The following is a 144,179-nucleotide window of genomic DNA, read 5'->3' as shown; positions in this document are numbered from 1 at the left end:
GGCCTACTACTTAGTACCGCTGGTTTATTCTGTTCTCATTCATTCGTTTGCATCACAGTTGTGTCGGTATTCAAAGCCAAACTGCTACTCAGTATGTTTGTTTCAATGCAAGAATAACTAGGCTATTACTTTCTGCATTTAGTTTGCATTATTTTGGTAAGACAGCTGTGTGTGTACAGCTATATTTACATAGGCGCTTTGTAATATGTGAATTACCCTTTCTATCCTATAGCCTATTTTCATCACCAAAACGGCATTGCTTTAGTGTGTAGGGCGCAGTCCATTGTGCTGCTACAGATTTCGCTCTAACCTGTCACTTAAAAAGCACTTAACCAACGGTCTCAGAGTCTGGGCATTTGAACTTTATGTTTATTGTGAAATAAGCAGTTTTCAATATAATTCCAATGCAAGAACCGATTTCAACTGCCCCCTTAGTCCCTTTATCCTGGTGTCTTGTCTGGTTCTTCCTTAGTCTTTTCATATCTCCGGGTTCTGTTCCAACATGCATCTCAATCAGACTTAGATATGTTTTATATTTACTGAATTTTGCTTAATGAGACATTGTTTTTTGACTACTTAAGCAACATGTGACGGTAGTGGTTGTGAGGTGTCCTACAGTGAGATGGGTGGACTCTGCACCCCGGAGTGGAGGGGGAGCTGTCAGTGTACTACATGCAAGACGGGTTTGTTCTGAACCGGAGAGAACTAATGTCAGGAATAAAAGATAGACGGATTAGTCAGTCATTTGTTTTATCCCAAACAGGAACAGCTGGTCCCATGTTTCCACCCCACTAAACACACTCCCACTCCCTTGTACACAGGAACATTTTGTAAACAAATGCACAAACAGGCATACAACCATATCTACCTTACTCAAACAAAACAGACATTAGCTTGTTCATCCATCACCTGATTTGTTAACACACACAAAACCCCGGGCCGCACGCACGCACGCGCGCGCACGCACACACGCACGCACGCACGCACACACACAGTGCAATGGGTGCATCCACAGGAAGTACCCTCAGTCTTCCCAGGGGCTGAACCATGACTAAGGCATGGTGATGTCATGTTGCTCTTTAACTAATAATCAATGATTCACCCCAATTATCTGCAGCACATCCTCTCTGTGTGTAAGCAGTCCAGTGAAACATAAACATTATCATGTCAGCTTGGATGGTTTGTACACCATCTTGCAAGTAAATAGCCAACTTCCAGGGTCTAATGTACCAGACGTTCAGCAACTACAAATTAGTGAAGTGAAATAAATGTAACAAGCCCCTAGCGGCAGACCCCATATGAACACAGTTGAACTCATGCAATCAGAGTACCACAATGTGTGCAAACTAGATTATAGACTTCCTGGTTGAACAGAAAAGAAACCACACCTCCAATAGCTTTGCATTTTTTGCATGCTGGTACAGTACCAAAACTTACAGGATCTGTCTGCATTCTGCAGAACTACTTTCCCACACGGTGCAGGGTGTCAGACTACTTTCCCACACGGTGGAGGGTGTCAGGCTACTTTCCCACACGGTGGAGGGTGTCAGGCTACTTTCCCACACGGTGGAGGGTGTCAGGCGTACTTTACCCACACGGTGGAGGGTGTCAGGCTACTTTCCCACACCGGTGGAGGGTTCAGGCTACTTTCCCACACGGTGGAGGGTTGTCATGCTACTTTCCCACACGGTGGAGGGTGTCAGGCTACTTTCCCACACGGTGGAGGGTGTCAGGCTACTTTCCCACACGGTGGAAGGTGTCAGGCTACTTTCCCACACGGTGGAAGGTGTCAGGCTACTTTCCCACACGGTGGAAGGTGTCAGGCTACTTTCCCACACGGTGGAGGGTGTCATAAGGGTGTATAAGAGGTAGTCTGAGTCTATTTTCAACCATGACAGTAAGAGGTGAAAACTCTATTTTACCCCTCCTCTCCTGATGTAAATAATGGATGACCTCACAGCTCCTCTACAATTCACTACTAAGTGTCTGATGTTGAACCACAAAGAAGAAGAGAGAAATCTTCAATTACCGCTCCCCTTCTCCGCTTCTTCCCCTAACCCTGCCTTTTCGTCCTGCCTCCCTGTCTTTTAAAATGTCCCGTGGCTGTTATCTCAATCTGAATAAAAGATGTCCTCCTCCCCAGAATGAGCTTTCATGCTTCATTACTAACACATTGGAGAGATGTAGGTTTATCATAATAATGAAACTTCGCTCATAGGGCAGGGATGTCTGGCAGACTGTTTCCTCTGTTCTGCTCTGGAATTCCACTGTGCTGCACATACAGGGGAACTGGACTGGAAAATCAATGACACTGGCTTATCCAAAAGAGATCTGGCAGCCAACTAGATCACTCTCCACTCAATCACACATACAGAGAAACAAAATGAAAATAGCTCCCTAGAAATTGTGATAGAATTGATAGAAACTAAATGAAATGAGAATGAATTCCAGTATGACAAAATGATGGGAGTATTACGGTGTATTATGGGAATTGATAACCGGAGATACAAACAAGCTGTTACATTTTTGGATTTAAGACAAAGTGAGGCCAGTGAGCTATGGGGTATATCCAACACTTCATCACTGGATATTAAGCCTTGTAATTAATTACCAAAAGCAAAGACAAGTTGTTTTTGTCTTTATATTTTAGACGATTCCACATGCCTTTAGCACTGACCTGCAGCAAGAGTTCTCCTTCAGGCAGCCAACTGTCCTCCAATCCTGTGGCTTTGCTGTTGTCAGCGCTACCATCATTGCAAGTACAGTTCTTCAGGGCAACTGCAAACAGAGAGACACAGAGAGAGAGACAGAGAAGAGGAAAGAAGAGGGAGGGAGAGAGGCAAGAGTGAGGAAGAGATAGAGAGACAGAGGCTTTAGTCTTGTAATAATGTTTACAAAGCACTACTGTGAATGTCAGAAAGCTTTATGTTTTAGTGCACTGTATGCAGGACAGGCTTGCAGTTCATTCAAGTTTCATCAAATAGCATGTTAAAAATGACGATCCACATCCAGGCCTTTTATCTTTGCCCAACCTGGTTACATCATAATGGCTTGGGAAGCAACACGTCAGCACGTTCATGGTCTATAATTAGAATGTGAGGTCATCGTGCTCAGCGTTCTAAACAGACTCTGTTCTGCGAGATGGGACCTCCTACAACAGGATGCATGGCGCTTATCGCCTATTCTTCACAGTGTGATGTTTCACCCATACGTTTGTGGTCTTTCACCTCAAGACCCATTTCAGTTGAATGCATTCAGTTGCATGACTAGGTATCCCCCTTGATGTGGTGTCACAAACATATTAAATCACTGATCTGTAGCTGTTCTAAAAGTAGTCTTTCACTAGCAGCACACAGCAAACGTCTTTGGAACATTCTAATCGTCCAACAGTGGGGAGTGAAATGAAATGCAAATTGAAACATCTTTGACACGCAATGATATTCGACAAACACACTGACACCTCATTTATTGTGAATACTGTAGCAGAATTCAGAGAAAACACACACACGAGAGAGAGAGAGAGCAAGAGACAGCGAGCGAGAGACAGCGAGAGAAAGAGACACAGAGAGAGACTGAGACAGAGAGACAGAAAACAGCATCGCAGGAGAAGCAACACACAGAGAGAGAGACAGATTCCCATTAACGCTGCATCAGAGTGAAATGAGGTGACAACTCCTTTGCACTTCACTGCTCGCCAAGCTAATCCCTCTCTCCCTTCTTCCCTCTCCCGTGCTCCTCCTTCCCACTTCCCCTCACCCACACTCTCTCTCTCTCTCTCTCTCTCTCGGTTCATCTATCCTCATTGGCTCCAGCAGCTTAGTGGTTCCAGAACCGATCTGGAGGGGCAGAACAAGCATTAAGCGCAATACGATCCATTGCAATAGCTCGTCAAACACTTGTCTCAACTCCACGGTCACATTAAACTAAAGAACCATGCAGAGAGCTTATGCAGAGAGCTGAGACACTGAGTACATTGAAGACTGCTGGGTGTGTGGTTGTGGCTACAGTAAGGTAAAACTAAAAGTCAGAACCTCTGAGCACCGTAGCACCTTAAGGTGTAAAAACTTGACATACCCAGATGCTGCCCACTAATTTAGAAGCGAACCACCTTATTTCTCCCCTTCGCTATCTTGTCATCGAACATGTCACCCTCTCCAGGACAGGGGGTGACCGTGACAATTTATTGTTAAAACAAGAGACCGCATGGATGTTAAATTTAAAGACCTTCGCTCCCTATGGTCTGAATGTTGAGTTTGATCTGAAACCCTTCCTGTTATCTATTTTAAATCACTGTGTATACTAGACTATTTATGATGAAATTGTAGGCCATCTGTGATCATTGTATATTCATTTGTGCTTTTTTTGTCTCTATATTATCTGTATATTGACCAATGATATCAGGCCATAGTCGGCCATGATTATGAACACCTATCAAAACCTATACTGGTGACCTGCAGGGCCATGAAACCCTGATGAAGACAGCTTGCTGTCGAAACGTTGGAAAATACAGAATTGCATCGGAGCAATTATTGTGCAGCGTTTCTTTTTCATTTAAAGTGCAGCTACAGTTGAACAGGTCAGGACAGTTACAGTGGAACAGGTCAGGACAGTTATAGTTGAACAGGTCAGGACAGTTACAGTTGAACAGGTCAGGACAGTTACAGTTGAACAGGTCAGGACAGCTACAGTTGAACAGGTCAGGACAGTTACAGTTGAACAGGTTAGGACAGTTTACAGTTGAACAGGTCAGGAAGTCAGTTGAAAGGTCAGGACAGTTACAGTTGAACAGGTCAGGACAGTTACAGTTGAACAGGTCAGGACAGTTACAGTTGAACAGGTCAGGACAGTTATAGTTGAACAGGTCAGGACAGTTACAGTTGACAGGTCAGGACAGTACAGTTGAACAGGTCAGGACAGTTACAGTTGAACAGGTCAGGACAGTATAGTTGAACAGGTCAGGACAGCTTACAGTTGAACAGGTCAGGACAGTTATAGTTGAACAGGTCAGGACAGCTACAGTTGAACAGGTCAGGATTTACAGTTGAACAGGTCAGGACAGTATAGTTGAACAGGTCAGGACAGTTTACGTTGAACAGGTCAGGAAAGTTAAGTTGAACAGGTCAGGACAGTTAAGTTGAACGGTCAGGACAGTTATAGTTGAACAGGTCAGGACAGTTACAGTTGAACAGGTCAGGACAGTTGACAGTTGAAACAGGTAAGGACAGTTACAGTTGAACAGGTCAGGACAGTTATAGTTGAACAGGTCAGGACAGTTATAGTTGAAAGGTCAGGACAGTTATAGTTGAACAGGTCAGGACAGTTTACAGTTGAACAGGTCAGGACAGCTACAGTTAACGGTAGGACAGCTACAGTTGAACAGGTCAGGACAGTTATAGTTGAACAGGTCAGGACAGTTCAGTTGAACAGGTCAGGACAGTTATAGTTGAACAGGTCAGGACAGCTACAGTTGAACAGGTCAGGAACAGCTACAGTTGAACAGGTCAGGACAGTTACAGTTGAACAGGTCAGGACAGTTATAGTTGAACAGGTCAGGCAAGTTTAGTTGAACAGGTCAGGACAGTTTACAGTTGAACAGGTCAGGAACAGCTACAGTTGAACAGGTCAGGACAGTTACAGTTGAACAGGTCAGGAACAGTTATAGTTGAACAGGTCAGGACAGTTATAGTTGAACAGGTCAGGACAGTTACAGTTGAACAGGTCAGGACAGTTATAGTGTGAACAGGTCAGGACAGTTACAGTTGAACAGGTCAGGACAGCTACAGTTGAACAGGTCAGGACAGTTATAGTTGAACAGGTCAGGACAGTTATAGTTGAACAGGTCAGGACAGTTACAGTTGAACAGGTCAGGACAGCTACAGTTGAACAGGTCAGGACAGCTACAAGTTGAACAGGTCAGGACAGTTACAGTTGAACAGGTCAGGACAGTTACAGTTGAACAGGTCAGGACAGTTACACGTGTGAACAGGTTTTCAGGACAGTTACAGTTGAACAGGTCAGGACAGCTATAGTTGAAACAGGTCAGGACAGCTATAGTTGAACAGGTAGGACAGCTACAGTTGAACAGGTCAGGACAGTCTACAGTTGAAGCAGGTCAGGACAGTACAGTTGAACAGGTCAGGACCAGCTATAGTTGAACAGGTCAGGACAGTTACAGTTGAACAGGTCAGGACAGTTACAGTTGAACAGGTCAGGACAGTTATAGTTGAACAGGTCAGGTCAAAGAAGGGGACTTAGCAGTTGGCCTGGATTCTGGTCTGACAACCTCATGAGGTTTACTGTTAAGCTATAACACTATACTCACTAGTCTTATATACAATGGGCCATGCCATGTTCTACACATTTCTACAGAAGAGACACAGAACTGTATTACTTCCAAGCAAAAACCATGACGTTTCGAACCCAACGAACAGAGAAGAAATGGGAGAATGAAAGAAAAGTCTGGAATACTGATGATGTCATGGGAATATGACCTTTATGACGACCCGTACTGTGACCCGCAACAACCTCTGACCGCTAAGGCGATGTCTTGACATGACTGGGTAAATGGGGTCGGGTCAGGTCTTTTGTTGTCTGAGGGGTCAGCAGAGAGAAGAGTAGGAGAGGATTGGACGCTATGCTAAGGCCAGACACCTGATGGGGCTTGTCCCCATCACACGGAGCTTGGGTGGAGGGCGTTGAGTGGACACCCTGACCTAATTCCCATACCAATCTCTCTATCAGGGGTTTGACATATCATATCAGACATATCACCGGGACTGTGAGTATCTGTGAGTTTAAAATATGTCAGCTACAGTATATCTCGTCTCAGCAGTTCTGGCCAATGCCCACGCCCTAGATTTTGTTGCGTTACTGTACCAACTCAAACGAGCATCCATTGACCCTAAAGTCAAATAGTCTAAGTCCACCGTCACATCAACGCTACAAACTTGCAGAAAGTAGAAAGCAGCTCCTTCCATAATACGTAACCATACATTGATATTCAGACCTTGAGCAATAGTAGCCTTTCATGGTCTGTTGACATCCATAATACGTAACCATACATTGATATTCAGACCCTGAGCAATAGTAGCCTTTCATGGTCTGTTGACATCCATTGCGTAATGGAGCGGCTCGGTATGTGGCCAGTGGTAACACCCCAAGCAGACTGGCTGGCGATATTTTGCCAGCCAGTCTGCTTGGGTAAGCTTTGTTGTTATTGATCCCATTGTAGTAGGTCACTGCGCTTTCTGGTACTGGTCCGTCACGTGGTCCATCCAACGCATCCATGAGGAAAAAAGGTACGCCTCCTAAACGGATTAGTGAAGCCCTACTGGTGTTGCCTGGGCTTTGTTGTCACTGATGAACTCAGAAATGATAGATCAACTCAAAAGATTGACATTAGATTGACAATAGATTGACATTTGTATAGCGCTCCTGCAATACCTGAGGGCATGAATTTAGCTGCAGCTGAATTTAACAGCTCGGCTTTGCCAAATACACTTAACTGAGCATAATGGAGAAATAATGTATTTAGACATAAATGAAATGTTCCATTTATTGATAAGACAAGGAAACAAGCAATAAAAACATCAAAATACATGCTACATATTTCACAGGCTAGCTCGTCCTACCACTACCCCGTCCTACCACTACCTCGTCCTACCACTACCCCGTCCTACCACTACCCCGTCCTACCACTACCCCGTCCTACCACTGCCTCGTTCTACACTACCCCGTCCTACCACTACCCCGTCCTACCACTACCCCGTCCTACCACTACCCCGTCCTACCACTCAGCCTCGTCCTACCACTGCATTGTCCTACCACTACCTCGTCCTAACCACTACCCGTCCTACCACTGCCTCGTTCCTACCACTGCCTCGTCACTACCCTGCCTCGTCCTACAACTACCCATTCTTCCACTACCCCAGTCCTACCAACACCATTCTTACAAACACTAAACCCAGTCCTACCACTACCCATTCTTACCACTACCCAGTCCTACCACTACCCATTCTTACCACTACCCAGTCCTACCACTACCCAGTCCTACCACTGCCTCGTCCTACCACTGTTTCCACCCAAAACCATTGTAGGATCTCCAGACGAATGTCTGTGCTTTCTTTGTGAGGGACACATTAGTTCCACTACTACTTGATATTTTTCTAATATTTCCTTTCCTTATGAATAAATGGAACATTTCACTTAAGTCAAAATACGTTATTTCAAGCTTTAATCAGAATATGAATTATTGATTGGCTGTCAGACTTATGGCTCCACCAATGTGCTTCGGAGGCACTTGCGATAACGATGCAGCACTTAGAACAACACTACCACTGAATATAAATGCTCCTTTGGAACGGTAAACCGCTGCTGAGCCAAACTGCACAACCCTGCAGCCTTATAAAACTGTCTCTGGGGACGTTCTCCTTTTTAAAGCCTATAGGCTACAGCAATACTAAACAGAACCGGCCTCCTATCGCCACCCTCTCCTCATGTGTGAGGTTGAGGCAGGCTGAGAATTTGATTAAGCAAACCTGACAAATAAGCAGTGACCCTGAAAATCTGACAGCTTGTGAAAGGGCAATGGACTCTAACTTGTGTGGTAGGAGAAGGGGGGTGGGGAGGTTGAAGTAGTGGTGAGAGCAGCGAGGTAGAAATATGGTTCTATACTGCTGAGGTACCTGGGACTGAGAAACGAGCTCCAACTATGGGCATCAAACACCCCCTCCCCCACCCCCTCTCTGGACTGATGACCCAGAAGCCATATTGGGAGCGATCCAAGCCATCCGCATGGAGGCATCACATTGCTTACTGACACTTTTCTGTGGAGAACAGCTCATGACCTGATCCAGCTATGTTGTTTGGGATTTGTCCGACAGAGAGGCAGGCTTGCTTGCAGCAAAACCGTAGGAACCCATTTCAAAACACCAACAATATTTTGCAACTGTTTGACGATTTTTAATTAGCTATTTACAAGTGGATTATAGGGAAGTTTCAAGTTGTATTAGTCATATATACGGGATATGCATGATATACAGTACCAGTCAAAAGTTTGTTTTTTCTTCTTTATTTTACTATTTTCTAAATTGTAGAATAATAGTGAAGACATCAAAACTATGAAATAACACATATGGAATCAGGTAGTAAGCAAAAAAGTGTTAAATCAAAATATATTTGATATTTTAGATTCTTCAAAAAAACACCCTTTGCCTTGATGACAGCTTTGCACACTCTTGGCATTCTCTCAACCAGCTTCATGAGGTAGTCACCTGGAATGCATTGAAATTATCAGGTGTGCCTTTTAAAAGTTAATTTGTGGGAAAGAAAATGTATTCTTAATGAGCCAGTTTGAGCCAATCTTCACTATTATTCTACAATGTAGAAAATAGTAAAAATTAAGAAAAACCCTTGAATGAGTAGGTGTGTCCAAACTTTTGACTGATACTGTATATACTAGGCGGCGTCAGAGGAAGGCCCAAAATATTGTCAAAGGCTCACCCAAGTCATAGACTGTTTTCTCTGGAACCACACGGCAAGCAGTACCGGCGCGCCAAGTCTAGGACCAAAAGGCTCCTTAACAGCTTCTACCCCCAAGCCATAAGACTGCTGAACAACGAATCAAATGGCCACTCAGACTATTTGCATTAACCCCCCCCCCCCCCCCCCTGTTTTTACACTGCTGCTACTCACTGTTTATTATCTATGCATAGTCACTTTACCCCTACCTACATGTACAAATTAGTCTACTACACCTGTTGTATTCTGCGCATGTGACAAATAACATTTGATTTGATTTTAAATCAAACACATTTCAGTGCAGATGTAGCCTATGACATGAAGCAAAAGCACTGAACTAATCCATATTGAACCCATTTCAAGTGTTTACATACAGCAGCATAGAATTCTCCTAACTACTCTTTTAATGAGTATGCATAAAACATGGCTATCCCATTGGAGGATATGGCTATGATCTGGATCTATGTCCTGATCCATGGAGAGTCGCATAACATCCTCCTAGTTCTACATGTCCATTTGTATTGCTGCCTGTGTCTATTTCTATACTAAAGCCACTCTAAGCTTGTCGTTGGTCCACCTGGACAATGGTCCAATAGTCCACCTGGACATGTATATTCTATCCTCTCAGCCATCCATTTCTGGTTTTCTCATGGCTTACCTATCTAGGGAAGGGGAATACCTAGTCAGTTGTACAACTGAATGCATTCAAGTGAAATGTGTCTTCTGCATTTATCCCAACCCCTCTGAATCAGAGAAGGGGGGGGGGGGGGGTTACCATAATCGACATCTACGGCGCCCGAGGAACTGCCTTGCTCAGGAGCAGAACGACATAATTTTACCTTGTCAGCTAGGGGATTCGATCCAGCAACCTTTTGGTTACTGGCCCAACGCTCTAACCACTAGGCTACCCACCGCCCCTCCACTCTAACCACTAGGCTACCCACCGCCCCTCCACTCTAACCACTAGGCTCCCCACCGCCCCTATCTACATACTGAATGTAAACTCCTGTATTTGGCTCCAAAAAGAGGGAGAACCGAACACATGACTTTATTTTTCAAGCATTATTTTCCGGTGTTATCCACTAAGCAACAGACCAGGATTCAAACCTATCCTACTCAATAGTACTTGACATCTCTTTCCTTCACACTACTACGTTGAACCAAAGGTGTATAGTTTTATAGAACTGAGAGGATATATTTATAGAACTGAGAGGATTTATTTATAGAACTGAGAGGATATTAAAGAGTAAGGCCTTTGATATCAATAACCTTTCGCTGTGGTGAACACAGGAATGACCTCAATAAGAAAAACGGAATCGCGGCCGTTCAAGAGAGACCCTCATGATATTCTTAGTAAAACGTTTCCCCCCCCCTATTCTCTGTGTTGAAAGTTGAGATAATGAAACAATATTTTAAAACGAGTGATTGAGAAGCGATGCATGGAGCAGAAGTAACTTGCTAATCCAGTATTAGTCTGAATAAGTTGGCGAACAACCCTCCAAAGCAAACAGAACCCTTTCAGAATTCACAGGGATTATTCATTCTAATCTCAAATCTATATTTACAGCAACTATAGGCCAAAGGTCAGAGTGCAACCATACCCCCAATCACAACAACCATACATATCCCTATGACATTGTAATTGGATTGTATCTGTTATCCTGAACCTGCATACCCAGCAGATTTTGATAAGAAACAGCTAATTGTTGAGATGTGTAAATTGCACATTCCATTTTAGATTTATGAGTGTTGGTCATGATGTCAAATGAGGTCTGCCCAACGCATTACCGGGAGCAAACTACCTGCCCTCCAGGACACATACAGCACCCAATGTCACAGGAAGGCCAAAAAGATCATCAAGGACATCAACCACCCGAGCCACTGCCTGTTCACACTGCTACCATCCAGAAGGCGAGGTCAGTACAGGTGCATCAAATCTGGGACCGAGAGACTGAAAAACAGCTTCTATCTCAAGGCCATCAGACTGTTAAACTACCATCACTAACACATTAGAGGCTGCTGCCTATAGGCATAGACTAGGAATCACTGGCCACTTTAAGGAAAGGAACACTAGTCACTTAATAATGTTTACGTATCTGGCATTACTCATCTCATATGTATATACGGTATCTTAGTCCGTTCCGCTCTGACATCGCTCTGACATCGCTCACCCCATATGTATATAGTCCTAATTCATTCCTACTTAGATTTGTGTGTATTGGGTATATGTTGCGTAATTTGTTAGATATTACTTGTTAGATATTACGGCACTGTCGAAGCTAGAATCACAAGCATAACATCTGCTAATCACGTGTATGTGACCAATACGATTTGATTTTACTTAGCTTCACAGCAAAAAGCACATGATTCCATTTACAAAGGGACTGGGTCATTAGCTAGCTATGGACCAGGAAGTTGCGCAACAGAGAGCAACCGGTAGGAAGAAAAGGAAGAGGGCTGATGCTTCCTGGTTGGTTGCTGGTAAAGACAGCTCTTCCAGGAATCCCAGGAGCGCTCTTATTAGCTTAGTTATTGGCGTTTTCCACCTCACAGGAGAAACGTGTGGTGATAAAGGTGACACCTTTCACCCTTCCGTCTTTATAACAGAAGAACTCACAATGGAAGGGCCATTGCTCGCTCCCAGGGGTCCCCTAAACCTCTTTGTAAAAATGGAGAGAAAAAAACGGAATGACGGAATGAAAAAAACTATGGTGGAAGCAAATTTAGGGCATTGTGTTGTTTAATAGTGTCATACAAAATGTGGAGGGCGGTTTCTAATGCTGGGGGTTGATACACGGGGGGTTGTGTAATGTCAACGGGAGTTAATCAGCCTTCGATATAGTTCAGCCTTCTTATTGTACCATCTAAATGAAGGGCGTACACATTTACATTGCACAAAATATTATTTGTGCATTGGATTTGTGTCCTCATCTATGTTTAGAATCTGACTGCCTGCGAGCCAGAGGGAAACACAACTGGAGCTTGGCTTGTCTGTGGTTGTTAGTGTGGGGACCTCCATCACAAAGGGAGTGGCCCATTAACAGAGGAAACACTGGCAACATTAGAGACCAGAGCCAGAGCTCAGAGGGCTTCTTTCAGAACAGCTATATACACACTTCTAATCGCTGCATTCTGACAGCAGCAGTGGAAAGCCATAAGGTGTGTTTTTATGTTACTGTGTGTCACAATGATTCCCTCCCCTAGTCCATGTATAAGGAGTTTTGGGAGGGGAACTGCAGTTGGCATGCAGACTCATGTGGACACACACAAGTGGAAAAAGTATACAATTGTAACTTTTTTGTAAAAGTAATTTCAATTTTAATAGAAAATGACTCAAGTAAAAGTGAAAGTCACCCAGTAAAATAATACTTGAATAAAAGTCTAAAAGTATTTGGTTTTAAATATAGTTAAGTATCAAAAGTAGAAATAATTTCACGGCACCATTTTCTTGTTTTATTAATTTATGGATAGCCAAGAGTACATTCCAACATCATTTACAAACGAAACATGTGTGTTCAGTGAGTCCGCCAGATCAGAGACAGTAGGGATGACCAGGGATGTTCTATTGATAAATGCATGAATGGACCATTTTCCTGTCCTGCTAAGCATTAAAATGTATGAGTACTTTTGGGTGTCAGAGTAAAACGTACATTATTTTCCTTAGGAATGTTTTGAAGTAAAGATACCCCCAAAAACTTCTTAAGTAGTATTTTGAAGTATTTTTAAGTACTTTATACCACCCCACACACACACACACACACACAGGGGAAAAAGATTGCACAATAGCTGCCTAATAAGCACATCATTGATTCTCCAGGGTGAATTATCCATGACAATAAAACACAGATGAAGTTTCCAGCTCGAATAGAGATTTGACCACGCTGGGGGAAAAAAAGTTACAAAGCCACCAGCAAAACTATTACAGTAAAGCGTTTACGCTGCAGTAAATATCTAGCACAAGACAATGCCGTCAACAGAAGTGCATGACACATTATACAGACACACATTCTGTGGACACTTTGACAGTGAAACAAAATCCTGATTACCGAACATACTGACTACACTGGTCACGGACCATGCGCGTGTTGATTTTGTCTATCCCCACCAGACGCGATCATCACACGCAGGTTAAAATATCAAAACCAACTGTGAAACAACTATACTAAATTTGGGAGCAGGTCGAAACACACATTTAGCTGGCTTGCTGTTGCTAGCTAGTTTGTCCTGGGAGATGAACATTGGGTTCTTCTTTAACGTGGCATGCATATGGTCCTTGTTTTTTTTAGCTGGTTCTTTGTAGAATGTTGACCCAGAGTCATACAAAATATTGTGTTTATCTACTCCGACGATTAATCCACAGATAAAAAGAGAAACCTAGTTAGTTATCTTTAATTATTCTCTCCTCTCCAAGTATCCACGTGGGTCTGTATCTTCCTGATATCCAACAGAGGACTTGCAGAGCGGCTCAAACAGAACCTAGTTATATTTTAGCGCCTGGCTACGCAGACGCTCGTTGACGCAGACGAGTGAGTGGCTGAAATAACTTAATAACATTTATTTTGCAACGTTCCCGCACGCAACATTTGCCCGCGTGAGGTCACCATGGTGTGTCACATGGACCCAGGGTCACAGAGCTCACACATGTTCCATCCCAAACGGCACCATATTCCCTGCGTAGTGCACTACAAGGCCCATAGGGCTCTGGTCAAAAGTAGTGCACTACATAGGGAATAGGGTGCGTTGTTGGACACAGAACAGCCTACCCACTGGACACACACACGGTTGAATCAACGTTGTTTCCACATCATTTCAATGAAATGACGTTGAACCAACGTGGAAAAGACATTGAATTGATGTCTGTACCCAGTGGGTAGCTGCCTCCCATCAGAGACCAGGATGTTATAGCCTCCCATCATTCCCTGTGATGAGATCCTGGTGGTTGTATAGTGCTCATTCCGGGTTACTGATAATCCTGAGAGTGAATTGTTGTACATGTAACCGGCTAAGTACAGGGGGCATGGTGCAGGATAGAATCTCCTCCTTAAGCACCCAGGACATTTGGACCAGAACATTGAGTGATGTCCTTGTCTGAGGCATGGAACAAACCAAATGCTGCCAAATGTGGCTTTGCCTATCAGGGAGAAATGCATATGTATACTGTACAATTATCTGGTATTTACTGTGCTTTAGGTTTTAGGCAGTCCTGCTCTCATTCCTTCAGGTTGGCAGAGGAGGGATGCCAGTAGGCCTGAAGACGAGGAGGAGAGGAGGCAGCTGGGATGGATAATATTGTCAGACGGATTAAACAGGCTCTGATAGGCTTTGTTCAACTTGTACAAGACATTTAATTCCACACAGAGCAACAACACTGGGTATTCATCTGAGGTATTCTTAAAAAATACAGAACATAGTGTCCCTACCAGAGCACAATGCTAGTTCACTCTGATTGTTAAACCAACACTACACAGTATTCGGTAGGCAAACTCAGCTAATTAACAGCAAGTGGTTGTGTAATGATGGTGGTGGCTGCATGGCCTACTAGCCACCATAGAGACAGAGACCTGGACGGTTAGGCAGAGCTGAGCCACCTCTTCATAAATCACCCATCCAACACTGTACCAGGGCCTAATCCCAGCGCACTGAGCAGCAACTCTGTTTACATACAACAAATGATGATGGGAGACACAGAGACGGAGGCCATGGGCCCGCCCTCAGGCAGTCAGACATGCAGGCAGGCATACATGATGGGCTGATAGGGGTGTTGATAAAGCTGCACGTTAAGGCTCACTGTCTCATCATGTACTTCCTGAATGTGAGGCCTGTTAATTACTCACTGTTTGTGCAGTCAGGGAAGGAACGAGGCTAATGCAGTAACACAACAAGGACACGAGGGCTTGGCAGCACACTTTGACGTGTGACGCTGCAATACAATATCAACAATATATTTTGACAGGCTGAAGAGATTTGTTAGAACCATAACACAACAATCAGTTATATTCATAGTGCCAATCATGAGATTTCATAATAAAGCAAAGTCACACAATTTCAGAGACAAATCAACCCCTTGACGACCCAAGAAATGACTACATTTATCAAGGTTAACATTTTAAAACAAAATGTATATACACTGCTCAAAAAAATAAAGGGAACACTTAAACAACACAATGTAACTCCAAGTCAATCACACTTCTGTGAAATCAAACTGTCCACTTAGGAAGCAACACTGATTGACAATAAATTTCACATGCTGTTGTGCAAATGGAATAGACAAAAGGTGGAAATTATAGGCAATTAGCAAGACACCCCCAATAAAGGAGTGATTCTGCAGGTGGTGACCACAGACCACTTCTCAGTTCCTATGCCTCCTGGCTGATGTTTTGGTCACTTTTGAATGCTGGCGATGCTCTCACTCTAGTGGTAGCATGAGACGGAGTCTACAACCCACACAAGTGGCTCAGGTAGTACAGCTCAGCCAGGATGGCACATCAATGCGAGATGTGGCAAGAAGGTTTGCTGTGTCTGTCAGCGTAGTGTCCAGAGCATGGAGGCGCTACCAGGAGACAGGCCAGTACATCAGGAGACGTGGAGGAGGCTGTAGGAGGGCAACAACCCAGCAGCAGGACCGCTACCTCCGCCTTTGTGCAAGGAGGAGCACTACCAGAGCCCTGCAAAATGACCTCCAGCAGGCCACAAATGTCCTTTGTGCCACAAATCCTTTATTTTTTTGAGCAGTGTATATATATATATATAATAATATGGCTTTTTCAAATGATTAAAGCTACAGATTATTTAGTCCCATAGAACTAAAGGGTGGATTCTCCCCCCACCCCTTTCCAGCATTTCCATTCCTCTCCACAAAGTATTTGTACATAGGCCCTCTCTCTTCACACCAAAAAAGCCATACATTTGCAATATCTCTCCACAACACACTGGTATCACGGGCCCCGTATCCGGTACGGCACAGCCCAAACAGCCATTTCAAGAAGCCACAGTCTTAAACAAACACAGCCCTCCCTCCATTTCATAAATTCTTTAAACTCGGGGGTTTCTCTTAATTATTAATGCTTCGAGAGTATCCGACGCCCGCATTGCAGCATTCTCTTTAAAAGAGCACTGCCTAAAATAACGTCTTTTCCCCACAACATAGGAGAGAAAAAATACAAATCCGTCCTCTTTGTATGCAATTATTTTGTTCCCAAACACACTCTCCTCCGTTTTTAACGGAGCCCTTGCTTTCTCTTCCATCCTTAACTACAAATAAAAACAGTCACAGCCTCTATGAAATATTGAGGCCTCTTCTTCTCCAGGATGAAATAATGGGCTGGCTGAGTGAGGCTGGCTGGCTGGCTGGCTGGCTGAGTGACGCTGGCTGGCTGGCTGAGTGAGGCTGGCTGGTTGAGTGAGGCTGGCTGGTTGAGTGAGGCTGGCAGGTTAGCTGGTTGAGTGAGGCTGGCTGGCTGGTTGGCTGAGTGAGGCTGGCTGGTTGAGTGAGGCTGGCAGGTTAGCTGGTTGAGTGAGGCTGGCTGGCTGGTTGGCTGAGTGAGGCTGGCTTTCACAGCTGATTATATGTAAATTGAAGGTGTCAGGAAACACAGGCCATGAAAGACCCAGGTTCTCTACTGTTTTGATATCTTCATAAGAGTTCTAGGGAAGGAAGCTTGGTTTAAAAAGTCCCAGTAGCTCTTCACAGTGCTTCCCATGACTATGCATAGCAACTACCGTACTGCTCTGTTCCATCTACTAACTGTACAGAGAAGACAGCAAGTCAGCACAGGGACGCTAGAAGGGGCTCAAGCTAACTGCTCTGATAGCTCCCTGCTCTGATGCTCTTTAAGTAGAGCATATTTTTAGGATAGGCTTTAGCTACATACTGTAGTGGCCGTGTGCTATGCTAACACACCCTTGTGCAGTACACAGTGAGGGATCAGTGGACCTCTGTTTACAAAACAAGGACCTTATGTCTACACAGGAAGCACAACATTTCAGGAAGCACTCTATTGAGGACCTCAAACTAAGGGCACTATTCAAGCAATAGTTCCAGAGCAATAATAGGGTTCTTTGTGGACCACTTCTTACCAGTGAAGAAGTTCTTGGCCCGGAGGTAGCTGACACTAAGGCGGAGGATGGAGAGTTTGTCCAGGCTGGTGGTGACCTCCTCAGGGAAGGGGAGGAGGCTGGCCAGCCTGTCCAGCTCTCCATTCAGACGGTCCCGGTGGCGCTTCGAGGGGTTCGACTTGGCCCCTTCTGATTGTGGCGGTTTTACGCTGCAAGGAGAGAAGAAATCATTATTTTTAACTTGACATTTTTACAGAAAACTCAAGGGTCTTTGGTTGATTATAGGTCTCATGAATTATTAGCATTATTAATAGTATTAGCACTATCAATATCATTACAAATTATACTTTCGTAGTAATATAGGTAAATTAATCATTAAAATACTTCAACAAGTAGAGTAACATTGAAATTATTAAAACAGCACAAAAATAAATGCTAAATTTAAAACATGATTTGCCTCATGTGAATAACACCATGTTTAAAAAATAAAATAAAAATCAATTTGTTTTGAGTCATAATAATAGAGCTCCTTCAACAATACACTCATGAGTTAACAAATCATGCCAATAAATGCCCCAGAGCGCTGAAAGCACTTCTGGCATTATGTCATAAACATACACATTCTCCACTGACAACATACAAACATTGTTGGTTCAACAAAGATGTATTTATGTAAACACATGTTAGACTTATACATGTTAGGTACATTTTTACTAGTGAATTAGTCAATTATAAAATAGGCTTTTCAAAATAATAATACACAGGCTATAAATTAAAATGTAATAATACTATAATTATTACATAATAATACTTCAAAGCCATTTGTTGTGAACATTTGAATGGTTTTACATCCGTCCAGTGTCCTTTCAGCAGGTGCAAGGTGATTGCTCTCAAATATCGTAAAGTGTTGGCCTTATGCACTTATGCCCCATCACAAACATCGGACATAGTCCCAGCCATTTGTTTAACTCAAACATTTCTGTTACACAGTCAATAAAAGGGCGTGTTGACTAACCTAAAATGGCGCAGCATATTTGCGGCTGTGGTAGAATTGAATCATTAACAAATTGGATGTATAAACATTATTTCAAAATGCAAATGTTTATGTTGGTTTAAATTTAACAAAAATAATGCAACGAGGTTAACAGTAAATTCTGGCTTCACGTGATAACGAAATAACAAACGCAGCAACAATTTTTGACGACAAGTGCAACTTTGGAGCGAGCGCACGCAACTTTTACCTTACTGTGAAATCATTAAAAAAAAAATACAATCACACAATAGTTGCACTATTGATTTAAGGTAGCCTATATATATATATTATTTCACAAAGTAATAGTCTTATAGTCAAATAAACGGTTTTACAATGCGAGTGCCTGGTCGAGGCCTTTCTGACACTGTCAAACAGGGCGCGAAGGAACTGGTTCATCCAGAGATGGGTAACTTCAGTCCTCCGGGGCCGGAGTGGTGTCACACTTTTTTAGCAAACACTGCTGATTAAACTAATTGCATACTAAACTGCATATCATGATTAGTTGTTTTTTGAAAGTCAGATGTATTAGCCTGGCTGGGGAAGTGTGATACCAATCAGGCGCCCGACGACTGGATTTGCCCCACCTGAATATGTGTCTTATCGTGTGTCATCGACATTGTCAATTTAATTCCGGTGAAATATACTATTTAAATCTGCACAAATATAAGATGAGTGATTGAGCGCTAAAAGGGACGAGCTGGTATGGATGCAGGGCTTTGAAAAGACCTTTCAATTCATATAAATAAACTGTACTTACGCTCTCTGGACTGGTTTTCTCCTTTTACGTCCAGCATACATGATATGGCTGTATTGCAAGTCCGATGAATCTCCCCAAAAATATTGGCGAAGGCTTACAGTTCCCTTCGAGCTACTTAGGCTACAGTCGACAAGAAGTGTCGTTAAACTAATCCATCAGATGAAACACGTAAACACATTAGCGAGAGGACAACGACAAAAACAACAAATAGTCGCACTTTTAGTTGATATTTTATCCTTCAACTGTGCGCAGATCCAGAGATGGGTTAAGAAATATAATTTATATAAATGAATGGCCTTGTTGCGTACTCAGAATTAACTCCGTTGAAATGCATACAATTTGCAATACTGTTTACAGTCCACCGAGATGCTAAATTAGACTGCAAAACAATGCTTCAACCCAATATAAAACCCAAGTAATTAATCTCATCGTCTTGCGGAATGGTGATCTAGATGTGTAGTGCCGGTGCGCTTTGCAAACCGCAATCCCCTTCCATGGTAGCTTGCACCTTTCCAATTCTTTCCCAGGCTATTTTTTCATATTTTACCCTGACATTCATGTGAAAAACGTTAGGACAATAATTGTATTTACTGCATTAGTCCTATGCTTAACGTCCTCTATTCCCAATTATCTCGCCAAATTCGGTCACGCGCATCGTCCTGCTTGGGTCCAGATTTGGGCGGGCACGCGCACTAGAGGTCAACGGGGAACCGAAAATCTCCTGGAAACACATGGGAGCGCGGCAATGTTTGCGCGTTCCCGAGCGGCCCGTTTCATCCAATCAGAGTGGAAATGAGAACGGTTTCTGTTCGAGCCTAGTGTCCTCTGCTATATGTGGGTCAGAGGTTAGAATTTTAAATAATGAAACCATGTTGTTCTAAATTAATGGTTCAGCATATGTAACACAACACTACTTCTAGGTTTCAGAGCAAGTGACGTAACTGATTGAAACGCTATTAGCGCGTACCCGCTAACTAGCTAGCCATTTCACATCCGTTACACATACCCTGGTGTTGAAATGACTTTTTAATAGTTTTTTCGGCCATACACGTTTGTGCTCTATAGCCTACATTTGATTAGGAGGGCTAGCCAGACCCCTCTTTAACGTTGCAGCTACTCTCTGTTTATTATCTACGCATAGTCACTTTAACTCTACCTACTTGTACATATTGCTATTGTTATTTTACTGCTGCTGTTTAATTATTTGTTACTTTAATTTTTTTTTTTCTTTTTTTTTACTCAACACTTTTTTTTCTTAACTTCTTAAAGCGTTGTTGGTTAAGGGGATTGTAAGTAAGCGTTTCACTGTAAGGTCTACTACACCCGTTGTATTCCGCGCATGTGACATACATTTTGAATAGGGTACGGAAATTGATACAGACCTGCTGATACATGACAAAACCTAAACACAGGCCTACCTCTTTGCATATATATATATATATATATATATATATAATTTCCAACGCTGCAATCATGGGACACACACAGTATGGATAAATGATCAGTAGTCAACGGGATATAAATAGCACTCCCACAGCAATTTTCCATAAATCTGCTGTATAATATACTAACAAAAAAAACTATAAAAATGTCTATCAAGTCATTGTGATCGTGTAGTCGATTTAACAATTTCTAATAATTCCTAATTTACTATAATAAAAATGAAATAGTTTCCACGTGTAATCTCATATTTACAAAATCTAAATAAACTATCATCCATTTTAGTATCAAAATATATAAAATTAACCTGAAAAATGACTCAATGTCACCCTCTTGTGGCAAATAAATATAATACATCTACAACGCACCACATATTTTCCTAAACTAACAAAACCAGGCTAATGCGCTGGCTTGTGCTCATGAGTTTAAAAAACATCTACTTTATACATTTGTCATAAATTACCTGCAATGATGGGACACACACAGTATGGATGAATGATCAGTACTCGACGGGACATAAATAGCACTTCTAAAGATAATGCATTTTTCAGTTAGCTAATTGTTACCAACTTGAAAGAGGGAACTTTAGCTAGCATAAAACCCACATGAAAAACTGAGATTCGGCAAACAACATATAAAAAGTGGCTACCCAGACGCTAAACCAACAACGGTAGTTACTAATAACATAAACTTATGTTATTATGCACAATGTAAAATGTGGATTTTATGATGCAATGTCCACTTTATACATTTCTATCCTGGGACCATTCAATTTTCAAATCACCCACAGCAATTCTCCATAAATCTACTGCGGATTACCCAGAATCCCATACCTTTACCACTGAGTGTATTAGACAATGTAAACAGATGAATCTACCAGGAGGTGGCATAATATCTGTTTTATGCAGGAATTTAACAATTTAATTACACCGTTACATATATTCATGATTCATCTGATTACTTTTCTATTGTACACGTTTGTAATAATTTGTCAGGAACTGTGTCCGAATAGGCCTTTTTAAAACACGGTTACTGCTGAAAGGCAGTTGAGACTCTCAGAATGTAAACAAAACATATACAGGTAGGCTCAAGTGAATGCTCTCACACAGTAGACAAAGGGAAATGTATACAACTATGATAATGCATACATGAAGTCATGTGACCATTAAGCCAATAGGGCTCTATATCCTGAGCTGGGAGGGAGCAGGGCCTATATCCTGAGCTGGGAGGGAGCAGGGCCCATATCCTGAGCTGGGAGGGAGCAGGGCCTATATCCTGTGCTGGGAGGGAGCAGGGCCTATATCCTGAGCTGGGAGGGAGCAGGGCCTATAGCCTGTGCTGGGAGGGAGCAGGCTATATCCTGAGCTGGAGAGAGCAGGCCTATATCCTGTGCTGGGAGGGAGCAGGGCCTAAATCCTTAGCTGGAGGGAGCAGGCCTATATCCTGTGCTGGGAGGGACAGCCTATATCCTGAGCTGGGAGGGAGCAGGCCTATATCCTGTGCTGGGAGGGAGCAGGGCCTATATCCTGAGCTGGAGAGAGCAGGGCCTATATCCTGTGCTGGGAGGGAGCAGGGCCTAAATCCTGAGCTGGGAGGGAGCAGGGCCTAATCCTGCTGGAGGAGCAGGGCCTATATCCTGTGCTGGGAGGGAGCAAGGGCCTATATCCTGAGCTGGGAGGAGCAGCCTATATCCAGTGGTGGAAAAAGTACCCAATTTTATACTTGAGTAAAAGTATAGGTACCTTAATAGAAAGTTATTAAAGTAAAAGTGAAAGTCACCCAGTAAAATACTACTTGAGTAAAAGTCTACAAGTATTTGGTTTTAAATATGCTGAAGTATCAAAAGTAAATGTAATTTCTAAATATGCTTTAGTTCAAAAGGAGAAGTAAAAGTATAAATCATTTATAATCCTTAAATTAAAGCCAAAGCAGACGGCACCATTTTCTTGTTTTTAAAATGTATGGATAGCCAGGGCACACTCCAACACTCAGACATCATTACAGAAGCCGGGAACACTCCAACACTCAGACATCATTACAGATAGCCGGGACACTCCAACACTCAGACATTACTACAGATAGCCAGGGCACACTCCAACACTCAGACATTATACAGATAGCCAGGGCACACTCCAACACTCAGACATCATTACAGATAGCCAGGGCACACTCCAACACTCAGACATTATACAGATAGCCAGGGCACACTCCAACACTCAGACATTATACAGATAGCCAGGGCACACTCCAACACTCAGACATTACTTACAGATAGCCAGGGGCACACCCCAACACTCAGACATATACAGATAGCCAGGGTCACACTCCAACACTCAGACATTACTTACAGATAGCCAGGGACACACTCCAACACTCAGACATTACTACAGATAACCAGGGGCACACTCCAACACTCAGACATTATTTACAGATATCCAGGGACACACTCCAACACTCAGACATCATTACAGATAGCCAGGGACACACTCCAACACTCAGACATTACTTACAGATAGCCAGGGGCACACTCCAACACTCAGACATTACTTACAAAATATGCATTTGTGTTTAGTGAGTCCGCCAGGCCAGAGGCACGTGTTCTCTTGATAAGTGAGTGAATTTGACAATTTTCCTGCCCCGCTAAGCATTCAAAATGTAACAAGTATTTTTGGTTGTCAGGGAAAATGTGTAGAGTAAAAAGTACAATATTTTCTATAGGAATGTAAGTGAAGTAAAAGTAAAAGTTGTCAAAAATATGAATAGTAAAGTAAAGTTCAGATACCTCAAAAAACTACTTAAAAGTATTTTTACTTAAGCACTTTACACCACTGCCTATATCCTGTGTTATGTGAAGAAGACAGAGACATATAGGATCATGTATGTAGGGCAGAGCCTTTTGTTTCTCAATACACCACATAGATAGTTGAGTTTGTTGCTGGAAACTTATGCTATAAAACATTCATATCAACCACAGCAACCAACCTGCAATTGTCACTAACATTTCAAAACATTTCAAAACTACTCTGAGCAGACATAACCAAATGGTGACTGATGATATTATTGACCTTCCCTGTATTCACTGAGCGGGGACCAGGCAGTTTTGTTTAGTTGTTTGTTTATTTATTTACTCTGAAACATCAAGCCAAATGGAGAGCAGAAATCCCAGTGCCATAAGGAGTGTCTGCTAGGTTGTGAGAGAGAGGTTGTGTGTTTAGACATAACCAGTCCCAGGGACCGCCCTCTCCCTCACCTCTTTCCCCTCATATCCCCTTCTCCTCTCCCAACCTTCTCATCACACGCGAGCCACAGTCTCTAGATACTTTACTCAATGCTCTTATGTAGGCTGGGGTCGTTACACACAATCTTTTATTTTTTTAACCTTTATTTAACTAGGCAAGTCAGTTAAGAACAAATTCTTATTTTCAATGATGGCCTAGGTGGGTTAACTGACTTGTTCAGGGGCAGAACGACAGATTTTTACCTTGTCAGCTCGGGGATTTGATCTTGCAACCTTTCGGTTACTAGTTCAATGCTCTAACCACTAGGCTACCTGCCGCCCCATTCAGAAGCAGTGTATAACATCCTCATAAGCACTGAATTATAAACATTCATGAATATCTTATGAATATGATATAATGGTTGCAGGTGTGTTATGTAGCCCTTCAATAGGTCTTACATATGGCCTAATGAAAGTGTTATCAAATCTCTGAATCAGAGAACACCTAAATGAAGCAGAACAAATGGGATTATTACGCACAGCTGATTGTAAGAGTGGATATCTCTGTTTCCCTTTGATTGAAGCAGAGTACGTAGAGAGATGTAAATTAAATGTAGATAATCAAATATGGGACATTTGTTAGTTTAGTTTTGGGGATCTTGATCTCAACTGGTGTAATTTTCATATCAACCCTTTTGGGCTCCAACCCTCACCTGCACATCGTTTTTACCGTTTTTTATTTATTTATCTGTACTGTTTTCACTTTCACTTTTTTTCTTTGGTGTGAATAAATAAAACCTACAAACCTAATTTTGGTGAAACTACTACAGCACATACTAAGCCTGTATCTGTATGTACACAGCACGTGTATCTACATTCTGTACTCTACTGTATGTTCCTTTTAGTTTACATCCCCCAACTTACACAAGTAAATGAGAAGACAAAGCACAGTGAAAAACCCTCAACCCAGAAACACTTTCTAATCTCCTATAGTGACTCAGTGAATCTGGGGGTAGGGGGGGGGGGTCTGTTTTGTAACAATGCCCTCTCTCTCAATTCAATTTAATTTAAGGGCTTTATTGGCATGGGAAACATATGTTAACATTGCCAAAGCAAGTGAAGTAGATAATAAACAAAAGTGAAATAAACTCTCTCTCAATTACATTTTTCAATTTAAGGGTCTTTATTGCGTTGGGAAACATATGTTTACATTGCCAAAGCAAGTTAAATAGATAATAAACAATATTGCTCTCTGTGATTAATGACTGAGTAGTAACTAATAGTCAGAGCCAAGACCAGGACTGTAATGTGAGTGGTACCTACGGGCCGGGTAGCCCTGGTTGGTATGGTATGATCGACATTGGCTGTGTGCCAACCTGTGGCTGCAGTGCCATGGAAACCTCATCAAAACCGTCTATCTCTGTTTCTTATGTCTCTGCCACAGCACAGAAGCCTTTATCCCTTCATTATAACACCATACCTGCACTAATTCACTGATTGATGATAGAAGTCCTTTCGGTGTAAGTTCAACTCATGCAGATCCATAAAGAGGGTTTTGGATGGGCAGTGTTGGGTGATATTTGATTACATAGATAATTGAGATTATATTATTCAGTCAACAGTAAAAAAGATGCGCCCTCCAGTGTCCAACAGAAGTATTGCACTTTAATAATGACCAAGTAACACGTCAGTAAGTTATTAGAAATATTTTTTATATGAGAATTAATTTGACAATTGAGAATATAAGGTAACAACATAAGCTGGTAAATATCAATACATTGCATACTCTATACTTGCCTAAATACAAGTGAACTACACTAAATTAAATATTTATGTGGAGACAAATATTTCCAAGTAGAATAAATGTCTAACAGATGTTGTAAGGCCACGAGACATAATAACAACATGAAATAACCAAACATACGACAAACAAATGCAAAAACTGAAATATTTATAATATATTGATGCTGGACTCTGCAACTGCCTGATGTCGGAGACCTTTGAAGAGTAAGCTTAACGAATATATATATAGCAGGGGGTGGATTAGGGTGGCAAAATTCTGGGAACTTTCAATAAATTCCCAGGTTTTTCCCTGAAATCCCAGTTGAAGGATTCCCGGAATCAGGAAGGAATAAGCAGGAAATCTGGAATCCTCCAACAATGATTTCTGGAAAAACAGGAAATGTATCGAAAGTTCCCGGAATTTTGCAACCCTAGGGGTGATATATAATGTATACCCTTCCCTTTCTTTTATATCAACTTTGATACAAGGAACTTTATCAACATTTCAAGGCAGGCGCTTTGAAAACTTAACACCCAGCTTTGAAAACTTGACACCCATTATATTATAAATCAGCTTGGTGAAGCAAAAAGCATGAGGAAAAGTGGCTAAATACAATTCAAAAGCAAAGCTAAATGTGAATACAACCAATACATATAACAGCTCCCGTTGCTATGTGTAACTTCCTCTGCCTCATTGAGCTGAGAGAACTGAATCAGTGAGAGCAGTTTGGCAGGAGAGGCCCTCTAGTTGGCCGGGTTTAGTCTTGTCTTATGTCTAAATACTGTCTTGTCTTGTCTTTTCATATGAGCAGAATGAGGAAATAGGTCAAGGGAAATAAAAGGTGGGCAGCCATATTGATTTAGCCTCAGATGCCTTTGAGGGAGGAGTCAAAGTGATGACGGGAGACTTCAGTGTCAGGGGGCCTTTACAAATGGAGGACCTGCCATGTTTCTGTCAATCATCAACTGACATGGGACTAAATGGGAAGTTCCATTTGTCGAATATGCTGATCAACATGGTGGACTCGTGGGAAGTTCTACTTCCAGTCCCATGTCTATAGTAACCATGGTTACTACACTAGACTTCTAGGACCTATAGTGCCTAGTGAAAGTCTGCACACTCCTTCACATTAAAATGTTATCTAAAAATTGGATTACACATTTTTTCCTATTGATGTGCACAACCTACGCCACGTTTTCAAATTGAAAAAAAAATGATAGAAAATGTTCCTAATTAATTACAAATAAACAAAGATGTCTTGATTGCATGTCTTCACACCACAGAATTGATAATTGGTGGAAGCATCTTTACCAGCCATTAAAGCTGTGAATATTTTGAATAAGATTCTACCACTCTTAGGGCAACATACTGCGTATCCATTGTTTTTGTCAAAATCACTCAAGCACAGTACATTTGTTTGGGAATCATTGATGCGCAGCAATATTCAAATCTTGTTTCTGATTTAAGCAGATTTGAGTCAGGACTGAGACTGGACCATTCAGGACCACTCAACACCTATTGGAAAGGCATACTGGTGTGTCTTTGGCATTTGACTTTGTGTAATTGTCCGGCAGAAATGTAAAACTCTATCCCAGGGTTACGCATTCAGAAGACTGAGGCAGGTTTTCCTCTAGCTTTTTACCTGGGCTTTGCTCCTTTTTTATTTATTTTGATCCTGACAAACTCCCCAGCCACTGCCATGACAAGCATACCCATAACATGATGCTGCCACCACAATACTTGAAAATACAGAGGATCAACAACATTACATTCACTCCACATTACTGGCCTGTATGATAAGGTGAAAAGAAGGAAGCCGGTGTTAAAATATCCATTACAAATCATCCATTCTGGTTGCAACAAGGCTCTTAAGTAATACTGCAAGACAACGCGGCAAATAAATCACTTTTTGGCCTAAATAAAAAACTACAGGCTTTTGTCAAATCCAAAACGAACCGTCTGTATTTTCAAGTATTGTGGTGGACGCATCATGTTATGGGTATGCTTGTCACTAGCAGAGACTGGGGAGTTTGTCAGGATCAAAAGAAACATGAAAAGAGCAAAGCCTAGGTAAAAAGTTAGAGGAAAACCCTGGAATAGTTTAATTTTCAGCAGCACAGTTACTAAAATTTTAATGCCAAAGACACCAGAATGGCTTACCAATAGGTGTTGAGTGTTCTTGAGTGTTCCTTAGCCCTGACTTAAATTTGCTTGACAATCAGAGACAAGGTTTGAATATGGCTGCCGATCAATGATTCCTAACCAAATTTACTGAGCTTAAGCAATTTTGACATAAACAATGAGTATATGTTTCTCTAATCTTATTCCAAATAATTCACAGCTGTAATGACTATCAAAGGTGCTTCCACCGGGGGCCTCCCAAGTGGTGCAGCGATCTAAGGCTCTGCATTGCAGTGCTGAGGCGTCACTACAGCCTCGGTTTCGATCCCAGGCTGTGTCACAGCCGGCCGTGATCGGGAGACCCATGAAGCAGCGCACAATTTGCCTAGCGTCATCCAGGGTTAGGGGGGGGTTTGGCCCAGCGTCGTCCGGGTTAGGGGAGGGTTTGGCCCAGCGTAGTCCGGGTTAGGGGAGGGTTTGGCCCAGCGTAGTCCGGGTTAGGGNAGGGTTTGGCCCAGCGTCGTCCGGATTAGGGGAGGGTTTGGCCCAGCGTTGTCCGGGTTAGGGGAGGGTTTGGCCCAGCGTCGTCCGGGTTAGGGGAGGGTTTGGCCCGGGCACCTGCAAGCTGACATCGGTTGTCAGTTGGACGGTGTTTCCTCCAACACATTGGTGCGGCTGGCTTCCGGGTAAAGTGAGCAGTGTGTCAAGAAGCAGTGAGGCCTGGCAGGGTCGTGTTTTGGAGGACGCATGGCTCTCAACCTTTGCCTCCCCCGAGTCCGTAGGGGAGTTGCAGCAATGAGACAAGATTATAACTACACATTGGATACCACAAAATTGGGGAGAGAAGAATTACCAAAAAAAGGGGGCTTCCACCAAGTGTTAACCCTCGGCTGCGAAGACATACGCAATCAAAACATCTTTGTTTTGTATTTCTTTTTTATACATTTTTCTTTCACTTTGAAAATGTGGAGTAGATTGTTTAGATCGGTAGGAAAAAAGATCTGATGTAATCCCTTTTTAGATTTTAAGGTAGCAGAATGTGAAGACTGTGCAAGTGGTGTGTCGACTTTCACTAGCGACTGTAAGTCTCGTGAGTCTCCTTAACATGCACCTTCCTCCACAGATGATATTATGAACACAAAACTCAAGTAACAAAATGACCACAAGTTAGCGTATGGCTCAGTGAAGTTTAGATAAAACAAAGAAACGACAAAAAATGGATTGAATACTATTGATATAGCATTATAAACGTACTACATCAGACTATTGTTAAATTGTAATGACATTTGGATACCAAAAGCATTACCAAGGAGTATAATCTGAAAGCACATAATTTGGTTCTTTATAGCCTACTCTGCAACCAATGCAGACATTTCAATGAAATACGTTGCTTTTTCCTCAGAAAGTCTATTTGTACACTGCTTCATTCATTCTTCAGAACAAGCAAACACAAACAGGAACACACCCATGTACACACAGTCATATTCATCACAGCCATAACACACTCACATAATCAAAACAATAATATCTTTATAATAATATAGAGGCCATTTCTGTATTTACACTTCATTAGGGTTGCAAAATTCCGGGAACTTTCAATAAATTCCCTGGTTTTCCCTGGTTGGAGGATTCTGGATATCCTGCTTATTCCCTCCTGATTCAAGGAATTCTCCAACTGGGATTTTGTGAAAATTAGGGATTTTATCGAAAGTTCACAGAATTTTGCAACTCTACACTCCATACATAAATTGAGGATGTTATGCCTTTATTTTTAATCTCTGAGTACAATATCAGTTTTATGTATGTTTTTCCACGAGTAAAAACTTGAATGGTGTCCTGTCACCATCCAACTATAATGTAAGAAGAAACAAACGTAAAAAGAAATGAATATGGCCTGCTTCATTAATATATATAAATCATTTTGGGAATTGGGCATGACCCTGAAAAGCCATTATAACACAAGCCAAATTCACCAGTGAGGATTCATACTTCATTCATAACATTGAAGTTGTGACAGATACTGTTTTTCCACAGTAATAAAAACAAAGACAAGGCAACAACAAACAAAACAGAAGACAACACAAAGAAAAAAGAAAACCAGTTCCATGTAAAGTTGCTGCTTTTTGTTCAGTTGTTGACAGAAGTGACAAGTGCTTCATCAAAAGAGTCCTTGTATTTCCTGCAAACACTGATATGGGGAGATGAATGGTGTGTTTAACTAGGAGATGGCTTGTCTTCACGACACCCTCCCTGAGGCAGCTCTTAAGGCAGCGTGTTGTCTTTGAATGTGTACGGATGGATGAACAGATCCATGGATGGCTTCCTCCTCTTTTTGTCCATAATGTTTACAGCGTAACATGTGACTCATGTTTAGAAGTCGCAATAGTTGGTTTGATTGTGGTCTGTAAAGCACATGGTTCCATTGACAAGGGGAGCTGAGGAGAATGTTCCATTGACAAGGGGGGCTGAGGAGAATGTTCCATTGACAAGGGGGGCTGAGGAGAATGTTCCATTGACAAGTAGGGGTGAGGAGAATGTTCCATTGCTGTCTACTACACAGAGGCTTGGGATCTGTTAGGGGAAAAGTATGACAAAAAGAGCCTGGCGTGTTTCATAAAGTAACAATTATTAATATCAATATATGACTTCATAACTAGTTAGGGCCCTGAGTTTTCCTAACCACGTGACTTGACCAGTAGAACCAGGTTATGTGGTAAGGAAAAAGTCAGTGCTCCATCCACAACAGAGAGAGGGGGCATAGTTACCTGTGTCTGTCCGACTCTGTTGCATCCAGAAAGGTACTGCTGCATGGCCAGCAGGCTCTCGGGGGTGGTGATGTTGGCCACCAGCGGGCGAGACGGGAAGCTGATTCCGGCGTTGTCCTGGACGATGGCTGACGTGTCCACCACCGGCTCACTGGGGCCCCACTGGAAGTAGCTCTGGTCGTGGGGGTCCACCATCCTATTCTGGCATACAGACAACGGTGGGGGCAGCCTGGTGCAATCCACGTGGCTGTTCCTGTTGGGGAGGGGGGGTGAGACGTTCTCAAACATGCAGCTACCGGATGGAGCAGGCTGGCCATTGGCCAATCCCCCCTGCTGGGGTTGGTGGTACGGTCCGTTGGTGTTCTGTGGCCAAAGGCCTGTGAGAGGGACTCTTTGGGTCTCTGTGGCTTGACTGTGACAGTCTGGGATGAATTGGTGTCCATTCTTCATTGTGCTGGCAGGGGGTGGTAGCTGATGCTGCTGGTTCTGGGGCCACTGCTGCACTTTCTGTGTTTTTAGTGACTGAAATGGTGCACTGCAGACAATCTGGGGTGAAACAAAGTCATTACTGGGATTCAAAGATGCCCAAGCATCCACCAGAATAGGTGGTAGATGGTTGGACTGTGGAACAGAGATCTCCTCTGGTCCGTTTGGTGCCATTGCAGCTGGCAAGCCATTATGAGGGAAACGCTGTGGAAGTGGCTGGTTAGATTGGACCTGGCCAGCGATGATCTGAGGGCTTCCCATGTGGTTGTTTGGTGCCTGAGCACAGGATCCAGCCATGCAAGTGCTAAACGTGACAGACTCATTCTGGCCTGAGCTATGTGGGTTACTGAGCTCGGGGAGCTCCAGAGAGGGGGTGAAGATGTCGTTGAGCTGTAGCTGCTGCAGGATGGGGATGTTCAGGCCCGTCTGAGGAATCTGGGGGATCTGGGGGTCGAAGTGGGAGAGCCTCTGGGTGCTCTTGAACACCTGCTGTGGTCCTGCCTGGATCTGTCCTGCCTGGTTCTGTCCTGCCTGGATCTGTCCTGCCTGGATCTGTCCTGCCTGGATCTGTCCTGCCTGGTTCTGTCCTACCAAACCAACTGCTCTGTTGCCTGTTACCTGACTGTGGCTGATACCATTTAGATCATTCACTGGGGAGCCATTTTGGACAAAGCTGAATTTGTCAAGCAACCCGGGCTTGCACTGTCCGGCACATGTAGGGCTGACCACTCCTGTGAATGGTCTACCCTGGTTTTTGTTGTCGAGCACCCCTGTGAACAGGTTAGGGTTGTTGTTGACCATGGTGGAGCAGTTGAGCTCCCCTCCGCTCCCCTCACTGCTCTCCTTGAACAAGGCTTCCTCCACGTAAGAGAAGATGTCGTTGGTCATGATGTCATCCAGCTCTAGGGAGGTGTCCCCGCTCCCGGTCCCGTTGGAGTCCTGGCTCAGCCTGAGAAGGGTGCTCTCCCACTCCATCAGCTCCGCCATACCCACGTCCATCCCCTGCAGCGCCGCACACAGGTCCCCATCCTGCGCCATCTTCTCCAGGGCATCGATCATGGCTACCAACGCCCCATCCTGCTTGACCTCCCTGGGGCTATCCCCATCATCATCCCCGTCGGGCCCCTGGGGCTCCATGCTACTCTGCCAGGAGTTACAGGCCACGTTGGTGAGCGCTCGGCTGTCCATGAATACCTGGTCTATGGGTAGCTGAGGCTCCTGGGGCCGGGTGTAGACGGATTCATCCTGCTTTAGTAAAGAGCCCAGTAGAGACTGGGGGTCCAGAGACTCCACCTTGCAGATTTTTGGGGGGTTGGTTTGGAACTCAGTGGCATCCAGAGTGGGGCCAGTCTCATACAGCAGGGCCTCCCCAGTGGTGAAGCTGAAGGGCAGCTGCATCTTCCTCTGGCGTAGATTCTCCTCTCCCTCAGAATTACTAAAGGGATACAGAGAGAGAAAATCATATGAATGAATGAATGATACAATCATATATTTTGAGACACAGTGAAATGACAGTCAATGATGATGCAGACAGATTGTACTTTCAGATATTAATTACTCACAGTAAAGCTCTCTGGCGAGCAATGATGAAGTCGGGCCTTCCTCCTTTGTAGACAAGCCTGGCATTGGCCTGGACCCAGACCCAGCACCCAGTCTTTTGCAGCAGTCTGAACGTGGTCAGACCACTCTCTCCCGTCTTAATCACTGCGGGAAAAATATTGATATCATTAGATAAGCATACAAAAATAATGATCAAACAAATAATTGCTAGAGAGTTATTATGAACCCATTGTAAACACATACTTCTGACATGGCTATCTGCACAGTACATCATATCAGCTGCGTGGATGAACTGATACCCAGAGCCTCTCATACACAACTCAATCTCTGAGTATCCCAGGACAACCTTCCCCCTGTAGAGAGACAACAGGGCAGCCACATCATGTTAGCGTTAGTGGAAAGTACAGCACATTACACATCATGTTCACCTGTGAAGTCATCCCTCAAACATGTTGAATAGAAAAGTGAAATAGTGACATTTTAAAAACAGTTCCCTTTTGATCAAGTCCTACATTTGATCAAGGCACTTCGATTAAATGCTAGCATACTTCCTTCCTAAATGTAAGCCTGACAACTTTTTTTGGGGACCCAGTGAGAATTAGTTTCAGGCCTTTAGAGTCACCTGGCATCGACACCCGTGGGGGTGAAGTCCAGCTTGTGTTTGGTCTGGAAGAAGATTGTCTTGGTTCTGATCTCCAGGATGGACGGGGTGTGGACAGGGGTGGCGATGGTGAACAGGCCCAACCTGGGCTGGCTGCGCATCCCGTCATCCCCCAGCATGCTCTGGCCATGGAGGAACTTCAGACGCCCCTGGAAGTTCAGAGCCTGGATATGAGGAGAACAAAGGTATGTTAGACTCTTAAACTTAGCTAGTGATTGATCTGAAACTTAGCTAGTGATTGATCTGAAACGTGCCTAGTGATAGTGATTGATCTGAAACTTAGCTAGTGATTGATCTGAAACTTAGCTAGAGATTGATCTGAAACGTGCCTAGTGATAGTGATTGTATAAAAGGTTTTGCCAAGCTTTGCCAAGATCCACCACTCACATCATACGGTCAGACACAAAACAGTGTATGAAGTGCTTTCTGGTGACAATACAAAGTGGATGTTTTCTCTACAGCCCTATAGATGAGAGACTCACCAGGAAGCCAGAGGAGTTGTCCAGGAGGCAGCGGAAGCGACACACGAAGTTCCTCTCCAGGAAGGAGGAGTTTTCTGGTGGGAGCTGCTCAGGGTTATAGGTCACGATGTTCCTGGTGATGTCACTGCTGCTTGCCATGCCTGAACAGAGAAATGTGGTGAAAGATCGTAAAATGAGAGCTTATCATCAAAAACATGGGCCAAATCTTAAATTGAAATAAACACACCTAGCTCGAACATGCTCCCATTGACATCAATCGATGACTTCCACTAAAATCCACTGAAAAAAATGACCCAAACTGTTCACAACCCATTCTCTCCAGGTCACTCACCGTCTCCTCCCTGCTCTGGGTCAAAGGGCTTGGGGTTGAGGGCAAAGTGTAGCTGTCGTCTGAACGTGGCTCTGTCGTCTGTGTGGATCAGCTCAAACACACTCTGGTGGACCACATCTGACTACAGACAGACAAAGAGAGAGGGCAAACTCAACGACTGAACTCCATCAAAGTTAAATCTAGTTTATGACTATGGCTGTAGCCTCCATTGTTATTGTAGAGGCATAATAATAATGGTGTCTACAAGCCGTATCAGGGCTTCTTAATGACATGGGTACTTCACTTGTAGTCTCCACTGGAATGGACAACTAATAGGACTTTGGTAGGACTTGCAACTGTGTTGCCCACCCCTGAAAAACTATAACGACAATGTAATGGACCGGAGCTTATGAAGTCTTACAAAAGCATGTCTGTTACTAAGCAAACAAACCCTGAAGCCACAAGTCTGAAGTGGGCCCTGGACACTGTTTGTTCCTGGTTTCATGTGATTCACTTGTTACTTAGAAGTTTCTCTCAGAAGAAAAGGAACTATGAGGTTTGTGGTCAAAGCCAAAGCGGACTCTTGGAAGATGGAACCCGACAGAGTAACATCACATTGCCACATAGCCCATCAGTCAGACGGCACTCATACATTTTGCCTCGGTCAAACTGAATTAACTGAAACAATGCATTTCTACTGAAAAACCAATGTGAAATGCTTTGAGCGAACCATAACCCTAACTATAATCCAACAACTATAAACACTATTTGTCTTGTGATTTATGGCCTAAGTGGGAAACACAGTAAGCTCTGGGTGTGTCTGGTGTGCTGATCACCCGGTGGGGACAGTCCATGAGTGACAACTCATAAAGGGTCAAAGTAAACTACAAAGCAGGGTATTAAAGACACACCTGTTAGCACTGAAAATACCCTATAGTGTATAATTGTAATGAAGAGGACAACCCACAACTATATTGTTGGGGAGAACAAATACTGTAAAACCTGTAGGATTATTCATCGTCTATTTTTGTTAAAAAACATCGTCCCGGTTCTATGTACAGTATGTTTGGTTGCAAGTTACTACATCATTGGCTACTTAAGAATAGCCACATATTTTTCTAAATGTACGCCTCAGTACTGTGTTAAGGGTCTGGAATCGTACTATTTGGATCGTACTGTACCTACTATATACATACTATATGCACTCCTGCTACAGTAGATCATGTAGTTCAGTTTGGAGTCACCTAGTACATCCACAACAATGTCATCTCTCTTCCTCTGTGGAAGACAAGGTCATGACTAGATAAGGAATTGTCAAACTATGATTACCTGGAGAAAGGCGAAGCGCAACTGCAAATTTGCTACAAGACACTTCCTTTAACACCTTGCCTATTTTGGTTCGTTAACAGGTGGTTGAGTTGCACATTCGCTTTCTTTGATGATACATGGAAATGTGGATTCTTACCAAGTTATGCAGTGGGCTTAGCTCTCCATCTTGCCTTGCTCACACCGGTTAACATGTTACTCTTGTCTCTCAGAAGGGTGACCTGGTTAACAACATGTTACTCTTGTCTCTCTGAAGGGTGACCTGGTTAACAACATGTTACTCTTGTCTCTCTGTCTCTCTGAAGGGTGACCTGGTTAACAACATGTTACTCTTGTCTCTCTGAAGGGTGACCTGGTTAACAACATGTTACTCTTGTCTCTCAGAAGGGTGACCTGGTTAACAACATGTTACTCTTGTCTCTCTGTCTCTCTGAAGGTTGACCTGGTTAACAACATGTTACTCTTGTCTCTCTCCTCTGGGACGGAGGTTCACCTTCCAGCAGGACAATGACCCTATGCATACTGCTAAAGCAACACTTGAGTGGTTTAAGGGGAAACATTTAAATGTCTTGCAATGGCCTAGTCAAATCCCAGACCTAAATCCAATTGAGAATCTGTGGTATGACTTAAAGATTGCTGTACACCAGCAGAACCCATCCAACTTGAAGGAGCTGGAGCAGTTTTGCCTTGAAGAATGGGCAAAAATCACAGTGGCTAAATATGCCAAGCTTATAGAGACATACCCTAAGAGACTTGCAGCTGAAATTGCTGCAAAAGGTGTCTCTACAAAGTAATTGACTTTGGGGGGAGGGTGGGGGTGAATGGTTATGCGCGCTCAAGTTCTGTTTTTTCTTCTTATTTCTTGTTTGTTTCACCAAAAAAAACATATTTTGCCGCTTCAAAGTGGTAGGCATGTGTTTGTAAATCAAAATGATACAAACCCCCAAAAATCTATTTTAATTCCAGAGGTACAAGGCAACAAAATATTGAAAAATTCCAAGGGGTGAATACTGTCGCAAACCACTATATGTTACAGATGTGATGTGATGTTGTGTTATGTTAGAGATGTGATGTTTTTACAGTTGTGTTTACAGATGTGATGTGATGTCCATGTGGCTCAGTTGGTAGCATGGTGTGGTAGCAGCATGGTGCTGGTTGTGGGTTCGATTCCACAGCCCTGGCGTATGCACTCCACTACTATAAATCGCTCTGGATAAGAGCGTCTGCTAAATGACTAAAATGCAAATGTAAAACGTCGTTACAGTGATGATATAGTAGTTTACCTGATGGAAGCCCAGGTAGTCTTGGATAGTAGGAGAGCATAGAACACATGTCCCTCAGCTGTGACCACCAGCACAAAGCCATTCAGAGCCTGTAAGACCAGATACAGTTGGTTAATACAGTAATGCACACTCTCACTATATAACATTTCATTTCACTGCTCCAGATGAGCTTCAAAAACAAACGCATTAATGACAGGGTTGCATTTAAAGAGGACATTTTGTTCATCTGTGGTATTATATCTGGTCAACCTGGTTACTACGGGGGTATTATCATCTTGGCAACCTGTTTACTACGGGGGGTATTATCATCTGGGCAACCTGTTTACTACGGGGTATTATCATCTGGCAACCTGTTTACTACGGGGTATTATCATCTGGCAACCTGTTTACTACGGGGGTATTATAATCTGGCAACCTGTTTACTACGGGGGTATTTAATCTGGCAACCTGTTTACTAGGGGAGTATTATAATCTGGCAACCTGTTTACTACGGGGGTATTACATCTGGCAAAAACTGTTTACTACGGGGTAGTTTATAATCTGGCAAACCTGTTTACTACGGGAATTATAATCTGGCAACCTGTTTACTACGGGGGTATTATAATCTGGCAACCTGTTAACTACATGGGTATTAATAACCTGGCAACCTGTTTACTATGGGGGTATTATAACTGGCAACCTGTTACTACGGGGGTATTATAATCTGGCAACCTGTTTTACTATGGGGGTATTATAATCTGGCAACCTGTTTACTACGGGGGTATTATCATCTGGCAACCTGTTTACTACGGGGTATTATAATCTGGCAACCGTTTACTACAGGGGTATTATAATCTGGCAACCTGTTTACTACAGGGGTATTATAATCTGGCAAACCTGTTTACTACAGGGTATTATAATCTGGCAACCTGTTTATCATGGGGGTATTATAATCTGGCAACCTGTTTACACATGGGTATTATAACCTGGCAACTTGTTTACTATAGGAGTATTATAATCTGGCAACCTGTTACTATAGGAGTATTATAATCTGGCAACCTGTTTTACTATTGGGGTATTATAATCTGGCACCCTGTTTACTACAGGGGTATTATAATCTGGCAACCTGTTTACTATGGGGGTATTATAATCTGCAACCTGTTTACTACAGGGTATTATAATCTGGCAACCTGTTTACTACAGGGGTATTATAATCTGGCAACCTGTTTTACTATGGGGTATTATAATCTGGCAACTGTTTTACTATGGGGGTATTATAAATCTGGCAACCTGTTTACTATGGTATTATAATCTGGCAACCTGTTTACTATGGGGGTATTATAATCTGAAAACCTGTTTACTATGGGGGTATTATAATCTGGCAACCTGTTACTATGGGGGTATTATAATCTGGCAACCTGTTTACTATGAGGGGTATTATAATCTGGCAACCTGTTTGCTATGGGGGTATTATAATCTGGCAACCTGTTTACTATGGGGGTATTATAATCTGTCACCCTGTTTGCTATGGGGTATTATAATCTGGCAACCTGTTTACTATGGGGGTATTATAATCTGGCAACCAGTTTACTATGGGGGTATTATAATCTGGCAACCTGTTTACTATGGGGGTATTTTAATCTGGCAACCTGTTTACTATCGGGGTATTATAATTTGGCAACCTGTTTACTACGGGGGTATTATAATCTGGCAACCTGTTAACTATGGGGGTATTATAATCTGGCAACCTGTTTACTATGGGGGTATTATAATCTGGCAACCTGTTTACTATGGGGGTATTATAATCTGGCAACCTGTTTACTGTCTATCACAGTTCCCTCTGCATTGACTGATGATCATACCAGCCTCCATCTTGAGAGAGGAATCCCAAACATGCCAGTCATTACTTGGTGTGAAAATGTACCTGACATCTGAGAATGAGAAAACAGCGTGCTAGAGCACTGGGCGAGCGTTCGCTTTGTTAAGCGTAGTAAACCGTGACCAGGCCTTGGCAGGAAGTACCAGGACAAACTATTTCACCTGCAGACAACCTATTTCACCTGTCAAAACTTCCTGCTAAATGGATGGTCCTGGATTATAACTCAATCCACCTGGATTAACAAACGCATGAACAATGTCTGGGTCTTTACCTACTCGTCTGCCAGCCAGTAGTCTCTCATGACTTTTAACATTCAAAACTGGCCAGCACCCACAGAAGATTTGGTTCTGGGTGCTGAGATGTCTGTCAGTCAATCAAGACATTTAGACACTATGGGCCATCCCAAACTGCTCTCTGTCTGTCAGTCAATCAAGACATTTAGACACTATGGCCATCCCAAACTGCTCTCCGTCTGTCTGTACTGTGCCAGTTGTACCTGGAGAAGTAGGTCCCCCTCGGAGAAGGTTGGGGCGTTCATCCCATTCATGTTCAGGCCATCCCCCCCAGGAAACAGGACACTGCTTTTCTTCATGGTTGCTGCAGACAGAGAGGGAGAACAACAAGCTCACATCAGCACGCTATCCTGAAAGCAATACACACAGGAATCTGGGGTTTCTGTGGTCTGGATATTTTGAACTTTCACCTGCCCTAAGCCAACTCTTCTGAGTTTATGTTCCCATCTCTCTCTCACCCTTTTTCACTCTGTCTGCCCCTCATTCTGTCCTCTTCCACCATTCACTCACTCACTCCCTCCCTCCCTTCCTCCCACCTGAGAAACAGGGATACCTAGTCAGTTGCACAACTGAACGCATCTTCTGCATTTAACCCAACCCCTCTGAATCAGAGAGGTGCGGGGGGCTGCCTTAATCCATGTCATCAGCGCCCGGGAGCAGTTGATGTTGGAGGTTAACTGCCTTGCTCAGGGGCAGAACGAAAAAAAAAAATCCCACTTTGCCGGCTCGGGGGTTCGAACGAACAACCTTTTGGTTACTGGCCCAACGCTCTTAACCGCTAGGCTACCTGGCTATCCTCAATTACCCTTTTCCTCTCTCTCTCTCTCTCCCTCTCCTTCCCTCCCAGTGCCTCAACTCCCTCCCTCCCTCCCTCCTCCCTCCCTCCCTCCTCCCTCTCACTGCCCCAACTCCCTCTCACTGCCCCAACTCTCTCTCTCCCTCCCTCCCACTGCCCCATCTCCCTCTCACTGCCCCAACTCTCTCTCTCCCTCCCTCCCACTGCCCCAACTCTCTGTCTCCCTCCCTCCCTCTCACTACCCCAACTCCCTCTCTCCCTCCCTCCCACTGCCCCAACTCTCTGTCTCCCTCCCTCCCTCTCACTACCCCAACTCCCTCTCTCCTCCCTCCCACTGCCCCAACTCTCTGTCTCCCTCCATCCCTCTCACTGCCCCAACTCCCTCTATCCCTCCCTCTCACTGGCCCAGCTCTTCTGTCTCCCTCCATCCCTCTCACTGCCCCAACTCCCTCCCACTGCCCCAACTCCCTCCCTCCCTCCACCCCAACTCCCTCTAACCACTCCTCCCTCTCACAATGTGCAAATGATTAAAGTACAAAAGAGAAAATAAATAAACATAAATATGGGTTGTATTTACAATGGTGTTTGTTATTCACTGGTTGCCCTTTTCTTGTGGCAACAGGTCACAAATGTTGCTGCTGTGATGGCACACTGTGGTATTTCACCCAGTAGATATGGGAGTTTATCAAAATCTGTTTGTTTTCAAATTCTTTGTGGATCTGTGTAATCTGAGGGAAATATGTGTCTCTAATATGGTCACACATTTGGCAGGAGGTTAGGAAGTGCAGCTCAGTTTCCACCTCATTGTGTGGGCAGTGTGCACATAGCCTGTCTTCTCTTGAGAGCCATGTCTGCCTATGGCAGCCTTTCTCAATAGCAAGGCTATGCTTGCTCAATAGCAAGGCTATGCTATTTCTGTAATATTTTAGTGATTCACCATAGTGAAGGTGTTTGTTTTTGGTTGGACAGGTTTCTCAATTCTTTCTTAGGTTTTTGCATTCTTCATCAAACCATTTGTCATTGTTGTTAATTTTCTTTCGGTTTTCTGTTTGATTTGATAGGGTAGCTGAGAGGTCAAATATACTGTAAGATTTTCTACTGCCAAGTTTACACCTTCACTATTACAGTGGAACATTTTGTCCAGGAAGTTGTCTAAAAGGGATTGAATTTGTTGTTGCCTAATTGTTTTTTTGGTAGGTTTCCACACTACATTCCTTCCATCTATAGCATTTCTTAATATTACTCAGTTCCTTTGGCTTTGATGCCTCATGATTGAGTTTTGCTCTGTTCAAGTAGACTGTGATTTTGCTGTGATCTGATAGGGGGCTGACTGTGAACGCTCTGAGAGACTCTGGGTTGAGGTCAGTGATAAAGTAGTCTACAGTACTACTGCCAAGAGATGAGCTATAGGTGTACCTACCATAGGAGTCCCCTCAAAGCCTACCATTGACTATGTACATACCCAGCGTGCAACAGAGCTGCAGGAGTTGTGACCTGTTTTTGTTTGTTATGTTGTCATGGTTGTGCCTAGGGTGTGGCATATGGGGGAGGGAATGCTGTCCCCCTGTGTGCTGAGGGTGTAAGGTTCTTGTCCAGTTCTGGCATTTAGGTCGCCATAGACTAGTACATGTCCCTGAGCCTGGAACTGATTGATTGCCCCCTCCAGGATGGAGAAGCTGTCTTCATTAAAGTTTGGGTATGTAGTGAGGGGATACACAGGAGGACATTTTTTCTGTTTAGATCATTTCCTCTTGAATTTCTAGCTAAATGTAAAATGTTCCTGTTTTGATTAATTTAATAGAGTGAGTTAGGTCTGCTCTATACGAAATTAGCATACCCCCTGAGTCCCTTCCTTGTTTCACACCTGGTAGTTTGGTGGATGGGACTACCAGCTCTCTGTAACCTAGAGGGCAACCAGTGGGTCTGTCTCTTCTATACCATGTTTCTTGTAAGATGACAATGTCTGTATTTCTGATTTCTTTGATGAAGTCCAGGTTCCTGCTCTTTAGGCCAAAGGCAGATGACCTCACGCTTGGGATATTCCAGGATGAAGGCTTTGTGTTCCATAAAGTGTCCAATATTGTTGGTCGGGTGGTTTGGCCTCATGCCAGTAAGTGTGAGCAGAGCCTGCTGAGCATCTGGTACATTCCATTAGCTTGGGCTAGTGTAAGAGTAGGGGTTGGGCCTGTTTGCCCGCTCACGGCCTGGGAGTATGTGTCACTTTCATGTTGAGGTCCTCTTTGCGGGAGTAGGGGACATGGGTGGGCAGGAGGGGCATAGGTCTGATCTGAGGGGGCCTAAATGGGGTGTGCGCATGGTTGACTTGGGGGGGTGTTGATTGGTTGGCGTGGGTGGGTGGACCTGGTCGTAAAGGCTGTTCAAGTCCAGGGTGGAGTGGTGGGCCAGGAAAACATTTGGTTTTGAGGCACAGTCACGGGAAATACCATACAGCGTTTACCCGCTGTATGGTAGTAGGGTGGAAGTATTTTCGTGGTAGCAGGGTGGAGATAACCACTTGTGCATTGGGGAAAGTAGAAGAAGCTTTTTCTATCTCTCCCTTTCCTGCTGTGCTCTCAGGTCGTTTGTGCCTGTGTGTATTATTATGTGGCTAGGTGAACCTAGTTGGTCCTCAGACAGAAGGTCTAGGGTGCGCTGGATGTTTGGACACTCTCTGTGTTTGGGGAAAAAGTTTTTTTTCTTGTATATATTTCCCGTTTGAGTCCATAAGGAGAACAATCTGTGGCTTGTGTATGTCCTCAGTGGGTGTGGGGTGGTTGTCAGGAGGGCTATCAGGGTGGCTGAAGGGGGGGTGTTCAGAGAGGGTGAGATCCCCTAGGCTTGGGGTTCTTCATTTGTCTGTACCAGCTGTGATTTTGAGGCTATGGTCAGGGGTGGACTGTTCTGCTGTGGTGTCGAGACTTTTGTCGGGAGCTGAGGTGGGCTGTTCTGCTAGCTTCTCTGTGGGGGTGGCCACCTCTCTAGTAGGTTGTTCTCTGTCACACGCCATCCCCCACACCCTCTCGTCCAGCAGTCTGATCCTCTCCTCTAGTGCTGTGTTCTTCTCTTGCTCCTGATCTTTCTCCTGTTTATGTTGTCTCACTACAGTCCAGCGTGCAGATGTCTCTCTCCACCTCCAGCTCTCCGGGTCTGGTTAAGGGGGTGTTGTTGTGCTGGACTGTTGTCTGGGTCTGTGCTGACTGGAGTGTAATCACCTGCTGTTCCAGCTCCACCTGTCTTACCTCCAGCTGGGTACATGTATCTTTCATTTCAATGAGAGGGTACTACTCTGTGCTGGGAGGTTGACTTTCCACTTGGGTTGCTCGTCTGTGGGGTTATATAATGAAGAAGTCTGGTCTGACCCGCTCGGGGGGGGGGGTATCTTTTTCAAGGGAGAGCTTCTCCTGCTGAGCTAATTCTTTGATTAGGTGAACGTCCAGCTGAAACTGTTTGGGGTTGCCCTGTACCATTACTGTTCCAGACTTAGCATTCAGTCCTCATTAAGTAAAATCTATCATTGTAATATATTTTTCTTCTTGGCTTTTGAATATAAAATCTAGCTTCAGACTAAACATTACTCACTCAGTTCCAGGTTGGATGGTGTTTTCAGTTTGTTTGCCAGAGCATTTGCTGTATAGCTTGGGCCTCCCAGGTAATTCAGTAATTCCGTCCAAAATCAGGTTGTAGGTTTTGAATTGTGATCTGGAGCGAAGGTTATGCTGTGGAGGGTAGAATCCTGCACATGACCCTGCCAAAAAATCCAAGTTTATCTAACTCCAAATCTATATTTTTCTAAGAACATGCTGAAAGATGCAGGAGCTCATCTGCTCATGATCTCCCTCCCTCCCTCCCTCCCTCCCTCCCTCCCTCCCTACATCTACTTTTTCTGCTCTCCTCTAAATTACAATATTGGCTGCCAGTTCGTACCAAAAACATGGGCTATTTATGTTCAGTCTTTAACTCCTTGTTAAAAATACCGTGATCTTTTGGTTGAACAAGTCAACTTGGCAGGTTTTCACTGAAAAACAGATGGACACCAGCTTTATTAAGGAGAATGTCTCTCTTTACAATATTAATTATGAATATTTTGTAACAGGCTTTATGAACCGTGTAATATTGATACAAGACAAAACAGCTCATGATTTTATTGCAGCATGCTTGTGGACATTATAGGCATAGTATCCCATTTGAAAGACAAGGCTAGACTGAAGAGTTTAATACTCCATATCAGATCAAAGCACAACTCATCACTGAAAAACTCTAGTTGATTGGAATGAATCCAATTCTATGAAAATCCTTTCCCATTATATGAATGGAACTGTGAAGCATCTCCTGTTGCTACAAAACAACTACTCATATTTCTGGGGCTTCACAGATATGTTGACTTGCTTCTGGCAAAACATGTAACCCTATACAAACAACTTTTATTCTACGCAATTACAATGAAAGAGAACATACAGTAATAAGCTGAGAGGATATTCCCAAGATCGCCAAACAGATATGGCATGTTTACATAGAGGCTAGCAGTTCTAATGATTACAGTTGTGAATACTCTCTCTGTGTGAAAGGGTTCTTCTTTAGACAACATGAAACACAACCAGTCGAACCAGGCATTCTTCTCCGAGAAGAATCGGTCACAAAAACAAAGCAGCAGATTCCCAACAGGAAAAATACTAACACATTAAGCTGTATATCCGTGTTTGCAAGGGGATAAATATGCGTAAAAAATATAGTATGTGTATTTATTTACGTGACAATGAGAATGGTATGATGTGTGTTGACTGACTGTATGTGGCAAATGGCTTTTAGGCTCTTGGATGACCATTCCCTGGCTTTACCCTACACTACCTGGGCAGACGTTCAGAAGAACGAGAACTAAACAGCCCAAATATGCCATTCGTTTGGTTAAAAAATACATTAAGGGTTTCATGACATGATCACCGGTCTGGCTGCAGTTTTACATTTAATCCTGAAAGGAAAAGCTTTCCACTGGTGTGAAATGTTGGAAGCGCTTCTAGCAATGGGAAAATCAAAAGCTATTGTACCTGTCGATATTTTGGTAGTATCGTATAATCCAAGTCAAATATTTGACAAATAAACCTTAAATGTCTTTTTTATTGTGTAGAATTAAAACTTTTACAGACAAATGTCTCAGATCGCTTTTATGAAAGCTGTCTACGACGTTCTACGCCATCTTTTTCACATAATTATTTGAGGAGTCAGACTGTAGCAGTGTTTATCTGTGGGTACACATCGACCCACATTCTAGGGGATTATTCAGACAGGATGTACCCCTCTTGAAACTGTAATCCCTCTTCATTTAAACAACCAACGAGGTTGATTGACAGGTGATGTGAAATGGGAGCGATGCCACTGGTCTGTACCTGAAACACTGTGTGACATCGCCAAAGAGCTACGAAGCCTGTTTAGACAACCACTTCCATTGAAGGGATTACAAAAGACGTTTTTTGGCACAGCCCCAGTTGTAAAAGGAAGGCTGAGATCCCACTGCTTATGTTGCTGATGGAACACACAACGCCTGGGGCGAGAGGCAGCAGGGAGTGTGTAACTATTTTATTACTGCACAGCGCCTGGCATTTATGGAGAAGAGAGAGAGAGAGAGACAGTCTGTGCCTGCCTCGTCTACTGGCATTTATGGAGAAGAGAGAGAGAGACAGTCTGTGCCTGGCTCGTCTACTGGCATTTATGGAGAAGAGAGAGAGAGACAGTCTGTGTCTGCCTCGTCTACTGGCATTTATGGAGAAGAGAGAGAGAGACAGTTCTGTGCTTGCCTCGTCTATCTGCAATTAATTGGGAGAAGATGGAGATGAGAAGAGGAGGAGACAGGTGCTGTGTGTCTGCCTCGTCTACTGGCATTTATGGAGAAGAGAGAGAGAGACAGGTCTGTGCCTGCCTCGTCTACTGGCATTTATGGAGAAGAGAGAGAGAGAGGGAACAGTCTGTGCCTGGCTCGTCTACTGGCATTAATGGAGAAGAGAGAGAGAGATACAGTCTGTGCCAGGCTCGTCTACTGGCATTAATGGAGAAGAGAGAGAGACAGTCTGTGCCTGGCTCGTCTACTGGCACTTATGGAGAAGAGAGAGAGAGACAGTCTGTGCCTGGCTCGTCTACTGGCATAATGGAGAAGAGAGAGAGAGATACAGTCTGTGCCAGGCTCGTCTACTGGCATTAATGGAGAAGAGAGAGAGACAGTCTGTGCCTGGCTCGTCTACTGGCATTTAGCTTGTCTGCTTGCTTTTGGCTGTGAGATTTAAGGAGAAGAAGAGATGCCCCCTTTGCCAATGTGAGTGAAGTGCCCCATCAGGAAGTTGAAAAGCTCTCAGCAAGATGTTAGACCACTGAAACTTGCCTCATTTTCAACCTTTGTTCTTTGGACTGTGGTATAATGCGGTGAAAGCTGTCACTCCAATCTGTCACTTCATGTTATTGTTTCAAAGAAAATGAGAGAGACTCACTTTGTCTGTGGTTCCAACTTGTAATATTTTTCTAGTCACATGTCCCCGTCTGCAAAGGGCATCGTCTGCAAAATAGAGCCAATCTATTTCCGTCTTTCCCCTAAAAACATGCCCAATCCTAGTGACAACACACACACACACACACACACACACACACACACCACACACACACACACACACACACACACACACACACACACACACACACACACACACACACACACACACACACACACACACACACACACACACACACACACACAACACACACACACACACTCAGCCCTCCTGAGCCCACCCAATCTGGTGTGAGTTCAAAGCCAGTAAATCCCCACAGTTGAATGGAGTTTTTGGTTTCTCCCCTGGTGTCTGAGTGGCGTGTGCAATTCAGCGGATAAGCAGGTTCTGACCTGCAGAACAGCTTTAGAGAGAGAGAGAGAAAAGGGGGAGTGTGAGAGAAAGAGAGAGAGAAGGGGGGGGGGGGGGAGGGGGAGGGAGAGAGAGCGAGAGTTCTAGCATTACTATGTGTGATATGAGTTGTAGTATGTACTGTGTATTCATGTGCGGCACAGTAGTTTTCGGAGTGAATCCGCGTAGGAGTTAGAATGGACAAGATCACTGTTTACTACAATGACTGTTTTCCTTTCAGGGGAAGCATATTAAACCTTGTTTGTTTTTCTTTGAGGTGGTTTTCCAGCATTAGGGCCTGCAGCGTTCTTGTGTAATCTAATCTACTTGTAGATTACTTGATGTCCTGAAACATATTGGGCCTTTGGACTCATACAGTATAATATTATCCAGCCTGGCCTATTGGGCTACTGGGGGCTAAACCTGGTCTATTGGGTTCACTGGGGCTAGCCTGTCTATTGGGTTCACTGGGGGACTAGGCCTGGTCCTATTGGGTTCACTGGGGGCTAACCTGGTCCTAGTGCGTTCACTGGAGACTAGCCTGGTCCTATTGGGTTCACTGGGGGATATGCCGGGTCCTATCTGGTGTTCACTGGGGACATGCCTGGTTCTATCTGGGGGGACTGCCTGGTTCTACTGGGTTCACTGGGGGACTAGCCTGGTCCGTAGCTGGGTTCACTGCGGGAGACTAGCCTGGCTCTATTGGGTCACGTGGGGACTAGCCTAGTCCTATTGGGTTCACTGCGGGAATGGCCTAGTCCCATGTGTGTTCACTGCGGGATCTAAGCCTAGTCCATTGGGTTCACTGCGGGACTAGCCTAGTCGCCTATTGGGTTCACTGGGGGACTAGCGCCTGGCTCTATTGGGTTCACTGGGGGACGTAGCCTGGTTTACTGCGGGACTAGCCTGGTCCTATTGGGTTCACAGGGGGGACTAGCCTAGTCCTATGGTTTCACTGCGGGACTAGCCTAGTCCCATTGGGTTCTACTGCGGACTAGCCTGGCTCTATTGGGTTCACTGCGGGACTAGCCTGGCTCTATTGGTTTCACTGCGGGACTAGCCTAGTCCCATTGGGTTCACTGCGGGACTAGCCTGGCTTCTATTGGGTTCACTGCGGACTAGCCTGGCTCTATTGGTTTCACTGCGGGACTAGCCTAGTCCCATTGGGTTCACTGCGGGACTAGCCTGGCTCTATTGGGTCTGCTGGTAAGTGGGATCCTTCAGGCCTCCCTCCTCAGCGCAGGAACCCACTCACCTCCCCAGTCTGGGGCAGCCAAGTGACAACCCAGGAGCAGTAACCATACAGCACTACATGGTGACAACCCAGGAGAGCAGTAACCATACAGCACTACATGGTGACAACCCAGGAGAGCAGTAACCCATACAGTACTACATGGTGACAACCCAGGAGAGCAGTAACCATACAGTACTACATGGTGACAACCCAGGAGAGCAGTAACCATACAGCACTACAGTGGTGAAACCCAGGAGAGCAAGTAACCATAACAGCATCTACATGTGAACCCAGGAGAGTAGTAACATACAGACTACAGGTGAGCAACGCAGAGAGTAGTAACCATACAGTACTACATGGTGACAACCCGGAGAGAGTAACATAGCAGTAACTACAGTGGTGCAACCACAAACACAAGTAGTGCAATAAACGTTAGCAGTATAACAACAGAAACAAAAGAAGAGGCACGACCTAGAACACAGAACACAGAACCTAGAACAGCAGAAGCTAGAACACAGAACACCAGTTGGAAAGAAACTAGAGTAAAAATAAACAGGGTGCTGCTAAGGCGCCCACTTACTATCACCAAATCATGGGTGGAGGCTCCAGATTTGGACTGGATTGGCCTGTCTTGCAGTGTGTGTTTGGATGCTCCAGATTTTGGTCTTGGATTGGCCTGTCTTGCAGTGTGTGTTTTGGATGCTCCAGATTTTGGTCTTGGATTGGCCTGTCTTGCAGTGTGTGTTTTGGAAGCTCCAGATTTTGTCTGGAATTGGCCTGTCTTGCAGTGTGTGTTTTGGATGCTCCAGATTTTGGTCTTGGTAGTTGGCTGTCTTGCGTGTGTGTTTTGGATGCTCCAGATTTTGGTCTTGGATTGGCCTGTCTTGCAGTGTGTGTTTTGGAGAGTGTGCCTGTCAGAGAGAGGCGGGTAGGGCTACACAGTAGGTAGAGTGGAGTGTTTGTCATGTGGTCTGAGTGTTTGTCGTTTGACACACTGCTTTTTTTGCCTGGGAGTTTGTTCAGAGACTTGAGCCTGAGCAGCGTTCAGTATGTGTGTGTGCTTGTTAATGTCTGTTTCTAGATGTGCATGACTTTGTGTGAGCGTGTTTACATTCACCTATGTGTGGTGTGTGTGTGTACTGTGTAGGCGCTTGCCAAGAGGAGTCAGGCAGGGGGGTGTGGGTTCCCCCTAAAAGCATTGCGTGACTAGAGTGGATGGACGGCCTGGGGAGAGGCCACATCCTGGGATTTTCCTGCAGCGGCTGCTCAGATAAGGGGATCGTTCTTGTCGGTATGGCTTACAAAAGCCCTAGAGGCCCATGCGTGAGGAGGGTGTGTGTGTGTGTTGTGTGTGTGTTGTGTGTGTGTGTGTGTGTGTGTGTGTGTGTGTGTGTTGTGTGTGTGTGTGTGTGTGTGTGTGTGTGTATTGTGTGTGTGTGTGTGTAATAGTCTGCCTTATATGCTTGTGATATGAGGAAAGATTCCTGTCTTGGTGGAACAGACTCAAGGTTTAACACAATCAACACCCGACACTGCCAGACCGGCTGGACTGTTTTTGCAAGCATCATTTTGTGTGGTCTCACATGAACACTGCAAAGAAGTCTAGTGGTTATGCAGATAGTTCCAGAACCTCACAACTCCTACAATGTTCTCTCTGTATTTGTTCTTTCTCAGTTCAGCAGTCATTACAAAACTATGTACGACAAATACATGTAGGAATGCAGGACATTTAAAACTTGTAGTGTATTTTGAGGTTTCTGAAATTTCCACTTCCACATTTCTCTTATGAAAAATGTATCAACTCCTACAAAAAATGTCCATGAGTTATAATCCACATAATAATTCACATTTTCTGTTGCTGTAGGATTATTTTCCTGCTGTAGCAAACTGGCTCAAATTAAGATCCTACATCTGTAAAAGACATGCATTTTCATGATGTAAAAGAACTGCATTGATTACTGATAGGACTCTTATCCTTCACACAGTCAGCTGCTTATGCAACCCCTTCCCATAATGCCAGCAGTCTCTTTTACGATCACAGATGAGCCATGAAACAAAGACAAGCTCGCATCAATTTTCTCATGAAAGCTTTGAACGAAAGCCACAGCTGATTTGAAGACAGAGGCTTTACAAAGAGCCTGAATGGGCCTACATAAGGCCTCTATTATCTACTAGGAAAACCAAAAGACGTCTGTTCACAGTCCATTATATGTTTACTCAGCATACACCTCAATTCACAGCCCCTGGTTCATTCCTGTCAGCATACATTCATGCGTACAACCAGGTGATTAAGTTTAAATAACAGTAAGCAAATACATGATTAAGTTAAAGGTTTGGCAGCAGCTAGACACGACCGTACCATAGAATAGCTAACAAATCAATCTCCCTTTCCGCCCTCCAAGCGTTACTAAAACAAGCAGCAGAAGTGTCTGATTTTAATCCAATTGTTTTATGAGTATATCTGATATCATCAACCACCCAATGACATTTGACTAGAGAGAATAGGATGTTTTGACCCTATTCTACCATGGCTGATTGTGCATGTCAGTGTTTTTCAGTAAGCCTGGCTATGAAACCCGACTCCGCTCTGAGAGAGCCTTTAACTAGCAGCCCACGGTGGCCTCCTCTGTCTGTCACAAACACCATTAGAGGATTCTAGAACTGTAGAACAAGCGTTTTGATGTTTGATGTTTCCTCGATGTGATTCCCTCCAGGCAAGAGGAGTGACTTTCTTTCATTCAGAGTAGGATGAACTGGCATAGCCCTTAAAGAAGTTGACATCTTTTCAACAGTATTTAATTAACTGAAAGAGGGGGAGGTAATACAGCTGGGTTGGCTATTTAGGAGATCTTTGTCTACAGTATATTATGTACATGAAAGACATGACTTAATAACCCATCAAGGTAGTGCATTGTGTTGCCTGAATACACTGGATTCATACTTAAATCTGGACCTCCAAGATAAGAGAGTAGATTTATGTAAGAGACGGTGCTAGCCAGAAAGAGAGACCGCGCTAGCCAGAAAGAGAGACGGCGCTAGCCAGAAAGAGAGACCGCGCTAGCCAGAAAGAGAGACCTGCCGCTACCAAAAAGAAGAGGGAACAACCGCGTAGCAGAAAGAGAGACCGCGCTAGCCAGAAAGAGAGAGGGTGCTAGCCAGAAAGAGAGACTGCGCTAGCCAGAAAGAGAGACTGCGCTATCCAGAAAGAGAGACGGCGCTAGCCAGAAAGAGAGACCGCGCTAGCCAGAAAGAGAGACCGCGCTAGCCAGAAAGAGAGACTGCGCTAGCCAGAAAGAGAGACTGCGCTAGCCAGAAAGAAAGAGGGTGCTAGCCAGAAAGAAAGAGGGTGCTAGCCAGAAAGAGAGATTGTGCTAGCCATAAAGAGAGACGGTGCTAGCCAGAAAGAGAGACCGTGCTAGCCAGAAAGAGAGACCACGCTAGCCAGAGAGACCGCGGTAGCCAGAGAGACCGCACTAGCCAGAGAGACCGCACTAGCCAGAAAGAGAGACAGCGGTAGCCAGAGAGACCGCGCTAGCCAGAAAGAGAGACGGCGGTAGCCAGAGAGACCGTGCTAGCCAGAAAGAGAGACTGAGTACCAGCTCTTAAAAGACTGAAAGGAGCTCTAAAATAGAGAATAATAGAGAAAATGTTTAATGCAGTTGACGGTCAGATGAAATTCAGATTGTGCAAGAAAGTGAGTTAATGAGTATAAAGGAAAGTGCAAGATGTTGTCATAGAGAGAGAAAGGGGCTGGGAGGGTAGTGGGGGGAGGAGGGTGGTGGCACAGCGTCAGAAAGAGGGAGAGAAATTAAACCATGGCAGCTATGCATACGGGAATATTATCTTGATTTGAAAACATTTAGTTCTAGCAGATCTAGAACACAGATCTCTATTCTCACGCAGGTGTGCAGGAAGGGGTGGGTATAACGACACAGAGAGAGCCAATGGTGTGAGTCAGCTTCCCTATAAGGCCATCCCTCAGTCATTCACTTGATTAATGTTCCTGTTACTTCCTGTTATGACTGGAGGGAAAGAAAACATATTCTGTTACTTCCTGTTATGACCGGAGTGGAGGAAACATGTTCTGTTACTTCCTGTTATGACCGGAGGGAAAGGAAACATCTTCTATTACTTCCTGTTATGACAGGAGGGTAGGAAACATCTTATGTTACTTCCTATTATGACAGCAGGGAAAGGAAACATCTGTTACTTCCTGTTATGACCAGAGGAACAGGAATCATATTTTGTTATTTCCTGTTATGACTGTAAGGAAAGGAAACATATTCTGCCTTTTATCACAGTGCAGTATAGTCCAGGTATTTTGGAGATTGGGAAATTGCTTTTCTTATAAGGCAAAAGTTTAATTGTTTGTCAGGATAAATTTGGCTGTTGCCTGAAGAAATGTTGTCAATTCGTTTTCATAACTTGTTAGAAGCACTGCATTATGGAGAATTGCACATGAAAGTCAACTAAGCCAACCAGGATGAGGGGTTCATCAAGGTAAATAAGCAGTGTTTAGGCACGATTCATAACTAAATGTGAGAGATGCATTGAACAATTTGAGATATTCTCTATGTCTGTTCACAGATATTGTGGGATGGGGGCACAACAACGGATATGAATCTTCCTCCTTGGCAAAAGTGTTTACCATCTGGCAACCCAAACTAAGTAGCAGTTTCCCTGCCTCACGTGTGCATGTAGTCTGTGCTTGGTGTCCTCTACATATCATACTACCACTCTGATCAATATCGCCTTCCAGGCAGTTCAAAGCTGGGAGAAGGATGGAGGGGAATAGCTTGCAGACAAAAAACCACGCTGAAATTGGCCCACAGTGCCTTCGGAAAAGACTCCTTTACTTTTCCCACATTTTGTTATGTTACAGTCTTATTCTAAAATGGATTTGAAAAAAATCCTCAGCAATCTACACACAATACCCCATGACACAGCAAAAACAGTTTTTTTTTTTTTTTTGCAAATGTATTAAAAATAAAAACAGAAATACCAGAAGTATTCAGACCGTTTGATATGAGACTCGAAATTGAGCTCAGGTGCATCCTGTTTCCATTGACCATCCTTGAGATGTTTCTACAACTTGATTGGAGTCCACCTGTGGTAAATTCAAATGATTGGACATGATTTGGAAAGGCACACACCTGTCTATATAAGGTCCCACAGTTGACAGTGCATGTCAGAGCAAAAACCAAGCCATGAGGTCTAAGGAATTATCTGTAGAACTCCGAGACAGGATTGTGTCGAGGAACAGATCTGGGGAAGGGTACCAAAACATTTCTGCAGCATTGAAGGTCCCCAAGAACACAGCGGCCTCCATCATTCTTAAATGGAAGAAGTTTGAAACTCCCAAGATTCTTCCTAGAGCTGGCCGCCCGGCCAAACTGAGCAATCGGGGGAGAAGGGCCTTGGTCAGGGAGGTGACCAAGAACCCGATGGTCATTCTGACAGAGCTCCAGAGTTCCTCTGTGGAGATGGGGGAACCTTCCAGAAGGACAACCATCTCTGCAGCACTCCACCAATCAGGCCTTTATGTTAGAGTGACCAGACGGAAGCCACTCTTCCGTAAAAGGCAGGAGTTTTCCAAAAGACATCGAAAGACTCTCAGACTATGAGAAACAAGATTGTCTGGTCTGATGAAACCTAGATTTAACTTTTTGGACCGGAATGCCAAGTGTCACGTCTGGAGGAATCCTGGCACCATCCCTACGATGAAGCATGGTGGTGGCAGCACAATGCTGTGGGGATGTTTTTCAGTGACAGAGAGACTAGTCAGGATCGAGGGAAGGATGAACGGAGCAAAGTACAGAGAGATCCTAGGGGGCGGCAGGTAGCTTAGTGGTTATAGTATTTGGCCAGTAACTGAAAGGTTGCTAGGTCGAATCCCCGAGCTGACAAGGTAAAAATCTGTCGTTCTGCCCCTGAGCAAGGCAGTTAACCCACTGTTCCCCGGTAGACCGTCATTGTAAATAAGAATTTGTTCTTAACTGACTTGCCTAGTTAAATTGAAAAAAATCATCCTTGATGAAAACCTTCTCCAAAGCGCTCAGGACCTCAGACTGGGGCGAAGGTCCGGGACAAGTCTCTGAATGTCCTTGGGTGGCCCAACCAGAGCCCGGACTTGAACCCGATCGAACATCTTTGGAGAGACCTGAAAATAGCTGTGCACAACACTCCCTATCCAACCTGACAGAGCTTTGGAGGATCTGCAGAGAAGAACGGGATAAACTCTACAAATACAGGTGTGCCAAGCTTGTAGCGTCATACCCAAGAAGACTCGATGCTGTAATCACTGCCAAAGGTTCTTCAACAAAGTACTGAGTAAAGGATGTGATATTACATTTTTTAATTTTTAATCGATTAGCAAAAATGTCTAAAAACCTGATTTTGCTTTGTCATTATGGGGTATTGTGTGTAGATTGATGAGGGATAAAAGCAATGTAATACATTTTAGAATAAGGCTGTAACGTAACAAAATGTGGAAAAAGTCAACGGGCCTGAATACTTTCCGAAAGCACTGCATATGTCCTGTCTACATTTAGTCCCTCTGATCAGATAGTGATGGTGGTGAGTAACAGTGGAGGGTATTATGCTTGATAGGGTGTGAGTGGTAATGGTGGCTTATATTCCTTATGTGACCTTCCCTTTCAGAGAAGAGAATGTGGTCAATGTGAGCCATGTTAGATTGTTACATTTACATTTGAGTCATTTAGCAGATGCTCGTATCCAGAGCAACTTACAGGAGCAATTAGAGTTAGGTGCCTTGCTCAAGGGCACAGACAGATTTTTCACCTAGTCGGCTTGGGGATTCAAACCAGCGACCTTTCGGTTACTGGCCCAATAACCTTACATAGCAGGCATAAATGCCTGAAACTAGATGCCCTACATACTGGTCTTGACCAGAAGAAGAAAAAAAACTGTCGGGGGAGGTTCTCTTCAGCACTGTTCAACCAATCCAGTAAATGTGGAGGAGGAGCTAAGATGGGAGTGTCACCTTGTTTAATGTCCATAAGCGGAAGTCACGTCACAGGCCTGTTTTCCATTTTCCATGAAAACCGAAACATCGGGTTGTTGGGGACTCGGCAGAGTCTACTGGCCCAACACTCTTAACTGCTACGCTAACCCCGCGACCTCCACAGCCACATCAGACAAAATATAACCGTTCTCCCAAAACAGGCTCTCCTTGTTGTTATGTCATGCTTGTTAGCATCACAAAATGTTGTTTGTTTTCTTCTGAATTCTTTGCTGTTCTAAAGGAGGGGGAATTGGTGTCATCTTTCCTAGCTTGTATTTTGTTGTTGATATTTCACAATTCTTCAATGCCCTGAGAGATATGACTCACAGAAAGACTAATGCATCCTCCATGTTTCTCATTGCCTGACAATTCTCTATAAAGCTCTGAATTGGGTCATAGTCTGTTGATTATAGCTTTTTTTTTTTAAACAGTGATCATCGGTGGAATTTGTTAAATGTCAGAGTATAAACCATGGTAGCAGGCCAGCCTGGAAAGAGAAAAAAACAACACACAGGCAGACAATGAGGGAGTAGGAGGACAACGGCAGTGAGAGGGTGAAGGAGGACAACGGCAGTGAGAGGGTGAAGGAGGACAACGACAGTGAGAGGGTGAAGGAGGACAACAGCAGTGGATCTACTGAAGGTTTGACCACCACCTGCCTCCCTCAGGTCAACCTTCCAACAAAAGATGACTAATCATAAACTATGCCCTTTCTTACTGTATGTTAGTTACCCAGGTTATACTTCAATCAAACTGGATTGTTTTTGGGGACCAATCTTAATGCCTGTGGCCTGGGCAGAATGGTGTGCATGTTCCAACGTCTAACGTTCTTCGGATAAAAAAAAAAGGCAGTAAAGGGGGGTATGGTGTCAGCAGTGGGATCAGAACACCAAATTCGGTTTGTAGAAATGAAAACATAATTAAAACGATGGATTCTCACGCTATACTGAAAGGCAAACCACTGAGTGAGAGCCAACAGGCAATAAAAATAAAACCTGTCACTTCAATAAAATGGCTTCTCTCGGATATGTTGATATTGGGTTGACAGGTGAATTACAACTGGAGTTTAAAGAGTTTTACACAAATCAGCTTGGACTGATGATCAGTTAATCATGATTCAATAACAAACGACAAGACCTCTCCAAAACAAAGGCTCTTGCCTCGCCCAAGTAGCAGGCCTTTAGAGGTCACAGGATCTTGCCTCGCCCAAGTAGAACATTTTGTTACGTTACAGCCTTATTTTGAAATGGATGAAATAATTTCCCCCCCTCATCAATCTAGACACAATACTCCATAACGACTAAGCAAAAACAAGGTTTTTCAAATTTTAGTGCAAATTTTTTGCAATTTTTTTCTCGGGTACATCCTGTTTCCAGTGATTATCCTAGAGATGTTTCTACAACTTGGGAGTCCACCTGTGGTAAATTCAATTGATTGGACATGACTTAGAAGAAAGGCACACACCTGTCTATATAAGGTCCCACAGTTGACAGTGCATGTCAGAGCAAAAACCAAGCCATGAGGTCGAAGGAATTGTCCATAGAGCTCCAAGACAGGATTGTGTAGAGGCACAAAACTGAGGAATGGTATCAAAAAAATTCTGCTGCATTGAAGGTCCCCAAAAACACAGTGGCCTCCATTATTCTTAAATGGAATAAGTTTGGAACTACCAAGACTTTACCTAGCGCTGTCCGCCCGGCCAAACTGAGCAATTGGGGGAGAAGGGCCTTGATCAGGGAGGTGACCAAGAACCCAATGGTCACTCTGGCAGAGCTCCAGAGTTCCTCTGTGGAGGTGGGAGAACCTTCCAGAACCATCTCTGCAGCACTCCACCAATCAGACCTTTATGGTAGAGTGGCCAGACGGAAGCCACTCCTCAGTAAAAGGCACTTGACAGCCCACTTGGAGACACCTAACGGACTCTCAGACCATGAGAAACAAGATTCTCTGGTCTGATGAAACCAAGATTGAACTCTTTGGCCTGAATGCCAAGCGTCACGTCTGGAGGAAACATGGCACAATCCCTACGGTGAAGCATGGTGGTGGCAGAATCATGCTGTGGGGAAGTTCAGTGGCAGGGACTGGGAGACAGGTCAGGATCGAGGGAACAACGAACGGAGAAAAGTACAGAGAGATCCTTGATGAAAAACTGCTCCAAAGCATTGTCACCTTCCAACAGGACAACGACCCAAAGCACACAGCCAAGACAACGCAGAAGTGGCTTCAGGACAAGTCTCTGAATGTTCTTGAGAGGCCCAGCGTCATACCAAAGAAGACTTGAGGCTGTAATCGCTGCCAAAGGTGCTTCAAGAAAGTACTGAGTAAAAGGTCTGAATACTTATGTAAATGTGATATCAGGTTTTTCTTTTATTATAAATTTGGAAAATAATTCTAAAAACCAGTTTTTGCTATTATGGAGTATTGTGTGTAGATTGATGAGAGAAAAGAACAACTATTTAATACATTTTAGAATAAGACTAACAACAAAATGAACTTTCTGTATGTACTGTATGTGGGTGAGTTGTGGACATTCCATTTACAGCTACAATGGCAAACAGACATAGAGGATGTTTACAATGAACTTGAACAGGCGGTCCATTATCTTCTACGCTTTTTTTTTACAGTGACACACAATGTGTCGCCAGGAGAATGTCCTACACGAGTTACAAAACATCTACCGTTTTCTCATGGAGTCAAGCTACAATGCCAGGATACACATATGTTGTTTTCAAATCAGTTTGGGCCATATCAGCTCTTTCTAGTCAGCTGCTTCTTTAGAGAGCCCTATATAGGACTATATGTAGTGGTGCTGACTGGAGGGACTATAAAGGACTATCTATATTGCTGCCAAGGAAAATACCCTCTGAAACCATGCAGTGCACTTGAACACTTGTTGTTGTGCGTCCACTCAGCCAATGGCATGAGGACCAACATTTACATTTTACATTTTTAGTCATTTAGCAGACGCTCTTATCCAGAGCGACTTACAGTAGAGTGCATACATTTTATTACATTTTACATACTGAGACAAGGATATCCCTACCGGCCAAACCCTCCCTAACCCGGACGACGCTATGCCAATTGTGCATCGCCCACGGACCTCCCGGTGTGAACCCAGAGACTCTGGTGGCGCAGCTAGCACTGTGATGCAGTGCCCTAGACCACTGCGCCACCCGGGAGACCCTAAAAGAAACACTTTTGGTTGATCTAAGAAGGAAGATAAAGAACAGAGATACATTTGTCCAGATCGCAGATGTTAATTAGACCCAGTACATACATCTGTATACTACATGTATGCCTCACTATTGTGCTCCTGCGAGAATAAGATAAATATATTATATAATGGTGCCGTGTGCAATGTTTTCACCAGAAAACATTCAATGGAACGGCTCATGATTCTTTTTGCTACTGTTCTAAGTCCATACTCTTCTGTGATCGCTGACCCCTTTGAGATATCCAACTACACTACATAACACAATACAATAACACGGTCTCTGGGAATTCAACCCGTCCGACGGAAACATAAACAATGAACGACATCACAATGAATGATATCAAAGCTCTTTGGTTACTTCACCGTAGGGACCATAAGACAATGCGATGTGCGATGATGTAATCCATATTGCCAAATGTATAAATGACCTTGCGTCCATTGTTTCTCTCATATCAAATTAAGAATGAAAATCAATGCAACCGAGGCCCTTTGAGCTCTGATTAAAAGTTGACCAGCCTGGTCTTTAAACACCATGTCATGCAAGGCTAAATTGGCATGGACACTATGCTCTTTAAACTTGTTGACCGGCTGGGGCTGAGACAAGTGTGCATCGTGTCAGGTGCAGCTTGTCCACAACGTGTGGATGCCATAGGAGGGTCAAAGTGTTAGGGGTGACATTGGCTGTGCTGTATGCACATAAACATGCCACTCATAGCAGTATGGGAATGCCGCTGCATCGCTGCGGTGTCACCATCTGTCTGTTCCTCCAGCACATGATAATAACGGGGAAGTAGCCTCACAGTGTCAGGAGAAAAAAAACCTGACCGTTATATACGGGACGGGTCCAGTGCCCTTGAAGCTGCCATTGCGCAAATGTGTGCTGACATTGGATGTGTGTGTGTGTGTGTGTGTGTGTGTGTGTGTGTGTGTGTGTGTGTGTGTGTGTGTGTGTGTGTGTGTGTGTGTGTGTGTGTGTGTGTGTGTTTGTTGTGTGTGTCTGTGTGTGTGTGTGTGTGTGTGTGTGTGTGTGTCTGTGTGTGTCTGTGTGTGTCTGTGTGTGTGTCTGTGTGTGTGCTGTAAAAGATCCCTCCCGTGGACGAAGGCACACACTGCCAGTAGGAGTGTGTAGGGAGTTGTGGGTCACACACTGCCAGTAGGAGTGTGTAGGGAGTTGTGGCTCTTTCATCCAGTCACATTACCATTTAGGGAGCAGAGAGTGCAGGAGGAACCCACACAAACACATCTATCTTGGCATAACTGTGATTTGACAAAGAAATATCAGCTAGCTATCATTAGATAGGCTAACCAGCTGCAGCTAGCTATTATGCTAGCTCGCTGCTGTCAGCTTGGTAAACACAAGGTCAGCGCCGGCTTAACTTTCTGTTCACTTCTTCTTCTCTACTTTAGCCCAAATATAACCGAACATAACCAAATTAGCTATTGTTTGGTGTGATGGAATGGCAAAGACACACCCCAAAATACCACCCACATGAAACCACACCCCAAAGACAACTCTTGTTTGCCTTCAGTCATGGCCGCTAGCATCTTTTAAAATAGCACGGATGAAAAACGAGGCCAAATCAGGAAGTGCAGTTCTACTTTAAAAAAGTGAAAAAGAAATGACAGAGGAACAACACACCTCAGAGACAGACAGATAGATAGAGAGACAGATAATGAAAGAGAGAGAGAAAGAGATAACGAGAAAGAGACAGGGCATCATCTCCCTCACAGACACATTTATCATTCTCCTCTCTATCCACCTCAACAGACCAGAATCATACTCCAATCCTTCATAGCTCATCTGTGGAATTAGACATGACTAGACATGCATGTCTAAGTCACACACTTACCCCACGCTAAGGTGAGATTAGAACTCGTCTCTGAGAATGAGCCTGTTGGCGTGACTGTCTCTTGTGTGGGAGCGAAAGGGGTGAGAGGGCACTAAGACGTATGGGCAGGAGTCAACTATCTTTAGGAATGTAATCTCCTCTGGTTGAAGATGAGCTGAGCTGCACTCGTTCAACACTAGCGACGCCTACCCATTCTTAACATCAGCAAAGCCTTGTGCTGTACACAGCCCAAGCATATTTCTGAGCTAAATAAAGTGTGGGAAGAGAGGGATAGTTCTAACACCTCATAAACCAATGCCCAGCCCCCTTCAGCACCTCATGTTGGTGCCTATGGCGGTAGAGGTTGAGTTACTGAGGATTCAATGAGAATGTGAATAAATAAGTGCCCATATATGTTATATAACATATAACTGCCCATATACACCATCGTCTAGGGTTCTGGGCAGGGTTGAGAGTGGAAAAGGACATGGAGACTGAGAGGATATGGTGGCGGTGCCAGAGGCGCCAAGATAACTGACTCAGCAAGTCATCTGCCAACGCTCCGGCTTTGATGTCTGTTAACCCTTAATGGCTGACATGTTGAGGGTGTTGGAGTTGGCTTTTCAATGATGAGTCATCTTATGAGTCACTGGACATTGTTCTGTATAATTTCGAACCAAACATTTGGTGTATGTCAGTGTCTTGGTCCTAGTCACAGGATAAGTGCGTGTGTGTGTGGGGGTTGGTGCTGTCTCTTATACACATCTAGATGTGTATAAGAGACAGGGGTTATACCTAGTACCAAAAAGAGTTCTACAAAGGGTTCTCCTCTGAGGACAGAGGACTTTCTCCTATCGATTATCATCAACCACAACAACACATGGTAAAAAGAGTTAAAGATTTGATGATCGGAAATTTTTTAAACAATTATTGTGGTTCAGGAATCGTGTTCTCCACAGCCCGTTTATTGAACTATTTTTGTTGCCATGTTCCCCATCACAGCCATGACGTATCAGAGAGATTCACTGATGTACAGTAATCCATTTAAATGATACAGTATAATAAAAAGCATCCTATTATGTGGTCTACTAACCAAGTGCATTACTGGAGACAAGTTTGTTGCGGTCTGATTTGAAAGTAAAAATGGACCCAGAGGCTCCAAACATTTGGGTGACTCAGGTTAGACAACCAACATCTTGATTTATCCCTTGTATCATCTTAAGGGTAAAAAAATAACCCACCACTATGTGTAACAGCAGAGAAAACCCCCTAAATCAACTTGAAATTTGATGACTCTCCTAGAGGGTACAAAGATTGTCTAACATGGAACCCAAACCGGCTGCGTGCGTGCGCCATTGTGAATACATTTATTTTGTCCCCCCACACCAAACGCGATCACGACACGCAGGTTAAAACAAACTCTGAACCAATTACATTAATTTGGGGACAGGTCGAAAAGCATTAAACCTTTATGGCAATTTAGCTAGCTAGCTTGCACTTACTAGCTAATTTGTCCTATTTAGCTAGCTTGCTGTTGCTAGCAAATTTGTCCTGGGATATAAACATTGTTATTTTACCTGAAATGCACAAGGTCCTCTACTCCGACAATTAATCCACACATAAAACAGTCAACCGAATCATCTCTCGTCCTTCTAGGCTTTTTCTTCTCATGACTTAATATTGCGATTGGCAACTTTCATAAATTAGGTGCATTACCGCCACTGACCTCGTTCGTCTTTCAGTCACCCACGTGGGCATAACCAATGAGGATATGGCACGTGGGTACCTGCTTCTATAAACCAATGAGGAGATGGGAGAGGCAGGACTTGCAGTGCAATCTATCTATTTTATCCCGTGGCAACGCAGACGCTCGTTGGCGCGCGCGAGCAGTGTGGGTGCAATAATTGAATAATATAGATTTCTACATTTATTTAGCAACGCTCGTGCACGTGACGTGAGCGATGTAGTCAGCCTGTTAGGGTAATTTTTGACCCGGCAGTTATAAAAGAATTTACACACCACAAAAACCACAAAGACACACACACACACGAGAAATCGAGTGATTGAACTGATTGAAATCAGACAAAACTAATGTGCAGCATCTCCCCTCCACGACCCCACACATGACTCATGTTCACAGACAAAATAAACAAAATGTCAGACAAAATAAACATTTATTGAAAGCATTGTTTACTAATGGGGAATGCAGTCAGAGGCTATAAAGGTGCTGCAGATGACAGTCCCCCCAGTTCTCTCTTTGCTGAAGCCATGAGTGCACGTTTCAGAGCCCAACAGGTCGTAGATCTGATTTATTCAGATGTCCAGGAGGAACAAGAGAACAGTGATTTAGAAGAGGAGGAGGTATCTGAAGAAGAGGATGGGGAAGAATACAACCCCGAGCACGGTGCATCATCTTCAGATGAAGAAGAAATAACCCAAGCTGAAAGAGACATTTTTGAAAAAGAACAGCAAAATAACATGGTCCTTGTCACCATATGACAACCAAGGCAGGATGGCAGCACAAAATGTCATAAGGACCCCAGGGCCCACAAGACATGCAGTTGCCCAGGACATCGCCTCAACATTCTACATGTTCATCACACTAGCCATCTAAAAAAAATCATCCTGGAGATTACAAATTTGGAGGGTTTCCGTAAATATGGAGACAACTGGAAAAGGATGGATTGACCTGCGTGCCTACATAGGGCTGCTAATCTTAGCGGGTGTGTATAGGTCCCGAGGCGAGGCTACATGTAGTCTCTGGGATTCAGAGAGTGGAAGGGTGATTTTCCATGCCACGATGTCACTGAGTCTTTCACACTTTCTCAAGAATGCTACGATTTAATAACCGTGAGTCAAGACCAAGACGTGTGAGAGACAAACTGGCGGCCATAAGAGAGGTCTGGGTGAAGTGGGTGGAGCGTCTGCCGTACCTCTACAACCCTGGGCCTGAAGTAACAGTGGATGAGCAACTGGATCCATTCAGAGGTACATTTTGTATTTTCATATCTGTAATATAAGTGATTTTCACTGTTAATTTTATTATACACTGCTCAAAAAAATAAAGGGAACACTAAAATAACACATCCTAGATCTGTATATTCTTATTAAATACTTTTTGCTTTACATAGTTGAATGTGCTGACAACAAAATCACACAAAAATTATCAATGGAAATCAAATTTATCAACCCATGGAGGTCTGGATTTGGAGTCACACTCAAAATTAAAGTGGAAATCCCCACTACAGGCTGATCCAACTTTGATGTAATGTCCTTAAAACAAGTCAAAATGAGGTCTCAGTAGTGTGTGTGGCCTCCACGTGCCTGTATGACCTCCCTACAATGCCTGGGCATGCTCCTGATGAGGTGGCGGATGGTCTCCTGAGGGATCTCCTCCCAGACCTGGACTAAAGCATCCGCTAACTCCTGGACAGTCTGTGGTGCAATGTGGCGTTGGTGGATGGAGCGAGACATGATGTCCCAGATGTGCTCAATTGGATTCAGGTCTGGGGAACGGGCGGGCCAGTCCATAGCATCAATGCCTTCCTCTTGCAGGAACTGCTGACACACTCCTGCCACATGAGGTCTAGCATTGTCTTGCATTAGGAGGAAGCAGGGGCCAACCGCACAGCATATGGTCTACAATTGGTCTGAGGATCTCATCTCGGTACCTAATGGCAGTCAGGCTACCTCTGGCGAGCACATGGAGGCTGTGCGGCCCAAAGAAATGCCACCCCACACCATGACTGACCCACACGCCCAAATGGTCATGCTGGAGGATGTTGGCAGGCAGCAGAACGTTCTCCACGGCGTCTCCAGACTCTGTCACGTCTGTCACGTGCCCAGTGTGAACCTGCTTGCATCTGTGAAGAGCACAGGGCGCCAGTGCGAATTTTGCCAATCTTGGTGTGTCTCTGGCAAAATGCCAGAACGTCCTGCACGGTGTTGGGCTGTAAGCACAACCCCACCTGTGGAGTTGGGCCTCATAACCACCCTCATGGAGTCTGTTTCTGACCGTTTGAGCAGACACATGCACATTTGTGGCTGCTGGAGGTCATTTTGCAGGGCGTCTGGCAGTGCTCCACCTGCTCCTCCTTGCACAAAGGCGGAGGTAGCGGTCCTGCTTGCTGGGTTGATGCCCTCCTACGGCCTCCTCCCCGTCTCCTGATGTACTGGCCTGTCTCCTGGTAGCGCCTCCATGCTCTAGACCTACGCTGACAGACACAGCAACCTTTCTTGCCACAGGCTCGCATGATGTGACCATCCTGGATGAGCTGCACTACCTGAGCCACTTGTGTGGGTTGTAGACCTCGTCTCATGCTACCACTAGAGTGGAGAGCACGCCAGCATTCAAAAGTGACCAAAACATCAGCCAGGAAGCATAGAACTGAGAAGTGGTCTGTGGTCACCACCTGCAGAACCACTCCTTTATTGGGGGTGTCTTGCTAATTGCCTATAATTTCCACCTTTTGTCTATTCCATTTGCACAACAGCATGTGAAATTTATTGTCAATCAGTGTTGCTTCCTAAGTGGACAGGTTGATTTCACAGAAGTGTGATTGACTTGGAGTTACATTGTGTTGTTTAAGTGTTCCTTTATTTTTTTGAGCAGTGTGATTATTGCTGTAATATCATTGATTTATGTGATTGTTTTTTGTGACACGGATACTAATTACTGATAGTAATCTCTTTTGTCAAAAGGTCGCTGTCCTTTCCGGCAGTATATGCCCAGCAAGCCAGCAAAGTATGGCATCAAGATATGGGTGGCCTGTAACGCACAATCCCGCTACGCTTGGAAAAATGCTAGTCTACACAGGGAAGCCGACCAGCGGAGGCCCGGAGAAGAACCAGGGGATGCGGGTTGTGCTTGATGTGACAGATGGACTGAGGGGCACAATGTCACGTATGACAATTTCTTCACCTCTTATGAAGAGGAAGATCAGCATGGTTTGGCACTGTTAGAAAGAACAAGCCTGAGCTCAACCTGCACTCCTCTCAACAAGGGGGAGAAGGCCTTTACAGCTGGGAAAGGCACTTTCAAAAAAGGGAGCGCCTTGCCCGCACAGCAGCCTCTGCAACGCTTGTGAAAGCTATTCAGGGAGCTGAATCTTGTCCTTATCCACCTGAGGCTGCAGCTGGGGCATGCAAGAGAGGAGATGCCAATTCTGCCCCCAAAGAAGGACTGTAAAACAAACACTATGTGCTGCACATGTGAGGAATATATCTGCAAAGTCCATGCACACACACTTGTATACTGTCCTAAATGTGCTAATTAGAGTTGATTGATTTATGTTCTTCACGTTTTTGTTTTGTATCTATTACCTTATTTTATTCTTATTTATTGTTGTTGTTTATTAACCTTGTGGGTGGGGGAAATGGTTAAAAAAATTGGAGAAGACTAGTATTTTGTAGTTGAATTCCTCATTGTACAGTATATAGATAATATCAGTAATGTTGCCAAATAAAGTTCAAGACTGTTATTGTTTCCCTTCAATAAAATGCATTTAAAACTACTTTTTGCACATTTCTGATACTTTCTTAGACTATACAAGTGCTCTCTTGCCTAAAAAAAATTATGTTTACACCTATGCAGTACCTTTAGCAATAAAAATAATAGTAATAATAATAATAAACCTCTAATTTAGGAAAGAAAACAATTATGACGGGTGTGTTGTAATAAAAATGAGTGGTGTCCACTGATTAAATGCATTCTAACTGCATTGTGAAGAGGGAAAACCCAGATATTTACAGTTTGTGATGAATGACAGGTTGTTTCTTCATGCAAAATAGATTTGGGGTTTAAAATTCAATTAAGCTGCTTTATTTTAGGGGTTTAGTGAAGGCGGGTCATTTTTGACCCTTAGGACAAGGGGAGTATGCAGAATGTTAAGACTACACAAGGGTTGTTAATGTCTGCGCTCTGTTGCTGTCCTGCTGCCAACCCACGGGGGGAGCATACTCTGTGGCTGTCCCGCTGCCAACCCACGGGGGGAGCATACTCTGTGGCTGTCCCGCTGCCAACCTACGGGGGGAGCATACTCTGTGGCTGTCCCGCTAACAACCCACGGGGGAGCGCGCTCGGTTGCTGTCCTGCTGCCAACCCATGGGGGAGCAAGTTCTGTTGCTGTCCTGCTGCCAACCTACGGGGGGAGCGTGCTCTGTGGCTGTCCTGCTGCCAACCCACTGGAGGGTGCAGACTTTCAACAGTACATCAAAATAGTAATGCAACAAGGAAATTCAAATGTGTTTACAAATGGCTAGAATCTGGGCCTAGCGTGCCATAGTAAGTTAGCTAGAATGAGGCTATAGCATGCTATAGTAGATTAGTTCTGAGAGCCAAAGGAAGGCCTGGTACTGCTGTGTATGCTGTGTTGGAGATTCTAGTGTCATTGTTGTCATGTTTACATGTCCTGGGTCAGCTGATGCTCTACTAAATACTGTAGTCTACTACACAACATTTCCTCAAGAGGCTTTAGTTTCTTACTGCATCGGTCTATTCTCTTTGGGTTATTTTGACACTGACAGGACATACTGTACACAACACCATTTATTCACCAAGTTCTCTCCTTAACGGCTTTGTAATCCGTAGACTGCACTGATCTTGTAAGTTGTTAATTGTCTGGTTGATTAATTTGGTACTTGACTGGTACTTGATATGAAACTCACCTTTGAAGAAGCTCTTCACCTTCAGGTAGCCGACACTGATGCGGAGCACGGAGAGTTTGTCCAGGCGAGAGCGCACATCCTCAGGGAATGGTAGGAGGCCTGTCAGCCTGTCCAGCTCCCCGTTCAGCCGATCCCGGTGGCGTTTGGATGGGTTCGACTTGACCACATCTGGAGCAGGAGTTTTCTTGCTGAGGGGAAAGGAGACAACATCATTATGGTTAGTTAGACCATAGGTACTTATTGTGCTGATTGTAAATCTCTGTAGAAGGAAATCTGATTGTAATCGTTATTGTTGAGAGATGATGTACCTCGTTGTAAAATGAATGTGTATACCAGCATTACAGGTAAACAATCTTTGGATGACAACACTTTACTGAATGACAACACAACAGCAACAAAGACTGGACACATCATAACTTTAGACAGCTTAGCCACAATATGGGTCTATGACATAATGCTATTATAGTTCAATTTCATAAGCTTGTAATGCTTGTAACGACCTGGCAAGAGTGACATCCACTGAAATAAGAGGCCTGAAGCATGGAAGAATTTCCTAACACTGAAATAAGCATGGGGGAACAGGACGTTTTTAAAACCATGCTACAGAGGGTAGTGTGTACAGCCCAGTACATCAATGGGGTCAAGCTTCCTGCCATCCAGGACCTATATACTAGGCGGTGTCAGAGGAAGGCTCCAAAAATTGTTAAAGACTCCAGTCACCCAAGTCATAGACTGTTCTTTCTGCTACCACACGGCAAGCGGTACCGGAGCGCCAAGTCTAGGTCCAAAAGGCTCCTTAACAGCTTCTACCCCCAAGCCAGCAGACTGCTGAACAATTAACCAAATGTCCACCCGGACTATTTACATTGACCCCCCACTCTCAATTTTTTTTATTTCATTGTTGGTTAAGGACTTGTAAGTAAGCATTTCACGGTTGAATTTGGCACATGTGACTAATAAAATTTGATTTGAACCAAGGCTGAATCACTTCAGTCACCCTGGCTAGCAGACCCTGCATGAGTATGGCTTCCTCTGAGTTGGGTTTATGACACACGCTAATAAAAACATGAATAGTTTCGAAACCCAGTGAGCAATAGTGGTGCACCGCTTACAGTACTGAAACTCCAGCTTGAACGCAGGAAAGACGAGGCAACTCGTAAACATGACTAATAAACACAGTGAAGCACACTGTTTTCTAGGTGAATCATCATACATTATTAGCCTAAGGAGATAGGAATCAGTGGAGGTAGTCGCAGCCCCTGAGGCCAGAGGGATTTCCTGCTTTGAGGAGAGAAGCGTACAAAGCGCTACAGTCCAGCTGCTAGCATATACTATACAAGAGGACACAGGGATCACTCCTCTCTACAGTTTCTCCAAGACTAAACTTTCTGCAATGCAAAAAGCCGGTATAGTGAAAAAAATATGTAAATAAAATGAACAGCTGTTAATGTCAACAAATAATGTCTGTAAACGTTCACATCTATAGAATAAACACAATGCTCTTTTGTAAATGTTCACTGTCAAAACCGAGTATTTTCATGCACAACGGAGGCTATCAGAGGTCTTTGTTTGTTTTGCTCCCTGTGGTATTTCACTTCACAGGCAACTGGGTGATAATGTCTTGGGACAACTCTTGTTGAAGGCCAAAGTCAAGTTTATGAGTCTCGTGCAGACACATGTCATTAACTGCAAATCAGACACACGTGCTCAGGCTTAAGCCAAGCTTGCTGGGACCGTAGTCCGGAGGCTCTAACTCCCCTCGCCCCACTGGAGCAAGAACCCAGGCTCATTTCTGAACTAAAGTGGATGACTTCAATACACCATTTCACTTTTTCAAATGTGGGTTAAGGGTTGGGGGACTGGCAGCTGCTATTTATCTCAAGGGCATTGTTTAAACGGCATCTGTTTCAAAGTTTGAAGTTTAAGTTTATTAGCAACATGCACAGGATACAACAGCTGTAAAACAGTATAGTGAAAATGTTAACCTTGAGAGCTCTTTCCCTACACTGCAGTGATAGTAATAATAATAAAATAATAATAATAGAAAAGATAATTAAAATAAAAAACACACAACAAGTACGATATAAGCTGAAGAAACACAAGAATACAAGTATATACTGGTCAGTGTCAGTACCTTTTTCAATGTGCAGGGGTACTGGAGTGGTTGAGGTGTGTTTATACATAAAAACATGAGTAATGGTGACCGGTAGCAGGATAAATAGATTAGCTACTAATGGTAATGGCAAACAATAATCAATGAACAGCAGTGTAATGCCATTAATACATCTAATCATCAATCATAACAGCAGCGTTGTCACGTTCCTGACCTGTTTTCTGTTGTTTTGTATGTGTGTGATGGTCAGGGCGTGAGTTTTGGGTGGGCAGTCTATGTTTGCTGTTTCTATGTTGGTTTTGGGTTGCCTGGTATGGCTCTTAATTAGAGGCAGGTGTTTTGCGTTTTCCTCTAATTGAGAGTCATATTAAGGTAGGTTGTTCTCACTGTTTGTTTGTGGGTGATTGTCGCTGTGTCTGTGTTTGTTGCACCACACGGTACTGTCTCGTCTCGTTCATTTGGTCGTTCCTGTTCATGTGTTCTTCGTTTCATGTAAGTTCGTAGTTTAGGTCTGTCTAGTTCGTTTTGTTATTTTGTATATTTAGTCAAGTGTATTTCGTGTCTGTCTTCGTCTTACAATAAAGTCATTATGTATTCATCACCCGCTGCGCCTTGGTCTACTCACTCACCGAAAGAGAGCCGTTACAAGCGTAGATGTGAGGTGGTGTAAGTGTGTGTGGTCAGTAATGAGTGAGGGTGTATGTGAGTGTGTGTATGAGATATGTGTGTTTGCGTGTGAGTAAGAGTGACAGATAAAGTGTGTGTGTGTGTAGAGACCCGTGGATGGGCATAGAGTCAGTGTGGACAGTTTGTGGGAGAGGGAGAGCAGTAGTTGTTAGCTATTTAACAATCTTATGGCCATGGGACAGAAGCTGTTTAGGAGTCTGTTGGTCTGAGCCTTGATGAATGGTACCGGCTGCCGGACGGGAGCATGGAGAAAAAGTCCCTGTCTTGGGTAGCTGCAGTCTTTGGACATTTTTCGGGCCTTTATCCGACGCCACCTGGGATGTACGTCCTGGTTTGCTGGGAGCTATTCCCCAGTGATGCGTTGGGGCATCCGCACCACCCTCTGAAGGGCCTTCCGGTCAAGGTCGGTGCAGTTGCCATACCAGACGGTGATACAACCAGTCAGTATGCTCTCGATGGTGCACCTGTAAAAGTTTCTGAGGATCTGAGGGGCCATGCCAAATCATGTCAGCCTCCAAGGTGGGAAGAGGGAGAAGAGTGCCATCTTCACAACTGTGCTGGTGTGAAAGGACCAGGTTACGTCCTCAGTTAAGTGGACACCGAGGAACTTGAAGCTCTTGACCCTCCACTACGGCTCCGTCGATGTGGATGAGGGTATGGATGAGGGTGTGCACCTCCCCGTTTCCTGTAGTCCACGATCAGCTCCTTGGTCTTGCTGATGTTGAGGGAGAGGTTGTTGTCCTGGCACCACAATGCCAGGTCTCTGACCCCCTCCCTGTATGTAGTCTCATCGCCGTTGGTGATCAGTCCTACCACCGTCATGACGTCAGCAAAGTAGATGATGGGTTGGAGCCGTGCGTGGCCACACATTCAACAGGTAGCAAGACATACTGTAACAGTAAGACACAGTATTTTCCACAAGTAGATTGTCCCCCTGGGTTCGTATTTTCTTTGCCAAAAGAACACTATTTTGGTGTCCTCTGGTGCATTCTAATGACTATCAGAAATACACAGCTATATGATTGAATATTTTATTGAGTTTATTGAGAAAGATGTGACTTTACAATTTCAAAAACGTAAAATGTATGAATTCAGTGTATTGTTAGTTGTTTTAGATATTGTCTAGGTCATAGGCCTATATGATCAGGACTATTTTCTAAGAGAACATTAAACCTTTTTTCACATTTAACCTGTCCTGAGATTAGTCTTATTTACAGTTTTACAGCAAGATATGAGATGCCACAATGATGTTTGTTCAAATTATGTATTTTATTCAAACAGAAAAATTACGTTAATAGCCCACATTATTAAAGTTTTGTTTTCCCAGTTTTTCCCAGGTTTTGACTCTCAAAATCACACTTTTTAAATAGAAAAACAACTACATTGGATGTTCTAAGTTCACAACAATACTTAAACTCCATCAGGAGACCACTTTTGAAGTCTGGGAAATTTAGATTTTTGGGTGTAGCTATTCTTTAATTTAAGTGTGCACCTACAAGAGCCTGTTGTTTAGCGGTGTTTATGTAGCACACGTGATGGTAGAGTTTGCAAAACAAATACCCACTGGATTGATTAAAATAATTATAATATCATTCTGCCAGGTAAGCATAGGCTAGTTAACATATAATTGAGAAGGTTTTTTGGGAAGGGAGTGGCTCCTAATCTGTGACTGGATATTTTATTTCTGAGGCTCCATATCCGTGAGTGTGCAAATTCTCACAGTATCTTGTGAGAATTTGGGACTTCAGTCATTTTCTCATGCCGAAACCAGACTAGATACATAAAAGCCCAAAATATGATATTCAATGTCACTAAGCAAAAAAATATATATAAAAAGCCACTATAATGTCAAAACATTATTTTGTCATGAGTTCAGTACCATTTGCTTGATTTTGTGGACCTCCGACTATGGAGTATCGTTATTACAAATATTTTTTTTATAACTAACCGTCATTGTTCTATGTGGTCATTAGCTAGCTATCGTTAGCATGCTAGTGTTAGCATGTTACAAACTCTGTGCTAGCTAGCTAGCCAGCATTAGCTACCTAGCTAGCCAGCCTAGTAAACTCTAGTCCAGGGCTCAAATTCACAAAACCTTCTTAAGAATAAATGTATTCTTAAGTGCAATTTTTTTCCTTCACTATTGACTTATGAAGAAAGTTCAGCAAAGTTGCTATTCCTCACAAAGGTTTTTGGAAATGTTAGTGTTATTTCTTATGTTTCTCCTTAAGCAAAAATAAAATAAAGCTCTTGGATTTGTTCTTGGAAATGTTCTTAATTACAAGATAGCTGTACCCTTGTCTTAAACTCAGGGCAGTGAGAGAATAAGCTAATAAAAGCAATTTAACATATTTAATTCACTCACAAGCTTAATCTGAAATTTTCAGTATTGATTATTTGAAACCCAAGAACATGTTTTTGAACAATAATCTCAGTATGAAATATGCTAACATGATTGCCATTGCTAGGTAGATAGCTAGCTAAATTGGCTGCCCAGCGACAACCATCTTAAGAAGATATTTAAGAAGTTTGTAAGAAGAAGTTTAAGAAGTCCGTAAGAAAATCATGAAATCTTAAGATATTGTTGAGGAATTACACTTACAAACCATCTTATGAACTTCTTTTTTTGAATCTGGGCAATGATTCTAATAATTAGCTGGTTAATTACAACTGGAGTTGGAGTGAAAACCTACAGGAGGGTAGCTCTCCAGGAACATGGTTGGAAAGCCCTGTTCTAGTCCAATGGAAACCGATGCGACCCTAGCTAGAATATATGACCAGTGGTGACAGTGAGGTCCCGGTCATGATATTTAAGGCTGTAATAAGTAAATACTGAAAATACTGTTTGATGAGCTAGCTAAGTTAGCTTTAGCAAGGTATACCAGTTATCAAAAAGGATGCTATGAGCGAGCATGTTGTAAACTAGCTAGACAGCGACCTAGATAGATAGCTACTAACGTTAGCTAGACGTATCATCATCTCCATTAGCTATCCATCTTGCTATCGCATGAAAAATACCTACAGCAAAATGTCTCTCAATACACTGCATATTACTCAACAATTTCTCAGACATTTGGCTCTTGCACAGGAAAGAAGTGGAAAAAGTTTTCAGGGACCTACCAGATCACAACAAACAGCGAGGGGGAGTTAGGGAGTAATCATCTTATACACATACACTACCGTTCAAAAGTTTGTGGTCACTTAGAAATGTTCTTGCTTTTGAAAGAAAAGCTCATTTTGGTCCATTAAAATAACATAAAATTGATCAGAAATAGAGTGTAGACATTGTTAATGTTGTAAATGACTATTGTAGCTGGAAACGGCAGATTTTTTATGGAATATCTACATAGGCGTACAGAGGCCCATTATCAGCAACCATCACTCCTGTGTTCCAATGGCACGTTGTGTTAGCTAATCCAAGTTTATAATTTTAAAAGGCTAATTGATCATTAGAAAACCCTTTTGCAATTATGTATAGCGCAGCTGAAAAACTGTTGAGAGGCAATACAACAGGCCTCTAGACTAGTGAGTATCTGGAGCGTCAGCATTTGTGGGTTCGATTACTGGCTCAAAATGATCAGAAACAAAAGACCTTTCTTCTGAAACTCGTCAGTCTGTTCTTGTTCTTGAGAAAGGAAGGCTATTCCATGCGAGAAATTGCAAAGAAACTGAAGATCTCTACAACGCTGTGTACTAGTCCCTTCAGAGAACCAACGCAAACTGTCTCTAACCAGAAGAGAAAGCGGAGTGGGAGGCCCCGGTGCACAACTGAGCAAGACGACAAGTACATTAGAGTGTCTAGTTTGAGAAACAGAATGCCCCACAAGTCCTCAACTGGCAGCTTCATTAAATAGTACCCGCAAAACACCAGTCTCAACGTCAAACAGTGAAGAAGCCGACTCCGGGATGCTGGCCTTCTAGGCAGAGTTGCAAAGAAAAAGACCATACCTCCTACTGCCAATAAAATGAAAAGATAAGGATGGCCAAAAGAACACAGACACTGGACAGATGAACTTGAGTTGTTGGATCACAAAGAAGAACATTCGTGAGAACGCAGAAAAAAAATGAAAAGAGTGTAGAGTGCTTGACACCATCTGTCAAGCATGGTGAGCAATGTGATGTCTGGTCTTGTGGTTAAAGTGGGAGATTTGTACAGGGGTAAAAGGAATCTTGGAGAAGGAAGCAATCAATCCATTTTGCAACACCATGCCACACCTTATGGGACGGCGCTTAATTGGAGCCAATTTCCTCCTACAACAGGACAATGACCCAAAGCACAGCTTCCAAACTATGCAATAACTATTTAGGGGAAGAAGCAGTCAGCTGGTATTCTGTCTATAATGACGTTAGCCAGCCACAGTCACCGATCCTCAAACCCTATTTGAGCTGTTGGGAGCAGCTTGCGACCTATATGGTATTATATCGAAAAATATGTTTTTTTAAATGAATTTGTATATTTTAGTTTCACCACAACATTTTTTGTATTATTTGTTCTGTCTTTTCAGGTGGATTAAAATGAAATTGCAACCAACTTCTAAGGCTTGTTTAAAATGACGATATTTGGAGATTATTACGTTTTCAAATAGGCTCGATAGTAAGCCGATTGATCTGAATAAAGGGAAAAGGGACATTCTTGAACATGGGGTCGAGACATTCTTTACTAATTTTATTAGAGAGACCAGATAACATTTTGATGTATGACGTGATGCCTTTAGTGAGGTCTAATGCTTAAATTTAATTAATTTCTGCCCTCCGAATTCATATTCGAATTCATATTCGTTATATAAATAGGCAATTTTTTATGTATTTTTTAATTTTTAAAGCAGTCAACTAGGTGTTAGGCAACACCATAACAAATAGGTAAACTGTGAATATGACTAAAGAGTTAATCAGGGTGATTTTTCCACAAATAGACAGGTATTTTCCTTTCCATAGTAGCAAGATCTTATCTATTTTTGCTAACTTTCTATAAAAAATTGATAATTTCTTTCTTTCAGGACATGTATACAGAATATGTCCACATCCCCGTCAGACCATTTTATTGGTAAACTACACGGTAATGTAAAAGTTGTATTTTTTTGTGATACAATACATAATATAGTACACTTTTCATAATTTGGTTATAATCCAGAGAGGTTAGAAAAAGTATCTAGATCCTCTATGAGGCTGTGGAGGGATTTGAATTGTGGTTTTAAAAGAAAACATGAATCATCAGCGTACAATGACACATTTGTTTTTAAGCCATGGATTTCTAATCCCTTAATATTATTGTTGGATCTAATTTTAACAGCTAACATTTTGATGGTAATAATAAATAGATATGCCGATAGTGGACAACCTTGTTTTACTCATCTTGACAGTTTAAAACTTTCTGAGATGTAGCCATTATTTACTATTTTACACCTAGGGTTACTATACATAACTTTAACCCATTTTATAGAGATTCTCCAAAGTTTAAATATTCCAGGCATTTAAATATAAACTCCAGTCGTACTTTATCAAAAGCCTTTTCAAAATCAGCAACCAGGCCTGGTTTCCCCGATATTTCATGGTATTCTATTGTTTCCAGTACTTGTCTTATATTATCTACAATGTATCGTCCATGTAAAAAACCTGTCTGATTAGGATGAATAATATCTGACCAAATCTTTTTAATTCTATGTGCCAACCATTTAGCTAGAATTTTTGCATCACAGCACTGAAGTGTAAGAGGCCTCCATTTTTTTTAATGGACTGGATCTTTACACATACCACTTGGATCCTGTTTCAGTAATAATTAAATCAGACCTTCTTGTTGCGTGTCCGATAATCTACCGTTTATATAGGAGTGGTCAAAACGTGCTAATAATGGTCCTCTGAGTATATAAAATAAAGTTTGGTATACTTCCACTGGTATGCCATCCAGCCCTGTAGTTTTCCCGGACTTAAAGGCTTTAATTGCATCAATAAGTTCCTCCTCTGTAATTTGGCCTTCACATGAGTCTGTCTGTACAGATGTTAATTTGACATTATTAATAGGGAAAAAAATCCATACAATTAGCTTCGGTTAGTGGAGATAGAGGAGACTGAAACGAAAACATATTCTTAAAGTGCTTTACTTCCTCTTTTAAAATATTGTTCGGTGAATCATGAGTGACTCCATCATTTGTAACAAGTTTCAATAAACATTTTTGGTAGAATTTCTATGTTGAAGATTGAAAAAGAATTTGGTGCATTTTCCCCCTCCAGTTCGCTTTATTTTTTATAATATATTACACTGGATCTTTCTTGAATAAGTTCCTCCATTTCTTTTTGTTTTTCCTCTAACTTATTCTGTGTCTCTTAGATACAGTTTCTGTACTGTTAGTCCTAGAACACTGTCCCAATTTCCTTTGTTAATATGGACTCTTGACCTAAATTGCTTTTGTTTTATAGAGTACTGAATGGCATATTTAAAAGTGTCCCATACAATAATGGGATCTGCTGTACCTATGTTATGTCGGAAAAAGTCAGTTAGAAATTCTTCTGTCCTAGTTAAAAACCATTTATCATCCAGTAGGCTTTGATAAAATGTTGAATATTCTCGCCCACGTGGAAATTCTGTAAGGGTAATACATATGTCAATTACGCGATGGTCCGACCGCATTCTGTCCCCTATCAACACTTTTTAAACTTTTGATGCCAGAGAGAATTACTTTCTTATGTCATCAAGATGACTAGCTTGATTAAGCCTCCGCCATGTATATCTCACTAGGTCAGGGTATTTAAGTCTCCATATATCCACTAATTCCAATATATCCATGACATTCATGATTTCCTTAAGTGCCTGAGGGTGATAGTTTGTAGTGTGATTTCCTTTACGGTCCATCACTCACTTTGTGACTGACAGGCAAGCGCCTCTCCTATCAATGGATTGCTAGCAGATGCAGATCGGTCATTCTAGCGGGAAATGGGCTTGACGGACTAGTGAATTTAAACTTTTAAAGAAAAAATAGCCTAGTTAATATGGAGTGGAAAATGTAGTCGGCTGAAAATGACTCTGTAACCGGCTGATTAGCCGACAGCCGGCGCTAAATGTTAAACACGGACGATAATGAATTCTCAGGGGACAGAAATCATACTCACACCAACTAGATAAAAACCATGATAAGGGGAACCTGATAAGGTTTCAATTAATTTCAATACAACAGACCAATTTAATCCTAGAGACCCAACCCAATGTACTGGTAGACTTTAGCTTAGTGAACAGTAGGGGCTAACAGCTGCTGGTCAAGTTCAACAACCACAGAAACCACACTATTCCTCCCAGAGCAGTTTCTTCCATACTTTGTGACTTTCCCATTACAGGCTTTCCCAATTGCTGATGATAATAGGCATTGTTTTTTTCCCTCTTCCCTATTGAATTGCCTGCAGGGAATTCAGCCATAAAGCAATAACTTCCCAGAAATAGAGCAAGACTGACCTCACTTTAAAAAAATGCCTGCGGAGACAAAAGCCAGTATTCAGACCCATTTTTTACATCTTTGGTTGCAGTGCATCACAGGGCTTCATGCACGGACATCAGGGTAGTCATTGTTAGAACAAACTAGGTTTACCTCATCTCTCATCTCTCCGTCTTTCTCTGAGGGTCTGGCTGAACCCAAAGACCCTTCACTCTGATTCAAAGGGAATCAAGTTGCACTGAGTACGTTGTAATGCCACTGGCATGCTTTTGTCTGCTCAAAGTGGTTGGGGATCATGAAATGAAAAGAGTATTTTCAACAGGCCGAGAATACATCCAAAAATGTGTAGGCTACACCCTCAACTACAATCATATCGAAAGACATTGAAACCATGGACTTATTCAGCCACATGGTGGACTGGACACACTCCAACTGCAACAGTGGCTACTGAAACACCCTACTGAAGGATAGCCTACTACACTACTGAAGGATAGCCTACTACACTACTGAAGGATCGCCTACTACACTACTGAAGGATCGCCTACTACACTACTGAAGGATCGCCTACTACACTACTGAAGGATCGCCACCTACACACGAAGATCGCCTACTACACTACTGAGGATCGCCTACTACACTACTGAAGGATCGCCTACACACTACTGAAGGATCGCCTACTACACTACTGAAGGATCGCCTACTACATCTACTGAAGGATCGCCTACTACACTACTGAAGGGCTGATCGCCTACTACACACTGGAAATACTGTGAGGATGACACTACACATACAGGAAAGACTGAAGGATAGACTACTACAATACAGAAGACTGAAGGATAGACTACTACAATACAGAACGACTGAAGGATAGACTACTACATACAGAACGACTGAAGGAATGACTACTACAATACAGAAAGACTGAAGAATAGACTACTACAATACAGAAGGACGAAGGATGACTACTACAATACAGAAGGCTGAAGGATAGACTTACTACAATCAGAAAGACGAAGGATAGCTTACTACAAAAGTACAGAACACTGAAGGATAGGTTACTACATATACAGAAAGACTGAAGGATAGCTTACTACAATACAGAAAGATCTGAAAGATAGCTTACTACACACAGAAAAACTGAAGGATAGCTACTACAACTACAGAAAAACTGAAGGATAGCCTACTACACATAGTGAAAGACTGAAGGAATAACCTACTACACTAGTGGAAGACTGAAGGATAGCTTACTACACTACAGAAAAACTGAAGGATAGCTTACTACACTACTGAAAGATAGACTACTACACTACAAAATACTATTTTTAATTTTACCTTTATTTAACTAGGCAAGTCAGTTAAGAACAAATTCTTATTTACAATGACAGCTAACCCGGACGACACTGGGCAAATTGTGCACTGCCCTAGGGATTCCCAATCACAGCCGATGTGAACAGCCTGGATTCGAACCAGGGACTGTAGTGACACCTCTTGCACTAAGATGCAGTGCCTTAGACCGCTGCTCCATCCAGAGCGCTTGGTACACTACTGAAAGACTAAAGGATATCTTGGTACACTACTGAAAGACTAAAGGATATCTTGGTACACTACTGAAAGACTGAAGGATATCTTGGTACACTACTGAAAGACTGAAGGATATCTGGTCCACCTACTGAAAGACTGAAGATATCTTGGTACACTACTGAAAGACTGAAGGATACTTTGGTACACTACTGAAAGACTGAAGGATATCTTGGGTACACTACTGAAAGACCTGAAGGATATCTTGGTACACTACTGAAAGACCGAAGGATCTTGTACATTACTGAAAGACCGAAGGATATCTTGGTAACACTACTGAAAGACTGAAGGATATCTTGGTACACTACTGAAAGACGAAGGATATCTTGGTACACTACTGAAAGACTGAAGGATATCTTGGTGACACTACTGGAAAAGACTGAAGGATATCTTGGTACACTACTGAAAGACTGAAGGATATCTTGGTACACTACTGAAAGACTGAAAGGATATCTTGGTAACTACTGGAAGACTGAAGGATATCTGGTACACTACTGAAAGACTGAAGGATATCTTGGTACACTACTGAAAGACTGAAGGATATCTTGGTACACTACTGAAGACCTGAAGGATATCTTGGTACACTACTGAAAGACTGAAGGATATTCGTTGGTACACTACTGAAAGACTGAAGGATATCTTGGTACACTACTGAAAGACTGAAGATATCTGGTACACTACTGAAAGCTGAAGGATATCTTGGTACACTACTGAAGACTGAAGGATATCTTGGTACACTACTGAAGACGAAGGATATCTTGGTACACTACTGAAAGACTGAAGGTATATTGGACACTACTGAAAGTACTGAAGGATATCTTGGTACACTACTGAAAGACGAAGGATATCTTGGTACACTACTGAAAGACTGAAGGATATCTTGGTACACTACTGAAAGACGAAGGATATCTTGGTACACTACTGAAAGACTGAAGGATATCTTGGTACACTTACTGAAAGACTGAAGGATATCTTGGTACACTACTGAAAGACTGAAGGATATCTTGGTACATTCTACGAAAGACTGAAGGATATCTTGGTACAACTACTGAAAGACCGAAGGATATCTTGGTACATCTACTGAAGACTGAAGGATATCTTGGTACACTACTGAAAAGACTAGAAGGATATCTTGTACACTACTGAAAGACTGAAGGATATTCTTGGTACACTACTGAAAGACCGAAGGATTACTTGGTACACTACTGAAAGACGAAGGATATCTTGGACACTACTGAAAGACTGAAGGATATCTTGGTAACACTACTGAAAAGACTGAAGGAATAGTCTTGGTACACTACTGAAAGACTGAAGGATATCTTGGTACACTACTGAAAGACTGAAGGATATCTTGGTACACTACTGAAAGACTGAAGGATAGGCTGCACACAGACCGAGAGCTCCTTTATTTCACAATATCCGCTCTCCATCGTCTCTTTTTCTCTGTGTGTCCCGAGGTGAACTCTGAACATTCCTTCCACCTCAGCTCTCTTAGTCACGGCTGAAAATGGATTGATCTACTTCCTATGCTTCGGCTCCACACCACCACCATACCATATGTACACCCCACTGTAAGGTCTCCTGCAGCCAGCCTGAAGGGTATCTCTCCTGGGCAAGGAAACTGAGTGAGCCCCCCTCCCCACACACCCCCAGGGGGCTGCAGCCTGATCAGCTTATTCCCACCTTTGAACAGAATGACGGCTGCTGCCTATCTGAAAGAGAAAGACTGGCTATGAAGGCTGGTATCACCATGATATCACCATCCATGTTACTCTGTTTAATAAAATGGTTTCTTGTCTCGAACTAAAACCCATTCCCCAGATTAGGCTGGGCAACCTAAAAGAGACAATGTAGATTTATAAATATTTTTTTTTAGTTAAAAGTACATTTTACTTTACCACATAAACAACAGAAGCACACAGGTACATTATTCCTTTACAGGTTTGTTCAAATCTGTCTTTGGTCTGACAACAACTTAGGGTACTGTTAGAATAAACTGATCCTAGTGCACTTCTATTGTAGCCAGAGTTCAGCTGAGAACTGACTTGTTGAGGCTGTTGTGGAGGCCTCCCTCTAGAACACTGACTTGTTGAGGCTGTTGTGGAGGCCTAACCTGTAGAACACTGACTTGTTAGGCTGTTGTGGAGGCCTCCCTGTAGAACACTGACTTGTTAGGCTGTTGTGGAGGCCTCCCTGTAGATGAGACAACTATAGAACAATGAGCTACTATGTTGTTGTGTAGTATGTTTGTTTTGGCTTTGTGCCACGCCTTCATTAGCTACACTGTTTTGTTCTTCTATCCTCGTGGGGACCTAAAATGTATTTCCATTTCAAATCATATTTTCCCTAACCAATAAACTTAACCCTAAACCTAAACCGTAACCCAAACCCTAAACCTAACCACTAAACCCTTGCCCTAATTCTAACCCCAATTGTAACCCTAAACCTAACCCCTAAGCTTAAAATAACCTTTGTCCTCACGGGTACGTGGGAAATGTCCCCACAAGGGAGACTTTTCCTTGTTTTACTATCCTTGTAGGGACGTTTGGGAATTTTAGGTCCCCACAAGGATAGTAGAACCAACACAAACACACTTACTCTATTGTTAGCTAGTAGAGACATACTAATCCCCCTACCTCACCGTTGGCCAAAAATAATGTTGACACCAGTAGAACTGGTAAGCGCTCTCATAGTGAGCATTTTATCGCTTTCTGAAATAAATTAACAACTAGAGTTGCACATTTTGGGGAATATTCAGAGGTGGAAACTTTCCGTGGGAATGAATGGGAATATATGGGAATTAACGGAAATATATACAAACTAATATGAACACCATTTAAATGTAGATGTTTTTTGCATTGGATAAATGTACCATATCATATGGAGACAGAAACATAAACCTTTTACCTTATCATAAGTAGACATAATTGCAAATTATTAAATCCTTCCAATAAAGAAAAGATTATTTAGTTACGAAATTAACTTTAATTAAATGAGTTGACTCTTCACATGGGATGATTTCACTGAACAACAAAAGAAAGGGAATATTGAATGATCCCCAATGATCCATCGCATCTCCCAAAAACGTTTTCAACATACATCTGTAAAATTATAGTTTAGAAACTAAAGCTTTGGTTGTCTTCCTCTCAGGCTTCCATGTCTTCTCCCTGGACCTCCTCAATGTCCACCTCTTGAACATCAGATTCTGAGGCCTCATCGTCACTGTCACTTTCCAACCTTGTTGAGGATGGCTCGTTGTCAGGCTCAAAAAGCCAAAAATTTGCCCAGATGGCCACCAATTTTTCAACCCTTGTATTGGTCAGCCTGTTGCGTGCTTTGGTGTGTGTGTTCCCAAACAAGGACCAGTTGCGCTCTGAGGCGGCTGATGTTGGTGGGATTTGGAGGATGGAGGCAACAGGGGAAAGAGCCTCAGATCCACAAAGTCCCTTCCACCAGGTGGCTGATGAGATATGTTGGCACGACTGCCATATTGCATCTCCATCCCAAAGCCCTTGCTTGGAAGTGTACTTCGCCAGACTGCCAAGAACCTTGTCCTCATCCAGGCCAAGGTGGCGAGACACAGTAGTGATGACACCATAGGCCTTGTTGATCTCTGCACCAGACAGGATGAGCTTGCCAGCATACTTGGGGTTCAACACGCTGCGGCGTGTATGGGCTTCAGGCAGAAGTCTTCACGCTTTTTAATGTATTTCAGAACTGCAGTTTCTTCCGCTTGGAGCAACAGTGAAGTGGGCAGGGAAGTACGGATTTCTTACATCTGCAAGCAGAGTCTGACCATCAGACAGGATGGCATGGTCTCTCTCAATCCGTGCAATGGCTATTTCTATAGGTTTCAGGATTTTCAGGCTGCTTACCACTCTCTCCGAAAATACATCATCCAGGAGGATCCTCTTGATGGGGCTGTCCATATTGGCAGACTGTGATATGGCCATTTCTTAGAGCCTCCTTCCCCTCCAAGAGACTGTCAAACATGACAACACCACCCCAACGGGTGCTGCTGGGCAGCTTCAATGTGGTGCTTCTATTCTTCTCACTTTGCTTGGTGAGGTAGATTGCTGCAATAACTTGATGACCCTTCACATACCTAACCATTTCCTTGGCTCTCTTGTAGAGTGTATCCATTGTTTTCAGTGCCATGATGTCATTGAGGAGCAGATTCAATACATGAGCAGCACAGCCAATGGGTGTGATGTGAGGGTAGGACTCCTCCACTTTAGACCAAGTAGCCTTCATGTTCACAGCACTGTCTGTCACCAGTGAAAATACCTTCTGTGGTCATTGATGACTGCCTTCAGCTCATCTGCAATGTAGAGACCGGTGTGGCTGTGCTCTCGTAGAATACTGGTTGAGGGGTGGAGATTATGTAGTTAATTATTCCTTGCCCACGAAAATTCGACCACCCAGCAGAGATGATTGCAATACAGTCTGCTTTCTCTATGATTTGCTTGACCTTCACTTGAACTCTGTTGAACTCTGCATCCAGAAAATGAGTAGGTAAAGCATGTCTGGTTGGAGGGGTGTATGCTGGGCGAAGAACATTCAGAAATCTCTTCCAATACACATTGTCTGTGAGCATCAGAGGTGAACCAGTTGCATACACAGCTCGAGCAAGACATTCATCAGCATTTCTCTGACTACGTTCCTCCATTGAGTAAAAAAAACTTCTGATTCCAGGAGGACCATGAGCTGTTGCTATTGATAAGGTGTCTGATTCATAATTTTGACCTCGCATAGAGATAGAGGGACTTTTGTCAGAGGTTGCTTGTTGTGAGTGCTGAGGGAACTTTACAGTGCACTTGGACAGATGATTCTGCATCTTTGTTGCATTCTTCACATATGATTTGGCACAGTATTTGCAAATGTACACAGCTTTTCCTTCTACATTAGCTGCAGTGAAATGTCTCCACACATCAGATAGTGGCCGTGGCATTTTCCTGTAAAGATTAGAAAAAAATGTGTAAAAGAAACCCAAATACAATTCCATGTACAGATAAATATTTAAGCAGTTAAACAACTCCTTTGTAAGATAAATGTTTTAAAATGAAACGTGTATGGAAACAGGTGAATTAACACTCCTCAGTTAGCAGACTCAAGCAAGCTAAAACCCACATGGTGGCAAAAACTAACTAGCAGAAATTGTTAAGTTAGAAATTATTTAAATACACTTTGCTGTAGGCTACTATTTACTAGTTAACAAAAAATCATGTATGTCATATAAAATATATTCACCCCACCCAGTATTGTAATCAAAACTTACCAGACTGCATGTAGTCCTTGGCTCAGACAGTGTAGTAGTGTGGGCTCAATAGCATCTCATTAGTGTGCAAGATCTTTAGAATCAGCTGTACAGTCATGGCCAAAAGTTTTGAGAATGACACAAATATACATTTTCACAAAGTTTGCTGCTTCAGTGTCTTTAGATATTTTTGTCAGATGTTACTATTGAATACTGAAGTATAATTACAAGAATTTCATAAGTGGCAAAGGCTTTAATTGACAATTACATTAAGTTGATGCAAAGAGTCAATATTTGCCGTGTTGACCCTTCTTTTTCAAGACCTCTGCAATCCACCTTGGCATGCTGTCAAATAACTTCTTGGCCACATCCTGACTGATGGCAGCCCATTCTTGCATAATCAATGCTTGGAGTTTGTCAGAATTTGTGGGTTTTTGTTTTTCCATCCGCCTCTTGAGGATTGACCACAAGTTCTCAATGGGATTAAGGTCTGGGGAGTTTCCTGGCCATGGACCCAAAATATCGAGGTACCATTCTTTATTCATGGCTGTGTTCTTAGGCAAAATTGTGAGCCCACTCCCTTGGCTGAGAAGCAATCCCACACATGAATGGTCTCAGGATGCTTTACTGTTGGCATGACACAGGACTGATGGTAGCGCTCACCTTGTCTTCTTTTTCCGGATGCCCCAAACAGTCGGAAAGGGGATTCATCATAGAAAAATACTTTACCCCGGTCCTCAGCAGTCCAATCCCTGTACCGTTTGCAGAATATCAGTATGTCCCTGATGTTTTTCATGGAGAGAAGTGGCTTCTTTGCTGCCCTTCTTGACACCAGGCCATTCTCCAAAAGTAGTCGCCTCACTGTGCGTGCAGATGCACTCACACCTGCCTGCTGCCATTCCTGAGCAAGCTCTGTACTGGTGGTGCCCTGATCCCGCAGCTGAATCAACTTTAGGAGACGGTCCTGGCGCTTGCTGGACTTTCTTGGGCTCCCTGAAGCCTTCTTCACAACAATTGAACCGCTCTCCTTGAAGTTCTTGATGATCCGATAAATGGTTGATTTAGGTGCAATCTTACTGGCAGCAATATCCTTGCCTGTGAAGCCCTATTTGTGCAAAGCAATGATGACGGTACGCGTTTCCTTGCAGGTAACCATGGTTGACAGAGGAAGAACAATGATTCCAAGCACCACCCTCCTTTTGAATCTTCCAGTCTGTTATTTGAACTCAATCAGCATGACAGAGTGATCTCCAGCCTTGTTCTCGTCAACACTCACACCTGTGTTAACGAGAGAATCACTGACATGATGTCAGCTGGTCCTTTGGTGGCAGGGCTGAAATGCAGTGGAAATGTTTTTTGGGGATTCAGTTAATTTGCATGGCAAAGAGGGACTTTGCAATTAATTGCAATTCATCTGATCACTATTCATAACATTCTGGAGCATATGCAAATTGCCATCATACAAACTGAGGCAGCAGACTTTGTGAAAATTAATATTTGTGTCCTTCTCAAAACTTTTGGCCACGACTGTACATGTGATGTAAGAATGCACTGTGCATTCAGAGGATTGCAATTCCTTTGAATTGGGGATAGTTTAACCAAAATATGCCACAATACCAAGAATGTATTGCCTTATGTGTATCCCACAAAAAAGGTTCACTGTTATAAGCTAACTTTTTTGATGAATTTAAGCAAAATCCCCCAAATTCCAGGGCTTAACTTCCCATAGAAAATTTCCGGAAGAATTCTGGAAATTTACTGGAAGGTTTCCGACCCTGTGCAACCCTATTAACAACTATAACACCATATACATAATTGGAATTGCCAAAACTTTAAAATGCAATAATATCTCAGGGAAGCTCAGAGGAGAAACTCAGAGAAGAAGCTCAGAGGGGTTGTGTGTCTCTTTGTTAACAACAGCTGGTGCACAATCTCTAATATTAACAAAGTCTTGAGGTTCGGCTCACCTGAGTTAGAATACCTCATGGTAAATAGTATGGTCTACAGGTTATCAAGAGAGTTTTCATCTATATTTTTTATAGCTGTTTATTTACCACCCCAAACATTTGCTGGGTGCCGACGACGTGGATGTCGATTAAGGCAGCCCCCCGCACCTCTATGATTCAGAGGGGTTGGATTAAATGCGGAAGACACATTTCGGGTGAATGCATTCAGTTGTACAACTGACTAGGTATCCCCCTTTCCCTAAGATCGCACTCAACAAGCTTTATACAGCCACAAGCAAACAAGAAAATGCCCAACCAGAGGCGGCGCTCCTAGTGGTCGGTGACTTTAATGCAGGAAAACTGAAATCTGTTTTACTACATTTCTACCAGCATGCCACCTGTGCAATGAAAGGGGGAAACACCTCTAGATCACCTTTACTCCAGACACAGAGACGCGTACAAAGCTCTCCCTCGCCCTCCATTTGGCAAATCTGACCATAACTCTATTCTTCTCCCGGTTTGATGCAGTCAAGACAGGTACTACGTAATAATATTGGATGATAAATAACCTAGCAGTGGCAGCTATTAGTCTACTATAGGGCGAGACGGCTTGGTTGGTTTCTGGCTCGTCTCTCACTCCATCCTCCCTGCTCCTTGTGTCACTCGCTCACTCACTCACTCACTCACAGTAGCCTACACACACAGCACGCACGGCCCCTGCTAGAGCATCACCTCTATCTACGTCCTCTCCCTGGTGCTTCTTTCACTCTGATCAGCTCTGGATCCGATCAGGTCTATACAGAACGGGACTAGTTGTCCTCTGGTCCGTTTGAGACGGGTCTCTATATTATGCATATCGGGTCCGGATGGGAAAAGGCAGTGGTCCATTTCAGAATGTGAGGGCCTCTACTTTCCATGTTTACTAAATGTTTGCACTTTTGGTGACTTGACCTACATTGCATACTCTATGAATATGAACATAACGCATTATTTATTACCTTTATTGGAGGGTGATTCTTATGATATTGCCAGATGTAAGAGTTTAGTTAAATTTCAAATTACTGCCCCAAACTTGCCAGGCCCTAGACATTGCCAAAAACAACTAATCAGAGTTTAACAGGTTAAATCTTAACCATCTGTAACTCTCTCACACTCATGTACAAACAAACACAAACACACATGCATACATACAACTTAAGCATGGACGCACGCACCAACACACACCTCCCCACAATCTTTCCCACAAGGACTTTAATGACCCTTAGGAAATAATTAAGCCATATTTTCACACAATTGGCTATGGGAGTAATCACAACAAGATGTAGAAAAGTCTCAGATCTGTTAAACACTTTACATCAGGTCGGCAATTTAACTATGCAATTACAATATTACTAGCTACTGTGTAAGTTGTCCGTGTACTGTTCAATTGTATATTTTATAGGCCTAACAGAAAAAAATGTAATGTATATGGAAAGAATAGTTAGAGGTACTAAAAATAAAATATCAGATACCTTTACTGTAATTCACATATTTGGTCTAACATGATTAGGCCTATAACCACTTGTAAAATGCTTTAACTTACTGCACACACGTGGGCAGAAACTTATGAAGGCATAGGCCTACCTGGGCTGACAGGTAGCCCAATGGTTAAGAGCGTCAGGCCAGTGAACGAAAGGTTGCCAGTTTGAATCCCTGAGCTGACTAGGTAAAAAAATCAGCCTATGTGTCTTTGAGCAAAGGCACTCAACCCGAATTGCTCCTGTAAGTCACTCTGGATAAGAGCTTCTGTTAAAGTGCATGAGCAAGAAGAAAAATAGAAGGAGATAATTAAATGGACGGAACCATATTGGAATGCTATGATAATGTCAGTCTCAATGGTTGTCATTGTAAATAAGAATTTGTTTCCTAACTGACTTGCCTGGTTAAATAAAATAAAAATGGTACCTTGGCTGTCCAGGAATCCTCAGGCCACATCTTCAGAAACACAGAGAAGTATTTCTGCACAGGCCTAAAGTTACTCCTTTTTTATTTGAGGACTTATACTGGGAAATGTATATTTGAGAAAGCTGTATATATGATTTCATTCCAGTGGTGGTCGGTGCCATTTAAGATGAGGTAGGACAATATATTTTTTTTATGAGCATGGACTTATTTCTATTACAGCATATTGGATGACTGCCATTCATATTCCACTCACCCAGCTCAATGTAACATCGATAGGTTTAGGCAACTACATTATAGTCAAATTTTCCCTATACCCATCATGAGGTTGCTAGAACCTAGCCAATGAATGAACGTTTAAAATGTAGGTGCACAGATCGAGAGAAATTTGAGTAATCAAGGTGACAGACATTGACACATTCATTAGAGCCCTGCACACTCTTGCCTGCATCTAGCTGATCTAGGGTGTAATCATTAGTCCAACAGTTGCAAATGAGAGATTCTATTGGATAAATTAATTTATGTTTATCCCCGATTCGTTCCGTTTGCTTCATTTAAGAAATTTTTTTCAAACAGAATCGGCGGAATGATTACACCCCTGCTCAAACACAAACACAGTTCACTTTCATAGCAGCCACATACAAACAGCATGATCCCTTTGATCGTTGTATAATTAATTCTCACATTTACACGCTCACCTCCTCTCACCCTTTCCCTTCACTTGTGGACTTCAGTGCACAACACATCAGCTGTCTGTGACCAGGCGAAAAAACCATTCCAAGCCAAACCTTCAAATCATAACCGCTAACAGCTACATCATTGTCACCATATTAACGTCATTGTCAACATAACTACTAGAACTAATGCGTTAGGAAACCCGCCACAATCATGCAGTACAGTGTAGTCAGCAGCAAGCAGTTCAGCAGTTACACCGGTGGGCCCGGCGCAATAAACTACTAAAATCAAAAGCTTACATTGACTTGGAAGAGTTCCAGAGTTGGATAGCTATAGACAACTAGCTAACATAGCATCTGTCTCTGTTTGAGCTGGGTGTTTGAATAGGCTAAACTAGCTAGCTGCATTCGCTAAGTAAGTGAAAGTGAGAGTATTTTTTTTTTTATACTACAAAATCTCTCTCTCTCGCTTGCTTCTTCTCCATTTTTGAAGAGATGAATTTGTTCAAAACTGTTTAACTATTGTCTTTCTCTCTTTTTGAGTCAACTCCACACCACATTTTATACACTGCAGTGCTAGCTAGCTGTAGCTTATGATTTCAGTACTAGATTAATTCTCTGATCCTTTGATTGGGTGGACAACATGTCAGTTCATGCTGCAAGAGCTCTGATAGGTTGGAGGACATCCTCCGGAAGTTGTCATAATTACTGTTTAAGTCTATGGAAGGGGGTGAGAGCCACGAGCCTACTAGGTTTTGTATTGAAGTCAATGTACCCAGAGGAGGACGAAAACTAGCTGTCCTCCGGCTACACCATGGTGCTACCCTACAGAATACTGTTGAGGCTACTGTAGACCTTCATTGCAAAACAGTGTGTTTTAATAAATTATTTGGTGATGTGAATATATTTAGTATAGTTTTATCTAAAAAGGATCACTTTTTGAATTTTTCACAATTTTATTTGTATGAAATTTACTGAGGATGGTCCTCCCCTTCCTTTTCTGAGGAGCCTCCACTGTTTCACTCACAGGGACAACATAAGACACATGCAAGCGCACAAACTGTACACACACTGTACACACACACACTGTACACACACACACACACTGTACACACACACACACACAACTGTAACATTCCATCAACTCTAGGTTGTTTACAGTGAACATACATTTTGACTGGTTGCTTGACAAATCCTACACGTAGTGTAAAGAAAATGTATTTAGAATTAGAATGCATAAAAATAACTACATGAATATTGTTTTTTATTTAGAAAAGTATATATTTTAGTAAGCAAATACTTATTATGGTTTTATTAATTATAAATGCATGTGACACATTCTCAATACTTTGTTGGAATCCTTCAAATGTTTGTGGAGAAAAAAACCGTTAAAGTAATAGCATAGCATAGATTACAACAAACCCAAAACCATTGCACTTACTTGAATTTCCTATAAAGGAAAACGTTTTCCTCAGCTATGCTATTAGTAATTCTTACTTAGTTGTGAAAAACTGCATTACAAAATATGTTTCTTTTGTAACTAGGTTGTGCAATAAAGTGAAAAAAGTAGGAAAGATGAAGAAGTGTGTTTTCATAATGAGAACCGTATCAGATTACGATAACATACCTCATGCCAGCAATCCCCCGCGCGCCCCGCCCTCCTGTAAGCATCGCGTGAGAGTGCAGCCGACTCTCAAACTTGATTGTGATTAATGCAAGAGTACTATTCCATGCCAGACATAAACTATACACGAAGAGAGATTCTTAAGGTGACCGGGATAAAACGAAAGGGGGGCACGAGAACTTCTGGCCAGGCACAAATGTACAGCTACACTACACATCAATACTGCACACATGCTCTTATGAGCGGTGCATGCGTACAATGAGACTTTGTCCTCTGTGCAGAGAGAAACCCAGTTACCCCAGAAGAAAGCAGGAAAAGCAAACTAGCAATAAATCAGAACTAATAACAATTTATGAAGAAAATAATCCAACGGCACGAAGTGAATGATTGCTTTTAGATGCCTTACGTAAAGGATCAAATAGGCTAGGTTTATGTATAGCCAAGAATGCTCAACTCCATGATACGCGATGGAACTCGATATGCAGCACATTATCAAATCATGCGCCATTCTGTATCCAGCTCATGCTAGACTTAAATCGAACTTCCAAAAACATTTATTGTCAGGTCAAACAGGTTTAAATTACATTCTTACGTTTTTTGAACGGGCTTCTTCCGCTTCTTGACAGCATAGACTCCAGTGTTACTCAACATGTTGACGCTTCTGCTGTATTAGTTGGTACAAAATGTTCAAAAACACGAACACAATAACATCCACGGTCTTCCTCAGAGACAGTTCTCAAATTAACAAGGGAAGTTAATATCCAGACATGCGTGAATCCCTTCAAATAGAGCGGACTCTCCGTAACGCAGATCCCCCGCTACGTTAACTTGACAGACCCAAGCGGTCAAAGTCACTGGCAAAGTCGACCGTAATAGACGTGCGGCGTAAATCCAGAAGTGTTTGGGGGATGAAACAAGTTTCGGAAAGTTCCCCCGATCAACAGAGTAAATAACATGTGCGTGATCACAGCAAATTTCCCTTCCTGTTCTTTTTGTTCATGAGAAGTCTCTCTAGAGACCCCCCCCCCCCAAAAAAAAAAAAGTGATTCTAAAGGGGTAGATTTTACTGTATACAACCCGACGCTCGGAACAGTTTCGGAGCTGCTCTCTTGCAGCAGGTAAAATGTGCCTATCGTTCCTGGCATGGGGCGTTTTCAGGAAATCCGATAACGTATGAGCTGTTTTTTAACCCTATCAGTCCCGAGTCCCAGCTTTTCATGCATCTGATTTTCATTTGTCTGCATATCCAGCAGCCCTTGTAATTAGCCTCACAATTAAGTGTTTTACAATTTTATTTTCAGGACAACCAGAGCTACAAGTAGAACACCAAACTATCTGACATAAACATTTCCATTCAAATGTCAATAAAAAAAAAAAAAAGTCCAGAAAAGAAACAACAAACAAATTATATGAATGCAAGTACATAAATTGTTTGCTCAGTGGGGAACAAAACTACTCAGTGACAACCTTGTGGAGTTTGGGGTTTGTGACAGCAACTACAGTATGTGAGCTTATTACAGTATTATAGACACTATGTAAATGTTTAAAAACATTTTTATTTTACCAGGTAAGTTGGTTTTGGTTGGTAAATGTTTTTCCTATTACCTTCTAACAACTCTTTTGTAGCGTGTGAGCATCATAGAGCAAAACATGATAGCTTTTAGTAATTTGTAGCTCAAAGCATTCTGACACTAGACAATTTTGCTTTAAGACCTGGCCCGGGCCCCTTCGGAATCTGCCCTTATTTCACAAACACCGCTGCTCTAGCTCAGCCCCTGTTAACCACACAGACTAATGATCAGTACCAACAGATGCAAAAGAAACCCAGAAGTCTGTAGCTCAAACACACAATGTTTAAAATGCTTGTCCTCCAATGCTTGTCTTCTAAGCCATTTCAGTAGGAGTTACTGTATCCAGGAAGTGATAATAGTTAGTGTATCCAGGAAGTGATAATAGTTAGTGTATCCAGGAAGTGATAATAGTTAGTGTATCCAGGAAGTGATNAGGAAGTGATAATAGTTAGTGTATCCAGGAAGTGATAATAGTTAGTGTATCCAGGAAGTGATAATAGTTAGTGTATCCAGGAAGTGATAATAGTTCATGTATCCAGGAAGTGATAATAGTTAGTGTATCCAGGAGTTGGTGTATCGAGGTGTTCCAGCAGCATAATCATGGGTGACATGTCTGGCTAGTTCTTGCAGATGTTTTTGGTGGACCTGTGCCTGTATTTGTGAAAGACAAGTATTAATAGTTTAATAGTATAGTATCAACATAGTAATAACATAATAATAGCAATAACAGTAACAATCTACCTACTGAATCACAATACATTCATTTCTGACTAGTGGGGTATTGATGGTGGGCTGAGGTATGCAACAGGATCAGCATCAGGTTGGTGCAAGCCTGACGTACAGGCTGGAGATTGAGAAAGATTGATAAGCCCATTCAGAATTCTATGTTGACTAGAAAACCCTGTTACACTTCCTCATAGCAACCATCTGTCGCCATGGTCCCGTCCTTTGCCCAAAATATGCCCGTAATTCGGACAGTGAACTCCATTCACCTCCTGCTCTATCAGTAAAAGTAGGCTACTACTGCCTTGCACAAACAAAAGACGAACAGACATTGCTCATAGCTACATTTACATTTACATTTAAGTCATTTAACATACGCTCTTATCCAGAGCGACTTACACTCGTGATCTACCACACAGGGTCATGATTGAGAGGTAATTGAGTGGGGCTCTAGCTGCATGTATAGAGTATCTTCATCTGTCTGTCAATGGGAGAGGATACATTCTGCCCTAGGGTCATGTAAATTGTTTCCCTAACAACTAAACAAATGGGGAAGGGAGAGAAAAAAATTGGGCGAGAATTTGTGGTTGTGCCAAACGTCACGACGTTCCAACAGTCACTTGCTTTTCAGGTCTGGCTTCTCTTTTACCAGTGCAGGCCCATTACCTATTACCTGGATTCAAGCTGTCATTACAAAACGTCACAGGGTGGTGGGAAACGACTGTATTAAACACGACCGTGAGAGTTGTAGACGAGTGAGTGTTTTTGTCATATTGTATTTTTCCAACATTTAATCTTTTGTCAAACTCCTGTTGCCATAACGCTGCAGGCAGGCCAAGCATCTCTCTCTCTGCTCTGCACTGTGGCCAGCCCGCTTGCCTCACATTTCACCAGAAGTCCAGTGGTAAGGAAGGTTTGACACGTGCAGCAGATTAACAATTCAGACAGAGTTCTATTCACACTGTGGGAGCTGAGCAACATGGTTGCAGTCCTCGCCACAGAATTCCGACCGTGGTGGTGGAAAGAGAACCATCACGCAGCTGTTCCCATGGACTTAATTCATTATGCGCGTTTGTTTATGCGGCCACGCTACATTCCTGCGTGACAGCCACTGGTGCAGGGCAATCACCAGCGTGGCAAGATATCTTTATAGACAGATTCGGTCTGAAGTGAAGCTACATGGCTGGCTGACTGAGTTTTTCTGGACATGCAGACAACCTCACTCACTATATTTTATTACTGCTCCCACTCCACTGCTGTTCCCACTCCACTGCTGCTCCCACTCCACTGCTGCTCCCACTCCTGCACTCCCAGCTGACTCACTCCACTGCTGCTCCCACTCCACTGCTGCACTCTGCCCACTCCCATGCTGCTGCCCACTCCACTGCTGCTCCCACTCCACTCCATGCTGCTCCCACTCCACTGCTGCTCCACTCCACTCACTCCTGCACTCGCCACTCCACTGCTGCTCCACTCCACTGCTGCTCCCATCTCGCACTGTGATGCTCCCACTCCACTGTAGGCTTCCCACCCACTCTGCCTCCCACTCCACTGCTGCTCCCCTTCACTGCTGCCACTCCCACTCCCACTGCTGCTCCCACTCCACTGCTGCACTCCCACTCCACTGCTGCTCCCACTCCACTGCTGCATCCCACTCCACTGCTGCATCCCACTCCACTGCCTGCACTCCAATCCACTGCTGCACTCCACTCCACTGCTGCACTCCCACTCCACTGCTGCCCTCCCACTCCACTGCTGCCCCACTCCACTGTTCTTGTTACTGACAATATGTTTGATGTTACAGTTCAGTATGTTTGATGTACAGTTCAGTATGTTTTGTGTACAGTTCAGTATGTTTGATGTACAGTTCAGTATGTTTGATGTACAGTTCAGTTTGTTTGATGTACAGTTCAGTATGTTTGATATACAGTTCAGTATGTTTTGATGTACAGTTCAGTATGTTTGATATTACAGTTCAGTTGTTTTGATATACAGTTCAGTTATGTTTGGTGTACAGTTATACAGTTCAGTATGTTTGATGTACAGTTCAGTATGTTTGATGTACAGTTCAGTATGTTTGATATACAGTTCAGTATGTTTGATGTACAGTTCATCAGACAGATATTATTATTTTCAATGTTTTATTTAACCAGGCAAGTCAGTTAGGAACAAATTCTTATTTACAATGATGGCCTACCCCGGCCAAATCCTAACCAGGATGACGCTGGGACAATTGTGCGCCACCCTATGGGACTCCCAATCACGGCTGGTTTTGATACAGCCTGGAATCGAACCAGGGTCTGTAGTGATGCCTCTTGCACTGAGATGCAGTGCCTTTGACCGCTGCGCCACTCGGGAACCCCAGATATATATTATCCATATTATTTTAAGCACAGCAATGTCCAGTGCTGTATCTCGTGGTCAACATTGGGATGCTACTTTACGAGGTTAATTTAAGTATGACTTGGAAGCTTGTTTTTTCACAGGGGCGCAGGCTTCAACCACCTGCATCACATCCAGGGCTGATAAACTTGTTCTTCCAATTGCATACTGGTTTGAGTCTCATGAAGGCCTACAACTGGAATTGAATAGTAAAGGAAGTGCAGGAATGCACAGATTGCATGATGCATAAATGTACTGTACTGTACTGTGCTGTGCTGTTGATGGAGAAATCTTTACTCCAGCCTCTGTGCAATGCAGACCCGTATGGAAACCTAGTCTATTCACACTGGGGGAAGCCGGAGAGAAAACATGATGCTAGCTATTCCTGTGGGAAGACAGTAGCATGTGAAGGCTGCACATGCATTATGATAACACCTCAACTTGTGACTCAGTCTCATTATAGACTGTAAAACTGCTACTCCATTACCATCAGGTCATATAATATGTCCAGGGAGTGTCATGGTTTCTGCCCATTTGGACTGCAACGGGCGAGCTGTAAAGGGTGATGTTATTAGCTAATTATGGCAATCGCTTCTGTGTGTTCTGAGTTGGGGAGAAACCACAATGTCTGTCATGCAGGGAAGAGAGGACCATAATTGTTGTCCCATTTTTTGTGTTCTTTTCCCCGCCCCTCGGTGATCAAGTCTTCCTCTGCTCTCTGGAGAAGAAACAGATTGTGGGGTCAACTACCAGCTCTACCTTCTCCTCTTGCATGAAATCTTTGATTTAGAACCAAAAATGTTCTATACTGAAAAAGGATCAAATATACTATGTCCTGTTTCATTAAACAGAAGCAAATGTACTGTATCCTTTCCTATTATAGGTCAGCAATATATATAGTATGAAATGAAAGCATGCAGATTGGTTACACAGATCAGATAAAAACAGCAATGCAATATTTGGCAAATTAATATAAATCGCTTCCATGAAGTATCTATTTTCAGTGAAGTACCCGGGTTGAACGCTAAAACCTACTTTTGTTGCCATGGATGTCCAGTTGTTTAATGATAAACAAAGCAGGCAAATTGCCTCCCTATTGGCACTGTAAAATCCACTGAGCTGCAGAAAAGTGAAATAAAACCTGCCATAAACTAGAGGAAATTGGTCAGAGATGCGTTGCCAAATGCCACAACTGGCCTCACAGGGTTTAAGCCGTGATACCTGAATATTGCGTATTGTTGTTTTACTGCTCTGTACTTTATTCACTAATTACCTTGGTTCCTGTAGATAAGTGTGTGTGTGTGTGTGTGTGTCTCTCAACACTCATGTGTGTGTGGATGGATGGGGTGTGGTTGTGTGACCTTGGGTGCACTTACATGTGTCTATGTGGGGTTGTGGGTATTGGTGAGCTGGGAGGATGGGTGTTTCTATGCTCTGTGTGTGTCTTACATGTATGTGCATGTGTAGCCTATCTTTAAACGGAAGCACAAATTGCACACTAGAAGTTTTGAAGTTCACCCCTTTTGCATTGGCCTCAGTACTGTCAGCCAGCATCTATGTTAATTTACTTTCAGCCCATCTTCATTCACAGCTTTCTGTGAACTATCTTTGATAAAGCATGGCCTAAACAAATATTGGTCTTCAATCTCTGTAATATTTGATGAGGTTTGCCATCTATGTAATACGTGATGAGGTTTGTAATCTCTGTAATACGTGATGAAGTTTGCAAACTCTGTAATACATGATGAGGTTTGCAATCTCTGTAATATGTGATGAGGTATGCAATCTCTGTAATACGTGATGAGGTTTGCAATCTCTGTAATACGTGATGAAGTTAGCAAACTCTGTAATACATGATGAGGTTTGCAATCTCTGTTAAATACGTGATGAGGTATGCAATCTCTGTAATACGTGATGAGGTTTGAAATGTCTGTAATACATGATGAGGTTTCTCTTGGTTACTGGAGGGTTGTCATGCCCTGACCATAGAGAGCTTTTTATTCTCTATGTTGGTTAGGTCGGGGTGTGACTAGGGTGGGTTATCTAGGTGATTTATACATCTATGTTGGCCTGGTATGGTTCCCAATCAGAGGCAGCTGTTTATCGTTGTCTCTGTTTGGGGATCATATTTAGGCAGCCATTTCCCCTTTGTACTTTGTGGGATCTTGACTTTGCCTGTTAGCCCTATTGTTAGCTTCACGTTTCATTTGAGATTTATTGTTTTTGTTTTGCTGTGAGTTTCACCTAGAAATAAAAGATGTGGAACCCAGATCACGCGGCGCTTTGGTCCACTCATTATGACGATCGTGACAGAAGATCCCACCAACAACGGACCAAGCAGCGTGCCCGGGAGGTAATTGCATCCTGTTCTTGGGAGGATATTAGGGAGAGAACATCCTGGACTTGGGACGACATAATGGCAGGAAAGAAGAGCCTGCCATGGAAGCAGGCGGAAGCAGCGAAGGAGGGACAGCGACAAAGTCGGGGAGGAAGGCCATAGAAACCCCAAGAAAATTTGGGAAGCAGTCGGCGGAGCCGAGGAGTAAACCAGAGCCAGTCTGGGAGAAGAAGGAGAATTTGGAGGAGAGAGAGGTGGGAGAGTTGTTGAGTTGGTGGAGGATGCACGGATTTGGACTAAAGGAATGTGTTATCAGTTTGGTGCCACCTGAGTCAGCTCCCCGTACTCGTCCTGAGAAGTGTGCTAAAGTTCTGGAACAATTGATGCCGGCTATACGCACCAGGTCTCCAGTACATGTCCACAGCCCGGTACGTCCTGTGCCTGCTCCTCGCACTCTCCCTCAAGTGTGCCTTCCCAGTCAGGTGCGTCCTGTTCCTGTTCCTCGCACTCTCCCTCAAGTGCGCTTTCCCAGTCAGGTGCGTCCTGTTCCTGCTCCTCGCACTCTCCTTGGAGTGCGTGTCCACAGTCCAGTACGCCCTGTGCCTCCTCCCCGCACTCGCCCTGAGATGCGTGTCACCAGCCCAGTGCCACCTGTACCGGTCCCACGCATCAGGCCTCCAGTGCACCTCCACAGTCCAGTACGTCCTGTGCCTGCTCCTCGCGCTCGTCCTGAGGTGGGGCTGTTTATCGTTGTCTCTGATTGGGGATCATATTTAGGCAGCCATTTCCCCTTTGTACTTTGTGGGATCTTGACTTTGTATAGTTGCCTGTTAGCACTATTGTTAGCTTCACGTTTCGTTTTGAGATGTATTGTTTTTGTTTTGCTGTGAGTTTCACCTAGAAATAAAAGATGTGGAACCCAGATCACGCTGCGCTTTGGTCCAGTTATTATAACGATCGTGACAAGGGTCTTTTACTTTAGTTTTCCCCAACCTTTTCTAACCAAGTCTTGGCAAGTAGTCACATATTTTGACCTTTTTTCTCTTTGTGTATTCTTTTTTCAGAAATTAAGTGAGAAATATTAGCTTGAAGTCGGAGGAATGAAATATAGACGATTGAGTCTGACAGTAGGCCATGTTCAACATTCATGGTCTCCAGGACAACAGGGGAAACAGCAGCCAAGTCACGACCTTGAGCTGACAGAAAGGAAGTGTAAAGCCCAGGGAGCTACAGGTGTTACTCCAAAGCAATAAGAGAGCTTATGTATTCAAGGATACAAATACTTAAATCAAATGTTTATTTGTCACATGCACCGAATACAACGGGTGTAGACCTTACAGTGAAATGCTTACTTACAATCCCTTAACCAACAATGCTTTAAGAAGTTTTTAAAAATGTAATTAAAAAAGTTAAGTTAAAAATAGATAAGTACATTTTTTTCTTCTCCCTGGCAGATATGTTCTGTCCAGGATACGATGCGGTAACAGTAAACATACAATGGATTCGAAACGTATTCGGACCCCTTGACTTTTTCCACATTTTGATTTACGTTACAGCCTTATTCTAAAATGGATTAAATAAATGTTTTTCCTCATCAATCTACACACAATACCCCATAATGACAAAGAGAAAAACATTTTTGCAAATGTATTAAACATTTTTACAAAAGTATTGAGACCCTTTGCTATTAGACTCAAAATTGAGCTCAGGTGCATTGTTTCTATGAATCATCCTTGAGATGTTTCTACAACTTGATTGGAGTCAACCTGTGGTAAATTCAATTGATTGGACATGATATGGAAAAGCACATACCTGTCTATATAAGGTCCCACAGTTCACAGTGCATGTCAGAGCAAAAATCAAGCCATGAGTTCGAAGGAATTGTTTGTAGAGCTCCGAGACAGGATTGTGTCGAGGCACAGATCTGGGGAAAGGTAACAAAACATTTCTGCAGCATTGAAGGTCCCCAAGAACACAGTGGCCTCCATCATTCTTAAATGAAAGAAGTTTAGACCACCAAGACTCTTCATAGAGCTGTCCGCCCGGCCAAACTGAGCAATCGAGGGAGAAGGGCTTTGGTCAGGGAGGTGACCAAGAACCCGATGGTCACTTTGGCAGAGCTCCAGAGTCCCTCTGTGGAGATGGAAGAACCTTCCAGAAGGACAACCATCTCTACAGCACTCCACCAATCAGGCCTTTATGGTAGAGTGGCCACACTGAAGCCCCTCAGTAAAAGTCACATGACAGCCCGCTTTGAGTTTGCCAAAAGGCACCTAAAAAAACAAGATTCTCTGGTCTGATGCCAAGCATCACATCTGGAGGAAACTTGGCACCATCCCTACGGTGAAGCATGGCATGGGGTGGCAACATAATGCTGTGGGGAATTTTTTCAGCGGCATGGACTGGGAGACTAGTCAGGATCGAGGGAAAGATGAACGGAGCAAAGTACAGAGAGATCCTTGACAAAAACCTGCTCCAGAGTGCTCAGAACCTCAGACTGGGGTGAAAGTTCACCTTCCAACAGGACAACAACCCTAAGCACACAGACAAGACAATGCAGGAGTGGCTTCGGGACAAGACTCTGAATATCCTTGAGTGGCCCAGCCAGAGCCCGGACTTTAACCCAATCAAACATCTCTGGAGAGAGCTGAAAATAGCTGTACAGCGACGCTCCCCATCCAATCTGACGTAGCTTGAGAAGATCTGCAGAGAAGAATGGGAGAAATTCTCCAAATACAGGTGTGCCAAGCTTGTAGCCTCATACCCAAGAAGACTTGTGGCTGTAATTGCTGCCAAAGATGCTACAACAAAGTAATGAGTAAAAGGTCTGAATACTTATGGAAATGTGATATTTCCTTCTTTTTTTATATACATTGTCAAAAGAATTCTATGTAGATTGATGAGGGTAAAACACAATTTAATCCAGGGTCAGTTGGAACCATCTACTGGATTTAGAGTAGACCCTGTGTTGAATTCAACTATTTGAGGAGCAGGAGAACAAACAGTATTACAATGTAGATGGATATACTTAAAGTAACTGTCCACAGTGTCCATAGCTGTGGCAAGTAGGGGTGCTGCAGCACCGCCTGAAAAATCAGTATAATACATTTTTTTAAAAGCACAAAAGTAAGTATTGGGCCTTTACCAGTCCTGTATTAGTGGATCAATTAAGCAGTCTGTATCTCAGGCAACAAAAAAAAGAGGCTATGACAGCGTCCAGTGAAAATCTGTCTATTTAAAGTTAATATTCTGTTAAAGCTGCAATATGTAACTTCTTGGGCGACCCGACCAAATTCATATAGAAATGAGTGTTTCATTGAAAGCAAGTCTAAGAAGTGGTAGATCTGTTCTATGTGCGCTATATCTATGCTTTCCGTTATTCATTTCAGGTTGGAACACCAGCTTCAAACAGCTGAAAATACAATATTTTTGGTTATAGAAAATATATTTCACATCAGTTTAGATGGTACAATGATTCTCTACAAAAGCGAACTATTAGAATTTTTGCCACCAGGAAATGGTTGGAGCGATTTCGGCATAGTGCAGTTTCAACTCATACCAAAATAATGTTGTTTACTCATCCTATACTGGTATTTGTGGTCAAAACATAAATTAGCGGAAAAACCCCCACTTAAAACCCCCCCTCCATCTGTGGAATGAGTTTTACACCCCTGGTTTGTTTAGAGCAAGCCTCAGGCTCTTAATAATTAACAAAACTTCTCCGGTCAGAAGATACTGTAATGAAACAGCAGGGAGCAGGTCTCGAACCCTCGACCTTCTAGCCCGAAGTCCAGTGCGCTATCGACTGTGCCGCAAAAGCATGCTCAAGCGGCAGAGTGTATCCGCGCTTATAAACCCAGGGTCGTTACAATAATATTGTCAATAGGCGCTAAAGTAGTTAGCGTCTATGGATGGTGTATCTTGATCACATCTGCTGAAATGTAAATGCTGTTCGTTTGAAGTACTGTTGTACTTATAGACCAACAGCAGTGGTGTAAAGCACTTAAGTAAAAACATTTTAAAGTACTACTTAAGTAGTTTTGGGGGGTATCTGTACTTCACTATTTATATTTTGGACAACTTTTCCTTTTACTTCACTACATTCCTTAAGAAAATAATGTACTTTTTACTCTATACATTTTCCCTGACACCCAACATTACTCGTTACATTTTGAATACTTAGCAAGACAGAAAATGTTCCAATTCACACACTTATCAAGTGTCCACCGCTGACCAACGGCATAACCTTGGTGTGTGCATAGTTGAAGTTAGGAAAGAGACAGTAGCTTCTTCTTCTTTGGTATCATGGTGTTCGCACGTTTTGTTTGTGCATGACGCCACCTACTGGTAGTGTGTGTTCGATCACGTTACATTTGTGATACAAAAATAAAAAGGAAGGGGGAAAAAATAAGAAATTGCACCACCAACCAACCCTACACCTATATAACACTATTTCATCAAAAAAAAAAAAATCTCAAAAACATCTTATAACTCTTCTGCGGTAAAATATTACTTCTCAGCAGCTGCCACCAACGTTCATTAAAAACCCACTACAGACTACACCATTCCACTACTTTGATCCTATCTGCTCCTGCACCATGCCAACGGCCGGGGAGGACGGGATACCACCAGTTAACACACCCTGTAACTCTTCTAAACGAGACAGTAGCTAGATCATATGTAACATTTGAAATTCCTCTTTTTCTTTCAGGCAATTCAATTGCATGCTATTGATGACGTCAATATTAAGCGACTATGGCAAGACCCCCCCACTATTGATAACGTCAATATTAAGCGACTACGGGCAAGAACCCCTCTCCCGAAGTGTTATTGTCGCGCCTCGAAGGACTATCAAATAGAGCGATTTTGGAGACGATTTGTGGTTCTGGTGGTAAATAACCATGGCGGTACGGGTGCTCCGGTTGGTCCTCCCCTCGGGGACAGCCGTGTTCAAAATAGGGACAACTATTCGGACGGTAAGGTTGTAAAACGAATTGCCAAAATGCTCTCTCGCGCAACGAAGGGCATCAAGTTCACAAGCGTTGGTACAAGGACACCAGAACAACAATCCTAATGCTAACAGATGGGTGTTTTGCGTCTGCCAACAAATATTCTGCAATAATGTATTGTAAATAATTAACAGATAGCTTAATTTAACCCAAACAAGATGTCTAGCTAGTTAGCTAAATGAATTAGGTAACGTTTGCTAGATGAACTCAGAAGGTTGCCTGGTGGACCAGCCATTACCGGCGGATTTTAGTCAGGACAGAAGCATGACATTCACATGCTCATTCTATTGACACTGAGTACAATTCAATATTTGATTTGTGAACTATTGTTCATTGATAAACATATATTCTGTATTTTAGGCTGGTATTCACACAAGCTCAGTAAGAAACCTGCGGTACGGTTGGTGGACATATGCACTGGGCGAGAGGACAACTCCAAGGTTCAAGGAGAACAGCAAGATAATCTCCATTGATGGCAACCTGGCCTCCGGAAAGGGGGCGCTGGCCCAGAGTCTGGCTGAAAAGATGGGTAATGATCAGGCTGTTGTCAATGCAGTTATTGATGTCTAAACTACTTGTTTATTAGGCTTTATAAGTTGGGAGGTTAGAAGTTGATAACGCCAATCATTAGCATTTTTTTTGTTGACTCATTTAAAGTGCATATCAATGTGACGTAGTTATGGTATTCTTTGGTAGTACTAACATTTTTCTTTTTTTAATCCCTTTCCTACCTTCTGGGATAAAACAGAAGGGCACAATGACCCCCCCCCCCGCCCCCTTTCTAGATTGACAACATTAACATGTTGCCTGATGTCTGTAGGGATGCTGTACATGCCTGAGCCTGACACGCACTACTTGGACAAGATGACAGCGGAGAAGGCGCCTCTGCCAACCGCCTTTAATGGTAACTGCAGCCTGGAGAAGTTCTACGGAGACCCTAAGGCTGCTGACGGGAACTCCTACCGGCTGCAGGCATGGATGTACCTCATGAGGCTCCTGCAGTGGTCAGACGCCATGGAGCATCTGCTCACCACAGGTATGGCTGGTTGGCTAAGGAATGCGCTCACATATCACACAAAAATTACAGCAAGATTGTGTTAGGCTATTGGGGGAAAACAACAGACATTTAGCTCTTGACCTTACGTGTTTTTGTAGTTAAATTAATGCCTAGTGCTATTCTAAATGTCTGTTTGCATTTAGATCTTAAACTAACATTATTCTATTCATGTTCTTGTCATAAACTTTCTCTCGCTCCAGGCCAAGGTGTGGTCTTAGAGCGCTCCCCCTACAGTGACATGGTGTTTGTGGAGGCCATGTTCAAACAGGGTTACATCAGAAAGCAGTGTAAGTACTGAAATCCATATAACAAGGGTGGAACAGATCTGAATAGTCTTTTTGTATGGTTATGAATCAGATCTGGTTTAACACCAACTTGACAATGCCATGATATTGAAAGGTCATTAGTGTTTTCAATAAATAAACGGGGTGAAGAAGCTTTTTGCTGTATGTCACCATAAATAACATGGGGGCATTTTACATTGCTGAGGTTGATGAATCTTGTATGTTCTGTAATGCAGGTGTTGACCACTACAATGAAATCAAAGGTATCAGCATCTGTGAGTTCCTTCCCCCCCACTTGGTCATCTATGTGGACATGCCAGCAGAAGAAGTGCAGAAGAAGCTGAAGGCATCAGGCAAGGTAGTGAGAAAAAAACATATCAGCCATACTATCCTCTTCTTGACATATCGTCTGTCTGTGTGAAAGACCATCCATACTATCCTCTTCTTGACATATCGTCTGTTCTGTGTGAAAGACCATCCATACTATCCTCTTCTTGACAATCGTCTGTCTGTGTGAAAGACCATCCATACTATCCTCTTCTTGACATATCGTCTGTCTGTTTGAAAGACCATCCTACTATCCTCTTCTTGACATATCGTCTGTCTTGTGAAAGACCATCCATTACTATCCTCTTCTTGACATATCGTCTGTCTGTGTGAAAGACCATCCATACTATCCTCTTCTTGACATATCGTCTGTCTGTGTGAAAGACCATCCGTTATGTAGAACCTGTGGAATTTGACAGACGGTTTGAATGTGACTGAACAGGTTTATTTAACCGATTTTGAGACCTGTCCAAAAAGTATTGTAAATTGTGTGAATGCCTGGCACTGCTATACGTTTTTCATATATTGACTTACACTACAATCCAATCAGAGACCCACAACTTTGGAAAACTGATCTAAAGTATGAGTCAAATCACGGCAGTTGAAAATCGCCTAGGTTTTAAGCACGGATGACTTGTCGTTAACACTACTCTAAGACTCCATATGTAACTTGATTTGCACCGGATTCCTCCAACCCTCCGTGATTATCTTTAAAGAGGGGATTATTGCTGGGGCCTCAATGCTAATAACTACCAGGCTTTGTGAGGCCCGACCGCCTGCCTGCCAAGTGTGAGAGGTACTAAATAGGCAGCGCAGGCTGGAAAACCACAACTCATTTCTGTAATTGTGACTGATTACCAGAGGCATTTGGCAAGTTACAAATTCAAATTAAGAACATTATTCTCCATTTGCGACAGACTGAGCATCGTTTTTTTCTGTTTGTGAAATAGATCACAACCACTGTAGAGACTTTGAGACAAGTTTAAAATGCTTTTAGTTTAAAGCCCCAACAACATCATATGTTCAGGCTATAGGTAGACCGATTATGATTTTTCAATACCGATTTTTATATATATTTGTAATAATGACAATTGCAACAATACTGAATGAACAATGAACCCTTTTATTTTAACTTAATATAATAAATACAATCTATTTAGTCTTAAATAAATAATGAAACATGTTCAATTTGGTTTAAAAAATGCAAAAACACAGTGTTGGAGAAGAAAGTAAAAGTGCAATATGTGCCATGTAAAAAGCCAACGTTTAAGTTCCTTGCTCAGAACATGAGAACATATGAAAGCTGGTGGTTCAATATTCCCAGTTTTACTTTGTAGTTATTATAGGAATTATGACATGTCGACTATTTCTATCTATACCATTTGTATTTCATTTACCTTTGACTATTGGATGTTCTTATATTCACTTAGTTTATAGGCTTGAAGTCATAAACAGCGCTGTGCTTATACCCTGACTCTGCTTGCACTGAACGCAAGAGAAGTGACACAATTTCCCTAGTTAATATTGCCTGCTAACATGCATTTATTTTAACTAAATATGCAGGTTAAAAAATATATACTTCTGTGTATTGATTTTAAGAAAGGCATTGATGTTTATGGTTAGGTACATTTGTTCAACGAATGTGCTTTTGTTAAATCATCACCCGTTTGGTGAAGTTGAAGTAGGCTGTGATTCGATGATAAATTAACAGGCACCGCATTGATTATATGCAACACAGGACAAGCTAGTTAACTACACATGGTTGATGATATTACTAGGTTAACTAGTGATTATGTGAAGATAAGTTTAATGCTAGCTAGCAACTTACCTTGGCACCTTGCAGCCACAAGGTCCTATTTGACGCTGCTCTCGCTTAACAGGTGGTCAGCCTGCCACGCAGTTTCCTCATGGATTGCAATGTAATCGGCGTCCAAAAAGGCATATTACCGATTGTTATGAAAACTTGAAATCGGCCCTAATTAATCGACCATGCCGATTTAATCGGTCGATCCCTAGTTCAGGCATCAGTTTTAAAGCTGTTAGAAAAGCAAATGTATGCTGTGTATGAACTTGTGCTATTCAATGTTTAGGGTGCATGTTAAATAACCTAATGTCTTGTTCAGGCTATATGCCCAAAAGCTGCACTGTGTTTTAGATTGTTAGTGGACGGGTAGGATTTTGGCACAAAACCATCTGTTAAACTCCTCTAGGGTTTAAGCTTAATAGTGGTCAATACAGGAATGAAATCAAACTGAAGCCTGGATAAGAATACAAGCGTGGTCCTTGGCATAGATCTGTATCCGTTCCCACTGAACCATTTGATAGTGTGTGCCAAGAGTATTCTCAAGTTAGGCCTCATTACCTTTCTGCTCTACAAATCAGATCATTGAAGGTGAGAATGTGTTTCAACAGCCGTTCCAAACCGATCTTCTGCTTGTTGACCACTTTGGGTGTTCCACTTGTTAACTTCAATCCATTTAAGGCACTTACACTAAGCCAGTGAATTGTGTTGAATGTGGTGTAGTTATTTAACTTTTCAAATAGCCTATTTACTAATGTGTGTTGTTCCTGTCTTTTATTCGTCTATCCTGTCTTACCCTCAGGATGTTCCCCTACCCTATCTGAAGAGCATTGAGGATGCATACAAGAAGACCTACCTTCCCAAAATAAGGTTGGTGGACTACAAAGCTGTCTATTGAAGGGAATACTATGCTCGATACCTCTGCGATGACCCCATGGATGGCTCATCATGTTTAACATTTAACCTTTTTTTGAGATTAGTTTTTCTGTATTTCAGTGAGAATGCAGAATTGCTTGCTTATGATGCAACGCAGGCACAAGACATCGAGAGGGTAAGAAAATACAATGTGTGACTAGAGGCTAGGGATCTCCATCTTTCCCTTGTCAAGATGACTTGATGTGTATCTATACTGAAAAAAATATATGAATGCAACAATTTCAACGATTTTACTGAGTTACAGTTCATATAAGGAAATCAAGCAATTTAAATAAATTCATTAGGCCCTAATCTATGGATTTCAAATTACTGGGCAGGGACGCAGCCATGGGTGGACCTGAAAAGGCATAGTCCCACCCACTGGGGAGCCAGGCCCCACCAATCAGAATGAGTTTTTCCCCACAAAAGAGCTTTATTACAGACCGAGATACTCCTCACTTTCATCAGCTGTCGGGGTGGCTGGTCTCAGACAATCCCGAGGGTGAAGAAGCCGGATGTGGAGGTCCTGGGCTGGTGTGGTTACGCGTGGTCTACGGTTGAGGGCGGTTGGATGTACTGCCAAATTCTATAAAACGACATTGGAGGCAGCTTATGGTAGAGATATGAACATTCAATTCTCTGGCAACAGCTCTGGTGGACATTCCTGTAGTCAGCATGCCAATTGTAAACTCCCTCAACTTGAGACATCTGTGGCATTGTGTTATGTGACAAAACTGCACATTTTAGTGGAATTGTATTGTTCCCCGCACAAGTGTAATGATCATGCTGTTTAATCAGCTTCTTGATATGCCACACCTGTCAGGTGGATGGATTATCTTGGCAAAGGCTAAATGCTCACTAACGGGGATGTAAACAAATTTGTGCACAAAATATGAGAGAAATAAGCTTTTTGTGTGTATGGAACATTTCTGGGATCTCTTATTTCAGCTCATGAAACTTGGAACCAACACTCCATATCGCGTTTTATATTTTTGTTCAGTAATAGATACATGGACTCTGATACAATACAGGAACGATACGTTTTAGTTTGAAACGATTTGGTTTGATTTTAGAGGAATTAATCGATGTGATTCGATGCACTAACATTTGTTGCATAAACCCATACATTTTTCCATTCTAAGTTAAAATCTGCTTCTGATTGAGCTCATGAGCTGGGGCTTCTCTGAGCTGGATCTGTGTGTGGTGTGTGTAGTCACCTGAGCTGAGCCATAAGGGAACCTGGGCATCTAACACTATCAGTTAGGGGGGCGACAATGTTTTGCTTTTTGTCCTCTACTGCTTTTGCTCTGAAATCACCATCTTGCAGGACAGGCACATAGATGCAAGCAATTAGTTAATGATTTAGTGACGTCCTTCCTTACAAAGCTGTCCCACAACTTCACCACAATACTGCATCGACACCGAAGTATGGCGATAATATCTTTTCTTTGAGGTCCCTGGCAATTCCCAGCCTTATTACATTGGTTGTCACTCCCAAAAACACAGCCTAATATTGCGCAAGCCATTTTGCCTACATTTGAATGCTGAAGGTGACCTGCAGATGTGCCAGATCAGGAATAGGCCTACCTCTCGTTGGTCAGTGCACACGAAGCTGCGCACAGCGTGCAGATTGACTATACTACAAATATTGCCTGGGGTTGTTCGGGATGGAAAATGACTTGTAGATCAATGGCTGCCAACATAATTACATGCTTAGTTTAACACTGAAGGAGAGGACACAGTTGTCACAAAATATGAGGAATTTTCTGAAGGTAGAGAGAAGGTAATTTGAGCATTTAGAAATATATATTTTTTGCGATACATAACATTTGAATAGATTTTTCTGAACAATGCATGCTATATTTGGATCGGTTTGTGTTTACACAGTCTGATGCACTCATATCTTAAACATTTGAAATGGGACCGATATGAATCGCTACATCCCTATTAGAGACATGAGAACACAAACATACTGTTGATGTTATTTTATAGGCCTACCCAATCCCTCACAAAATCCTATTGTCAAAATAGACTTACATTTTTTGTGTTTTTCTTATCTACAGATTGCAGAAGACATTGAGGACTTGAAGTTCGAGAAAGGACCTTGGGTAGAACAGGATGATGTCACATTACACTACATGAGAATGCTGTGAGTATAACCACTTAATTTGTTCCCTAGAGGTGTAGCCCTGAAACGAAGTGTTGTACTAAATGTGACAGGAATGTAACGACATGGGTAGGCCTATATAGTATATTTTGGAGCTCTATAGGCCTTCTCATCAGCCTGCTGTTTTCCTGCCTCTCTCTCCCCAGGGTGGAAAACAAGATGAGGGTGGCAGACCTGACCCTTGTACCCAACTTCCTCCCTGAGGTCACCATTGGAGCTCACGAGTATGACGCAGGCTACTACGCTTTCAAATCGGTAAGGGAGAAAAGCACTCTACTTATCTTATGATATACGATGACCTGATATAACCAGACTTCTCTTTTTTTTTAACCTTTATTTAACTTGGCAAGTCAGTTAAGAACAAATTCTTATTTATAATGATGGCCTACCGGGGAACAGTGGGTTAACTGCCTTGTTCAGGGGCAGAACGACAGAATTTTACCTTGTCAGCTCGAGGATTCAATCCAGCAACCTTTCGGTTACTGGCCCAACGCTCTAACCACTAGGCTACCTGCCACCCCTCTTATGATGGTGTGGTGCGAGATCACCTGATATATCTACACTATGAAAGAAGTGGAGAATAATGAGGTTGGGCTTTAACCGTGCTGGATAATGAGGTTGGGCCTTAACCGTGCTGGATAATGAGGTTGGGCCTTAACCGTGCGGGATAATGAGGTTGGGCCTTAACCGTGCTAGATAATGAGGTTGGGCCTTAACCGTGCTGGATAATGAGGTTGGGCCTTAACCGTGCTGGATAATGAGGTTGGGCCTTAACCGTATAGCTGGATAATGAGGTTGGGCCTTAACCGTGCTGGATAATGAGGTTGGGCTTAACCTGTGGTGGAATAATGAGGTTGGGCCTTAACTGTGCTGGATAAGAGGTTGGGCCTTAACCGTGCTGGATAATGAGGTTGGGCCTAAACCTGTGCTGGAATAAAGGAGGTTGGGCCTTAACCGTGCTGGATAAGGAGGTTGGGCCTTAACCGTGCTGGATAATGAGGTTGGGCCTTAACCGTGCTGGATAAGGAGGTTGGGCCTTAACCGTGCTGGATAATGAGGTTGGGCCTTAACTGTGCTGGATAATGAGGTTGGACCTAAACACTACTCCTTTTCATCCTTTTTATTTGAGTTTGTTTTGTGTAGTATTTTCCTTCTCCCTCTCTTCTGGGTTGTGTCCGTCCACAATGTTTTTTCCTCCATCATAAACTGAAATATATAGAATGATAAAGAGATGCCAGATGTGGAATATTCTCTAAGTCATTGGTATCATTGTTGCAGGAAAACATTCTGTTCTGACCTTTAAAGTTTATTGACTGGAGATGAGTTGTCTGGCTGCTGCTGTAAAGTGGGGGTATATAATGTGCTACAGGGTCTTTTGGGCTGACATTTTGCATGGTGTGCATTATCATACTAGAGCAAGTGGGAGGATAAGCTTGAGGTTATATGAACTATGGCGAGCTTTAGTTGTCTATATTTTCTCCTCCGTACTTCTATGTTGACAAAGTTCACTTCTGTTGAAGTGCAGGGTAGGATTCTGTAATAGAGCATGTACTGTGTTTGACAAAACTAGGAATCGATAGGGGCTTGTCTGGGGATTAATTTAGGTTTCGGCAGGTAAAAAACTTGAGATGCCAAGAACTCAAGGTAAACAAAATAAAACTTGAATGCCTATCCAATATTGATATTTGCAATCAAACACCACTTTTCCAGTCTTCAATTGTATTTGAAGCTGTAAATAAATGTCTTTATTTTTAGCTTCTTTGGCTGTCTGATAACAGTACTGGATAAGATAAGCAGTGTAGGACTCTGTTAACACTAGACTCTTTTTTTTTCGTACTCGCAAGACTAATGGTGTAGCGTGGCCCGGGTGACAGAGAGCGGCTTGGCTGTATCACATTAGCAGTAACTTATCACATTAGCAGTAACTAATGCAGTAACTTATCACGTTAGCAGTAACTAATGCAGTAACTTATCACGTTAGCAGTAACTAATTTCCAAGTCTCTGGGGTGATGGATTGCAATGTCGCCCCCAGTGACACAAACACTTTGCTTTACCATTAGTCTTTACTATCATCCCATGTCCAAGGGATAGATGAGTCTTGAGTGGCTAGTTCTTCAAAGCTGAAGGGAATAAGTAGGCCCGGCTCCTTAAATCTTAGAACTCTTAAACCTGCCCAAGTGTCCTGTGGAATCTCACTTGTCTCTTCTTACCCAAGCAATTCCCACAACTGTTTTTGATTATTGAAACCCCTTGCTTTGGCTTAGTTTTAATGATTTGTTTTGTAAAGTGTATGCTATGACTTTCCCCCTCCTTCAGAGGGTTTCAGAACATGTAAACTATTCCCCAATTGATTTAATTCCATGCTCAGTATTAAAGGGATACTTCGGGATTTTGGCAATGAGGCCCTTTATCTACTTTCCCAGAGTCAGATGATCTCATGGACACCATTTTTATGTATTTACCTGTGGTTTGAAGGAAGTTGCTAACTAGTACTGGTGCAATTGCTAACTAGCGTTAGCTAACGCGAAACTACCTCTAACTTACTTCATACTGAACACAGAGACAAAAAAAAAGGGTATCCACAAGTTTATCTGACTCTGGGGAAGTGGATAAAGGGCCTCATTGCCAAAATCCTGAAGTATCCCTTTAAAGTTGTTTAATTTTAGCCAACCTGTCTGTCTCTCACTTACATTTTCTTGCTATATTTTTTGCCAACTATTCCAGTTAATACAGCCCAGATGTGTTAGCATGCCTAATAGGCTATTTCCCCTGTCACTTCTCTCCATATAATTAAATTCACAAATGTTTCTTTTCTCTCCAAAAGCTCCCGGGAAAGAAGTATGCTGCAGGTTATAACGCAGATATTGGAGATAAGAACATCTGGCTGAAGTGAAGGCGTGGACCTAACTACTCTGGAGCTGATTGGTGTAGATGAATGTTTCCTTCCTCATTCCCTCCCTCACGCACCTGCTCACTCCTCCCTATGGGCAGAGAAGTCTAAATATAGGCTCATCCATTTGATCCAATCAACAACGTTCTCTTCTGTCTATGTATCAATGAGAAATTGTACGCATTAAAAACTTTTCAAAATGGCAATGTTCCTTCATGTTTAAAATATGCATCTAGCTTTTTCAAGAAAGATGATGGCAATTGGGATGAAAGAGGAGATATTTCAGCTCATCCTAAGTCATATTACTGACTTTTATTCAGGAAACTTTCAAGTTGCTGTCCCAGTTTAAGCGACTTATAATGTGTCCTTTTTAGTATTTTCTTTAGCAGATGCTTCAGTGACTGAGTCAGTGCATATTGAGGTGTTACAACCCCACCACAGGGGCTCTGGAAGCAGGTAGCCAATTTGGCAGGACTTCACGTTGTACCGAATGTTTCTGTTGTACTGAAGTGGTTCACAAACCAATTGGCTTCCAGCTGTTCTATAGCTGCATATCAGACAGAATGCATTTATAAATAACGTGTATAAAATCTGCCTCGGCAGTTATGATACATGCCTTAAGAACAACATATACTTGTGCTTGCGTTTCATGAATGGGAAGGATCGTGTTTCATTCAGATGACGGTTCAGGTGCTGCTCATTTCACTCTCGTGGTATTGTTAGGTTCTTAAACAGAGTAAAAACTCACGGACGATTAGTAAAGCTCAAACCAAGTTTATTCACACACTGGGTCATACAGCTGCATACGACAAAGATGTGGTTCCACCAGCACAAATATATATATATATATATACCCCAATTTTTTGTGAAGTATCCTCCTTTCCTCTAAACATGACATCTTTATTGCTAGGCAGAACTTTAGTGATATCTGTTCTTCCTCACTTTATCTGACCTCAGCCCCAAATTCCTCACTTCTCCCAATAGGATCCCTGATGTCTACCGATAACACATTCTGACAGAATGTAAATGTTCTACAGTCCCCTCCCTCAGTGACATGAATAAGGTTACTTCATATTTTCACGTTTAGAACTCTGGACAAGCCCTCTGGATAAGGGGCTTATCCAGAGGGCTTGACATGGTCAAATTGACTCAGCCAAAAACATATCTAAGTTGAGATTTATTATTGAACCAGAACATCAATTGTTATTTCTGGTTTATCAAAGTTAGCTGGCTAAATAATTGATCCTGACATATTGTATACCCCTCTGTTGTTCAGGTAAAAAAATCAGAGGAACAATTCCTCTCTTTTCACAGAATGACTTTAAGAGCCTGATTGCTTTTAATTTACCACCAGCTGACTCTTCAGCATTTACTCCCCCCCCCCCCCATCTCTCTTTCTTTCACACACACACACCCAGCAGCATTTACACACCTACGCCACTGTAGCTCAGTGCAGACAGACGACAGGGAGCTGTTACTCTCTGACAGAGAGGAGCAGAGCCGTAGGCTAGGGCAATTCGACGCTGTCCTCTACCAAAGTGTTAATTGAACACACGACATTAAGAACGATTAAAGGAGCCCTTGTCGACCTCACCTTAAAAGTGTCACTGTGATCTGTTAGTGATGCTCTGCTGCTCTTTCCTGTGCAAATGGTTCTAGCAGGTGAAACCTTTCAATGAACAAATGCCTCCCTCCCCTGAGTCCATTTTCACATGGGCCACAATGAAATCAATCGACAGTAGGCTAGTGATTTTCACAGCCCATGAGAGAAGCAAGAGTTGGGTAATTGCCATTATAAAATGAGTCTCATGACTTGTTATAGGATGTCACGGTCACAGTTGAAATCCGTTTTACAGAACTCTCTTATGGCGGCTCAGACGGATCATTTTACAAAGCTAGACACCAACCATGTGCAAGAATTGGAAAACACATTCAAAAAGGGCAACTGGAGGACGAAGAGTAAGCTGCATCATGACTATAAAAAATAAGTTAAACTTCTAGAAGGTTATGGCCTACTTCTTCAGTACAGTTTATCCGGGGCTATAAACCATTCAGCTGAAAATATATTTAATTAAGTCCAACCCTGAAAACTGAGCAGCACAGTTCACGTGATAGTGCAGTATGATGCCATCTTCGGCCAGTCTGGACTCTGGAGTCAGTTTTTGTTCCCACTGGCTCGGTTGTCTACGCCTGAACACACTGACCAAATCTCTAGAAATCGCTCTGGCTCTGCGAGAGAAGCAGTGAAAATGTCTCTTTATTTTGTCAGCTGGAGGAGCTAGCGTCTCGTAGCTCTCATCAACTCCTGATTGCCAGTACTGATACACAAAGGAGGCTGTGGGCAAGTGAGACAAGGGGAAGTTTCCAATTACGCACATCCTGCTGATAGATAGCTATAGCTATCTTGGGTCTTGGACTTCATATGATACTTTCTCCCAATTGAATTAGTGTAATCGACAGTTTGAATCAATGAAAACGTTTCTTGGTCCAATGCTAAAATGCTCTCTGGTTTCTATTTCAATTTTTTTTAATGTCAGTAATTTCTTTGGATTTGTGAAACATGGAACTGCATTTTTCAAGTTTTTCTCGTCTTTTCAATTTCTTTGTCAGTTGACTGCGAGGGAGATTTAGGATTATGAAGCACAAACCAGATTAGGTGCAGTGGCCTCAGTAGAGATGGTTTGCAGTTGCACTGTAGGAGAGGAGGCTCAGTTTCAAAAGGGGGCACTATTGTGCCATGGCAACAGTACATTTTCTGTCTTTGATATGCATACTGTGGTGTGTCGTTTTTAGTCTCTGTTCTTTTATCCTGGATGCAGTTGATGTCAAGAAGCTTCTATTATGACATCAGCATTTTAAGAATATACATTTTTAATGTCCTCAGAGGGACTTATCCAGCAGTTGTTGTTGGAGGTTCTTTAGTCTTTGATTTGAGAGAATATTCAGGATATATATATATTAATATAATATAAATAGTAATATGCCCGCTGCCAGTAAAACAGGCTATAATAGCAGAGGCATATGATATTATCAGAAACTACAAATTGGTAATTAATGTAATAAACAATGCAATTAATTGAAAAGTAATACAACATTGATTTAATTAACATCTGCCCAGAGCACTTAAATGAATAATATTTTCCATGATCATCCATCAACGCTCTTTAAAAAACAAAATCATGCCGATAAATCAATATTGGTCACGTGTTGTAGTTTAAGGATAAATACTACTTTCTTGGGATCCACCAATGTGATTCTTCTGAATGGACTAAAATCTGGTAGTTGTGTAAGTCAGAATGAGTCACTCGTAATGCATGCACAAGCTCTACATCACAGCTGATATCAAACATTCCAAACAGATTTGTGCTCCACCTCATTTAAAACAGCAGTCACACACAGCTCTAGAAATAACACGATGAACCACAGTCACATTGACAGTCTAGGTCAACCTCAAGGAAGTTTATTCACCTGAGACCCCATATTCCTTCACTTACAATTTGGATCCAACAGACTCTATAGTATGTCTACAGTGCATTCGGAAAGTATTCAAACCCCTAGACTTTTACACATTTTGTTACATTACAGCCTTTTTCTTAAATTGATTAAATTGTTTGTTTTCCTCATCAATCTACACACAATACCACCATAATGACAAAGCAAAAACAATACTTTGTTGAAGCACCTTTGGCAGTGATTACAGCCTCGAGTCTTCTTGGGTATGACGCTACAAGCTTGGCACACCTGTATTTGGGGAGTTTCTCCCATTCTTCTCTGCAGATCCTCTCAAGCTCTGTCAGGTTGGATGGAGAGCATTGCTGCACAGCTATTTTCAGGTCTCTCCAGAGATGTTCGATTGGGTTCAAGTCCAGGCTCTGGATGTGCCACGCAAGGACATTCAGAGACTTGTCCCGAAGCCATTCCTGCGTTGTCTTGGCTGTGTGCTTAGGATCTCTCTGTACTTTGCTCCATTCATCTTTCCCTCAATCCTAACTAGTCTCCCAGTTCCTGCCTTTGAAAAACATCCCAACAGCATGACGCTGCCACCACCATGCTTTACTGTAGGGACGGTGCCAGGTTTCCTCCAGACGTGACTCTTGGCATTCAGGCCAAAAAGTTCAATCTTACTTTCATCAGACCAGAGCATTTTGTTTCTCATGGCCTGAGAGTCCTTTAGGTGCCTTTTGGAAAACTCCAAGCGGGCTGTCATGTGGCTTTTACTGAGGAGTGGCTTCCGTCTGGCCACTCTACCATAAAGGCCTGATTGGTGGAGTGGAAGGGAACTGAGCGATCACCAATAGGACAAGGGGAAGGGAACTGAGCGATCACCTCTAGGAGAGGGAGAAGGGAACCGAGTGATCACCTCTAGGACAAGGGGGAGGGAACTGAGCGATTCACCTCTAGGAGAGGAGAAGGGAACTGAGCGATCACCTCTAGGAGAGGGAGAAGGGAACCGAGTGATCACCCTAGGACAAGGGGGAGGGAAACTGAGCGATCACCTTAGGAGAGGGAGAAGGGAATGAGCGATCACCTCTAGGAGATGGGAGAAGGGAACCGAGTGATCACCTCTAGGACAAGGGGAAGGGAACTGAGCGATCACCTCTAGGAGAGGGAGAAGGGAACTGAGCGATCGCTTCTAGGAAGGGATTCCGAAGTCAGAGGACAAGGTAGATGCAAGCCACCAGGGGTTGGAGAACATAATGAGCAGATCAAAGCATCTGACACAGCAGGGTAGCATGGTGTCAGAAGAACAGTGTAGCAGGGTGTCAGAAGAACAGTGTAGCAGGGTGTCAGAGGAACAGGGTAGCAGGGTATCAGAGTGTCAAAGGAACAGGGTAGCAGTGTAGTAGGGTGTCAGAGGAACAGGTCAGCAGGGTAGCAGGGTGTCAGAGGAACACTGTAGCAGGGTGTCAGAGGAACAGTGTAGCAGGATAGCATGGTAGAAGGGTGTCAGAGGAACAGTGTAGCAGGGTAGCAGGGTGTCCAATGAACAGTGTAGCATGGTAGCACGGTAGCAGGGTGTCAGAGGAACAGTGTAGCAGGATAGCACGGTAGCAGGGTATCAGAGGAACAGTGTAGCAGGGTGTCAGATAAACAGTGTAGCAGGGTAGCACGGTAGCAGGGTGTCAGATGGACAGCATATCATGGTAGCAAGGTAGCAGGGTGTCAGAGGAACAGTGTAGCAGGGTAGCATGGTAGCAGGGTGTCAGAGGAACAGTGTAGCAGGGTAGCACGATAGCAGAGTGTCAGGGGAACAGTGTAGCAGGGTAGCACGGTAGAAGGGTGTCAGAGGAACAGTGTATCATGGTAGCAAGGTTGCAGGGTGTCAGAGAACAGTGTAGCAGGGTAGCAGGGTGTCAGAGGAACAGTGTAGCAGGGTGTCAGAGAAACAGTGTATCATGGTAGCAAGGTTGCAGGGTGTCAGAGAACAGTGTAGCAGGGTAGCATGGTAGCAGGGTGTCAGAAGAACAGTGTAGCAGGGTAGCATGGTAGCATGGTAGCAGGGTGTCAGAGGAACAGTGTAGAAGGGTAGCAAGTTTGCAGGGTGTCAGAGGAACAGTGTAGCAGGGTAGCAAGTTTGCAGGGTGTCAGAGGAACAGTGCAGCAGGGTAGCAAGTTTGCAGGGTGTCAGAGAAACAGTGTAGCAGCCAAAGAACCCTTTATGAACCCTTTTTTCTAAGAGTGTAACAGCGGCAGGTAGCATACAGTCTCCACAGCTTCTATCCACTGAGCCTGGGGGATTTGCCTGGCTACCCAGTGTAGCAGGGTGTCAGAGGAGCACGGTAGCAGTGTAGCATGGTAGCAGTGTAGCAGGGTGTCAGAGGAACAGTGTGAAGGGTAGCAGTGTAGCAGGGTGCCAGAGGAAAGGGGTAGCAGTGTAGCAGGGTGTCAGAGAAGCAGTGTAACAGGGTAGCAGTGTAGCAGGGTGTCAGAGGAGCAGTGTAGCAGTGTAGCAGTGTGTCAGAGGAGCAGTGTAGCAGGGTAGGAGTGTAGCAGTGTAGCAGGGTGTCAGAGGAGCAGTGTAACAGGGTGTCAAAGGAGCAGTACCTCTTAAATGTGAATGAGATGGACAGCTGCCACCGCGGGGGCGGGGGACATGGGAGGTCTTAATGACAAGTCAATCATGAAACCTACACATTTCAAATGACATGCTCCCTCCCCCTTTTACAGCACCTCCTGCACTGATCGTTAGGGAAACTTCATCATTCAGGCTGGTTCTACTATATAAAGACTTGAAGAGAAGATTTACTCCACGCTTCTGGGTAGCACACATTGGCATGCATGCACAGATCATCTTCTGAGAAGACTTATTGTATATTCAGAGCCAGTTATTATTAGTAGCTATTTCTTTGAAATATGAGCAAAACATATTTGCCCATGAAGCAAAACAGGCTTAGTCATTCAATATTATTTACAAATCTCACTGTAGAGACAGTTCTATTTTATTGTTCCCTGGGTTTCACTTGTTTCACACATAATTTCATCACATTGTATGCTTCCCCGGGGTATGGCAATGCTGACATATTTAATGTTTAATCGTGCTTGAAATGTTCACGTACCAAAGGCTTCTCTCAGTCATTCACTGAAATTTTTATTTAGTTTTGATTCGATTTTGATTTTAATTGCATGGAATGGGATTGAAAGGTGGCCATTTTAACGCCTATCTGTTCAATGTAAAAGAACATCCAAACAACTTATTTGTCTCCAACCTGATTCTTTACTTGTTTCAGACCTACACTCGTAGGAAAACAAAGGTGCTATCTAGAACCTAAAAGGGTTATATGGCTGTCACAATAGTAGAACCATTTGAAGAACCCTTCTTGGTTCCAGGTAGAACCCTTTTGGTTCCAAGTAGAACACTTTCCACAGAGGGAAAGAAGAACCCTTCAGGAACACTTTTTTCTAAGAGTGATAACTTATTTTGTTTTCCTGTCCTTGTCACAGCAGCAGGTAGCGTACCGTCTCCACAACTTCTATCCACTGAGCCTGCGGGATTTGCCTGGCTACCCAGACTCCTTGCTCTGGCCAAATGCCACGCCACGCCCACGGACATTAGTTTCTTCTCCACAAAGACTCTGGATCTGAGTACCTCCCTGACTTTTCAGTGAATGCGAACACATTCGGGGCGTCTGATTGCTCCAGAAACCGATGGGTTGCGCCACTGCCAGAACGCACGGGTAAAGCGGCGGTTTGAAAACTATGATTGGTTAGATACAATCCAATCGTTGGTGACTTGTTTTGTACGACACCTCTTGTCACCACAAACGCCTTCAACGATGGAAGTCTCAGACTAAAGTATGTAGCGAAGACAGAGCATCGGAATCATTTAGTGTGAGTCCAGGCTACTGCGGGATAGGATTTTCCCAGACACTTGAAAAGTGCCTCTGTCCTTTTTCTCAACATCTCTTGTTTTTTTTCTTCATTTAATCTAATTCATGTTCAACGACTTTCTTGCTGTGGAAATGTGAATGACAAACACGTTAGCCTAAAGGCGATATGAGTACATGTTCTTCTCAATTCAATGTCAGACAACGACAGACAGTAAAGAAATGACAGGGTAGCTACATCTTAACACCAGTGTTGTACTGTGCCTATATCACAGTGTAGAGGGGTGCTGCAGGCCTCGCGATGCCTCTCGGTTTTTAACTCTGTTCATCTTCTAACTCTAACGCCCACTCTCTATGAGGAAGGAGTCTGATATGATTTAGCTTCATCACCCTGTGTATGTTTTACTGCCAACTTTAGCAGAAAAGCATATCAATCATTTAGGTTGCCAAATTGCACCCGGTAGAAATTTGTGCGGAAATGCATACACTATCTCAGTCAATGAAAGAGCAATTTCTTCAGTCTGTGAAAAATATTCAGTCCCATCCTCACCAGCTGCGCTGTAATCTCAGTTGAAAGCTACATTTAGAAAAGGGAGAGTGGCTTTCAAAAACTTATTTGACTTCACTAGATAAATAGAGTGTTTGCCCCTGAATGTTTTGACAAAGGAGTCGTCTTGACAGCCTGTGAGTGGTGAACTCCATTGAAGTATGTGTGACTCTTTGAGGCCATATTTTGAAATGCAATCATGTCCAACACCATGTCATTTTCCACTTGAGATCGCGTTTATTTACCCGTTTGTCTCTCATTTCCCCCCAATACTCTATTATTTGCAGTGTGAAAAGGATTTCATTGGTTAATGTTATTGGACTAGGAAAGTGAAGTGTGTAATGTACACTGTTGTCCCCAGTCATCTCTATGTTTGTTGTAAACATAGGCCTGCTTTGCATGGTGGAAACGGTGTTGAAAGACGATATTCAAAATGACTTTTCCCATTACACTACTAATGCGCAATCTCTTTTCCTAGAGAGACAATATCAGTTATCAGTCTCTTCCTAACAGTTGGGTTATTCCCCCAGGCCATGTAGCAATGGCTCAGGACGTTATCCACAATAACATGTTGCTGTGCCACTTGGCGGGAAATACATGCATGTGACTCAACAACTCATTGCCGTGGAAATGGAGAAAAGCTAAGCCAATGGCGATGAGACAGCGCAGGCTGCCAGTGTTCGCATCTGCCCAGTCCTCTGCCCTGGGATGCTTACATAACTTAACACTTTTAACTCCTCTGTTTATAGAGCTAGAGATACTCTGAGCCAATGCAGATTTTAAGGCGCTCGCTCAAGGGTGTAAAATCGGCATCGCCTCAAAACATGATTTGTAACTTCCTCCTGGCCATAACAATAACTCAAAGTCGCCACCCAAGAAAACATTATTTTCCAGAGAATATACACTGATATTTAGAACATTTGCAATAAAGGGAATGGATTTGTTGTATAAACTGATGGAACAAGCTTTAAATATAGTTTATTCAGAATTCCATATGTAACACACATTGAGGGGGAAACTGTGAGGTGAAAATAATTCACTTGAAATCCAGTTAATTTGTTCCCTGGCCAAAATTAAGCTGGCAGCTTTCATAAATTACCATTTTATTAAGATTCAGAAGCAAAACATTTAAATATTCACGTGTTGTCTGGCACTCTAGACTCATCTCTGATTAGATTTTAATTACATGACTTTGTCTTAAACAAACGAGGGGCGGCAGCATAAAGGCCTATTTGTCTTAGCTGGTAATGAGTGCACCTGAAAGGTAGCTCTGCTGAAAGGAGCGTATCCTTCATGAGCAGGAACAGAAAACCCCCTCTGGCTCCTCTCTGCTTCCTGTTGTTTACCTTCCACGGAATGTAATGAAACCCAGGCTCTCCAAAACCCAGACCCAGAGGACAACATTTCACACTTAGTCACCGAGTGTCAGAACCTATCCTCCCTCTCTCACCTCACCTCCTCTCTCCTCCCAGTTTTCTGTCCCTGTTTCACAGCTCTATTCAACAGCTCATATTCAACAGCTCTATTCAACAGCTCTATTCAGCAGCTCATATTCAACAGCTCTATTCAACAGCTCTATTCAACAGCTCATATTCAACAGCTCTATTCAGCAGCTCATATTCAACAGCTCTATTCAGCAGCTCATATTCAACAGCTCATATTCAACAGCTCTATTCAACAGGCTCATATTCAACAGCTCTATTCAACAGCTCATATTCAAACAGCTCATATTCAACAGCTCAAATATTCAACAGCTCTATTCAACAGCTCTATTCAACAGCTCTATTCAACAGCTCTATTGCTATTTCTATTTCCAGCAGCTCTATTCAACAGCTCTATTCAACAGCCTCATATTTCAACAGTTCTATATTCTAACAGCTCATATTCAACAGCTCTATTCCATATTTCAACAGCTTCAATATTCAACAGCTCATATTCAACAGCTCATATTCAACAGCTCTATTCAACAGCTCATATTCAACAGCTCTATTCAACAGCTCTATTCAGCAGCTCATATTCAACAGCTCTATTCAGCAGCTCTATTCAAGCAGCTCATATTCAACAGCTTATATTAACAGCTCATATTCAACAGCTCTATTCAACAGCTCATATTCAACAGCTCTATTCAACAGCTCTATTCAGCAGCTCATATTTCAACAGCTCTATTCAGCAGCTCATATTCCAGCAGCTCATATTCAACAGCTCATATTCAACAGCTCATATTCAACAGCTCTATTCAACAGCTCATATTTCAACAAGCTCATATTCAACAGCTCATATTCAACAGCTCTATTCAACAGCTCTATTCAACAGCTCAATTCAACAGCTCTATTCAGCAGCTCTATTCAGCAGCTCATATTCAACAGCTCTATTCAACAGCTCATATTCAACAGCTCTATTCAACAGCTCTATTCAACAGCTCATATTCAACAGCTCTATTCAACAGCTCTATTCAACAGCTCATATTCAACAGCTCATATTCAACAGCTCATATTCAACAGCTCTATTCAACAGCTCTATTCAACAGCTCTATTCAACAGCTCATATTCAACAGCTCTATTCAGCAGCTCATATTCAACAGCTCTATTCAACAGCTCTATTCAACAGCTCATATTCAACAGCTCTATTCAACAGCTCTATTCACAGCTCTATTCAACAGCTCATATTCACAGCTCTATTCAGCAGCTCATATTCAACAGCTCTATTCAACAGCTCTATTCAGCAGCTCAATTCAACAGCTCTATTCAACAGCTCATATTCAACAGCTCTATTCAACAGCTCTATTTCAACAGCTTCTATCAAACAGCTCATATTCAACAGCTCTATTCAACAGCTCATATTCAACAGCTCTATTCAACAGCTCTATTCAACAGCTCTATTCAACAGCTCTATTCAGCAGCTCATATTCAACAGCTCTATTCAAACAGCTCTATTCAACAGCTCATATTCAGCAGCTCATATTTCAACAGCTCATATTCAACAAGGCTCATATTCAACAGCTCTATTCAACAGCTCATATTCAACAGCTCTATTCAACAGCTCTATTCAACAGCTCATATTCAACAGCTCTATTCAACAGCTCTATTCAACAGCTCTATTCAGCAGCTCTATTCAGCAGCTCATATTCAACAGTTCTATTCAACAGCTCATATTCAACAGCTCATATTCAACAGCTCATATTCAACAGCTCATATTCAACACCTCGCTCAGATGGAGTGATCGAGGTCAATTGTTGTTCTTTTGTTGTGAGTTCTTGGCGTGTTCGTTTTTGTAACTGTGTGCGTGTGTATTTCTATAATTTTTTTAATTTAACATTTATTTATCCAGGTGAGTCAAATAAGAACAGAATCCGTATTTAAAATGGCGGCCTGGCTAACACGTGCACCTATGTGTGCACAGTGCACGTGTGCATATCTGTAGATGTATGAGGGGCTACTCTATGCAATCTCATCATTATGCAATTGGATGCAGAACCTTTGCTTTCCCGCCTTGGCACGCTTGACACCAGCTTTAATGTGTAAATGGTTTTACAAGGCCGAAGAACACCTCCCCTGCTTTGATACATTTGCTCTCTTCCAGGGGAGAGACACCATGATAACAAGTACTAGGTGACTGAGGAATGATGATTTTCCCCCAGTCTATGTTGCTTCCATCTGCCATGTTCCGCTACTCCTGTAACATGCCCCATAATCCCATTCCAGAGGTGCTGTAGAGGAAAGCATGGTGTTTATAAATGGTAAAACATGCAAATTGAACCATGTCCTATGAGTGTAGGTTCTTCTGTCATCTCTTGAGTCGTGCGTTCGCATTGCGTTCAAACTGACTCCATAGCAACACATGCATATCAAATCCATTTTTTTGTCACATTTGCCGAATACAACAGACCTTACAGTGAAATGCTTACTTACAAGCCCTTAATCAACAATGATTTAAGAAGTTTTAAGAAAAAAAAGTGTTAAGTAAAAAATAGATAAGTAATAAAAAAAAAAAAGAAGTAACAAATAATTAAACAGCAGCAGTAAAATAACAGTAGTGCGGCTATATACAGGGGGTACCAGTACAGAATCAATGTGCGGGGGCACCGATTAGTCGAGGTAATATGTACATGGTACTTCCTTATATTAACATATTGTGGTAAACCTTGGGGTGTTGGGTTGAGCGTGCAGAGATTGACACAGAGACAGGGAGGCTTTAGTCTGCAAAAACAACTTTACTAAGACAGAAAATAAACATAACAAAGAAAATCACTTAGGTTTGGCTCGGTCCTTCTTCTCTACTGTCGCTTGGTGTCGGTCTCTCCTCGTTCTCTCCCGCGGTGCTCATTTTATTTGGCCTCCACGGCTGGTTGGCACTTTCCTCTAATTACCTCCACTTAGAGCTGTCCGTGTCGGGGTGCCCAGCTCCCGTATTCCCAGCAGAGGGAGCCAATGTTCGGCCTCCACGTCCTTCCCTCTATTACCATCCCCCGGGTAGACCGCCTGGGATACCCCTCCCGCCCCCCTTAGCCCTGACTGGGAGGGAGGCATGCTCAGGGCTAGGTTTGCATCCCTCCTGGAGAGGGCGTCCGCATTGCCGTGCTGGGCCCCCGACCTGTGGATGACAGAGAAAGCGAATCGCTGTAAGGACAGGAACCAGCGGGTGACACGGTCATTCGTGTCCTTACCTCTTGTCATCCAAACAAGGGGGGCATGGTCAGTGATCAGGGTGAACTTCCTCCCGATGAGGTAATACTTGAGGGTGTCCAGTGCCCACTTCACGGCGAGGCATACCTTCTCGACAATCGAGTATTTTTTCTCCCTCGGGAGGAGTTTCCTGCTGACATACATGATGGGGTGCTCCTCGCCATCCTGCTCTTGGGACAAAATGGCCCCTACCCCTGTGTCAGACGCGTCTGTCTGGACCAGGAGGTTTTTTGAGAAGTCCGGGGTGACGAGTACCGAACATAGCGCATCCTTCAGGGTCTGGAATGCCGCCTCTGTGTCCTCCGTCCATCGCACCGTCTGGGGTAGTCGTGCCTTTGTTAAGTCTGTGAGGGGAGAAGCTATTGCGGCAAAGTTAGGTACAAATCTACTGTAGTAGCCTGCTAACCCCAGGAATGACTTCACCTGCCTCTTGGTTCGGGGGACCGGCCATCCCCTAATGGCAGCGTTTTTTTTTCTTCTTTTTCTTGGGGTTTGACATTTCCCCTCCCGATCTGATAGCCCAGGTACTCCACCTCGGCGTAGCCCAGCTGTCACTTGTGGGGGCTCGCGGTCAGACCTACATCCCTTAGCGCATCCACCACTGCCTGTAACCTACAAAGATGTGACTCCCAACTGTCACTGTGCACAATTATGTCATCCAGATAAGCAGCGGCGTACTCACTGTGCGGCCGCAGGACGCGGTCCACTTTCCTCTAATTACCTCCATTTAGAGCTGTCCTTGTCGGGGTGCCCAGCTCCCGTATTCCCAGCAGAAGGAGCCAACGTCGCCTCACGTACCTCCCCTCTATTACCATCCCCCGGGGTATACCTCCTGGGATACCACAATATGTATACTGTACATGCAATATAAACTCAGCCAAAAAAGAAAAGTCCCTGTTTCAGTACCCTGTCTTTCAAGGATAATTCATAAAAATCCAAATAACTTCACAGATCTTCATTGTAAAGGGTTTAAACACGGTTCCCCATGCTTGTTCAATGAACCATAAACAATTAATGAACATGCACCTGTGAAACGGTCGTTAAGACACTAACAGCTTACAGATGGTGGGCAATTAAGGTCACAATTATGAAAACTTAGGACACTAAAGAGGCCTTTCTACTGACTCTGAAAAACACCAAAAGAAAGATGCCCAGGGTCCCTGCTCATCTGTGTGAACGTGCCTTAGGCATGCTGCAAGGAGGCATGAGGACTGCAGATGTGGCCAGGGCAATAAATTGCAATGTCCGTACTGTGAGACGGCTAAGACAGCGCTACAGGGAGACAGGACAGACAACTGATCGTCCTCGCAGTGGCAGACCACGTGTAACAACACCTGCACAGGATCGGTACATCCGAACATCACACATGCGGGACAGGTACAGGATGGCAACAACAACTGCCTGAGTTACACCCGGAATGCACAATCTCTCTATCAGTGCTCAGACTGTCCGCAATAGGCTGAGAGAGGCTGGACTGAGGGCTTGTAGGCCTGTTGTAAGGCAGGTCCTCAAAAGACATCACCGGCAACAACGTCGCCTATGGGCACAAACCCACCGTCGCTGGACTAGACAGGGCTGGCAAAAAGTGCTCTTCACTGACGAGTCGCGGATTTGTCTCACCAGGGGTGATGGTCGGATTCGCGTTTATCGTCGAAGGAATGAGCGTTATACCGAGGCCTGTACTCTGGAGCGGGATCGATTTGGAGGTGGAGGGTCCGTCATGGTCTGGGGCAGTGTGTCACAGCATAATCGAACTGAGCTTGTTGTCATTGCAGGCAATCTCAACGCTGTGCGTTACAGGGAAGACATCCTCCTCCCTCATGTGGTACCCTTCATGCAGGATCATCCTGACATGACCCTCCAGCATGACAATGCCACCAGCCATACTGCTCGTTCTGGGTGTGATTTCCTGCCATACAGGAATGTCAGTGTTCTGCCATGGCCAGCGAAGAGCCCGGATCTCAATCCCATTAAGCACATCTGGGACCTGTTGGATCGGAGGGTGAGGGCTAGGGCCATTCCCCCCAGAAATGTCCGGGAACTTGCAGGTGCCTTGGTGGAAGAGTGGGGTAACATCTCACAGCAAGAACTGGCAAATCTGGTGCAGTCCACGAGGAGGAGATGCACTGCAGTACTTAATGCAGCTGGTGGCCAAACCAGATACTGACTGTTACTTTTGATTTTGACCCCCCTTTGTTCAGGGACACATTATTCCATTTCTGTTAGTCACATGTCTGTGGAACTTGTTCAGTTTATGTATCAGTTGTTGAATCTTGTTATGTTCATACAAATATTTACACATGTTAAGTTTGCTGAAAAGAAACTCAGTTGACAGAGAGAGGACGTTTCTGTTTTTGAGTTTATATGAAATGGCAAACATCCGATGCAGTGATATTATTCCACATGCAGGAGTCCCAAATGGGCACAGACGTCAGTTCAAAGTCTAGTTTGGATTTACATTTTTGTTGAGTTGTCAACTAATGTGAATTCATCGTGAAATCAACAAAAAATTTCACCATGTCAATGGATTTAGGTTAAAAGGGGGGTGAAAAAAAGACGAAATTCCATTACGTTGATGATCTTTTTCAAATCCAATCGTTGATTAAACATCATCACATTGACATTTTTGGTTGAAATGATGTGGAAACAACGTTGATTCAAGTAGTTTTTGCCCAGTGGGTAGCTAGGTTATGCTAAAAATGTAGAATATCTCATGTTTTTCTCCAGCATCAGATGTGTTGAGTCATTATTCTTCTTATGAGGGAGCATCTCACACACCATCTCCCTATATGCCTGTGGGAAGGACAGTGTAATGATCCCCGATAATGATCTCTGTAAAATCAGGAAGCTGGGTTTTGCCCATGTAAGCAGCATGTGGTCCCTTATTGACCTGTCTAAGCTGGAGGACCGGCCTTACTAATTAATTTTGGCTAATAGCCCCAGAGTTGGGCTCCTACCTCCCTCCCTCCCTCCATCCTCCCCTCCTCTTTCCTTTACCACTGTTCCATCCGCCAATTAGAGCCCAGTGATGAATGTTAATGAGGCGAGGTGTTTGAAAAGGGACTCTCAGACATGGCCAATTGGCCGTGGGCCCTGAGGTCTGACATTACAGGACTCATAAGGTCTGCAGGCTTTATCCTATCCGCTTTCTGAGAGTCCTATGGTTCTGTCCTCTTTATTACCCGGTTTTCATTTTTATAGATAACTATTAGATTCACTGAGGGTGATTCAAATGATTCTCAAAGGATTTTGAAAAGCTATGTAGGTGACCTTGTGTTGATGTTGATTGTGAGACCTCGATTGTCTATTTAATCAATAAGGCCCGGGGTGTGTGGTATATGGCCAATATACCACGGCTAAGGGCTGTTCTTAAGCACGACGCAAAGCGAAGTGTCTATTGGTAATATACCACAAACACCGGAGGTGCCTTATTGCTATTATAAACTGGTTACCAACATAAGTAGAGCATTAAAAATACATGTTTTGTCATACCCGTGGTATATGGTCTGATATTCCACAGCTGTCAGCCAATCAGCATTCAGGGCTCGGACCATCCAGTTTACAATCTACTGTAAATGACGGTTACTTCTGGTTCATGTGTATATTATGACTCTCAACCTCTAGTGGTGAGGGGTGGAAACTGCAGTGCTATATTACCCCAAGGCAGAAAAGTTGATTTTGACCCACTCAGCATGGTAGCTAGCTGTCCATTCCCACCTCAAGGCTAACAACTTAATGGTACTCAGCAGGGACAACACCTGGAGCGAAACCCACTGTTGTTGTTGCTGTGAACATACCAATGTTTTCACTTCCAAAGCAATTAACCTTGTGAAGAATATATGCTACCTGCTGAGCTTTTCATTCTGAGGTCAGTTGCTTAACGATGTTTTTCAGTGAGTTCTTCATTGGTATCCGACTGTATTTGAGCACCATCTCCTCTATGAAAGAATGTACAGAAAATGAGTTCAGTATGAGCACAATAAATGTCAATGACCCACTGTAATATATTAATGAACCATATTCAGATATATTAATAATATTCCACTCGTATTAACAACGTAATCATGTCAATTAGTCACCAGGTACCAACCTTCAAACACTCTCGGTGCACTGTAACGTCAACAGACAACGGTACCGTTCTTTTGTCAGTAGCCTGTTTGCTGTGTAACATGATCCATTGGGAGAGAGAAGACAGAAATAGCTGCTATACAGGATTATCTCATTAACAAGGACAATATTGTGCCATTAATATAATTTCAAGTCCTCACAGCTCCCTATTCCCCAACTGAAAGCTGTTGCTGAAATGGGCCCTGGTTGTGAAATAACCGTACCAGACAAATTAGGATAAATAAGCGCTTTCTTCTGATAATTGTGCCTTCAGGGGATTGATGGTTTGTGGATAATTGCCCCTCTGAAACACCCCGAGTCTGTGTGGGGCTGAATCAGGGCCTGAGTCAGCACTCAGACACTCAAGGCTGTGGGAGTCACTTCTACTGTTCTGGTTCCAGAAGTACAGTACATCTTAATTCCTTTTACTAAAGTTCTATACATTATGCAGTTATGGTTTGACTGGCTCTTTATACATCCAATTACATATTACCCCAATTCTGTGAACCGTCTTACCATACAGCCTACTTGGAAATGCCATCGAACTGTGCAGGTCCAGTCGTCAATTAAATATATCTGACTTTGACACTATGAAAAACTTTAGTTGTCTAGGCCTAAAGAGGCTTAAAGAGAATCACCTTTGTGTCATGTTTACTCATGAAAAATGTATATTTTGAATGGGCTTGAGAGCTGAAGCCCCTCCCCAAAAATATGCAAACGTAGAAGTTTTTACATTGCCTACACACCTCACATGGCAAGGTAATATTTCATTCAGCATGCAGAGTAAATCATCTACAAGAAAGGAATCCCCATCCTGCATAATTCTTACATGTAGTACATCATTTACATCCTATGGTTTTGAATGAAAATAATGATTTCACATGCCTTTGAACTTCTTATGATAACTCCTCATGCTTTGACTCCTTTACCTTTAATGCCGGGGCACAAGGTACGGCTACACAAAAGGCTTGAGTAATAAGGCCATTGCCTCTAAGAGGACAAATTGTAGTCCTTTGTAGCGAATGTGATCCATTGTAATGAAATGAAGGCGAGTGAAACCGACACTGGTCACAAAGCCTTGAATCCAGAGCAGTAATGAAGACATCCTTTCACATACAACAATGTGGCATCTCATTGCCTTTGAAGGTGGCCTGGGGAAGTAGATGTCATTTCAGAATAATTTCCTATCCAATATGTCCCTGGTATAGATAGAAAAAAAGCCATGTAAGCAGTTTACAAAATGTTCTCTCTCTACCTCCCCCTCTTAATGAGTGAACACTGGGTTCAATGGTGCGTCGCCAGACTGCAGAATGCTTTATTATTTTGGCTGAGGCTCAAAAGACTATGACAATGGATACAGGGTGGTGAGAGGGTTAGGGTTAGACTATGAAGATGGATACAGGGGGGTGAGAGGGTTAGGGTTGGACTATGAAGATGGATACAGGGGGGGGTGAGAGGGTTAGGTTAAGACTATAGAATGGATACAGGGGGGTGAGAGGGTTAGGGGTTAGACTATGAGAATGGAATACAGGGGGGTGAGAGGGTTAGGGTTGGACTATGAAGATGGATACAGGGGGGGTGAGAGGGTTAGGGTTAGACTATGAAGATGGATACAGGGGGGTGAGAGGGTTAGGGTTAGACTATAAAGATGGATACAGGGGGTGAGAGGGTTTTAGAGGTTTAGACTATGAAGAATGGATACAGGGGGGTGAGAGGGTTAGGGTTAGACTATGAAGATGGATACAGGGGGGTGAGAGGGTTAGGGTTAGACTATGAAGATGGATACAGGGTGGTGAGAGGGTTAGGGTTAGACTATGAAGATGGATACAGGGGGGGTGAGAGGGTTAGGGTTGACTAAATGAAGATGGATACGGGGGGGTGGAGAGGGTTAGGGTTGGACTATGAAGATGGATACAGGGGGGGTGAGAGGGTTAGGGTTAGACTATGAAGATGGGATACAGGGGGGTGAGAGGGTTAGGGTTAGACTATGAAGATGGATACAGGGGGGGGTGAGAGGGTTAGGGTTGGACTATGAAGATGGATACAGGGGGGGTGAGAGGGTTAGGGTTAGACTATGAAGATGGAAACAGAGGGCATCCTCTTCACATTGAAATAACTAACAGTGGCTGTTTATCAATGAAGGTTGATAACTTCCAGTTAAGAGGATATTTATTTATGTGACTAGGCTTTACATAGTTTGATTCACGGACCGTAAGAGCACTTTGCAAGATGAAGTACAGTAATAACGACGCACAGCACTGTGGGTTTCAAAGCACATTTTGGATGGGAACTTTGATTGATTTACAGGTAGTGAGAGACAATACTTAATACCAATGACTAGATCAGACCTTTGTCATATATTTCTAAATACTTGAGCTTTACTTGATTTAGTTTGCCTAATACAATGGGACCGAAAGACTAGTCTCAAAGATGCAATTGTGATAGAATTAAAATTGCCTTAATAACAACAAAATAATAATACAGAATCACAATGTGTACCAGTAAGTAATATGATGTTCATTAATCTAAGCGTTGATTATACACTCTCTGTATGCTCTATTGAAGCCTGATCTGAGTTTGATTGGTTATACCTAGGAATTGCTATAGGTGCGTATGGGGCTTCCCAGCTCACTCATTACAAGTGATTTCTCCTGTGTGATTTCTTTATATATTTCCCCCTTTCAGGTATGAATGCGATTTCAAAGGTTTTTGTTAATGTCAAATTGTTACAGATGTTACTGTGTGTTATTTAGTCAGCAGCAGTCGAAACAGTATATGTGTTATTGTATGGTTAGTCCACTTCGAAATTAGCCGTTTCGCTAGCTAGATTGCTAGAAGGCGGCTCACTTGCACGAGGTGACTTGGTGATCAGAGCGTGCCCGAGAGAGACCTCGCGCACAGCTCCTGTTATGTGTGGGTGAATGGGCACGATGGCAACCTTTCGGGAAATGTGAATATTGTTCTAATCTAAAGCACTAAATACCAATTAATATAAGGTTATACATCTTTTTTGTTATTAGGATGAGTTTACATACAGATAGGAATTAATACATACAGTAGGTAATACATATAGGAACAGTATATACAAAGATAATTAATGGTGATAATAAATAGTGGGAAACGTGATGCCTTTAAAAAGGTTAGAAGGTTTGTCATTGCATTTCATAGTGTTAATTCAAAGAGGGATAATAAAGGATTCTTTGAGCCATTGTAATGTATTGTAGTGACCTGGCTAAATGAACACATTTCCAGACAGAGGATTGCTTTTACGAATTCCTGGTTTATTAACCAAACTCAACACAGGCTACTGTTTGGCCGTAGCCCACACCAAATAAACCAAGGAAAACAGTATCAAACAACGGTGACCCATCTCTTGTTAAAACTTCTTTGGGGTAGGGGGCAGTATTTTCACGTCCGGATGAAAAGCGTGCCCAGAGTAAACTGCCTGCTACTCAGGCCCAGATGCTAGGATATGTATTTGGATAGATTTGGATAGAAAACATTCTGCAGTTTCTAGAACTGTTTGAATGATGTCTGTGAGTATAACAGAACTCATATGGCAGGCAAAAACATGAGAAAAAATCCAACCAGGAAGTGGGAAATCTGAGGTTTTTAGTTTTTCAACTCTTTGCTTATCCAAGATACAGTGGACATGGGGTCATGTTTCACTTCCTAAGGCTTCCACTAGATGTCAACAGTCTTTAGAACCTTGTATGATGCTTCTACTGTGAAGTGGGGGCGAATGAGAGGGGATTGAGTAAGGTCTGCCACGAGCTGACCTTACTGACCATGCGCATTCATGTGAGAGTTAGCTTGAGTTCCATCGCATTTCTGAAGACAAAGGAATTCTCTGGTTGGAATATTATTGAAGATTTATGTTAAAAACACCCTAAAGATTGATTCTATACTTCGTTTGACATGTTTCTACGGACTGTATTATGACTTTTCGTCTGAACTTTTGCCTGTACCTTCCCGCGCATCGTGAGTTTAGATTGTGTACTGGAAGCGCGAACAACAAGGAGGAATTTGGACATAAATGATGGACATTATCGAACAAAACAAACATTTATTGTGGAACTGGGATTCCTGGGAGTGCATTCTGATGAAGATCATCAAAGGTAAGTGAATATTTATAATGCTATTTCTGACTTCTGTTGACTCCAACATGGCGGATATCTCTTTGGGTTGATTTGTCGTCTGAGCGCCGTACTCAGATTATTGCATGGTTTGCTTTTTCCGTAAAGTTTTTTTGAAATCTGACACAGTGGTTGCATTAAGGAGAAGTGGATCTAAAATTCCACGTATAACACTTGTATTTTCATCAACATTTATGATGACTGTTTCTGTAAATTGATGTGGCTCTCTGCAAAATCACCGGATGTTTTGGAACTACTGAACATAACGCGCCAATGTAAACTAAGATTTTTGGATATAAATATGAACTTTACCGAACAAAACATACATGTATTGTGTAACATGAAGTCCTATGAGTGTCATCTGATGAAGATCATCAAAGGTTAATGATTCATTTCATCTATATTTCTGCTTTTTGTGACTCCTCTCTTTGGCTGGAAAAATGGCTGTGTTTTTCTGTGACTTGGCTCTGACCTAACATAATCGATTGGTTTGCTTTCGTCGTAAAGCCTTTTTGAAATCGGACACTGTGGCTGGATTTACAACAAGTGTATCTTTAAAATGGTGTAAAATACATGTATGTTTGAGGAATTTTAATTATGGGATTTCTGCTGATTTTAATTTGGGGCCCTGCAGTTTCACTGGCTGTTGACGAGGTGAGACGCTACCGTCCCACATACCCTAGAGAGGTTAACACCAGACGTAAAGAGGGAGAACAATGGCTAACTATGGTCTTAAACTTGCGGTGCTCCACCCCCCTTCCAATCCCCCCACCGCTCCACCAACCACAAGGATGCCTGCCACAGGAACATTCTAGGCATTCCCGTGGTTGGCAGATAGCAGTTTGACTGGCATGTCGGACCCCGCAAACGCTGGGTACTGGTAAGTACAACACAACAAAGGAACAGCATAACTCATAACACACAGCTGTCTGTGTGGGTCGCTGCAGTATAAATGAGACAATACTGGTTTATTGAACAATTGTAACAGCTATGTGATTTGAGAGAATATATTTTGTGCATTTGTGAAACATTATATTTTATAGTTAGGTAAATGGTTGATGGTTTTATATGAAAAATACTCATTACAAGTGACATGAAGCTGAAGCTACATCTCTGTGTGATTTATTTATTTATATATTTCCCCCTTTCAGGGGTTTAACAATCCCCAAACAAAACCCCCAAATTATAATCAAACACATCCTCCTCTGTTGATCCTCAAGTCAGTCATTCCCCACCCCTCTGGCAGAGTGCTAATCTCCATGTCTAAGAATACCTTCAGTAGTCCTGGCATACCATATAACAGAAGTGATGTACGGCCCACCCCCTCCTGTGATGTCACAGAGGCAGCAGGGGAGAGAGGACAGCTCTCCAAAAAATGACCCTTCAATCTCTTGCAAGTGAAGTAATCACTTCTACAACTGGTAGGCAAATTTTTTTGGGGGGATGATGCACACAAACTTCAAAAGAAAATGTTGATGGAAATTCAAAGCACAAAAAAACTTTGCATCAAATGTGGCTTTATGTACCTACTGTATGTGTACAAAGTAAAACTCAATTCTCAAATTGTACATAATTGTTTAACTTCCTATAAATTGACTACCAGTTAATTTAAAATGTAATATAAATTGTCATTTTCTATGGACATGGGCAATGTGCTCCTGAGTGGCGCAGCGGTCTAAGGCACTGCATCTCAATCCTAGAGGCGTCACTACAGACCCTGGTTCGATACGGTGCTGTTTCCCAACCGGCCGTGATTGGGTGTCCCATAGGGTGGCGCACAATTGTCCCAGTGTGTACCGAGTTAGGCGAGGGTAAAATAAGAATTTGTTCTTAACTTATCTGCCTAGTTAAATAAAGATTTAAAAAATATATATGTTCATAGAGATGTAGAATAATCATCAAAGTCGCAATTTTAGATTTCAATCTTTTTATAGCAACTTCTGGCGCCAGTTGTCCAGTGCACAGCAGCCATTTCACACCAGAGTGCTTACCACACATCAGCTATTAAAATGGATTGAGTTGTAACTATTTACTTCTGATTCACAAACTATCTATAAACTAAAAGATTCACAGTCTTATAACCACTAATAATTAACATCTTCCTGGTAACCCAAGACATGTCATTCCTTTGTAAACTATCTAAATTAGTATAGTACTCCCTTTGATGAGATCTCAATATTCTCCTGAGTTTTATATATCTGCTGCTTCAGTCTAGTGACGTTGTGCCACTCTTGCTTAATTCATTCTCTGAACAACAACAAGGCACATGAATCTGCTTGACCAGCTCTTTCTCCCCATGTCCCTTTTCATGCATAGTTAAGTTATAACGATTCAGTTCCCCCCCACTTAAGCTTTGTGAAATTTTATGTTGCACCTCGTTAAAAAGTCTTATTGAGTTTATATTATTCATAATTATCTGCTAACACTATCTGCTAACACTACATTCATATTAGATAACTAATTATCATTTTTGATACACAGCAATTTCCTGGGTGCTGCAGCAGTGAATTCTCAATATCATTCTCTTGACAGAGTAGCCCTTTGCAGATATGAATCTATGAGTAGCCTAATTACATTTTACATTTGAGTCATTTAGCAGACGCTCTTATCCAGAGCAACTTACAGTTAGTGCATTTATCTTAAGATAGCTATAGTGCTGTGAAAAATGGGTCCCATTATGACTGACGAAAACCAAACACTGCATTCCACAGTAAGAACTTCCTACCAACGCTGAAGCACGGTGGTGGTAGTGTGATGGTTTGGGGATGCTTTGCTGCCTCAGGACCTGGACGACTTGCCTTAATAGAAGGAACCCTGAATTCTGCTCTATATCAGCAAATTCTACCGGAGAATGTCAAGCCATCTGTTTGTGAGGTGAAGCTGAAGTGCAGCTGGGTCATGCAGCAAGACAATGATCCAAAACACAAAATGGTTATGAAAATGGTTAAAAAACTACAGGGAGAGTACATCAACATTGCCTTTGAACAAAGGCGCATAAACCCCTGGGTGATCAAGGTAAATCAATGTCAAATCCCAAACACAAGCTTTGGACAAAAGAGATTAGCTTGAACTTTGTCTACTTTGACTCACACACAAAGCAGTTATTACACATCAATAACTATTTGCTGGTGGGGCAATGTTCTCATGAAAAATAGCTTAAATTCTCCCAGTTGAATCTTGACTTTGATATGACAATCCCCAGCACACCATGTCACCACACGGCGACACAAAGAACAAATCAAACAGCACACTAAGCCTTCATCACAAAGGAGAACACTGAAATGCATTTTCTTTTTTTCCCCTTATCTTGCTCACTCTTAGAGAATGGGATGTTTTAGAGTTTTATGTTATTCTAAAATGAACTTCAAGAAAGCAATTTGTCTTTGGCAAGAGTTGCTGTGCGTCACCAAAGTCCAAGGGAGATTCAAAATACACCGTCTCAAAAGGCAAGGCTGGGGAGGGGGGAGCGTTCATCAATCTGTGTAGTTTGTGTAAATCCCAAAGATGAATACTTCTGGGACTTGTATTGGGGCTTCATAGCTAAATTAAATGTCCTTGCTTCACATGTTATGGTGCAGAACAACCCAGGGACTCTCATAAAAATACAGCTGCTTCTCTCTCTCTCTGTCTTATTGGCTCCGGTCCCTGCTTGCTGAGGAGTTTCAAGCTCTTGCCACACATTTTCAAAGTGTGAAATTAGTGGCGGCCTGAAAAGTGAACTGACAAGAAGTGTCCGACGGCCATGTCTGTTAGACCACACTGTGAGTTATTGACAGTGATTCTCTTTTCCCCGGAGAGGAGAGATCAATCGAGGCAAACGTCTGGGTCATAACTCTTGTCTGAGACCTGTCGAATCAATCTGACCTTATTGTGTCTCCACATGGGTGACTTCAGAGCTTGTTTTTATGGGGGCAAGGCCGGCTCTAGCCTTTTGGGGGCCCTAAGCGAGATTTGGTTGGGGGCCCACCGCCACCAAGTGGGCCTCCCTGTGCATTTTAAAGTACATTTCCTGCAGTTCTACACATTTAGCCATGGAGTGGAGAGAAAATGGTTCAATGTTATTACACATTTCATGCAATTTTACTCATTTTGCCTAGGAGCAGAGAGACATTTTTGCAATTTTAAAGCAATTTCCTGCAATTCTACCCATTTTGCCATTGGGTGGAGATACATTTGCACAGTTTTAAAGTGAATATCCTGCAATTCTACACACTTTGCCATGACATATGCCATGTTAATGATATCTGAGTGAGAGTGACTAGCAAAATTTATGGAGGCCTCTGGAGGTCAGGGCCCCTGGGTACGTCCTCTATGTGCCTGTTTGGTTTTCGGGCCATGTTCAGATAACTGGCTAATTTACCAATCTAAAAATTGTTAGCTGACATGGTGACTGACAAAACTACAGGAAAACCGCTGATGCACAACCAAATTTCAAACTTGTACCTTGTGTATTCTACTATTCTAACTCTCAATTGTTAGTTGAGACCCCGACTGAGTTCATTAAAAAAGTATGTTTTTATTTTTATGCGTCTCGGGCCCCTTAAGCAACTGCTTTTGTCACTTATGCCTGGAGCCGGCCCTGATGGGGGGATAAACCAGGCTGAAGTATCAGATTTTCCACCAATGCTTCTTCAATGCTTCTCATCACTACGCTCTATACTCCTCTGTTAACTGGTCATCTCTGTATACCAGTCACAAGACCCACTGGTTGATGCTTATTTATAAAACTCTCTTAGGCCTCACTCCCCCCTATCTGAGATACCTACTGTAGCCCTCATCCTCCACATACAACACCTGTTCTGCCAGTCACATTGTCACGTGTGCTCCCTCTCCGGCCTCTAGATCACCAGGCTGCTCGTTATGGCGCACACCTGTCACCATCGTAACGCGCACCTGAAATTTGTGGAGTGGTTGAAAAACTAGTTTTAATGACTCCAACATAAGTGTATGTAAACTTCCGACTTCAACTGTAAGTTCCAAATAAAGTTACAGGGTTGACCGTAACAGGGTTGACCTTGTAACAAGGGGAATGGAAGCTTGTTGTGTGCAACAGGGTGTGGCAATTGGGTAACAGGGTTGACGTGTGCAACCCTCTCAGTTTCCACCACAAAACACAAGCAAATGGCAAAAACAATAGAACTAGCTCACCTGCTTTTACACTATGATTTGACTGTGTTCAATGTTTTTTGTTGTTGTTGAAATATAAAAAAATGTGTAGTTTCACCACATTAAAAAAGGAGTTCAGTTCACTTAAAGTTCACTTATTTGACCTTAAAATTAGTTACATACGTAAATGAATCACTAATCACATGAAATAAATCATAATCTTCAGAAATGACTATGTCAGAGCAACATAATAACTAGAGCTTTACAATGATGTTGAAACTTGGAGACATTTTGGGGTGAAGTGGGTTAAAATGTTCCTAAAAGTCACAGCGGGTGCATGGAGGGACATGTCAAAATGCTGAATTTTGGCACTTTAGCAAGTCTATTCATATAGAAATCATTTTTTATTGAATTCTCCATGTGGTCAATATTAAAGGGCACTTCATTTAATATAACATGCTTTTATTGATTTGGTGCACAATTTCTACTATCAAAGGAATATAAAAGGCACTCATTTTGTGGAAAACTTTGAAATAGTACATGTTTGACTTGGAATGCCTTTTATTTGCTTTTAGTTTAATTTACCTCGAAGGAAATAAATAAAATATTTGAGCTTCAAAATAATTTGTCAACATTAATATTTCACCAGTTAAGAAAACATTTGTGGTGAAGGGGACTTAGAATAAACTCCTCCCGCATGAGTCCAGTTATCCCGCAGAGCAAAAGAAACCAAGTAATATTTTATTTCTTACTGCTGCTGAGGCTAGCTGGGATCTTTCTGCTCTATTTGTCAATGTCAGTGGTCTCCTGTCAGTTAAGAATGGAACAAATACATGAAATGGAGGGTCGGATGGAGAGCTCTCTGTTTGAAAGCATTTATTACTGTATGCAATACACTTACAGTGAAAGTCAATGGAATGGCCTATTGCAAAGAGTGCAAAAAGCAAACAGATGAAGCACAATTCTGGGATAAATCTACAGTTATGTAAGAGCTTTTGCTACAGTGCCTTCGGAAAGTATTCAGACCTCTTGACTTTTTCAACATTTTGTTACATTACAGCCTTATTCTAAAATGTATTCAATCGTTTTTTCCCCCTCGTCAACCTACAAACAATACCCCATAATAACAAAGCAAAAACAGGTTTTTAGAAATGTTTGCTAATTTATAAAAATAATAATAATGAAATACTACATTTACATAAGTATTCAGACCCTTTACTCAGTACTTTGTTGAAGCACCTTTGGCAGTGATCACAGCCTCAAGTCTTCTTGGGTATGACGTATGACGCTACAAGCTTGGCACACCTGTATTTGGGGAATTTCTCCCATTCTTCTCTGCAGATCCTCTCAAGCTCTGTCAGGTTGAATGGGGACCGTTGCTGCACAGCTATTTTTAGGTCTCTCCAGAGATGTTCGTTCAAGTTTAAATCCGGGCTCTGGTTGGGCCACTCAAGGATATTCAGAGACTTGTCCCAAAGCCATTCCTTCATTGTCTTGCTATGTGCTTAGAGTTGTTGTCCTGTTGGAACGTGAACCTTCGCCCTGAACGATCTAGAGCAGGTTTTCATCAAGAATCTCTCTGTACTTTGCTCCGTTCATCTTTGCCTCGATCCTGACTAGTCTCCCAGTTGCTGCCACTGAAAAACATCCCCACAGCATGATTCTGTCACCACCATGCTTCACCGTAGGGATGGTGCCAGGTTTCCTCCAGACGTGATGCTTGGCATTCAGGCCAAAGAGTTCAATCTTTGTTTCATCAGACCAGAGAATCTTGTTTCTCATGGTCTGAGAGTCTTTAGGTGCCTTTTGGCAAACTCCAACGGGCTGTCATGTGCCTTTTACTAGGAGTGGCTTCCGTCTGGCCACTCTACCATAAAGGCCTGATTGGTGGAGTGCTGCAGAGTTTTGTTGTCCTTCTGGAAGGTTCTCCCATCTCCACAAAGTAACTCTAGGAGCTCTGTCAGAATGACCATCAGGTTTTGGTCACATCCCTGACCAAGGCCCTTCTCCCCCGATTGCTCAGTTTGGCGGGCGTCCAGCTCTAGGAAGAGTCTTGGTGGTTGAAACGTCTTCCATTAAGAATGGAAGGCCACTGTTCTTGGGGACCTTCAATGCTGCATAAATTTTTGATACCCTTCCTCAGATCTGTGCCTCGACACAATCCTGTCTCGGAGCTCTACGGACAACTCCTTTGACCTCATGGCTTGGTTTTTGCTCTGACATGCACTGTAACTATGGGACCTTATAATAGACAGGTGTGTGCATTTCCAAATCATTGTCCAATCATTTGAATTTACCACAGGTGGACTCCAATCAAGTTGTAGAAACATCTCAAGGATGATCAATGGAAACAGGATGCACCTGAGCTCAATTTCAAGTCTCATAGCAAGCGTCTGACTACTTATGTAAATAATGTATTTCTGTCTTCAGAATTTGTAAACATTTCTAAAAACCTGTTTTCGCTTTGTCATTATGGGGTATTGTGTGTAGATTGTTGAGGATTTTTTCATTTTTATCCAATTTAGAATATGGCTGTAATGTAAGAATATGTGGAAAGCGTCAAGGTGCCTGAAAACCTTCCGAAGGCACTGTATATGCTATTTGTATTTGTATTTATTATGGATCCCCATTGGCCAAGGCAGCAGCTACTCTTACTGGTGTCCAGCAACATTAAGGCAGTTATACAATTTAAAAAACAATACAATACATTCACAGACTGTGTGCCCTCAGGCCCCTACTCCACCACTACCACATATATACAGTACAAAATCCATGTGTATGTGTGTGTATAGTGCATATGTTATCGTGTGTGTGTGTGTGTGTACGTGTCTGTGCCTATGTTTGTGTTGCTTCACAGTCCCCACTGTTTCATAAGGGCTTTTTTATCTGTTTTTTCATTCTAATTTTACTGTTTGCATCAGTTACTTGATGTGGAATAGAGTTCCATGTAATCATGGGTCTATGTAGTACTGTGCGCCTTCCATTGTCTGTTCTGGACTTGGGGACTGTAAAGAGACCTCTTGTGGCATGTCTTGTGGGGTATGCGTGGGTGTCCGAGCTGTGCACCAGTAGTTCAAACAGACAGCTCGATGCATTCAACATGTCAATACCTCTCATAAATACAAGCAGTGATGAAGTCAATCTCTCCTCCACTTTGAGCCAGGAGAGGTTATCGTGCATATTATTAATATTAGCTCGTGTATATCCAAGGGCCAGCCGTGCTGCCTTGTTCTGAACCAATTGCAATTTTCCTAAGTCCTTTTTTGTGGCACCTGACCACACGACTGAACAGTAGTCCAGATGCGACAAAACTAGAGCCTATAGGACCTGCCTTGCTGACTGCTGTTAAGAAGGTAGAAACTAGGGCCTGTAGGACCTGCCTTGCTGACAGTGCTGTTAAGAAGGTAGAAACTAGGGCCTGTAGGACCTGCCTTGCTGACAGTGCTGTTAAGAAGGTAGAAACTAGGGCCTGTAGGACCTGCCTTGCTGACAGTGCTGTTAAGAAGGTGGAGCAGCGCCTTATCATGGACATACTTCTCCCCATCTTAGCTACTGTTGCATCAATATATTTTAACCATGACAGTTTACAATCCAGGGTAACTCCAAGCAGTTTAGTCACATCAACTTGCTCAATTTCCACATTATTTATTACAAGATTTAGATGAGGTTTAGGTTTTAGTGAATGATTTGTCCCAAATACAATGCTTTTGTATTAGTAGTTTTAGAAATATTTAGGTCTAACTTATTCCTTGCCTTTCACTCTGAATCTAACTGAAACTCTTTGTTAAGTGTTGCAGTAATTTCTGTTGCTGTAGTAGCTGACTTGTATAGTGTTAAGCAATTTCATAAATGTGTCAAGTGCATTGTCTGTTTGCTCCTTATTACACACCACGGACCAACAGATATTCTATACATCAATAACATAGGCATCACTACAAAACTTCTTGTATGACCTCTTATACACTATATTAGGCCCAGCCTTAGAAACGTTGGTTTTCCTAGATATGGCTACAATATTGTGATCACTACATCCGATGGATCTGGATACAGCTTTCAAGCAAATTTCTGCAGCATTAGTAAAGATGTGATCAATACATGTTGATGATTTCATTCCTGTGCTGTTTGTAACTACTCGGGTAGGTTGACTGATAACCTGAATCAGGTTGCAGGCAATAGTTACATTTTGAAGCTTTTTCTTGAGTGGGAAGCTTGATGAAAGCCAGTCAATTTTTAAATCACCCAGAAAATATCTGTTTGTTGATATCACATACATTATCAAGCATTTCACACATGTTATCCAGATACTGACTGTTAGCACTTGGTGGTCTATAGCAGCTTCCCACCAGAATGGGCTTTAGGTGAGGCAGATGAATCTGTAGTCATATTACTTCAACAGTATTTAACATGAGATCCTCTCTAATCTTTACAGGAAATGTGGTTCTTAATATTAACAGCAACACCTCCACCATTAGCATTTCTATATTCTCTGTAAATGTTCTAACCTTGTATGGCTACCAGTGTATCATCAAAGGTTTTATCTAATTGAGTTTCAGAGATAGTCAGAATATGAATGTCATCTGTTACTACCAAATTATTGATTTCAACAGCATTGTTTCTTAAGCTAAATATGTTAACGTGGGCTAATTTGAGCACTTTTCTTCTGGGGTACTTACTTGCTTTCATTACTTTACTGGGAAGCTTAGCAGCAGTAGATGTGCTCATGTTCTTTATGTTAGTGCAGAGTGAGCTGCTCACAGTGGACTTCCTCCTAGGGCACACCGGCTTAGTGCTAACAGCATAAATCTGGTTCATAGACACGTGATTGCTGCATACATTAGCTGTAGGATCAGTAGAGGCATTCAGGGCAGTTAAAGGGACATAAATTAGGTTGTTTGTATTGTGTCTACCGACGCCCCTGGTGTAATGTACATTTGCTGAAGCATTATGACAACTCTGAGTCACAATGGTAGGGATTAGCTGAGCTGGGCTTGAGTCATTGATAAGTCATTGTCTCAACGCAGCCTTATAGTGCTGTGAAAGGATCCAGGATCGCTAATGATTTGGGTGGATCCCATGTCCTCCTTATAAAACCTGTTTTGTTTCCAAAAGGTATCAACATTTTCAACAAATTAACACCCATTGAGCTGCAATAATCATGTAGCCAGTTGTGAAGAGAAAGAATCCTGCTAAAGCGTTCAATGCCGCGATTCAGAGGTGGCAGAGGGCCAGATATGATGGGTCTTTTGTTAATGTCTAGCAGAGAGTCAATGAACTCTTTAAAATCCAACTTTTCATAACTGCCCTTCATAATGTCATTTAAACCCACATGGACTACGATAGAATCGATTTCCATGTCCTGGCGTAGTACATTCGGGAGCAGCTTAGTAATGTAATTTACTCAAGCTCCGGGATAAGACATTGTTTTTGCACCAGGAACGGTCACATTTCTTACCATGGAGATACCCAGAATCACGGCTGGCGAGAAGGACGAGGAAATACGTCCACTCCCACGCTTCTCAGGATTCAGAGAACCCTTTATGGATGGGCGAGAGGCATGGCTATGCCATAGCAAAGCCATGCATGGTCTTACTACAACTCTTTTCATTTTTTATCCTGTGTTAGGAAATTACGAGAGAGAATTTAATTATCTTCAGCAGAGATGAAAAAGATTTTGGTCGCAGGTGTCCTACGCTCCACTTAACGTGTGATCTAAAAAAAGTGGCCGCCCTGTGGAGAGTGAATAACTATATTGTTGTGCGTGTCTGTCGTATATTTGCAGAGAGTTAATCATACCTGCATCAGCACTAGTTATCAAAGCTAAATGTAAAGAGGAGCCATCTAGCTTTTTGGTCTCTAACAAGCCTGCTGTTTGAACCAAGACAACTCATTTCTTTTCAAACTTGGCAATTACAGAGACAAAGAAAAGTTCTGCAGAGTTTTCACATTAATCATAGCCAACAGAAAATAGGGGGGTTGGGAAATTAAAATGAGTTTTGGAGCTTGGGGGTGTATTTCCAGTTTCCATTTCCACCACAATAGAATTAATTGACAAAAAAAGAATTTCCTTAGTGTTCTCATTTTTGTTTAGTATCATCCTGGCAGAAAGTCACAAACAATATCTAATGATTGGAGACGTTCTTTCACCGAGTCAGGGCAGCTATATCTGGAAATGAGGTGCACTTTATTAATATTGTATTTTTTTTGCAAGGCAATTTAAAAAGCTTCATTACAATGTTTCAAGAAATAATCCCACAAATAGTTCCACAAACAGGGTTACAGCACTTATCCATCCTCAGACATTTGTACAGGACTCTCCGGCTCTGACATAATCATCATTGAGTTCTGCACCAATCCCCCCAAAAATTATAGTCTGTAATGTCCATTCGAAACATTTTATGGACACAAACCACACAATACTTGAAGAATCAATAATGCATTAAAAAGCATTTTTTATTATGTAGTAATGTTGAGGTGTAAATTATTAGGCCCAAATCAGGATGGGGAGACCACAATACGTTTGGTTTTCTGTGGCTATCCAAAGAGCATGTCAATTTATACCTGGAATTGAACTAAGTCAGTGGACAGGCTGCTAGTGAGAAAATGCAATTAGGAACCGGTCTGGTCCCTGGTTCTCCCTGTCTAGGACAGAGCATCACTTTGGCCTTCACAACTAACTCCATTGGGGTAGGTCTTCCTGCATTTTCAAAGTGCCATCAGAAAGTATTCAGACCTCTTGACTGTTTCCACATTTTGTTGTGTTACAGCCTGAGTTTAAAATGGATTAAATTGAGATTGTTTTGTCACTGGCCTACACACAATACCCCATATTGCCAAAGTGGAATGATGTTTTTTCAAAATGTTTACTAATTAATAAAAAATGAAAAGCTGAAATGTCTTGAGTCAATAAGTATTCAATCCCTTTGTTATGGTAAGCCTAAATAAGTGCAGGAATAAACATTTGCTCAGTAACAAGTCAC

The 144,179-nt window shown here is 42.8% G+C and overlaps 2 protein-coding genes and 1 pseudogene across 2 annotated transcripts; 1 reads left to right on the top strand and 2 right to left on the bottom strand.

Moving 5' to 3' along the window:
- Window positions 1-20,051, bottom strand: part of LOC111959516 (aryl hydrocarbon receptor-like) — a 46,024-nt pseudogene extending 25,973 nt beyond the window's left edge.
- Window positions 20,052-25,712: 5,661 nt separating this feature from the next.
- LOC111959762 (aryl hydrocarbon receptor-like) lies at window positions 25,713-90,947 on the bottom strand. Its single transcript, XM_023981558.2, is given in 12 exon segments — window positions 25,713-30,496; window positions 30,691-32,611; window positions 32,739-32,880; window positions 32,980-33,089; window positions 33,359-33,561; window positions 33,880-34,019; window positions 34,211-34,331; window positions 36,799-36,836; window positions 36,839-36,887; window positions 39,153-39,253; window positions 66,594-66,781; window positions 90,427-90,947. Coding segments are annotated over 12 exon segments (3,273 nt in total). The 5' UTR covers window positions 90,486-90,947; the 3' UTR covers window positions 25,713-30,295.
- A 10,680-nt stretch (window positions 90,948-101,627) lies between these two features.
- Window positions 101,628-111,501, top strand: LOC111959764 (NADH dehydrogenase [ubiquinone] 1 alpha subcomplex subunit 10, mitochondrial). Its single transcript, XM_023981559.2, has 10 exons — window positions 101,628-101,824; window positions 102,218-102,386; window positions 102,678-102,893; window positions 103,115-103,201; window positions 103,435-103,556; window positions 106,129-106,196; window positions 106,323-106,377; window positions 108,305-108,390; window positions 108,555-108,663; window positions 111,234-111,501. The coding sequence occupies exons 1-10, from the start codon at window positions 101,750-101,752 to the stop codon at window positions 111,300-111,302; spliced, it is 1,056 nt and encodes a 351-aa protein (XP_023837327.1). The 5' UTR covers window positions 101,628-101,749; the 3' UTR covers window positions 111,303-111,501.
- The last annotated feature ends 32,678 nt before the right edge of the window (window positions 111,502-144,179 follow it).

This window comes from Salvelinus sp. IW2-2015, linkage group LG36, assembly GCF_002910315.2.
Source record: "Salvelinus sp. IW2-2015 linkage group LG36, ASM291031v2, whole genome shotgun sequence".
Classification (NCBI taxonomy): domain Eukaryota; kingdom Metazoa; phylum Chordata; class Actinopteri; order Salmoniformes; family Salmonidae; genus Salvelinus; species Salvelinus sp. IW2-2015.
Note: the sequence above shows the minus strand (reverse complement) of the source record. Positions and strands in the feature narration are given on the sequence as shown.

What these genes read in the sequence shown, in the direction of transcription:
- LOC111959764 (XM_023981559.2), top strand. Translation starts at nt 101,750, where the DNA reads ATGGCGGTACGGGTGCTCCGGTTGGTCCTCCCCTCGGGGACAGCCGTG. An exon ending in AGCTGAAGGCATCAGGCAAG is followed by an intron (nt 103,557 to 106,128) that starts GTAGTGAGAAAA and finishes TCTTACCCTCAG; the next exon opens with GATGTTCCCCTACCCTATCT. An exon ending in AGGCACAAGACATCGAGAGG is followed by an intron (nt 106,378 to 108,304) that starts GTAAGAAAATAC and finishes TCTTATCTACAG; the next exon opens with ATTGCAGAAGACATTGAGGA.